Consider the following 115,920-nt stretch of genomic DNA (forward strand, 5'->3'; position numbering starts at 1 on the left):
TACAGATTGTTTTGCCTACACTGTATGAGCATGTGTTTGGTTAGGGCAGTTTCAATGAGTCTTTGAACTAGCCTTCAGGCACATGGAATGACAGAGCATCCAACTGTGGTAAGCACCCCAGCTGAGATAAAGAGGGAAGTTAAGATGGACAGTGCAGGGAAGTGGACTTGGCCCAGTGGTTAGGGCATCCGTCTACCACATGGGAAGTCAAACCCTGGGCCTCCTTGACCCGTGTGGAGCTGGTCCATGCGCAGTGCTGATGCGTGCAAGGAGTGCCGTGCCACGCAGGGGAGCCCCACGCACAAGGAGTGTGCCCCGTAAAGAGAGCCACCCAGCGCCAAAGAAAGTGCAGCCTGCCCAGGAATGGTGTCACACACATGAAGAGCTGACACAACAAGATGACACAACAAAAAGAAACACAGATTCCTGTGCCACTGACAACAACAGAAGTGGACAAAGAAGACGCAGCAAATAGACACAGAGAACAGACAACTGGGGTGGGGATGGGGGTGGGAGGGAAGGGGAGAGAAATAAATAAATAAATCTTAAAAAAAAAAAAGATGGACAGTGCAACCCCTTTCCATTTTCCAAACCAATTTTCAAGTCATCCTGTGAGTGAATTACTAAAGCCAGAATTCTCTGCTAATTCCTCAGATAGGGGTATTAGGCCTTGTAAAGCCTTAGTGATAGTTCCGTCAGGGGCAGTGTTATTGGGGATGAATGTACAGCAACTACCTCCAATCATAACACAGGCTTCCCTTTTCTCAGCTGGCATCCTATCTAAGGCCATTCTATTTTCCCATGCCATTCTGCTAGTAGCATCTAATTGTTCTGCAATTCCCTTAACTGCATTCCTGGTGTAATTAATAAATCTCTGTTGATTATAATAGATATAATTAATCCAGTCTACATTTTTATTAATGGTGATGCACCAGAACAAGAATGACTCAAACCCAGATGCTACCTGATTTCTAGCCTTAAACTCATCTGGGACTCCTCGAGGAACTCCTATATTGTCTAAATAGATCTGCTCATCAAAAGAAGCAAGTAATCTTCCTTTCTCTCTCCCTCCCTGGGATGAAATTCTTGCTTCTTTTTCGAATGCCAAGGCAAATGGGATAGCCAAGTGGACCAGAGCACAGGTTCCACTCCACCTCTCAGGCAGTATTGGTCGGAGAATACTCTTTCCACAGTACCGCCACAGGTCTGCTCGAGGTCTGACCAAACTGGAGAAATTGTCAGTACGATCACTGCTTACATTCCACACTTGTGTACACGAGGGCATAGTTCCAAGATCCTGGAATCCTTTCCCCTGTCTAGAGAGACAAGTAGAGTGATTCCCTGGGCCCAGACAGGAGGCGGGTATGGCCTTGATGTTTCCGTTTTTGACCGGTGGGAAGAGAGAGGACAACGTACTACAGTTTTTACCAGGAGTAGCATTTTGATAGAGGAGTATATGCACTTAAACTCCTTTTCGTGCTTTTCCATACCAAGCGAAAAGTTTACAATATGAGCTGTGGGGCGGCCTGTTGTACAAGTTGCTTTTGTTTAGACTCTGGACTGTATATTTGATCCATTCTACCCAGGCATTTGTGTCCCCATATCCTGTCTCTATTTTTATGGTTTGCTTTAAATCTTCTGCCTTAAGTATCCTAACTTCTTTGGGATTATTTTGAATTGGCCTTTGGTGGGTTTTCCTGTGGTATTTCTGCAGGGTTAGTTGGAGAGGGCGTTGTTGATGTCATATTTACAGGGGGAGGAAGGACTCGGATACGGAACCTCTCCAGAGGATCTTTACCTGTAACATCTGCTCCCATTCCATAGACTCTATGCACCACTTGGTCCCTGCCGCTGCTCCTAGTTTTTACGTTGTCTGCTTTTTTAATAGTTATTACTACTGGATTGCACTGAGACTTTTGCAGTCTGGTGGGGTATTTCCTTTATAAAAGGTTCTCTTACCCTTTAATGGCCTTGAACTTGGTGAGACCCCTCCCATATTCACATTCCATCCCTTATACTGGGTAGTCCACCGTACATCATCCCAGGAGAGGCAAGGAGGGGCTCAACTGTAACCATTCCCCACTGGCTCTGGGCATAGGTATTTATTTTCCCCACTCAGCCATCGCTGGTGCTCTAAATTCCCACAGTCTATTACTTGGCAGGCATCAAACTGCACTGTCTGGGACTCCAGACCGTCAGTCACATTTATAACTAATTTGATGGGGCTAGTTGTTTCTCAGGTTTGAAACATCATGGCTAGTAAGATTATTTTCACCCATAACTTAAGGTCTGAATTTCTCTTTTGGTATTTTGATAGGACTAGGGCCATTGCTGATTAGGACAATACACAGCTCAACCCCCTCCCCCCCAGTTATTTTTTTTTTTCAGTGTAATCTTTAAGGGATCTGGGGCTGAAATTATTTTCTAAGACTCAGACAAAGTTGTTGGGTACTTATCTTCCGGTTCAGGAACTGGTTCCTTTACTCGAATGTAATGAGTCCAGCCTTTTTCTGCCATTCAGACTGCTGTTTCAGTTGTCAGCAAGGCTAGATAAGGTCTTTCCCAGGTTGGTTGGAGTTCGGACTCTTTCCACAACTTGATTAGGACCCAGCTGCCAGGTTGGTGCTGGTGGACTGCAAATTCAAGAGGCGGAGTCTGAGCCAGCAAACTCCAATGTCTGAGGGATGATAAAGTAGAAGACAGGGCTAGTATATAATTTTGAAAAAAGAGATCTTTCAACTTAAAGGAGGAGAGTTCTCCAGACTTCCCAGGAAGGGCAGACCCAAAAGCATTTCATAAGGGGAAATTCTCATTTCCATTCTAGGGGCAGTTCAGATTCTTAAGAGAGCTATAGGTAAACATTTAACCCATGGTAATTTGGTTTCTAAGACCAACTTAGAGAAATGTTTTTTTTAAGGTTTGGTTTATTTTTTCCACTTTCCCTGAGGATGGTGGGTGCCAGGGTGTATGGAAGTTCCATGTGATACCGAGACCTTGCATAATAGTTTGCAACACTCTGGATGTAAAGTGAATACCGTTGTCTGAATCTATGTTTTCTATTAACCCGTATCGAGGAATGACTCGTTCAAGGATAATTTTTGAAGTCCCTGATGCTGTAGCTGAAGCCAGAAGGTATGCTTCTACCCACCCTGTCAGGTGATCCACAATAACCAGGACTTACTTTAATAGACCTACAGGAGGCATTTCAGTATAATCAACCTGAATGCTCTGGAATGGTCTGAGGCCGGGCTCCCTCCCCCCTGGCACTTGCTTTCTTAAAACTTTCTTATTAACTTTCTGACAGATTATGCACCATTCACTTATTTGTTTGGCTAAAGTATAAAGGCCCATACCCCCAAAATGCTTGAGGACCCCAGTGACTCCCTTGGTGCAAAACCGCTAGTATTTCCCTCATTATTTGCTTATTCAACATCTGCCAGCCATCTGGGAGGAGCCACTTCCCTTAGCTATCTAAGGTTGCCCCCAGTCGTTCTAGTTCTTTTACTTCCTTTTCAGTGAATACAGAGATTCCAATTTCTTTAGGGATGGAGGGTATCAGGACCATTAGTTCCAGAGGGGAACAGAGGGAAGCCTCTTTGGCCCTTTCATCCATCAATCTGTTGTCTTTTGCTTCAAAAGTGTGACACTTCTGATGCCCATTTATATGTACCACGGATATTTCCCTTGGTAAGAGCAGACTGGCTAACACTTGTTTTACCAGTTCCATATGGACTAAATCCTTCCCTCTGCTATTGATCAATCTTTCTTCCCAAATTTTTCCAAAGACGTGGACCACGCCAAAGGCATATTTAGAATCTGTGTAGACTGTACCATCTTTTTCCTCTAACAATTTAAAGGCTTGATTTAATGCATACAGCTCACAAGTTTGAGCTGACCAATCATTGGGCAGTTGGCCAGCTTCCTTCACCTCACAAGTTAGCCCATCAACAACAGCATAGCCATTATGCCTTTTTCCTTCCAGGACCCTAGAAGACCCATCTATAAACAATTTTTCCCCCAAATGTAAGGGAAGATCCCCTAGGTCAGGCCAGACTCGGGTTTGGTATTCAATTAAGTCTAAACAATCATGTTTAGGAGTTTCTACCTGGTTGGGACCTTTCCAAAGGAAAGAAGCTGGGTTCAAACAATGATCAATTGTCAATATTAAATCGTCTTTTTCCATTACAATTGCCTCATATTTCAGAATTCGGGAATCCATTAACCATCTTCCTGCTTTTTGAGACAAAATAGTCCTGACCTGATGAGGGGTGCAAACAACTAAGTTTCCTCCAAAGGTCAGTTTCCTGCTTTCTTTTACTAAGAGAGCAGTTGCTGCCATGGCCTGAACACAGCCTGGCCATCCCCTGGAGACAGGGTCCAGGATTCTGGAAAGGAAGGCCATGGGCTTTCTTTGGCCTCCCCAGATCTGGGTTAGGACTCCCAAGGCTGTCCCCTAATCTACTGTCACAAACAAATGGAAAGGTTTCTCAAGGGAGGGAAGGGCTAGAACAGGGCTTGCACCGATGCATGTTTGAGCCCCTCTAAGGCCTTTACTTCCCCTTCCTTCCATTCTAATTTGTCAGGCTCCTCCTCCAACAGTTTTTGGTATAACCCTTTGGTTTGGAATGCATAAGAATCTATCCATAATCTACAATATCCCACCAATCCCAAAAATCTTCTTAGTTCTCTTTTTGTCTGGGGAAGAGTTAATTCAGTAATGGCCTGAATTCTTTCTGGCTTTATCTTCCTCCTTCCCTCACTAATGAGATGACCCAGGTATTTGACTTCCTTTCTACAAATTGTAGCTTACTTTTTGACACTCTTAGCCCTTGATTCCCCAGGACATTCAATAAGCTCTTTGTAGTTCGGATGACTATCTGCCTTTCCTCACCTGATAGTAGCATATCATCTACATATTGTAAAAGGGAAATTTCAGGTGGGACTGCAAATTTTTCCAATATTTTTTCCAGTTCCTGCCCAAAGAGGTTGGGGGATTCTGTGAAGCCTTGGGGTAAAACTCTCCACCTATATTGCTGTTTTCTTCCTGTAGAGGGATCCTCCCACTCAAAGGCAAACAAGTCTCTGCTCTGGGTCAAGGGGACAGGCCCAAAAGGCGTCCTTTAGATCTATTACACTAAACCATTTATGAAGGCAGGGGATCTTACTAAGAAGAGTGTATGGATTTGGGACTACTGGGTGTTGAACCTGAATGATTGGATTAATGGCCCTTAGATCCTGTACCAGCCTCCAACTACCGTCTGATTTCTGAACAGGCAAGATAGGAGAATTGAAGGGAGACATGCAGGGCTCCAAGAGTCCATCCCGAAGGAGGCCTTCGATGATGGGTTGAAGTCCCTGCCTCCTCTTAAGGGGAATGGGATATTGTCTTTGACAAATAATTTCCCCTTCCTTTTTCAATTTGATTTTAATAGGGGGTAATTGCAAACCCCCTCTATTCCCTTCTCTCACCCACACTTCCTCTCTGATATCTTTTTCATCTTCTTCAGTGAGCATGGCTAAGACTACTTCTATCTGCCCATCCCTTACTTCCAAATCCAGACCCATGGATACTATTAAGTCCCTTCCCAACAAATTACTCCCGGCTTCTGGGATGTACAACAAAGGGCTTACAATTTGATTGTCTGCCCAACAAATAGTAGTGGGAGAAAGAATGGGGACCTCAAATCTTTCTCCTTTAACCCCGGAGACTGTAAGGAAACTTCCAGAGAATTTGGTTCCTCTGGGGAGATGAGTCACAGAGGATGGGGCTGTGCCAGTGTCCACTAGAAATGTAATTTCTTCCTGATATGGGCCCACTCTTAGATTTACTAAAGGCTCCCGGTGGGCTTTAGAAATGAGGAGCCTCAGACCTCCCTAATCCTTAAAATTCATGAGAGGAATTACCCAACTCTCTTTCTTTAAACTTGGGGCATTCCCTTTGGAAATGACTAGGCCTCGCACAGTGATAGCACCCGGCAGAGCCTTACATTCTCATGTCCCCTTTTCTAAATAAGCCCATTTTGCATCTTTATCTCACCTCTGCCTGTTCCCTCCCTGACTCATCTTTAGTCTTTTCCTAACCATTTCATCAACTGTACTAATCATAACCTTTGCTTTCTGTTTCTGCTTTTCCTCCTCTTTCCTTACAAACACTCTCTCAATAACGCTTTCAATGACTTATCCATCCATCCTTCTATTTTCTGAATCTTCTTCTGAATGTCAGGCCAAGACCCCTTCACATAGCTGACTTTTAACATTCCCTGAGCCACAGGATCATCAGGGTCCATCCCTGAATATTCCTCACTTGGTCCCTCAATCGTTGCAGGTAAGCAGAGGGAGTTTCATCCTTCTCCTGGGCTACTTCAAAGGCCTTATTCAAGGTTTGAGATTTGGGTACAGCCAATTTGCTCCCCTGTATAATGAGGTCTCTAAGATCTTTCATTTGTGCTCTGTCCCCCAGGTCATTATTTTCCCAATTAGGGTCTGTGTTTGGGAACTTCTGTTCTGCTGCCATTACCCCCCATCCGGGTGAATGCTGCCTTTCCCACTCCTTCATAGCTGCCCTCCGCACCATTCCTCTTTCTTCTCCCGTAAAAAGGATATTCAGTATGGACATAAGTTCAGGTCAGGTGGGGCATTTACATAGCCAATCTCCCCTGGCCCCATTGGTATCCACTTCTCTCAGTGGATGCAAAGGCTCAGTGGAGTTTTGCTCTTTCACTCTCTTTCCCTCAGATGCTCCAGGGAATGGAAAATTTTGTATATCTTTCTTACACTGTTCCAATTCTTTCCTCAGCTGTTGGTGGGTTGTAACTGGTGGGGCTGTTGGCCCCACTTGATTCTCCGGTTCCCCAGGGCCTACAATGGGTTCTATTGGGCCCTCCAAGTCTAATGGCCCTTCTCTTGGGAGGGGAGGGGGAGCATAAGCAGGAGGGAGATTAGACAGGGGGTCCCAGGGTTTAGTTTCTACAGCTTTTGTTTCTGCAGCCTTAGTTTCTGCAAGTCTAGTCTTGGGACCTGCATTTTCAGCTTTCATAGGATAGAAAGTGGCCCCCTTCCCTTTAACCAGCACATGGCATAGTCAGACTCTTCTTTGGAGAAGGGTGTTTGTCCATTAACATACAGTACAAGGTCAGCACAAAGCCAAACCTCATCTGCCCCGCATTTTGGCCAGATTATGTCAGGCAGTAAAATACTTTCCTTGGTCCAGACACCACGGCAGTATTTAATCATTTTCTTCTTGTCTTTTCCCTTGGTCCAATCACTATCAGTCCAATGCCTTAACATCCTCCCTAGTGGACTATCTGGAGGAATGTCTCTGGGGGATCCTACAGATACCCCCTTCCCCTTTTTCCCAGTCGACTGACTGCCTCTATTTCCCATTCTGAATCTTGTCTGGGTCTCTTTCTGTTTTTTGGGTTTTTTTTCAAGATTTATTTATTTATTTAACTCCCCCCCTCCCCGGGTTGTCTGTTCTCTGTGTCTGTTTGCTGCGTCTTGTTTCTTTGTCCGTTTCTGTTGTTGTCAGCGGCAGGGGAAGTGTGGGCAGCGCCATTCCTGGGCAGGCTGCACTTTCTTTTGCGCTAGGCGGCTCTCCTTATGGGGTGCACTCCTTGCACGTGGGGCTCCCCTACGCGGGGGACACCCTTGCGGGGCGCAGCACTCCTTGCACGCATCAGCGCTGCGCATGGGCCAGCTCCACACAGGTCAAGGAGGCCCGGGATTTGAACCAAGGACCTCCCATATGGTAGACGGACGCCCTAACCACTGGGCCAAGTCCGTTTCCCTGGGTCTCTTTCTTTTGAATCTTTTGCTTTGTCTGTCTCCGGCCCTTTCCCTCATGGGAGAGGGGAAATGTGAATTGGGACTCCGCACTCACTTCACGCTGTATGTCACGCATCTCATGCCCACACAGTGAACCTCAGACTCATCAGAATCCCCACCACCAAGGTAATACTTAATAGCCTTTGTTCTTACCTTAGTCCATGCATGGAGTCACCTGGTCAACAAGAGGCAGATTTTCCCTTCCCTTTTTCTCGTCGACGATCAGCAGATCTAAGTGTCGGTTCTCGGGCCTCCTGGCTGCCGGAGGCGAGGTTCCCACTAGTGGAGTCCAAGACCGCTTAAACAGCGGGGTGCGCCTCCCTGTCGTCCACCCCGGGGGTCCACTCTCCAAAGCCTCAGCATCCCGGGTGAGCCCCCAAAGCTGTTAGAAAGAAATCTTCTTCTGGAAGAAAATAAGGCTCACCTGATTGTGGAGAAGAAAAGAATTTATTCTCAATCTTGCAAGAAGGGGCGCACAACTAGAAAATGTGACTGGCGCCCCAAACAAAAAAAAATGACACAATTTATACCCCAAAGCCTAGCACACAAGCCCTTCCTCTGTTTCTCCATAGATTGGATACTTCAGAAGTTACAGCCTATCCGAGAAGGTTTAACTTTTCCGCGCAAAAGTTTGTGATTAACCGCTTCCCCCATCACATTCCAACCATTTTAGTTTTTACCTGCTCCCCTTTGCCAAATAAGGAATGGAATTTAGTGCTGAATTGGTATTGACTTAGCTCTTTCTTGGGCATCTTTTTGACTGCCTATAGGACTGGCTTAAGCTGGTTTCCTTTGTTCCTGGTTAACCCGGGAGTGGGAGATTGAGGCAGTAGGCTGCCAGGTACCATTAATCAATATTTTCTTCCTTTTTGTGAAAACTAAACTAATCTTCGTTTCTTATGAGGGTCTTCAGCTACAAAAGGCAACCATTTGGTTTGCTCTAGGGGAAACAATTTGCACACCCTCTCTGCAGCACACCATATTGCTATAGTATTATTTGGGGCAAGTTATCTACATTTTTAAATTTTAGCTTTTGGTGATTTCACTGTTTAAAATGGCTTCCAAGCGTAGTGCTGAAGTGCTGTCTACCAGTCCTGTTTCAGCTTCACAGCCGCCAAAACAATTATCATGCAGTGGGTTGACTGAAACAATGGGAATTTACTGCCTCATGGTTTTTGAGGCTAGGAAAAGTAAAAATCAAGGCATCAGCAAGGCAACACTTTCTCCCCAAAGAATGTAGCATTCTGGGGCTGGCTGCCAACATTCCTTGGTCCTTGGCTTTTCCATCACATGGTGTGGTGGTTTGAAGTGTATGTACCCCAGGAAGACATGTTCCTAAGTCTAATCCATACCCAGGAGTGTAAGTAAGACCTTTCCATGAGGATTCTTCAGTTAAGGTGTGATGCACCTCATTCAGGTCTTAATCCTGTTCCTGGAGTCCTTTATAAATGGAATGAATACACACACAGAGAGAAAGCCTCTGAAGCAAGAAGCTGAAAGCAACAAAACCCAGAAGAAAAGGGAGACCTGTCATGAGCCTTGCCTCAGAGAAGTCCAAGATCGCTGGCAGCTGGACTTGGGAAAGAAAGCATCTCCAGGATGATACCTTGATTTGGACGTTTTCACAGCCTCAAAACTGTCGCTTGTAAGATGATAAATACCCATTGTTTAAACCAACCCATTTGCTGGTGTCTGCTTTGAGCAGCCTAGGAAACGAAAGCATCTGGCAGTGCACCCGGCAGTGTCTCCTCCTTTCTCTTCCAGTTCCATTGACTTCCAGCTTCTGGCTGCTCCCAGTGACTTCTCCATGGGTAAGTTCCCTCCCTTACAAGGACTGCAGCCATGTGGGATTAAGGCGCGTTGTCATTCAGTCTGGGCACACCTTAACAGATAACTTCTTCAAAGGTCCTGTTTACAAGTGGATTCCCACCCACAGGACTAGGAGTTGGGACCCAAACATGCTTTTGTCCCTAAGCCCAAAAAAGCGGTCATGTGCTTTACAGAGAAAATACTTGTGTGAGATAAGTTTCTTTCAGGTATGAGTTACAGTGCTATTGGCCATGAGTCCAGTGACAATGAATCAGTAACCGATTTAACAAGTTGCGGTTACCTGCCCCCCAATGCGATTTGTGATGAAACTGGCTTAAATTTATGTCCAGTCTTTCTTTCAAAGTTGCTCTAAAATGTTCTGAAGGTCACGATACTGTTTCTAAATGGGGTTAAATGGGGGCAATCTCTTAAAGGCCAGTGAAACAAAAACTTCATTGTATTCAAATTTAAGGAGGAAGCAAAAGATGTAAACTGTCTTCAAATAGAAACACACAAAAAGTAAGTTTATATATTGACTGGTTGAAGGAACGTTGTGACCAGAGGGTGGCAGGAACCAAACCCTGTACCTAGGTGAGCTGCAGTGGCTCAGGATTTGCTAAATCGGTGTTGCTGAGTGGTTCAGTTATAGAATGAAACAGCCCCAAACAATGACATCGACCTATCTGTGTGTGTGCATATAGTTTTGAGCTCCGACTTGCTGTGCAGACATGGACCCTGCCAGGCTGTGATCTTTCTTCCAGATGACCAGAACAGAGGCTTAAATCCCAGCTCTCCACCCTTTGGTAGCTCTTTGAGCCTGGGCATCTCATCTAAGCTCTGGGTGTCTCAGGCTTGCTGGAAGGACAAGTGAGCAGATGAATAAAACAAAGGGCAACCAACTTCCTGGATAAAGCCTCCAGAAATGGAAGCTCGAGAAGCAGATTTGGCTCAATGGATAGAGCATCCACGTACCACATAGGAGGTCCAGGGTTCAAACCCAGGGCCTCCTGACCCACGTGATGAGCTGACCCACACTCAGCGCTGATGCACACAAGGAGTGCCATGCCATGCAGGGGTGTCCTCCGCGGAGGGGAGCCCTGTGCACAAGGAGTGCACCCCTCAAGGAAAGCTGCCCCATGCGAAAAAAGTGCAGCCTGCCCAGGAGTGGCACTGCACACACGGAAAGCTGATGCAGCAAGATGATGCAGAAAAAAAAAAAAAGAGACACAGATTGCCAGTGCCACTGACAAGAATGCAAGCCGATACAGAAGAACACACAGAGAGCAGACTACGGGGTTGGGGGGAAGGGGAGAGAAATAAATAAAATAACTCTTTTTTTAAAAAAAAGGAAATGAAAACTCCTCCTCTCTTCACTCCTCCCGCAAGGTCAGCTTCGTAAGAACAGCGGCCTGGCTCACCTTTGCTCACCACTGTGTCCCCAGCACGAGAACAATGCCTGGTCTGTGGGAGGCCCTCAAGTAATGCCCTCTCCTACAGCCTGAGCTCAGCCATTTCCAGCAGCATCCGCCAGTGGGCTCCTACTCAGAATCAACAGGCAAAACCCATCCTCCATCGAGCATCATTGCTTGTCTGTTAAGTAGTAAAAGCAGTGTTGAAGGGAAAAGACGGGAGATGCCACAAATGAATGGCACAATGTGTTTTCCTCTTTCAACAATAATTGGTAGTATCTTTGAGCATTGAACTTCACGTACAATATCTTAGCTTAGCCCCCAAAACTGCCATGTTAGCATTTAATTATTCACCTATTACAGGGGAATCAAAGGCTTAGGAAGATCAAGAAAGGTTTTGATGGGAAGCAGATGTGTCTCAAGCAATTGAGCTCCTGCCTCCTACATGGAAGGTCCTGGGTTCGGTTCCTTGTGCCTCCTAAAGAAGGTGAGCAAAGACAGCAAGTTGATGCAGCAGGAAGACACAACAAGAGACACAAGGAGGAAAACATAATGAGAGACGCAACAAAGCAGGAAACATAAGTGGCTCAAGCAATTAGGCGCCTCCCTCCCACATGAAAGGTCCCAGGTTTGGTTCCCAGTGCCTCCTAAAAACTAAAAAGGAAGATGAGCACACAACGGAACAGACACAGTGAGCACAAACAATGGGGGGGATGGGGAGAAATAAATAAGTAAAATAAATCTAAAAGAAAAAAAAGGGTTTTGAACCCAGATAATCTACTTTGGGCCTGTCTAATTAACCCTACCTCTATGCCATTAGGCAACAAATAATTAACAGGTACTGTGATGGTTAATTTTATCTGTGAAGTTGGCTCGGTTATGGTGCCACTTGTTTGGTGAAACACTAGTCTGGTCATTACTGTGGAGGTATTTTATGGATGGAATTAGCCCCTAACAATCAGTTGACCATAAGTAAAGGAGATTACACCCTCTACCCCAATAATGTGGGCGGGCCTCATCCAATTCGTTGGAGGCCTGGCCAGCAAGAGCTGAGGGGCTTCCAGAAATCAGAGGAACTTCTGCCTCAAGACTTTCACACCACCTTGGCCGCAGTCTCCCAGCCTGTGGCCTGCCCTCAGAATGCAGACTTGGCAGCCCCCACCCCCAATCACGTGAGCCAATTCCTTCTCATCTGTCTCTCTTTAATGTGTGTGAGCATCCTGCTGGTTCTTGGTTCTGTTTCTCTGGAGAACCCTTCCTGATACAGGCACCCACTCGGTGCCAGCCCAGAGATGAGAGACTCAGCCCGTATTTCCAAAGGATTTACCATCCAGGGCGGGAAATTCTGGAAGCATATTCTTAGGCACGGCCCTGTGGCAACTCCGAGGCTCTGAGCATCTTTGGGAAGCTCTGAGTTGACCTAGGAAGGATCGATGCCCGTGATCCGTGTTTTTTCCTAACAGTCTGTGAAAAAGGAAGATGCCTGATTTCTCCTCCCACATCCTGAAACTGAGCAGTGTCGAAGATTGTATTCGCTGTTTATTCTTTATTTTTCGTGAAACAAATAAACAAAAAACAGGGCTGGGCAGGATGCCCCCAAATACTTTTTTTTAAAACAAACTGTATTGATGCATATTAATAAAGCATACAGTTCATCAGAAGTGTATAATCAATGGTCCCAAATGCTTTTAATTCACTTAGACCACTCTCTCTTCCTTGTGGTGTACTATCTTCCTTGCTTATTTAATCTGGGTAGAGATATGCATGAGTAAGATGTCAACTTCTCAGCCACTTCCTCAGTGAGTGCTAACCTCAGCTGAACAGAACTGGGGCTGCTCGGCCCTCCCCACGCCCCCCACCTCCTTCACCGAGTTACTCCTCCTATACTTTCAGGTGGCAGCTTTCCCACCTTCTGTTATGGATTGGATCATCTCTCCCCAAAAGCTATGCTCAAGTCCTCACCCCTGGCTCCTATTTCCCAAATTGGAAATAGGATCTTTAAAGAGGTGATTAGTGAAGATGAGGCCAAACTGGATGAGAGTGGGCCCTAACCCAAACCAACAGGTGTCCTTAGAAGGAGGAAAGAACTGGATGCACACTGACAGACAGACAGAAGACAGCCATGCAACCGAGGAAGAGATGGAGGTATGCCAGGAATGGCTGGCAAGCCACTGCCAGAACCCAGCAGACTTCAGAGGAAACCTGTCACTGCCAACTCCTTGAGTTTGGACTTCTAGACTTCACACTTGTAAGGCAAAAATTGGGTATTGTTTTAAACCATCTAGTGTGTGATGCTTTGTTTGGGAAGCCCCAGGAAACTGAGACCCCTTACCTCTGGGACACTTTTTTTGAGGTCCCACACTTGGGTTGCAAGCTCCCGTCATGGGTTCCCATCTGTCTGTGCACCTCCTAACTGATATTACTTTTTCCAGGACCCTCCTCCCCAACCCTCTGCCCCCAAGTACACTATAGATGGACCTGAAAACAGTCTTTTCTTATGTGTATCCCCAGTGACTAGCAAGTACCTGATACCTAATAGGCCCTTCAAAACTATTTATTGATGAGTTACACTCTTGTTCTTTCATTCATCCATTCATCCATCCATGCAGTAAATATTTACTGAGCACCTACTACGGGCCATGAATTGTAGGTTCTGAGGACATAGCAGGTAAAAACAATTCTGTCCTTATAGAGCTCATATTCTAATGGGGGCAGGGCAGATAGATAACAGACAAGATAAATAAGTATGTGTGAGATGGCAAGTAGTGCTAAGAAACAAAATAAGTAGGGAATGGGATAAGGAGTGGGTAGGGGGGCTGCATCTTTGGACAGAGGACCAGGGAAGGTCTCTTGAGATGGTGACATTTGAGTAAGGATCTGAAGGGGGTGAGGGAGCCACATGGACATCTGGGGAAATGGTTCCAGGGAGAAGGAAGAAAACAGCAAGTACAAGAGCCCTAAAGTGTTCAAAGAACAGCAAAGGCCAACTACCGGGTGCCTGGTACCAAAAGAACAAGGAAGAAAGTAGCAGTGATGAGGACAGAGCTATAACTGCCTGGGGTGGGGTGGGGAGATACCAAGTGCAGAAGAGTGAAATGATCTGACCTAGGTAATTATCAGGCTCGCTCTGGCTGCTTGTTGAGAGTCAACTGGAGTGGGGCAAGGCCAGATGAAGCAGGATCATTTGAGAGGGTATCGGGCCACAATCCATCCAAGACATGACAGATGTGGCTGAAATTCCAGGCATATTTTGAAGATAGAGCTGAGAGGATCTGCTGACGGAGTAAAGAGGAAGGTTGAAGACAACGTGCAGTTTTTTTGGTGAGCATCAGGAAGGATGGAGTGGTCATTTACTTAACTGAAAAAGTCTATGAAAGGAGATTCAATCTGGGGCATGTCAAGTTTGAGTTGCCCATTATGTAACCAAGTGGAAATGTGGAGGAAACAAAGACCATGCCAGGTTTTAAAACTGTAACACTTTAAATTCCCAAAACTCCACCATGATGTAGGTACTCTACTGGGCCCCATTCTATGGGAGACTGAGACACGGAGAGGGTCAGTGACTTGCCCAAGGTCACCTAGCTGGTCGTTGGTGGACCTGGGATCCAAGCAGTAGGTTTCTACTCTATGCTGTCTCTTGGCTGAGCAAAAACAAGTCACCTGAGCAAAATCCTTGCCATTGTTCTGACTGAGCCCATCTTAGCCAGTCACTGAGGTCACAGGATTGCTGTGCGCTCATTAGATAAAGTCCCGTTAACGTGCCGCAGCCTGGGCTGGGGGTGGAGCTCATGGGGACAGAAAGCGGGCAAGGGGGGTATCCTCAGAAGAAAATCAGGGTACCCTCAGCAGAAGAAGGGTGACTAATAGATGGCACATAGCAAAAACAACAGAAAAGCACACCCGCTGAGGTGGAACTCAGCCCCTCATAGCAACACGGGCAAGGTTTATATAGTAGCCGTTCCACGTACGCATTTCAAACCACCCCAAAACACCCCAAAATTCATGCCAGAATTTTCTCAACAGATTTTCTTACATGATGCTTACTTGAACTCCTGGACACTTGCACTTTCCATTCTCACTTCCCAATACAAAGAGGCTAAAGGTCAAATATCTCAGCTGGGAGGAGGACGCATTCTTGAACGTCTAGAAGGCAGCTATGCTCTGCTTTCTCAACCCAGCCTCCTTAGAGCGAGCTGAAAACAGAGCAAACGGAACAGGCAGCGCCTGAGAAGCACAGGAACAGGATTTACTGAAAGTGATGATACCGAATACCATTCACTGATTCTATGGTTTTGTTTTCTTGTTACTTGAGATCAATTTGTTTACAGTCTAGTAAATTGCAAAGTTCTGCTTTTATTGTTAAGTAGTCGTCAAAGTTCAGATTCATAATTCAGAAAGTTATCTGTTCTGAAACAGTAGCAATGACTTCAAATAATTTTTTCAGGTTATAATCGCAAGTTTGTGCTCACATATAATTTTAAAAATTGAGACGAGTACAAGGAGCGGGTGTGGTCAAGCGGTTGAGCTCCTGCCTCCCACATGGGAGGTCTCGGGTTTGGTTCCCAGTGCTCCTGAAAAAACAAAAGTGAACAACAAGCAAAACAAATGGGAACACCAACTCCGGGAAGCCGATGTGGCTCAGTGGTTGAGCACCAGCTTCCCACATATGAAGTCCTGGGTTCAATCCCTGGCTACCTCAAAAATAAAAAAAAGTACAAAGAAGAAAGTAGAAATTATCCATAACCCCATCATTCTGAAATAGTGTAATAATTACGAATTATTTTGGTGTTTATATATATGTTTGTATATAATTTTCTCAGAATTGACATCCTAGGGTTTTAACTTAGAATTATTTGATAGATATTCCACCTCATCTTTAAACATTTTTCATAAATAGCATTTTAATAGGGCATAATCCTCTATGGTATAGCCATATCATAATTTATTTCACCATTATACATTTTCAAATATGTCCAATTGTTTCCCGTGCTGTGACTACATTCTAAAAATAATTCCCTGGGCACATCCCTTACAATTTTCTTATGACACACTTCTGGAATTTGAATGAACAAATTTTCTTTAAAAGGACAAAAATCAAAAGGAACTGAAAATTAAAACATATTCTAAAGGATTAAAACTCCTGCAGGAAAAAAATCTAGTCCAGCTTTCCGAGTTACATTAATTAACAAGAACATCTTCAAGAATCTGGAATAGCTATTCTTTTTTTCCTGTTAAAAATTGCATTTATCACCGTGGTTTTTTTCCTTCTCGAAACACGTTGTGTTTCTTGCTCAACAAACGCTCTTGTTTCAAGGAGGCCAGGTTGTGGTGTCTAATTGTCTGGTCAAGCCCTGGTCTGCTTGTTGCTGTGATTCCGCTGAGTCTTTGCCAAATAAACCTGTAAGGGCCTGCCCTGAGGACTCATCCACACCGTCTCTAACCTGGTCGAGGACTCAGCCATCCAACCTCCACCTGACGAGATCAACCATGCCATACCCGATAAACCTGCAAACACCTCTGCTGAGGAAACAGCCCTCAGACCTCTGTCTGAAGAGATTAATCCCGCTTTACCGATGAAACTGCAATAGAATGCCCTGAGGTAACTGGATTGCAAGACCCACTCCTACCACCTCCTTTTCTTCCAGACCTATAACTAGACTGAAGTCCCAACAGGCCCAAAAAGGAAAGGTACAAAGTGTGAACCATGTGGAGGCGACTACACTCCAAAGGAACAGCGTGGTTTTTCCAATTTATATAGACAGAAATCAGGGGAATGTGCGTGGGAAAGATTAAGGTGCGGATTAATGGTGGAAGGAAGATAAAGTTGAGTCACGTTGAGTTTATTGACATGGGCCCACAAAGCAGAGATTCTGGATTTGTTGTTATAGCTCGAGGGGTTAGGAAGGGCTGGAAAGTTTTTCAGGTGACTGGCTGAAGCATAAACAAAAGATGGTCAACGTTACCTGAGGTCCAAATGCCAGAACTGCCATGGTATAGTTTTGAGATACCAGGAATTGAACCCAGGTTCTCCCACATGAGAGGCGAGTGCCCAACAGCCTGAGCCACGTCCGCTCTCCATGGGCTGTGGTGTCTGCTGGCTCGTGGCATCTGCTCGTTTAGGCATCTGCTCATTGCAGCGGGTGCAGCATCAGGCTCCTTGCGGCAGGTGTGGCATCTGCTCATCTTCTTTTGGAGGCACCGGAACCCAAACCTGGGACCTCCCGTGTGGTAGGCAGCACCCAACTGGTTGAGCCACATCCTCTTCCCCGTGGTATACTTTAGATGAGGGGACCCAAAGGCTCAGAGATGTGGGAAAAAAGTGTTTAGATTGTATATTTTTTAAAAAGATTGATTTTATTTATTCCTTGCCCCTTCCCCCGCTCCCCATTGTCTGCTCTCTGTGTCCACTTGCTATGTGTTCTTCTGCATCTGCTTACATTATCCTGCAGCATTGGGGAACTGTGTCTCTTTTTTGTTGCATCATCTTGCTGCATCAGCTCTCCGTGTGTGCGGCGCAACTCCTGGGCGGGCTGCGCTTTTTTCAGGCAGGGCGGCTCTCCTTTGCAGGGCGCACTCCTTGCTCGTGAGGGACCCCTACACGGGGATGCCCCTGCATGGCAGGGCACTCCTTGTGTGCAGCAGCAGCACTGTGCATGGGCCAGCTCACCAGATGGCTCAGGAGGCCCTGGGGACTGAACCTGGCCCCTCCATATGATAGACACTCTATCAGTTGAGTGACATCTGCTTCCCAGTGTAGATTGTATTTGAACTTTGTATGACCTGTTCCTCATTGTAGATATTGCAGTTGTTCCCTATTATTGTAGATGATGTTGCAGTTCTGATAGGAAACAGCTGCTCAGGAGTTTCCAATAAATACGATGTGGAAACTAGGGTCGAGGCTCTCAGTTCCAGAAACTATGAGTCCTCTGGTCCCATCTTTATCTCCTCTCTTGTGTCTTTCTCTCTGTCCTTTTATTTTGTAAAGTTCTGTGTTGCCTTGCCTTCGAGCCAACCTATCACTGAGCTGATCTCAGCAACTGGCGCCCATCATGTGGCACAAAGGGAGGAAGGCTCACGGCACAGAGAGATTGGAATGTTAGAATGGATTTTTCATGAAAGAACTGCTCACCCACCCCAGGAATGTCCAGAGGACACACTCTTCACCAGGACTGTGAGGAATAAATTTGTGAGACTAACTCCATCTTCTCTGAAGAGCCCTGTGGTCACTCTTCTCTGTAGGCCAGATACTCTGTGGGAACTGCTGACACTGAAATAGAATTCTTAAATCCAGTGGGGATGATTGGATCCTGGGCTGGCAGAGGCCAAGCGGCCTGATTGTTACTGTAAGGATAATTCATGGATTTTAAGCAATCATTGGTAAGTTGATGGCATCTGTGGCTGATGATTTTTACAATCAACTTGAGATTGCCTTCAACAAAGATAAAAGTCTCATCCAAACAGTTAATAAGTATGGGTTTCTTTTTTTTTCAAAGGTTTCTTTTTCCTTTTTTCTCTCCCCTTCCCCGCCACCCCCAGTTGTCTGTTCTCTGTGTCCATTTGCTACGTGTACTTCTTTTGTCTGCTTTTTTTGTTGTCAGCGGCACGGGAATCTGTGTTTCTTTTTGTTGTGTCATCTTGCTGCATCAGCTCTCCGCATATGCGAGGCCACTCCTGGGCAGGCTGCACTTTCTTTCACGCTGGGCGGCTCTCCTTATGGGGTGCACTCCTTGCATGCGAGGCTCCCCTACATGGGGGACACCCCTGTGTGGCACAGCACTCCTTGCATGCATCAGCACTGCGCATAGGCCAGCTCCACACGGGTCAAGGAGGCTCGGGGTTTGAACCGCGGACCTCCCATGTGGCAGACGGACACCCTATCCACTGGGCCAAGTCTGCTTCCCAAGTATGGGTTTCTTTTAGTCATAAAGAAAATGTTCTAAAACTAGATTGTGGGATGGTTATACAACTTTTTAAGTATACTGAAAGCCGTTGAATTGTTTACTTTATCAGGGTGAACTTTATGGCATCTCAATAAAGATGTTAATTTTTTTTTAATCCCACTCACTCTCTAGTGCAACTCTCTCCCATTTCTCCTGGATCTGACATGAAACAACTCATTTCACATTTGATGCCAATGGGGAAACATTGGAAGAAAACAACAGAAAAGGGGGAAAGAAGTTCATGGCACTTTCCAACTAAGTGGTATCAAAAGAAAATGAGGGGAAGTGGACTTGGCTCAATGGACAGAGCATTCACCTACCACATGGGAGGTCCGTGGTTCAAACCCAGGCCCTCCTTGACCCGTGTGGAGCTGGCCCATGTGCAGTGCTGATGCGCACTAGGAGTGCCGTGCCATGCAGGGGTGTCCCCTGCGTAGGGGAGCCCCACGTGCAAGAAGCGCACCCCATAAGGAGAGCCGCCCAGCACGAAAGAAAGTGCAGCCTGCCCAGGAATGGCACCGCACACACAGCTGACGCAGCAAGATGATGCAACAAAAAGAGACACAGATTCCCATGCCGCTGACAAGAATAAAAGCAGACACAAAAGAACACACAGCGAATGAACACACAGAGCAGACAACTGGTGGGGGCGGGGTGGGGAAGGGAGAGAAATAAATACAAAATAAATAAATCTTTAAAAAAAAAGAAAATGAGGGAAGCAGATGTGGCTCAAGAATTGGGCTCCCATTTTCCATACAGGTTTGATTCCTGGGGCCTCCTGGTGAAGGAAAGCTGGCCTGCGCCATGGAAAGCTGGTGCAGCAAGATGACAAAACAAAGGGAGGCAAGAAGACACAGAAGAGCACGCAGCAAGTGGACACCGAGAGCAGACAGCAAGCACAAGGGAGGTGGGGAAGATTAAAAAAAAAAAAAAAGTAAAAGAAAATGAATGGCCAATGATGAGCAATACTGAAAGAGAAACTACTGGAGCAAGGAGAGTTCAAACAGAGGTAAGAGTCTCAAAATACTTAGCAAGTTACATTGGTTTACAAAGGCAATTGGGGATTTTCAAAGGGGAAGTTACCATAATTGGTTGATATTTAAGTTCCTTATAAAGGATGGTCTTACGAAGCAGGAAATGATCATAGGTTGGCTATTTTTGGAAGGCCCCCATTTTTTTTAAACTCTTTAGAAAGTAACTTCTCCGAAAAGAGGCTGTTCCCAGCAAAGAGGCAGCCACTTGATTTTACTTGACAATGGTGACACTTAGGCACTGTACGTTACAACTCCTTCTGGCCCTAGAAAGAGGGACAATTATTTCCATTAGCTGAACTGTTTATATGATGCTCATTTTCACTCTTTGGAAGAGCGGGCAAGAAACAAGAGGAGGGAAGGAAGAGGAAGCATTAACTGATCATTTAGTATGTGCCAAACACCACACTGGACTCGAAACTGAATATCCATTGTGTTATTAGATCCTCAGAATAACCCATGAGGGGCATGCTATTACCGTGCCCATTTGACAGATCTGGCGACTGAGTGTGGTGGACGTGACCTTTCCAGGGCTGCCGTTGCTGGGCTCTGGCTGTAGGTCTTGGGGAGCATGTCCACAGTGCAGGCTTCAGGCCTTTCCCCAGGATTCTGGGCAGCAGTCTCACAACTGGACCAATGCTACAATGTGAATGTCACTGCTGCCCCTTTGCCTAACTCCTGCACCCTCCCAGAGATTCTGGAGCACCCTAATATCCTTAAAAAAAACTACTGGGTGATGGGTCTGTTGGACATAACTAAGAAACCAGATGGACACATGGTGACAGAGCAAGGTCAGCTGACTTAACTGAAGGCATCCAGGCAGTAGGTGGTGGCAATGGGACTTGCTCCCCATCCACCTAATTCCAGGTGTTGACTCTTATCCCCTATACCCTGCAAAAGACATTGAGCTGTGTAGGCTACGGCTCCAAAATGCCACCAACACGGAAGAGAGGACCACCCTGCACATGGCCCAGCTGGGAAATTCTTCCTTCTGTGTCATTTTATGAGAATATGCTGATATCCTGATATTGACACTGGATGCTTTCTACATAGTAAACCTTCATTAATTGGTATGAAATATTAGTCATCAAACTACTAAGTCATTAGTTTTTTTTTAATTAAACACCTGCTCTCTAGCCAATTGTAATTTTTTCTCTCCAATATTAACATAGAGTATAAAGAAAAGGGCAGGTGAGTAGAAATTGTTTTCTTTAACAGAAAGACAGTCATGGAAGGGTGTGCTTTGGTCTCTTTTCACAGACAAGAAGGATCGCCATCTTGACCAATGAGATGAAGGCATGGGGAAGCTGGTATTTGACTCTTGGCCCAGGAAGAAACACTGAAAACGGCATACCATAGAAAGACACCTGGCCGGCCACCTCCCAGGCCTGCGCACTGCAGAGCTATAAAAATAGTTCTTAAGCTTCACCCTCCACAGCCACCAGCTACAGTGAGAGTTCTGCACAGACAAAGGAACTAGCAGGATACTGCAATGACCCATCTTCACAGTAGTGGCCCTGATCCATCCAAAAATATTGACATGCCATTCAGCTGCAGCGCACCAGCTTCAAAAGGCCAGGTAGTACGTAATGCATTCTAAGTCAAAATGTTTCTCAACTTTTATTAAACCACCCAACATTTTCTTACTACATCTTCACTGATACAGTAAGAAAATGAAGAAAATTTCTTTCACTTCAAGAAATTTTGGTTGAGGGGCATTTCCTGGGTGTGGCTTATCCTACAAAATACCAATTTCAATAAGGTTTCTCAAATGCATTCCACACCCAGCCCTCCCGTGGTGATACCAACCTTTAGCCACAAACCAAAATGGCCAAAACCAAACCATTGGAGGTAATAAAGAAAAGCCTTTGGCTAGTTTGGCATTTCATAACAAGTGTTATTATTCTCCTGACAAGGATGTGGAAAAATTGGAACCCTCCTACATTATTGGTGGGATTGTAAAAAGATACAGTCACCTTGGAAAACAGTTTGGCAGTTCCTTTAAAAGTTAAAGATAGAATTACTACATGACCCACCAACTCCTTTTCTAGGTATACACCCAAAAAAACTGAAGGTGGGAACTCAAACAGACACTCGTACAGCAGTATTCATAGCAGCATTATTCACAAGAGCCAACAGGTAGAAATAACCCAAATACGTAAAATAATGTGATAAATAGTATGGAATATATGAAATAATATAATATTTAGCCATAAAATGGAAAGAAGTGCTGATACATGCTACAACATGGATGAACCTTGAATGCATTATGTTGAGTGAAATAGGCCAAACACAAATAGACAAATTTAGTGCAATTCCACTTATATGAAATAACTAGAATAAGTAAATTCACAGAGACAGAAAGTAGATTAGCAGTTACCAGAGGCCAGATACAGGGTCTCGATAGGTACAGAGTTTCTGTTTGGGGTCATGAAAAAGTCTTGGTAATGGATGGTGGTGATGGTAGCCCAACGTAGTGAATGTAATTACTATCACTGAAGTGTAGACTTTGAAATGGTTAAAATGGGGAATTTTGTGTCATATCTCCATTGCCACAATAAAAAAGGTAAAAGATTATAAACAAGCCAAATGACATTCCCAACAAGATACAGGTTAAATAGATTATAGACCTCTGTCCCGTGGAATATTATGCAGCTGTTAAAAGGTGAGGAAGCTCTGTGTGTTATAATGCCACGTAATCGCTAAGCTGTATTATTAAGTGAACAAAGCAAAGTGTAAAGTGTTGTGTATGAATGCTCTCATTTTTTGTAAGAAAATGTAGGAAGTAATAAATTCAAGCATGGTTGTATTTTCACAAAGAAACTCTGGACAGAGCCACATAAATCTTTTAAAAAGTAGTTATCAGAGCTGGAGCAGTAGCAGGGATGGAAGTGAAGCTTTACCTGGGATACTTTTTATGTTGTTTCTATTTTGGAACCCATGCATGTGTATTACTTTTTCGGATAATACTTAAAAATCAAGCATAAAATATTACAAAGTATATAATTTTAGTGTATTACAGACATGCCCCTTGTGCCATAGCCCTTTTTCACAGACCAGGATGCTTTTCAATTCACCCAGCAGCAGAGAAATCAGCAAAAGAATGTGTATATGCTGCTTCATTTATCTCAAAACCACACAGAGCTGATTACATCCTTCCTCTCATTATTCGTTCTTCTGTGGCCTCTCAAGGGCACTGGGGAAAAAAAACAGGGGCAGGAAGTACAGACATTTGATACACAGCCCTGACAGAGAGAGGTGGTATAAATAGTAGATAGTGGGTATCTAAGAGGAAAACATCTGGAAGTGCTGTAATGTTTCCAGTCCAAACATATCCCTATTTCCCTGGGTCCCTAGGCCAGAGGTCAGAAGGAGGTCACGGTAACCCCAACAGCCTCTATTTCTGTTGGCTCTTGAAGCTTCCGCTTGTTTTGAAAGACATCGGCCCCCTTCAAATACACTCTCCCTGTCATTATTCCTGGAAGTCGCCTGGTAAATATTTTATCTGTGCTCGTCACGGGGTTTCTGCAGGGTTTTCCTTTCCCGCTCCAATCCTCCGTGGTGCCCAATGCTGGACCGGCTCTGGCTCCACATTTCCCATTTTTTCCCCCATATTCTCTCTACTTCTCCCCATCCAGCTCTCTTGTATGGACTGGTTTTAGTTTTCTGGCTGCTCAGGCAAACACCATGCAATGGGTTGGGCTTGAAAACTGGGAATTCATTACCTCCAGCTTTTGAGGCTAGGAAAAGTCCACATCAAGGCATTTCAAGGCAGTGCTTTCTTCCCAAAGACTGGTGTTCTGGGGGCTGCTGGTGATGCTTGCTCCTGGGCTCCTGTCACATGGCGGCCTCTCCTGGCCTCTCCATTCTCTTCAGGCTGCCATTGACCTTCAACTTCCTGCCTCCCGTGCTTTCTCCCTCTCTGTGCCTGAATCTCATTCTGCTTATAAAGGACTTCAGGAATAGGATTAAGACCCATCCTGGTTGAGGTGAGCCACACCTTAACTGAGGTCACCTCATCCAAAGGTCCTACTCACACCCACAGGAACGGATTGAGTCTGGGGTATATAGCTCCAAACCACCACGGATGCCATCGAAAGGCTGCCTTGTGCTCTGCCTTCCCGTTGTTTACAGCTCATGTAGAGCCCCAGAAATAAATTAAAAAATTAAAAATCTAAATAAATAAATAAATAAATAAATCAGAGCCCCAGCCCAGCACTTTCTATGTCTCTTCCCTGCTATATGTTTCTCTGTAGCATGCATCATTTTCTAAAATACCTTTGCTTATTTATACAAGCTGTCTATTGTCTATTTCCCCACCCACTAGAATGTAAGCTCCACTGAGGCATGGATGGGTTTTTGTGTATTCACGGCAGTCCTCCTAGTACTTAGAACAGTGCCTGAAACCAGGGGCAACACAGGTCAATAATATTTGTTGAATGACAATGATTGAAGCACAAATCTGATCAGATATCTCCCTCATTAAAAGTTTTCAATTGTAACAGTTCCTCGTTGCTTTAAGGACAAAACTACAGTTCCTTGGCCTGCTTATATACTGATAGCAATTCACTTTCTGATCAAGCAACCAAATGAACAAGTCATTTCTCCACTGATCAAGTGAACAAGTGAACAAACCATTTCTCCACTAGCCATGAGGAAGAGAGAAGCAAGAGAGGAATAGAGAAATCAGAAAGCCACTGGTATCATGTGTGAAAGGTAAGAAGTGCTGGGATTTATGCATTGTGATGAGAAAAGAGAAATAAGGACATTAGCATAATATGATGATGGATGTAATAGGTACAGTGTATGTGTAAGATTTAACCTGCCCAGCATCCCTCCCTCCCTAAGCCAGCAGTACCTTTATTTTGTGGAATTCCTTCTCTCCCTCTTCTGAATGGAAAGTCCTCTCTTCTTTCATGATACCACCTCCCCGATCACAGCTGAGCCCGTTGTAAGCGTCAGTCCCACTAGCCACAGCCATTGGCCCAGGGATGGGCATGTGACTCAGCCCTGCCAATCAGAATGTTCCTTAAGATTATTTTCTAACTGAAAGGGATTAGGAAATCAAGCTATGTCAAAGCACAACAATTACCACCCCCCCTCCACTCTACACCATCTTCTACCTTGCAAATTTCCACTTTGACAACAAGCTTCAAGTCCTATGCTCCTCCTCTTTTAGAGCCTCCCCTAACCTGCTCACCCACCCACCTACCCACCCTCTACCCATCTCTTGGCCTCCATGGCACCTGATTCAAGCCTCTTGGCTACAGACTGTCTGTCTGTCTTCCCCAGTTGCTAGAATGGCAGCTATGTGAGGATATAAAATCATTCAGATACATCTTTTTATTCCCAGAACTGACTACGACAACCAGTACACAGGAGTACCCAGCAGATATTTATTGACTCATGAATGAATGAATGAATGAATTAGTGAATAATAAATTGAAAAAACATAGAAGAACCCAGGCTTTGCCCTAAATTTTTTCATATTTTCTCTGTCAATATACATTTGTGTTTTCCAGGGAAGTGATACTGAAACTCCCTGCAGAAATGATAAAACAGGTTGCAGGAATAGAACACTCAAGAATACCAGTCGGAACACGGGCTTTGTTTTTGTTTTTGTTTTTGTTTTAAGATAAACTAATAAAATATCTTATTCATTAGAAATTGAATTTTGAGGAAATACTGTTCACTTGAATGTTAGCAGTGCCCAGGCAACTGAACAAAATGGAGCCCAGCTCTGTCTAGCCCATTATTTCCCCCAGGGTCTTTCTCTGCAGCAGCCCAGCCTGTGCTCACTTCAGATCAGTGAGCTGGGAGGCTGATCGAATGAATGTGAATTTTAACCACGTCTCTGCTTCCGGCAGACAAGCACCATGATGATTACGACAGGATGAGCAAGGGTGGCTCAGGTGGGAAGCAAATGAGACCAGGTCTGAGTTATGGCTTGTGGTATGATTTATATTTAAATTGCTTGACCTCTCTGAGTTCCATCCATGTAGAGAATTCTAGCTATAAAATTCCATTTTGGTGGTGGAGTTGGCCCAAAGGTTAGGGCGTCCATCTACCACATGGGAGGTCCGCGGTTCAAACCCTGGGCCTCCTTGACCCGTGTGGAGCTGGCCCATGCGCAGTGCTGATGTGCTCAAGGAGTGCCGTGCCACGCAGGGGTGTCCCCCGCGTGGGGGGAGCCCCACACGCAAGGAGTGCACCCATAGGGAGAGCCGCCCAGCGCGAAAGAAAGTGCAGCCTGCCCAGGAATGGAGCCACACACACGGAGAGCTGACACAACAAGATGACGCAACAAAAAGAAACACAGATTCCCGTGCCACTGACAACAATAGAAGCAGACAAAGAAGACGCAGCAAATAGACACAGAGAACAGACAACCGGGGTGGGGGGTGAGAAGGGGAGAGAAATAAATAAATAAATAAATCTTTTTTTTTTAAGTCCATTTTCTTTATTTATGCATATGCTTGCATATACACACTTGTGTATATTTGTGTGTAAATATATGTATCTATTATACATACGTGTATATCAATGGATGTATATGTATTTGTATATGTTTACATGTAATGTATGTGTGTATGCATGTGTGTACGATGTGCCCTTGCATGAATTGAGAAGAGATCTCTCTTTATTGGGGAGGAGAAATATCTGCTGAATGAATGAGAGGAAGCATCACAGAAATAAAAGGAGTTAAATTGGTAAATTTGGGAGAAACAGAGATCAGCCAGACAGACCTTGGGGAGAAGGCCAGAGAGTACTTCCAGATGCTGCTGGCCAGATGCTTCTCCCAAAGGATCAGCGTGAGGAAATAAGCCATGTGGTCTCAAGTTGTTTGCTTCATTGAAGCCAGCGGTCCTGTGTGGAAAGAAACAGCTGCGATCAGGCACCTGCAACTGGGAACCCAGCCCTGCTTGGGCTTCTGGTGCTCTGTGTGGGGTCACAGGGAAGTCAGGCTGGGTGGGTGCCTTGAGCTATTATCTCTGCCCCAACCCCAGCCTGGAGGGACAGTCCCACCCAGGTGAGCCCACAAAGAGAGGGAGTCAACAGGGCTGCTGGGCAGCCAGTTAAGCCAGGTACAGGTGTCTGGATGCTTCTAGCTAGTACTGATGCTGATTGCTTGGCTATCAGAGAGTTTCTGATAATCAGCCCTGAGATCAACACATGTGGTATATGTTGTGAGGATTAAATGAGTTAAGACATGAAAAGGCCTTAGCACTGTGCTTGGTATCTAGTAAGTGCTCAGATGTAAGTTACGTGAGAACAGAAAGAAGTCTCAGAAAGGGTACACTAAATTATGATGAGTTAGCACTGGGGAATGGGATTTGAGCAAAGTACTTTCACTTACTCAATACATATTTTATATTTTTGTAATGAAAGATAAATTATTAATTTGGCCTGGCTTATAGTGATGAAGAAGATGATAATGATGAAGATAATGATGAGGAGGAGGAGGAGACGACAATGACATTGACGATGACTTTGGCAAATAGCAACAACGTGGGCGGGCAGCCTGGGGGTGAGGAGTATAAGTCCTAGAGTCACCGTGGGAGCCTAGAGCCCAGGCTCCCCCTCCTTAAATGAAACAAAGCCCACAGCATGTAGCCACCTGCGTGATCCAACCATACTCATAAGTTAAAAATTAACGACCCTCCCCAAAGGAAAAAGAATGTACAGATGGTATCGTAGACTAATTTTCTCCAGGCTGCATGCTTCCTTCCTACAATAACATCACCAGATCCCATCTGTGTGCTTCATGTGACCCTAGCAGACACTCTGTTATGAAATACCTTTGTTCTGCCCCCCATTTTCCCACTTCTTTGTGGAGCACTTTGATTCTTCGAACCCCCACCTTTGGAGACTCTCTCCTGTTAGTAAATCCCAGTAAAGCTATGTCTGAGTCAGTGCCAGGTACATTCTTTGGTCTTGCAGCCACACTGACCCATGCCCTTCAGAAGCTGAGTTAGAACAGTCACTCTCTGGTTTTTAGTCCTGGCTCTAGTATTTCCTAGACATAGGACCTTCACAAGTTATTTTCCTTCCTGTGCCTGAGTTTTCTCATCTGAAAATGGGAATGGGGTATTATTTACTTCGTACGTTTCATTGTGAGGCTCAAATGAGTTAATGTATAGAAAACAGGTCTGCTCCTACACATAGCAAATACCCCATTATTGTGAGCTAATAGTGTTGGGTCATCTACAGTCTTTTAGCACATTTGCGAGAACTTGAGCAGTACATAGGGTTGGGATTGTTTGCTTGGTATACATCTTTTCATAAATTTTATTTTTTAGAATAGTAAATTTATAGAAAACTTGAGAAGATAGCAGAGAGTTCTGTGGAACGAGTTGCTCTATGGTGTGTCATGGAAACCCAGGCTCAGGCACACAAAGACTTTCAGCAAATTTTGTATTACTTACACAGCCCCAAGTGTCCAAAAGAGTTGGGTAAGAAATCCCAGGAGAGAGCAGAGATAGCAGACCTGCCATCTTGACTCACCATGTGGCAGGACTCCAGGATGTGCTAGCAGCAGACCTTTGGTAAGAAAGCATCTCTGATGATGCCTCGATTTGGACATTTTCACAACCTTGGAACTTTAAGCCTTACCCAAATAAATCCCCCTTATAAAAGCCAGCCCATTTTTGGTATTTTGCCTAAGGAGCCTTTGGCAAACTAAGATCACATGACTTCTCCTAACTGGTGAATGAAATTTAATTTGCTATAGCAGGTATATTGGTGAGAAGTGCACCATGACTTTTCAAAAATTACTCACTCTCTATACAAAGATGGATATAAAACATGTAATATTACACCATAACATATAGGAGATGACAGACTGATAATGTAAACCATAATGTAAAACATAGGATAACTAAAAATGTAAAGAACTGTGTATCCTAAAGTATGCACCATAATGTAAGCACAGATGTCACCTTGTTAGAAAGCTAATGTCTCAGACTCTGTACATCACTTTAAGTAAATATGATATGAATAGGGCGTAAGAGTATCACTGTGGAAGGGAAAAGGTTTTCTGGTGGATGTGTGGGAGTGCTGTATATTATATATATACATTGCTGTGGTCTAGGACTCCTGTGAAGAAAAGCTGAATAATTAGGGGGGGGGGGGAAGAAAAAAATAGGATGTGGAATTTTTTCAAGTCAACATTCTTTATCTAAGTTCTTTATCTAACTTTATCCAAGTTCTTTATCTATCCTTTAAACTCATCGCTATATGCCATTCCCTAGTAAGGGACCATGACATTATATTGGGCTTCAAATTTCGGGGAGTTCTGGATCACAGAGTGTTTCAACAATGGCAATGGAGGGATACTGGTATGGGATACCAATGACAGGTGATATATGACTGACAGGGAGCTGTACAGAACATATGTCCAGGGTGCATGGTAATGTTTGGATATACTCATAGTGGCAACAATTAAAAATCACAGTAGGGGGGGTACTGGGTTCCTGGCCAGTGGTGCTCTGTCGTGGTCCCTAGGGGAACAGCGACAGTCTCCCAGGTACAGTGGTGGGGACCGGGAGGGAGTGAGGGTTCAATAGTGAGCCCCAGATGCTAATGACTATGCTTGTGAGCTGATAAACCCAAAATAAGAACAAGGCCTAGAGCAACTTTGTGCCTGGGAATTTCCTTCTGTCAGCCTTCATGTTACTCAAATGTGGCCAGTCTCGAAGCCAAACTCAGCATGTAAATGCAATGCCTTCCCCCCAGCGCGGGACATGACACCCGGGGATGAGCCTCCCTGGCAACGAGGGACCACTATCAACTACCAACTGATGATGCAACTGGAAAATGACCTTATACGGAAGGTTCAATGCGGATCAGCAGAATATCCATGTCTACATAAAATACCATGACTTTAAAATGCTGTTTGACCTAAAGTAAGGGGGAAATGGAAAGGAGAAATGAGTTTATATGGCTACGAGTTTCTAAAAAAGAGTCTGGAGGCTGGCAGAAGGTTTGCCCTCATGCACAACTGAGCAGAGTCAGAGAGACAGATAAAGCAGATACAACCCCCAGATATTGGTTCCTTTGAGGGCTAAAGAGACCCATGGGAGTTATGGTCATGGCCGATGGGGTTAACTACCAGGGCAGATGGCCCCTCTTTGGAAATGGTGTTTATGTGTGATGAATCTGGACTCAGATGGGATCTCCCTTCATAAGACTTTCATGCTAATGTGCTGGAGGTGCAGTTAATGTTGGGGTTTAAGATATATTTAGGGGATTTGAATCTCTGGACTGACAATGTGATAGCCAGATCCTGAGCCTCAACAGACTCCAGCACCTACAATCTGATTTATTGGACTTACCACACTCAGCTAAGATGGAGTTGAAGAAGGACAACCACCACACCATGGAGCCTAGAGTGATTACAACTGAAAATGGGAGGATTGCATCCAGCATCCAGGTGGAATCTGAGCCTCCTCTTGACATAGAGGTTGAATGGACACAACCAATCCAATGTCCACATAGAAGAGGTGGCATTGGATTGGGAAAAGTGGACATAATGGACAAAGGGTATGGGGAAAGGCAGGAAGAGATGAGAGGTGGAGGCGTCTTCGGGACATGGAGCTGCCCTGGATGGTGCTTCAGAGGTAATCACCGGACATTGTAAATCCTCACAGGGCCCACTTGATGGAATAGAGGAGAGTATGGGCCATGATGTGAACCAATGTATATGAGGTGCAGAGGTGCCCAAAGATGTACTTACCAAATCCAATGGATGTGTCATGATGATGGGAACGAGTGTTGTTGGGGGGGGGGGAGAGGGGGGGGTGGGGGGGTGGGGTTGAATGGGACCTCACATATATATTTTTAATGTAATATTATTACAAAGTCAATAAAAAATAAAAAAATTAAATAAAAAAAAATTACTCACTCTCAAAGAATTAAAAAATAGTTTGACTCATGGTGGACTACATGGTAATTATTTTTAGCTCAGTACTGTCTCATAGAAATACAGTGTGGGTCATGTATATAATTTCAAATTTTCTAGAGGCTGTATGTTTAAAAAGCAAAAAGAAACAGGTAAAGCTAACTTTTAATAACCTATTTTATTTAACACAAAATATTCCTAACATTATAATATCAACAGGCGATCAATATTAAAAATTACTCATGTGATATTTTACATTCTTTTTTATTTTTATGCTAAGTCTTCAAAATTCAGTGCATATTTTACATTTAACAGCATAGCTCAATTGTGACTAGACACATGTCATAGGCTCAGTAGCCACAGGAGATAGAGGTTAACATATCAGACAGCACAGCTCCAGAGAGTAGCTCCTAGAGGGCAAGCTCTGCATCTTATTCATCCTGCTTTTTTATAAATAATTAATGAGCATCATTCCAGGTCTAGGTCTGAAGTGAGACACATATTATAAGTCTTCCAGGGAAATAGATGTGGCTCAACCAATTGGGCTCCCATCTACCATACAGGAGGTCCAGGGTTTGATGCCCAGGGCCTCCTGGTAAGGACAAGCTGCCTACATGGCAAGCTGCCCCCCACAGAGCGGTGGTCCCATGCAGGAGAGCCAGCCAACGTGGAGAGTTGGCGCAGCAAGATGATGCAACAAGAGACACAGAAGAGAGAAAATAAGAAGACGTAGCAGAACAGGGGAGCTGAGGTGGCACAAGAGAGTAATTGCCTCTCTCCCACTCTGGAAGTTCCCAGGATCGTTTCCTGGAGCCATCTAATGAGCATACAAACAGACACAGAAGAACACACAGCGAATGGACACAGAGAGCAGACAATGGGGGGTGGAGGAGAGAAATAAATGAAATAAATCTTAAAAAAAAAAATCAATTGAAAAAAAAAACCTTCCACCTGAAGGGTGGGAATGAATTGTTCGATATTCCTCAGTGCCATTTGCTAGTGCCATTTTCAGATCTGTTCAACTATTAAATGGGGAAGTTCTTCAGTTCTACTGAAAGAAATTATTTCTAAAGGTATTCTTTACTTTGAAAAGTAATAACAAAGTGAGCAGGAGAGTGACAGAGTGGGAAGTTAGTCCTTAGATAAAGTAGAAAATGAATAGAACCCAGACCCTCAGAAGAGGAGCATTTGTATCAAGGGACAGAACATGCAGCTCTAGCAGGCATTGCTGGTGCTTGATGCATATCCTCCAGGCACTTACTGTTTCTGTGTACACATGCCCAGCTTCCAACGGGAAGCACCTGCAACTCTCCTGAGGGCCTTCTCTGAGAGATAACACCTGTTCTGCCCACACACTTAATGCCCTTCCAGCTCTCTACTAAGGACTGATGGGAATGGAGAATCAATACCTCAGATCCTTGTCCTCAGAGGCAATGACCTGAAGAGAGATTCTATACCCATCAGCCAAATTTCCCAACAGGATTAAGCTCCAGTTGCCCTCAGTGGTACCTTGCAACCTTTACAGGTTTCTTGGCTTCCTTGTCTCAACTTCCCCCTCCCCTGGTCTGCTCTAGTATTACAGTTACTAAGACTCACGTGGTAAGCTGTCACGGGCTATGACAGAAAGGGATGCATTGACTTATGCGCTATCTCTAGCACCTGAGGAATGCATGTAAAGGAATGTGGAGTGGGTCGTTGCTTTCTGCTGCCATCAAAATGCCAAAGGAAGAAAACGACAGGGTCAGGTTAGCCAACTATCAACTCAGGGCAGGGTGTGAAGCCAGAAGTCCTTCAAGGAGATCCTCACCTCTCATGGCCAGAGGGCATACTGGGCTGAAAATCATGCCCTGGATTTTATTGTGAGCATTGCTCACAATGAGCATTGAGAGTTAAAAAGAAGTCTGAACTCGTAGCCCTGGTAGGTACCTGTATTAGTCAGCCAAAGGGGTGCTGATGCAAAACACCAGAAATTGGTTGGTTTTCTTTTGTTTTGTTTTGTTTTTCTCTCCCCTTCCCCCTGCCCCGCCCCAGTTGTCTGTTCTCTGTGTCCATTTGCTGCATGTCCTTTTGTTCGCTTCTGTTGTTGTCAGTGGCACGGGAATCTGTGTTTCTTTTTTGTTGTTGGTGGTGGTGTGTCATCTTGCTGTGTAAACTCTCCCTGTGCGTGGCGCCATTCTTGGGCAGGCTGTACTTTCTTTCGTGCTGGGCGACTCTCCTTTCGGAGTGCGCTCCCTGCGCGTGGGGCTCCCCTATGCGGGAGACACCCCTGCGTGGCACGGCACTCCTTGCGCACATCAGCACTGCGCATGGGCCAGCTCCACACAGGTCAAGGAGGGCCCGGGTTTGAACTGCAGACCTCCCATGTGGTAGACGGACGCCCTATCCACTGGGCCAAGTCCGCTTCCCTTGGTTTTTATAAAGGGTATTTATTCGGAGTAGGAGCTTACAGATACCAGGCCATAAAGCATAAGTTACTTCCCTCACCAGAGTCTGTTTTCACATGTTGAAGCAAGATGGCTGCTGATGTCTGCCTGGGTCCCTCCCTTCCTGGGGCTGGCTTCTCTTTCCTCTGTGTGTTTACTTCCTGGGGCTCCAGCTTAAAGCTTTGGCATCAAACTCCAACATCAAAAACCCTCAACTCTGTTCCTTCCCATGCCTTTTATCTGCAAATCCCCACCCACCAAGGGGAGGGTACTTAATGCCCTACTGACACAAGTAATCCAGTAAACTTCTGAATCCAATATAATCTCATATGCCCAGAGGAAAAGACCAGTTTATAAACATAATCCAATATTTCTTTTTGGAATTCATCAATAATATCAAACTGCTACAGTATCCTTCTCTAAAGCTAGGGCTCTGGCTGGGAAGCAGTGGGACCCTGACAGCTGGAATGCAACATCTGTGTAGGTGTGATTGACAATTTTATCCCCCAGATTCTCAAGAACCCCTGAGTTAGTGGACAGGGATTTCCCCCTTTGCTAAGAGATAGAAGCTCCTTTTGCCTGGGGTCCATGTAAAGGCCTCATCTGGTGCTCTACAGGTGGATTTTATACTTCCTGAAAATCAAGCTATTGCCCAAAGAGAACTCTCCATTTCCACCTGCTCCAGCCAGTTTCCAGGTATTCAAAGAGAGCCCCCTTTCCCCAGGCCTCAGGGGCTGCTGGGTGAAGTGTTTTCTTGGGCAAATTTTCTTTGGAGCCACAGTGTGGGGTGGGGGCTCTTTCAGGCCTCTCTCGCCCTGCCGTTACTCATCAAATCAGTATTCCAGAACTCTAAGGGAGCGGATCCTTCCCGGGGCAGGAAGGAAAACAGGATCCAATGGCCAGGTCTTGGGACAGCCGATTTCCTCGCAGCTTCTGTCTGAGCCACCTCAGGGCCCCAAGTCCCGTCATCCCCTTGCCACCCGATGACCTCAGGCAGGGTCAGTGTTTAAATCTTTCCCAATAAAGTGTTGCCCAGGAAAAAAATCGCTCCTAGACCAATAACTTCACGCAAGAATCGGCAGCATGTACGGGGATATTACTGTCCTTCCTTTAGGAGAGAAGGGACTATTAAGCAATAGAATTGTAGGATTAGCCTAAGACGGATTCAGGAACTGGGAGCTCATCCAGGAGAAAGGATCTGGAGGGTGCTGCACTGCAGGTGGTGGCTGGAACCATCCCACGCCTGGAAATGTAACAACCTGGCAAGGACTCCTAGCATCTGTACTAATAGCACCACTAGAATGGCTCACAGAAATCTCAAAGAAGCTGGCCAAAAGAGGTGAGATCATTAATTTAGTCCTCTACTGGCAGGGTAACGAGGAAGGGATCAGACGGCTCAGAAAGATGGGCACGCTGGAAAGGATGTATTACATAACAGCACAGGCAGCTGGCTGCCGGAGGGTGCCGTTCACAGCAGCAAGAAAGGAGGTGCTCATCGAGCAGCTCAAGAACAGCTGTGTTCTGAAGCCTGGGGTTCAAGATAGGGATGTGGTTATGGAACCTGGCTCCCATTTTTCTCCAATAAATAATTTCAGGGAAGCATTTGGGTAATTTTCACAGCTACCTTCTGATAGCTACATAGCAAAGGGACTTTGAAAGGACCAAATTTCATAACAACAAATAATATATGTTTTAGAGAACCTGCTTCATTCTATATACTTTGAAATACATATACACGCATATATACATATTTCAAAAACACTCAGTAAAGTGACTTAATACATACGCTTTTCATATTATTGGGACATCTGTTAAGAAAAACTGTACCAGAAAAACACAAGACTATAAGTAAAAAATATGGTGTTAAAATTAGCATTGTTCAGATCATACAACCTGCTTCATCGCTTCCTAAAAGTGGGTATTCCAAACACTTCCCAGGGCTTAAAAGGGCAGCTTCCAGCCTCCTCGCCAGCACAGTCTTTCCTTGGTTCCAGAAGTCTCCTGGGAAGTGCAAAGCTCTGGATTTCAGAAGATTTTGCTTCCTCTCCATGTGAGTCAGTAGCATCTGCATCTCTGGACCATATGGGCTTTTTTCACCATAACCATGCTTTCCACCATTGCCCTTCAGGTTCTGAAAGCCCCTTCTTACCAAGTTGGCCAACTTTTAGAGGGGCTGTGGCAGAGGCATGGTGCCCAGTGCAGGTCTCCCCCCCCTCCCCGCACCTGCCCAGTTCTCTTGTCATGCTCTGAGGCCTTCCATGAACCATTCTCTTGTGGTTCAATGTTATTTATTCACTCACTCAGCAGATATGCGCCAAGTGCCCGCTGTGTGCCAGACACGGTGCTGGCACTGGGCGACACCCATGAATAAAGAAACAGGGCCCGTCTGCAGCCACTCCTGCTAAGGCTGCCCCACCCCCATGGCCCAGAGGGCTCTCAGAGACGCCCACACTGTGGGACCTTGGCCAAGCAAGGCAAGCTCACGGTTTCTTATCTGTAACAAAGGATAATAATAGAACCGACTTTGTGGAGTTGGGGGAGGATCAGAAGGGCTGTGGTGGACTGAGTCGTGTCCTACCCCTCAGTTCCTATGGGTGTGAATTCTACAAAGACCCTCTTAAGATGAGACCAAGTGGAACCAGGATGGGCCTTAACCCAACAGGCCTGGAGTCCTTAGAAGCAGAGAAGATTCAGGTTCAGGCAGCTAGGAGAAGACAGACAAGGAGACAGAAGGGACAGATGGCCACGTGCTGGCAGGAGAGACTGAGCCACCGCCAGAACGCTGCAGGCAGCAGAGAAAGCACGAGTCCACCAACACCCTGATTTTGTCTTCTACCCTCCAAAACTGAGACAATAAATTCCCATTGTTCAAGCCAACTGGTCTGTGTTAGACTGTTACAGCAGCGCTGACAAACTAAGACAGGGCAAGTATGAAAGTACTTAGCATGGTGCCTGGTAGGAGTAAGCTCCTAAGTGATGTTAGAAAGTACTCTTAGGCTGACAGAGTTTAGATCATTATCAAACAACTCTAGCAGTGATAATAATACTTGCAGTGAACACACAGCACCTACTGCTCACCTACTAAGTGCCAACACTATCCTGGGTTCCTTATGCATATTTCCACATTTCTTTCTGAGCACTTACTATCCCTACCTACAAACCATGACTCAGACAGTCAGCAATTTGTCCACACAGCTAGCGAGCGTGCAAGGCAGGACTCAGACCCAGAGTGGGAGGTCCCAGACACCGTGCCCTTAGCCCCCGTGCTGGGCTGCCTCCCCAGAGCCCTTTTCTTGGTCCCCCAAACCTGATAATCTTGCTCAGAATTAGAGGCAAATTGAATGGTGATTCCTTCACTTATCCAGGCTCACCATTCACGGCTGCTCAGGGTGAAGCCCTGGACAGACACAAAAACAGACAAACTCACTGTCCTCCAGGTGGACACGAAAACAAATTGCAGTCAAAGCTGGAACAAAGTGCGCTTCAGGGTGGAGGTGACACTTGGTGTGGTCAGACAGAGGAGGCGGGAAGGGCAAGGTGGGATGCAGGCAGCAGGAGCACAGGACCCGAGGGTTGAGAACTTAGAGAAGGTGTGCGGAGTGCACGGAGGGGCTTCCTGGAATGTGGGACGAAGAAGGTAGAACGGGGCAAACAGAAAGAACTTGGAGGCCAGATGAAGACATATGGACCCTCTTTGGCTGCCAGTGGGGAGCCATGGACGATTCTGAGTGAGGGGGTGATACAACCAGGACCCTAGTTTAGGAAGATTGCTCTGGCAGCACTGTACAAGTTAGGTGGAAGGGGGGAAAATCAATCGGAAGCAACGAGACCAGTTAGGAGTCAATTATATGTTTGAAATGAGCATTTGTAAATGTAAAAAGCTAGAACCTGCAGTGTAATGATTCTGCTCTGGGTTGCATTCCTGATGTCAAAAAGAAATGTGGGGAAGCAGATTTGGCCCAACGGATAGGGCGTCCGCCTACCACATGGGAGGTCCGGGGCTCAAACCCAGGGCCTCCTGACCCATGTGGTGAGCTGGCCCACGCGCAGTGCTGATGCGTGCAAGGAGTGCCGTGCCACGCAGGGGTGTCCCCGCACAGGGGAGCCCCGCGCACAAGGAGTGCACCCCATAAGGAGAGCCGCCCAGAGAGGAAAAAGTGCAGCCCGCCCAGGAGTGGCGCTGCACACATGGAGAGCTGACACAACAAGATGACGCAACAAATAAACAAAACAAGACACAGATTCCGGGTGCCAGTGACAAGAATACAAGCAGACACAGAAGAACACACAGTGAATGGACACAGAAAGCAGACAACTGGTGGGGAGGAGGGGGGAAGAAATAAAAAAAAAAGGTGAATGTATATGAATACACATAGAAAAGAGTCTGGGGAAACGGACTTTGGCCCAGTGGTTAGGGCGTCCGTCTACCACATGGGAGGTCCGCGGTTCAAACCCCGGGCCTCCTTGACCCGTGTGGAGCTGGCCATGCGCAGTGCTGATGCGCGCAAGGAGTGCCTGCCACGTAGGGGTGTCCCCCGCGTAGGGGAGCCCCACGCGCAAGGAGTGCGCCCGTGAGGAGAGCCGCCCAGCGCGAAAGAAAGTGCAGCCTGCCCAGGAATGGCGCCGCCCACACTTCCCCTGCCGCTGACGACAACAGAAGCGGACAAAGAAACAAGACGCAGCAAATAGACACCAAGAACAGACAACCAGGGGAGGGGGGGGAATTAAATAAATAAATAAATCTTTAAAAAAAAAAAAAAGAGTCTGCTTCTATGGATGTAGGGTGACAGATGGTATATATTGCCTCTTCATAATTCTTCTGTATTATTTAACTTTTTCAGGTGAGTAGTTATAATTACTCTCATATTCAGAAAAAAAGTAATTTTTGTTTTAAAAAAAACCAAAAAAACGTCTTTTCTCTTCCATGGAACTCAAAGACAGAGTCTAATTAAGTCACAGGCCAGTGTGCTGGAGTGATTGTGCAAGCTGACTCGAAACCCGGGCAACCCAAGGGGTGGACACCGTGTTCTCCAAGCCTGGCTCAGCCGCCCCTTGGCTAGGGCTGCTGTGGGATTCGTTTGAGGAGTCAGGTTGTGAAACCAAAGTTGGTTGGGCTCTTTCTCTTCCTTGCAAAAATCTGTCTTAGTTTCTTAGGACGGCCATAATTAATTACCACAAATTGGATGCCTTAAAACGACAGCAATTTCTTCTCTCACAGGTCTAGAACCTAGAGGTCTGAAATCGAGGAGTCAGCAAGGCCATGTGCCCTCAGAAGGGCTAGGGAGGAAGCTGCTCCATGCCTCTCTCCCAGCTTCTGCTGGCTGCAGGTCGTCTTGGCATTCCTTGGCTTGTATGTCAATCACGCATTCTAGTCTCTGCATCCATTTTCACTCAGGCTTTTCCTTTCTGTGTCAGTGTCCAAATTTCCCTCTTATGAGAACACCAGTCATACTGGATTAGGGTGGACTTAATCTGGTATGACCTCATCTTTACTAGATTGCCTCTGCAAAGTTCCTACTTCCAAATAAGGTCACATTCACAGGTACTGTGGCTTAAGATTTGAACTTATCTTTTTGGGGGACACAATTCAATCCACAACAGTATTCCAAGATCTTAAGCCATTTTTCCTCCCTTCCCACTCGCCGCATACACACAGTACCTCCTAGAGGTACTATAGCACACACTTTGAATGTGTTATTGCAGTACAACACAAATACAGAAAAGTATGTGGCATGTTTTTGGTCTTCTCTAGTCGCTTTTCTGACCTCTTCCAACCAGTCTTACATTAAAAGAAAGTGAGTCACTGTTTTAGTTAGCTAGGCTGCCAAAATGCAGTATACCAGAAATGGGTTGGTTTTTACAATGGGAATTAATTGGCTTAAAGCTTACCATTCTGAGGCCATGAAAATGTCCAAATCAAGGCACCCTCCCTAAAAACTGGCTGCTGGTGATTCTGGACTCCTCTCTTACATGGCAAGGCATGGGGCGGCACCTGTTGGTTTCTCCCTTCTCTCCTGGGTTTTGTTGCCTTAAGCTTCTGGCTTCCTCTCCTACTGTGGCTTTTCTCTCTGCTTCCGTGACTTTTTTCTTTGTGCTTCCGTAGGTTTCTCTCTGTGCTTCTCTCCACAGTCATCCTATTTATAAATCCTCCAGTAAGAGGATTAAGATCCACCCTTGGTCACACCCTACTGAAGTAATCTAATCAAAAGATCCCACCTGCAATAGGTTTACTCCCACAGGAACGGATAAGCTCAAAAGACATGATTTTCTAGGGTCCACAAAAGCCTCAAACCACCACAGTCACCTACCCTCTGTTCTCCTCTCTGGAGGCCCGTTCATTCATTTACCCCTCTCATGAAAACAATGCATGGAATATCCTCTTTATCCAGGCATGGCTAGGCTGGGAGACCAAAGAAGGGGGAGTCTTTAAAAAGCCAAGTCCCATGGAAAAGTCAGGAAGGACCCCAGACAATGACAACACAGTGGACTTGGGCTGTGTTAGGGGATTCACAGGGACCTGGGAGAGCAAAGGAAAGGACAACTAGGGGCCCGAAGGGGGAGGTGACAGAGGGTTCAGTGAGGAGGTAGTGCTTTAGGCAAGGCTTCTAGTCTACCAAACGGAGGGCAGAGCAGGCAGGGAAATCAATGTGAGGGACGAATATCTCCAAAGAGCCCATGGAGAGAGAAAGTAGGGCACGCCTGGGTACAAAGCAACTCTGGTTAGATGGTGCCCTGCTGGCCCCAGCTGCTCTAAAAAGCCAACACCACTCCTACGATACACACAGTGGCTACACCAAATGCACATCGTGCTGCATGCCAGGTCTTCTTAGTGCTTCATACCGTCCATTCCCTAACCCTTCTGAGCTTGACCTCATTTCCAACCAACTTCCTATGCCCTACTACAGGGGCCTACAACACCCTGCCTCTCAAGGGCAACTGACTGCTGTCCATATCCTGGGAAGGACTTGCTGGGAAGTGTCAGAAGGTCCAATGCATGAGGCCCAAGGAAGCTGTGGAACAAATTTAAGATCTGAGGGTATAGACCAACAACAGAGAACAATCTTTCATTCACCAGATATTTATTGAGCATCTATTATGTGCCAAGTCTCGGACCAGGTGCTGAAGATACAATAACGAGCAAATTCAGACCAGTCTCTGCTGGAACTGCCACTGATACCCACCAGCATGGCTTACCAGTGGTTTAAAGCTAGTGTCTTTCCTGATTAGGCAGGCGGGTGTCTGTTCGATTGGTCCAGGCCTTGCCATAATGATGAGTAAATATTGTTAAAGGCACCTCTGATCTCTGACCTTGTTTTTAGTGGGTGAATACAGACCATTAACAAATGTATAATTTCAGATTGAAATAGAGAAAAGAGTTCTAAACTGACCTAGACTGTGGATGGTGATCAGGAAAAGCTTCAGGGAGGAGATGACCCTTGAGCTGAGATCCAAATGAGGAAGAGAAAGTAACCAGCAAAGGTGTGTGGGACACATGCGGGGAGGGGTTGGCAGAAGATAGAGCATTCTGAGCCCAGATAATTTTGTAGGTAAGTGTGGTCAAATCCTCTAAGATATAGGGCGGTTAAGTGGAGAATGGGTGAGCTGTGAAGCATTCAGAGCTGGCTGGGCATCAGGGCCTGTTGCAGCTTGCCAGGCAGCTATGGCAAGAACCATGCAATGGGTTGCAGCTTGCCAGGCAGCTATGGCAAGAACCACACAATGGGTTGCAGCTTGCCAGGCAGCTATGGCAAGAACCACGCAATGGGTTGCAGCTTGCCAGGCAGCTATGGCAAGAACCACGCAATGGGTTGCAGCTTGCCAGGCAGCTATGGCAAGAACCACGCAATGGGTTGGCTTAAACAACAGGACTTTATTGACTCACAGTTTTGAAGTGAGAAGAAGTGCAAAACCTGGATATGGGCAAGGCCTGCTTTCTCCCCAAAGATGGTGGCGTTCTGGCACTGGCTGCTGGTGATCTTGGGCTTTCCATGGCTTGGATCCCTGCCTTGCATCACATGGAGATGTCCTCTCCTTTCTCTCCTGGGTTCTGTTGATTTCCAGCTTCCAGTTCCTCCCCTTGGCTTTCTCTATGCATGAATTTCTTTTGTTTATAAAGAACTCCAACAATCTGGTTTAAGGCCCACACTCCTTCCATTGGGCGGCACCTTAACTCAGATAACATCTTCAAGAGCTCCTATTTACAATGGGTTCACACTCACAGGACTGCAGATTAAAAGACTGGATGCAGTGATATTATATATCCTGCCATAACCCATTGAATGAACTGGGGGAGAGTGTAAACTACAATGTAAACTATACTCCATGCGGTGCGGCAGTGCAGTGCTCCAAAACATACTCACCAAATGCAATGAATGTGCCACAACGATGAAAGAGGTTGCCGATGTGGGAGGAGTGGGAGGGTGGGGTGTGGGGTATATGGGAACCTCTTATATTTTTTAACGTAACATTTTGTGTGATCTATGTATCTTTTTTAAAAAGACAATAAAAATTTGCTATAAAAAAAGGAGGAAAAAAATCATACCGTTACACTACAACAATAACACCAATAAATTGTACAGCATTTAATGATGGGGAAAAAAAAGAACATGCTTAAATTGAGATACATAATCCACTCTACCCGTGCCCTTTTGAGAATGGCCTCTGGGATTCCTGTAAGAGACGGTGGTTCAAGCCATTAGCAGCTGAAGTGCAAAGTGATTCACACCCAGAGCTGCTGGATACAGCTACAGGGAAGGACCAGTGGGCACAGCAAGGGGGTCGCCACTGCCTTGGGAAGCAGACAAGCCCACAGACGGCCTGTTCACACAGCTCACTGGCAGAAGTCATCGTTTCACATGGGGATGTCCTCCTTTCCCAATGAAAAGCCCATAAATTGCCAAAATGTGGAGACATGGCTGAGTTTGCCTTGGCTGGGAAGGGCTTCAAGCAGAATGGAAAGCAGAAGTTGTCAGTCATGGCTCTCACTGCCAAGAACAGAGCCCACTCCAGCCAGGTAAAGCAGAAAGTACCTGTTGTCTCCAGGAGAGCCAGGGAATGGAGCGTTGAGACTGCACAACGAGGCACTCTGTCCAAATGACAGTGCCAAACTGCCTAGCAGAAGTCCCGAGCCCATCCCTGGGCACCATCACCCCAGCCTGCACCAACAGCCTCTCCACTGCCTTTTGCCCTCTCTCCAGGCTAAACCCAGGCCAGTCTCCATCTTCACGTCTCCCTCCTCTGAAGAAGAATCTCGGGCATGTGCATCTCATTGAGGAAGTTTATGCACCTGGCTGCAAGAGAGACTGGGAAATCACTTGGCTACTTTCTTTCTTAGGGAAGTGGGATTGAGAAGATAAGACATTCCCCAGGCATCTGAAATGGTGCTCTTAAGAGGTGCCAACCAATTTCCACCACAGGACGTCTTTATTGGCTCCCAATAAAGCACTGGGAGACTGTCATCAAGTGAACTATTGGTATGTGAAAACATGGATGAACCTCAAAATGCTGCTGAAAGAAGCACCTGCAAAAGAGTATACCATATAATTCCACTTGTATCAAATTCTAGAAAATGCAAACTATTCTATGGTGATAGAAGTGGAGGAAATTTCTGGAGGTAACAGATACCTTGGAGAAGATAATGGTAATCATGATCTTGATTGTGCTGGTGATTTCACATGCCAAACTATTTTAAATATATGCAGTTTGTTATATCAATTATACCTCAGTAAAACTGCTGAAGAAAGAAAGTCACTTAAGCCAAAATAAAATTCCTTTTCCTTGGAAAGTTTTACTTTGACTCAAATCAGCAAAATAAGGAGAAAAAAGAAAAAAAGAAAAGACTGGCAACATCATTTGTAGGTCCAGTACATAATAAAATGACAGACCCCTTGTTCCAAAAGTATTAAGAATTTAAAGAAGGCTACAGCAGAGCATTGGACCAAGCATGTGACCCTTCTGAGGGCGGGCTCCAGTTTACTGGGAGGATTTATGCTGTTGTTTGGACACTTGTCTAATTTACTGTTGCTAAACACGGTCAGAAGAGGTCAGGAGTCAAGTGGTATCTTTAATCACAAGGTATCTAGTAAAGTCTGGATTCTTCTGGAAACCTATCAGAGCTCATGGAAGGATAATGCAAGAGCATACAGGAAGAAAAAATGATGAAATTCCCAAGGTTGAATTGGGAATAAATGCTTTGGCAAGCTCACTTACCTTGCTTCTCTTTATAGTGCCCACTGCTTCTCATGGAGTATGGGTTGTCAAGGTGAGTAAATGGTAGAGGGAATGAACTGGCGGTGAAATTTCACAAAGCAGAAGCATTTTTTTTCTTTTTATATAAACCTTGGTCAAATGAATACTTTAGAGCTAAGGTAAGACAACTACAGCATGACTTGCATGTCAGAGGGCTTTGTGATGCCAATAAAACACCCCATGATTCATCCACAGACCCAGGTTTCTCTGAAATCCCATGGAAGCTCAGCTTTCTAAAAGAAAGATCTTGAAACAGGCAAAACCCCATGCTCCTAGGAACACCTGGAAGGATTCTAGTTGTTCATGGACCTGCAAAATTCTAGTTCCCATCTAAGTGCCGAGGTGGTTAGAGGAGGAGTGGAAGCATGTCAACCTGGTGGATGCTCATAAATGTGCTGAGGCAAGGAAGGGGAGATCCAAGTAGAGATGAGCGGGAAGCCTGGTTTGGGGACAAGTGAGGCTGATACATGTGTCAAAATGCAAGGGAGCAGCAAAACATAAATGGAACATGGGTAGCAGTGTTGGAAATCTAAGCAGACTGAGAAAACGTAAAGAGGAATGAGTGAGTGGGAGCAGATGGTGCTGTACCAGAATCCCAGGTGGGTCCTTAGCACCCTTACTTAGTTCAGTAGATGGTAAAGCATCCCAACTCTGGAGACAATTCATCTGGTTTCACAGTCCCACCTCCATTTACTAGCTTTATGACCTTGACAAGTTACTTAACCTCATCAAGCCTCAGTTTCTTTGTCTGCAAAATAAGGATGGCAATAACTGACTCATCAGATTATTAGTGCAAGGATCAAATCATTCATTTAAACATTTATAACTGTGCCTAGTTCATGGTAAGAACTCAATAAATGCTAGCTGTGGCCATCGTGGTGGTGGTGATGAGGGTGGCTGATGACGATAGTCAAGGAGCCTGGCCTCTCCTGCCAGAGTGGAGACAACCCCTGGAATGAACATGGGGCAGGGCAACTGGCATGCAGACCCCAAAAGAAAAGGGTAATGGTGGGAGATAAGATGGGATCAGAGTAGAAAGAGGGGGAAGACAGAGGGAGCTGTTGCATCGTTCTTGGTGAGAGAGACCAAGGCCAGCCCCAGGCAATATCTGAAATGATCTCGAGATATTCAGGAGGTGGAACTGAAAAATTATGTTGTACACAATGATCATCGCACTTACAGTTTCCCAGTGTTACAGTGAGTCCACAGTGCCTCACCTAGAGAAGAGAGAGGGCCGGCAAGGAGGAAAAAAGAGCTCTATTCTCAGAGCTGCAGGTTTGAGCGCCACACCTGGACAATTCTCTTTCTCTCCTGAGAAAAAGAATTTTTCTCTGGAAAGAGCGCCCGTGGCCCACCTGTCAGCCACCCAGGTTTGAGAACCAGCCAGTGCCCATCCAGGATGACAGGCACACGCTTCAGCTTGGCCAAGGAGCAACAACAGAAAGGTGTCGGTGGTGAGCGTTCATTTGTTTAAGGGTTACTTATAACGGGGGGAAATGTTCAGCAATAGGGAGCTATTCACATATTGTTTAGTGCATCAACAGGAAGGAATATCATTTGACTACTAAAGATCTTCTGTACCAACCCAAATGTCCTTCAACTTGAAAATGGATAAACAAACTGTGGCACATCTATCCAGTGCAACACTACTCAACAATAAAAAGGAACCAGCTATGGATCCGCACAACAACATGGATGCAGTTCAAACGCACTCTGCTGAGTGAAAGAAGCCAGGCTCAAAAGGCTGCACTATTCTATCTATACGGCATTCTGGAAAATACAAAGCTATAGGAATAGAAAACAGAATGGGTGATTGTCAGGAGTTAGGGCTGGGGGAGGGGTTGTCTACAAAGGGGCAGCAGGAATTCGGGACGATGATGGAATTGTCCTGCATCGTGACTGTGGTTGCAATTTCATGAATCTATGTATTTGTCAAAACACATGGGACTGTACACCAAAATCAGTAAATTTCACTGTATATGAACTTAAAATAAGTCATGTTTTCAAAGAACTTAGGAAGATGTCAGCAGTAAATGTGAGAAATAGGATAAAAATGTTTATTGTATAATTCAATTATCTTTTTAGATCATTTAACAACTTATAATATGAATGTATTCTTTGCATAATAAACACATATTATAAATGAGCAAAAGGAAAGAAAATAAACCTAAAGACAAAGGAATTAGCATTGGATGGTGGTCTTAATGACTTCTATTTTTGATTTTTTACTTTTTTATATTTTTCAGATTTTCTCCAATGAACATTCATTACTTTTATAACCAGAAAAAGAGAAACACACAGATATCCTGTATGTGTGGCAATATGATCCAACAAAAAAACATAAATTTATACAGTGCGTATAAGTCTTAAGCTATCAGTAAGTATGCAGTGTGCCATTGCTGGGGAGTATGAAAAAATATAAATTAGAATTTTCTAAAAATATTTGATCATATAACAGAGTCTGTGTTTCACTGCTCCGTACCACTATAAAAATAAGAAAAAATAATTACTTGCTTTAAGTCTTATGGATTAGATTAACCTCTTGTTTCTGAAATTGAGCATGTGTGTCATATTTTTTAAAGTTGCAGGGTATTTTTTCCCCAGCAACAAGCTTCTTTAGCCAGCAAATCACTTGGTACACACAGAGCCAGAGGACAACTTTGCAGGGCTGGAAGCCCCTAGGGCAGCACGGCTGGATGGATTTCAGCTACATTTGAGCGCCTGAAGCCAAAGCCACCAAAAGAGGAATTAGAAGGCCGGCTTCTGGTTCTTCATAAAGGGACTGGACTTCCCTTTGAAAAGACGCTGCCGCCCTGCAAATTAAAAGGGAAAGAGAGAAATTGTCAGTGTCAGTGCGTGGTGCCTCCTTTCAAAACTACATATGCACACTGGAGGAAACCTTGGAGAGCACTGAATGTTATTAAGTGCAAAGGACCCGTCTCTTAGCCTCCCCATTCCCACGTTCCATAGAGGATCACCACTGATGGCTTGAGGGATCCCTCCAGGAATGTGATACACACATCCAACTATCCTATTATTTAAGCACAAATGGAATGTGCAACTTGCTTATTCCCTCACACCTAACACCCTATCTGGGACGTATGTCCATACTGTGTGGAGCAGGTTCATTCTTCCTCTCTGCTGCTGAGTATTCTTATTGAATGGTTGTGCCCTTAACTTAGCCAGTTCGCTGCTGATGTGCATTGCATCAGCAGGGTTTAACCTGTGAAGAAATTCCTGTCCTGGCATAAAGGCACGGAGAGAAGGCATGCGACAGCAAACAGGGTCTGACCACAGGGTTTTTTGATATAGAAATGACTGGATTGTCTTAAACTGACTAAAAGGTTAAAAATTGTGAAACAATGTAATGTTGGCTTGGAAACTCATCCCCTGGGGCTAGACTAGTCCTTAAAGGTTCCTGACTCCTTTGGAATAGACTTCCCAGGAGACCTCCTTTTTGCTAGAAGCTTCCTCAGCCCACAAACTTATACTAGGGCTCCTCCTGCTGGACATTTTTTACAACTGCACTTCTGATTCAGGTACCGTCCCCCACTTGTCTTGCTCAAAATTGACAGAATTTTTCTTTTGCTTTTAAGTAATTGATACAAGAATGCATTCATGTTTACCTTTAAATTTTCAAATAAAACAACTAAACACAGTAATAGAGTCTCCCTTCGGTTTCCCTCCAGTTCACATTTAGAAGTAACTACAGCTGGCAGTCTGGACCCATTTCTACCATTTCCATCCCTAATTATGCACAAGAGTAAACACAGTTTTGCTTTCCTTTGCTTTACGCATCTGAGTTCACATTCTATGCACTGGTTTGCCACTTACATGTTAGCCTTACAAGCTTTTCATGTCAATGTGAGTTTGTGCTTGAGGGCAGCTTTTACGTACAGAAGCAAACCACTTTTTGCAGTTACTTTATATTTAAAAATGAATTTACCTATTTAATTTAAATACTTTAAAATTTTGCCTTTCAATTTTCTATTCAATTATGATTTGTATTCTTCTACTTAAAAACATAGTGTACTCTGACAATAACTTTTAAGGGGGTTTGCAATTCAAATTCCCTTGAATGTTGTAAATTTAAGTTAGTTTAGGTTATGTTAAACTTAAGTTTAAAATATTAATTTTCTTTTTAAATACTTAAAATTCTTATAAATAAGTGAATCCTCTCCTAATGCTTAACTCTATTAAATTTATAAAATTTAATCTTGATTTTCTTCAAAATCCCCATGCTGGTTACAAACAGTAAAATTTTCTTATAACTTTCAACTAAAAACTCTAAAGTCATTACTCTGTAGTTACATATATATTGGAATCACAGGGCTAATGCAACAGCTATTCTTACATGCTAATTTCTTCAAAATGTTACAAATAAGTTAAATATCCAAACATTCGGATTGTTCCTAAACTTAGTGCAAAACTATTAATGTGGGCTGAATTCATGTCAACACCTGTTTATTCCATTCCTAACCTTTGCAGAGTATAATAAGCTCTTCACCCCACTTTCTATACACAAGTAGAGGCTGGCATTCCTGTCTCCTTGGCCTGGGAGGCATTTTGCCACAGACTTCTGGGCAAATGAGAGATCAGATAATTCTCTTTGACCCAAACTCATATACGGAACCTTTATTTTAATAATTAACAGGAATACCTGTTCTCTCATATCCTCACCAGTACTGAAGATTATCAGACTGTTGAATTTTGGGGCAATATTATGACATATATTTTCATTTAAGTTTTTCATGAGGATCCTATATGATTATCATGAGGATCCCATATGATTATCCTACCATCATTTTAAGTAGCTACATTCTCTTCCATCCCATTATGCATACCACCTTTGTTGTAACCATTTACTTGTCTTTGGATATTTAATCCTAGCTCCCAAGGTTTCAGTACCATAAAGAATGCTTTGGTGAACATCTTTGAGTAGATAGTCTGTGCCCACATTTTGGATCATTTCCTTAGAATAGGGTACCAGGAGTAGGATCATTAGGTCAAATATTATGAATGTCTTTATTATTCAAAGATTATTAATATTTTCATACTCAGTACATATTGTCAAACTATTTCCCCAAAGCATTCTACCAATTTCCAATGGCATCATTGGCTTTTAAGAGGATCAGTGTCACTGCACCCTTGATAGCAGTGGATATCACCTTTAAAATACTTTCCTGCAATTTTTGTTAAGGTCTACCAAAGGAAAATGACAATTTGTTTAAGTTGTATTTCATTATTACTAGGGTGATTGAATAATTTCTCCTATTTGCTGTTTGTAGTTCCTCTTTTGTAAGTCAAGCCAACAAGTCTTTCTGAGTAGGGGTGAGAAAAAAAGGGCAGAGTCAAGGATCACTCAATGATTTTCAGCTCCCACACAGGAAAGGTGGGTGCTGAGATGGAGAAGACTATGATAGGCCAAATTTAGGGGGTAAGTTCAGGAGTTCAGTTTTGGACATCTATTAATCATCCAAATGAAAACAAGAAGAAGACTGTAGAGTGTAGAGTATTCAAGGGTGGCATTCAGAAGAGGGCCTGGATTAGAGAGATTAATTTTAGAGCATAGCGATAGTTAAAGCCACGAGACCATATTAAAGTAGATGCTCCACTTTTCCAGCCTCAAACAAACACCTGGACACAGCTCAACCAATCAGATGTGCCAAGCCAGACTCTGAATTGTGAGCAAAGTGGCACAAAGCAGTAGGTGCCACCTGGGATCCATTCTAGCCATGTTGGCACCTGTGACATCAACTTCGAGAGGTAGCAGTAGCAGAGGTTCTAGCATCAGCAGAGCAAGCACCACAGGTGCGAGTATTGTAAGTGCAAGCATTCAGACACAAGCATCACCAGGGCACGCATTATAGGTGCATGCAGCCTCACATGTGCAAGCCTGCAGGTGCAAGCTCCACAGCTGCCTGCTTCACAGGTGCTCTCGAAGGTGCTGTACCCAGAGAGGCTGTGGTGGCATCTCCGCTGGAGCAGTTCTGGGTGGGACTTTGGCATAGCCTTCAGTGCAGCTTCTCTGGCTCTCCCAGGAAGACTCGATGAGCACCCTAGAATCCTTTAATACATCCTCTTTCTTCTGAACTACCAGGAGCTGGTGTCTGATGCTTGCAGTAAAGGAATTTTTTTTTTTAAAGATTTATTTATTTATTTCTCTCCCCTTCCTCCCCCACCCCGGTTGTCTGTTCTCTGTGTCTATTTGCTGCATCTTCTTTGTCCACTTCTGTTGTTGTCAGCGGCACGGGAATCTGTGTTTCTTTTTGTTGCATCATCTTGCTGTGTCAGCTCTCCGTGTGTGTGGTACCATTCCTGGGCTGGCTGCACTTTCTTTAGCGCTGGGCGGCTCTCCTTACAGGGCACACTCCTTGCGCATGGGGCTCCCCTACGCGGGGGACACCCTTGTGTGGCAGGGCACTCCTTGGACGCATCAGCACTGTGCATGGGCCGGCTCCACATGGGTCAAGGAGGCCCGGGGTTTGAACCACAGACCTCCCATGCGGTAGACAGACACCCTAACCACTGGGCCAAGTCCGCCGCCCTGCAGTAAAGAACTGTGATGCACTTCTCCTTTGGACTTTGGGAACCTGAACTCTGCACCCAGCCCCTGGGGGGGTCTCACTCAGGCTCAAAGGGAGGATGGGCCCTTCCACCCACTTTCTTTGATTTAACCCTCACAACAAGCCTGTGAGGTGTTTACCATTATCCTCAGTTTGGGGGACGAGAGAACTGCCACATCTCCATCAGATGACTCCGACCGCAGTGCTCTCAGCCGTGCCGCCAGGGGCGGGAAAGCACCGGAAGCCTTTAGGGACGAGGCTCGTCCCAGGCCTGAAATGAAAGCTCACGGTGAGGTGTTGCCGACACGTTCGGACAGCGAACGGAGGACCCGGAGCACCAGGCTCGAAGCCTGGACTCAGTCATGGGGACCGTGGAAGGCATCTGAGTAGCAGGAGTGCACGGGGGACTGGATTTACAGGGGGAAAAAGTTAAGATCCAGATCCATTGAAAGTTCCCTGTCTCCTGTGAGAGGTGTCCAGATGTGCTGCCAAGTGCAGCAGGAAATGAGCATGGGCCATGTGAAGACAGAGCGCAGAGTGGGGCCGCTGCAAGCCAAGGATGGCCAGCGACCGCCAGGCGGCCAGGCGCTGCGAGGGGAAGGAGGGAGCCTTCCCTAGAGCCCTCCCAGTGAGCGGGCCCTGCCGACACCTGCATTTCAGGCTTCCGGCCTCCTGGGCGGGGAGAGGCTGGATTTCTGCTTTTCCTGAGCCTTGCCGTGTGTGGCTGTTTGTTCTGTGGTCCTAGAACACGAATGCAGATTTCGGGGACAGGGTGGGAGAGCACTTCCACCCACCCCCACCTGGGAGGTTTGCTCCAAGTATACACGCTGGCAATGGTCAGAAGAGCACAGAGGTGCCAGCCAAGTCCTGAAAGCCTCTCAGAATCATGTCACATCCTGGTTCTGCCCTCCCTGGCTGGGTGGTCTTGGGCCAGGCATTCATGAACTTCCTGGAGTGTCTTCATCTCCAAAATGAGGCTAATGGAACCTATGTGTCTTGGTCAGATACAAGTTTGGCTGCTGTAAAAAAAAAATAACCCTAAATCACAGTGGTGCAGACAAGACAGGGTGTCTGTCCTCTCAGTAACTGTCCGGGGCTGTGCCGGTGGCTCCGGGCCTCCCTCGGTCATTTGCTCTGCCGGGCCCAGTAAAATACGCTGACCAACACATCTTCCAGGCACAGACACCAGCCGGTGGGACAGCAGAAAGGGAATGCCCTTCCTTTAAGAGCCTGACCCAGAAGTTGCCAGCATCACTTGGCCACAACGGCCAGGGAGGCTAGAAGTGCAGGCTTCATTCTTGGCAGTCCTGAGCCCGCTACAACTCAGGATCCTGTTACCAAATGAAGAAAGGAAGGAGAGCTAAGCAGAAATGATGAGCAGTCTCTCTCTCTCTACATCATAGGAAGAGGTTTAAGAATAAAGATCCAGATGTGATACATGACTGCTGAGGCCCAGACAGAGTAGTTCTTCCCCCTGGAGATGGAAGAATTGAGGATACAGGCATGAATGGAGCACCTACTACATGCAACTGCTATGAGAAACACAAAGAAGAAGTGGATGCACTCTCCAAATCGAGTGAGGCAGACGGTGCAGAATGAATGAGCTAAGTGCTGTAATCAGTTATGTATGAAGATCTTGGGAGCACAGAGGAGTTCTTAAATCTACCTGGGGGATCAGGAAAGCTTTACAGAGGAAGGGACAAGTAGGGCTGGGTCCTCAAGAAGAATATGATTATAGCGGGAAGGAAAGGAATGTAAGAGATTTCAAGTGGCAGCATCAGAAATCTTTCTGCCATCAAAAATCAAAACAAAAATAAAGCACCATGGACTACCCATAAAACTAAGATTAGCTATAGATACAGGTCCAGGTCCAGATACAGATACTGAAACACACATGGATACTGCCAGTGGGAGGGGACACTGGTACCGACTTTTTGAAACATATCAAAATTTGGCAGAACCTATCAACTTTAAAATACATACACCCTTTGACCCAGCAACGCCATTTCTGTTTATCTATCCTACACAAATGCTTGCACAAGAGCTCAAGATATATAAGCAAGGATTATATTTCAACATTGTTTATAATAACCAAACAACCACAACTGCACCTACTGGGGGTTGAATCATAGCTCCACAAAGGGCATGTTCAGGTCCTAGCCTCCAATCCTATGTGTGTGACCAATTTGTAAACAGGACCCTTAGACACGTCATGAGTTGAGGTATGCCCAAACTGAATGTGGTGGACCTTATGCCAATTCAGCTGCAGTCCTTAAAGCAAACAAAGCTGGACGCAGAACAAGAAGCCATAGAGAGGGAAGCAGACTTGGCCCAATGGATAGGGCACCCGCCTACCACATGGGAGGTCCGCGGTTCAAACCCCGGGCCTTCTTGACCCGTGTGGAGCTGGCCCATGCGCAGTGCTGATGCACGCAGGAGTGCCCTGCCACGCAGGAGTGTCCCCCATGTAGGGGAACCCCACGCGCAAGGAGTGTGCCCCATAAGGAGAGCTGCTCAGCGCGAAAGAAAGTGCAGCCTGACCAAGAATGGCGCCACACACACGGAGAGCTGACACAACAAGATGATGCAACAAAAAGAGACACAGATTCCTGGTGCCGCTGATAAGGATAGAAGCGGTCACAGAAGAACACACAGCGAATGGACACAGAGAGCAGACAACTGGCGGGGTGGAGGGGGACACAGAGAAATAAATAAATAAATAAATCTTTAAAAAAAAAAAGAAGCCACAGAGAGCAACCAGAAGCTGGGTGTATGGGAGTTTCTCAAAATGTTAACTATGGAATTACATTATGACCCAGCAATTCCACTCCCAGGAATATACCCAAAGAACAGGAAAGCAGGGACTCAAATAGATACTTGTACACCAATGTTCACGGCAGCATTATTCATAACAGCCAAAGGGGGAAACATCCCAAGTGCCCATCAACAGATGAGTGGATAAACAAAACCTGGTACATAGACACAATGGAATATTATCTGGCTCCAAGAAGGGATGAAGTTCTGAAACATGCTGCAACATGGATGAACCTTGGAAACATTGTGCTGAGTGGAATAAGCAAGGCACATAAGGATAAACACTGTATAATTTCACCTTTATGAACTATCTAGAAATAGGAAATTCAGAGACACAAAAAGTAGATCGGAGGTTAGCAGGGAATGGGGGAATGAGGATGAGGGGTTTTTGCTTGTTGGGTATACAGAATTGGTAAATTCTGTAAATTGTTAAGTAAATATTAAAAAATAAAATTAATTTTAATTTAATCTTAAAAGGTCCTCCTGCTGTCCCACACCGCAAATTTCTGCTGCAGCAATACAGCTGGAGGAGTGGATGGCCTCAGGACAGCCTCTGCTCCGAAGGTTCAGCAGTACTCAGCTCAGGCCAGCAGGTGTCTGTCAAATTCACAGGAACCCAGTGGCTCAGAGAGACTGAGAGAAGCACAGTACAAACCTTACTCGGCTGCCAGCACTTTAGGGTGTGGTGTAAAAAATCATAATATACATCACCAGTGTTTCATAAATGCAAGGACTGGTTATCCTGGGAAAGAAGAGAGATTTGGCCTAAGCCATTTACTTACGAATTTAAGGCACAGTCTGGATGAGTGCTATGGTCCACGCACTTTAAGAGCTTCACTGGGCTATAGAAATAAAATCAATATTATTTAAGGGATTACTGGATTTTTTAAGGGATTATAGAAACAACTTTTATTCATCAAATATTTATGAGGTGCCTGCAGGGTTTGGGGGATACAAAGTTTCTGTCCTCGAAGAACACACAAACTACTTATTTATTTTTAAAATATTGGCCAGCATTTGTGGACCAGGCAGGCGGCAATCCTTAGGGACTAAGGCAGAGAGAAGCTGGAGGCAGCACGGTCAGGAATTCTCAGAGTTCGGGGGAGGGCATGAGACTGTCCCTGGGTTTGAGCCAAGCTTATCTAAACCCCCAAGAGTCAGGGAAGCCCCAGTAACTTCTGAATAGGAGCACAAAACATGCCTGGCTGCACTGATGCTCTCTAAGTGGTAGCTTCAGGCGGGACAAGCTGCACCTGCCTGTAAGCAACATCTCAAATAACCCCCCACCCAGAGCATAAAGCACCTCTTATGGGCAAGGGCCCGACAGTCAGCGTGGGGATCCAAAACACCCTTCTGGTTCTCAGGCCACTCACCCCACAGTAAGGGGAGGAGAAACCCAACAGGCACAAAATGACACAGTGCTACTGCCCGGGGCAGTCACTGTAGTTGACCCTGCACAGAAGCGGGTGGGACCAGGCAGAACCCTGGCGGGAAGGCACCCTGCCCAGCCCCCAGAGACGACCCGGAAGGCACCGGCCCGAGGCCTGCAGCACAAAGCCCTTTCAACGCCCGCCTTTGAACATGCAGGTTGACCGTAAGATACCACTTACAGGTGATCGTTAACGCAGCTGTACTGAAAACCTATTTTCTCCAGTCTCTCTTCCAGTATTTTCACACTACCTTCTCCGCAAGATTCCCTTTAAAAAAACAAACATAAACAAAGGGGTGGAAAGGAGGAGGAAGAGGAAGTTGTTTCTGTTTCCGGGTTAACTAACTTTCTTTGATCAAGTGGCCTGAGGATAGCCAGAGCTGCTTCCGGTAACCCTGCAGTGCACCCAGGAAAGCGCTGATGCCCCAACGTGGGCTTGAAGTCGTGGGGCCACATGCTGACGAGGGACTGGGCCACCCCTCCGTGAACGCCTTCTGCTCAGGACCCCTGGGGGCCAGCACGGTGCTCAGCGCCAACCTCCTTAACATACGGTAAACGAGTCAGACTCAAGCCCTGCCCCGTCCTATTTATGTTAAGCCTAAGTAACAACAAAAACATACAAATCAAAAAATATTAGAGGGAAGCGGGTATAGCTCAGTGGTTGAGTGCCTGCTTCCCATGTATAAGGTCTTGGATTCAAACCCTGATACCTTCTAAAAAAAAGATAGATAGATAGATAGGTAGATAGATAGATAGATAGATAGATAGATAGATAGATAGATAGATAGATAGATAGATAGATAGGAAAATGCAGATAGTCAAAAGAAAAAAACTAACATTTTGGAACATATCCTTCTAGAGTTTTATTTCTATATTTACTCACACAAGATTTTTTAAAATAACATTTTAGTCATACAATGGAGTTAACTGTATTTTGCCTTCTGTTTTTTCCCATATCATCTATCTATCTATCTATACCTCTTTACCATTATTTTAGTTTCAGCAAGGTCTCTCTTACATAAACATACCCTAACTCCTGTAACTAGTCCCCTATTTTGAAGACTTGGGCTGATTTCTACACTTCAGTGCTATTCATAATACATCAAGTCATGTTGAAGCTTCACCTCTGTACATATCCTTAATTATTTGTTTCCTTAGCATAAACTCCTGAAAGTAAAATTTCTGGCACAAAGGGAAGGAATTCATTTTAAGGCTCTCCTGATATACCTTGCCAAATTGCGCCCCCATGCTCCCCACCCTAGACTTTCAACAGTGATTATCAACTATCAACAGTGATTCTTGCCCTCATGATGGTCATAATTAAGCAGGGAGACTTTGTAAAGGCAAACAGAGGTAGAAACAGCAGATGTGGTTGATAAGCAGGCGAGTTGCTGTGCAGTGGGAAGGTTAACAGTCCCCCCACTGCACAAAATAATCGAGAGGGTGTGTACAGGGAGGAAGCGATCACAGGCAATTGGAGGGAGTTTTCACAGAAGAGGTGGAATCCCAAGCATTCCAGGAATGAAGAGGGCAAGGTGTTGCCTGGCACCATGTCTTAGAACCTTGCTAAAAGCTTACACCTTAGAAATCTTTTTAGTAAGCAATGGCATGGTAGTTTCAGGGCTCCTGAACATAGGAGATCAGTCAATGGGTTATTTTGCTGTTTCCCTGAATAGGAGCCGCCTAAGCCATGCTAAAGACCACCAGCTACTGACCGGGTCGTGTTCAGCTTCCTGTGAGATTCTTTCCCCTCAAGTCTGAGCAGTTCAGTACCTCCACTTTCTTGGGTAGGGATCTGCTCATGGCACAAATGTACAACCAGGAGGGAAGGTGTTCCGATTCCTTTTATAACCTCTCCTGCAGCAGAAATGATGGGCTGGGTTGATGACATTCACCGGAATTTCCTTATCTCATTCAAGGTAGGTTTAAAGACAAACTTTCTCGCATAGGGACATTAAAACAACAAGTGAGCATAATTTATAGACAAAGAACAAGTTCTCACTGAAATAAGGTAATGCACAATATTTTCCATGCTACAGTAAGTATAATTTGTCCTCTGTGAAAAGTAATGGAGCTCTTGGAACAACTTCCATAATAAGTAGTTGTGAATATATCGCCCAAGAGATAGGAAAAAATAACACTCATTGTATGGTAAGTCTTAGAGGGACCTGGGACCGGAAAAGGGGAATTGGCCAAGGTCCTCCAGGAACACACCTTGTATAGCAAGCACATCCACTCATTGGGGTTGGCAATACTTTCCTCCATGTAGAATCACTGTCCCGAAGGCCCAAAGCCCAGGATGTCTCTAAAGGTCCAACACAGCCCCCCAGCTTTACCTACTCTGGAGCCTCATTGGCTTTTTTCTTAACCAAGTGAGTTTAAGGCTTTTTATCTTGAGTTTGGGCCAGCAGTGCCCTTCACTGCTGAGAAGGACAAGTTCAAGCTTGCATTTATACAAAGGTTAAATTGCATCTACACCGAAAGGCATGTTGCAGTCCTAACCTCAGCAGCTCCGAATGTAGCCTTATTTGGAAATAGAATTGCTGCAGCTGTAATTAGTTAGGGTGAGTAAGGCGGGCCCTTAATCCAATAGGACTGGTGTCCTTCTTAAAAGAGGAGAGAAGACACAGAGAGTGAGACACACGGGTGAGAAGGCCATGTGAAGACAGAGATGGAGCCAGAGCCTGGAGTGAGCAAAGGAACGCTGAGGATTGACAGAAAACCCCAGAAACTAGTAGAGGCAAGGAAGGATTCTCCGCTAAAATGTTCAGAGGGAGCACATCCCTGCTACACCTTGCTTTTGGATGTCTAGCCTCCAGAAATGTAAGACAGTAAGTTTCTGTTTTACGCCACCGAGTTTGTGGTAGGTAATTCGTTATGGAAGCCCTAGGAAATGAATACATAAACTCAAATTATTTCCCCAAAAATATGATCTTAAATGTTTCCTAGGCCAGTGAGACCCAACTGTGGAGCTGGCTGCTCTCTGAGAATAATGCCTTCATCACGTAGTCCCTGCGCTGGTGCTGAGTGGAAAGCCCTGGCGAAGGCCTTTGGTTTCAGAAAACCAGACGGAGACACTGCCTCTGACCCGCGCCAGTGTTTAAGGAGCTTTCCTACCCAAAGCTGCCCAGGTCACCCAGAAAGGAACACTTTTCCCTGGCTGAGAGGAGTACCTTGGATAAAGATGAAGGTTTTCTCTCTGGGCTCAGTCTTTCTAAGCGGCCTTCCCAAAAAGTCAAGCCTGTCTTCCTCTACCCACAACATGAGAAACAGTGAAGGCTACATTACCCCACGGAAAGCATGTTTGCACAGTTACTCATCATCCAGAGCAGTGTAACTTACACGGTGGGTCCCCCGATTTCATGCATAACCCAAATCTCAATTCGTGTGATTTTATCCTTCTGTAAGTACGGAATTTCAAAGTCTGCAAAAAAACTGAGAAACAAAGAATTTCTTGAAGCCCTGAAGCAATAAGATACTCTTCCCATTTCTGCTGCTAAGTTGTTTACACATTATTTTTAAGTTTTTAGATTTTCTAGTTCCTTATTTTCAGGTTCTTATTTCACTCATGCATTCATCAGCTGTTAATGGTACAACTGTATAGACATGGCTCTGCTCCCCAGCTCATTCGATTGTTTTACTTTTCTCAAAATTACAAAAGCAAGCACTGGGTTGGGGATCAGAGCAATTCTCTTTACCCACCACCCAAAACAACTAACTAAACATTTTGGTATTCTCTTTGTGTTTGCTGGTACTGCTCTCCTTACCCTTTGATGGGATAGGCCCCCATCGGATCTGAACCATTCAGCATGACTTGGATCACCCCAGAACTGTCCAGGGAATACTGCAAGGAGAAACAAGGATTTTGAGAAAATTAAGAGATGCAATTTTTCACCTATGAAATGAGAAATTGTTTCAAATTGAGAATCTTTCTATAGGAAGGAAAGAGTGAATTGTTATTTCATATGGCTGGTTACGATGAAACTGGTATAACTTTTTTGAAAAGCAGATTATTCTGCAATACCAAAAACCCTTAATTAAGATCTCATGTTTGAGAATCTATCCTAAGAAAATAACACAAAACATACAGCATTGTTTTGGGCAAGGTCTTGCTGCCGTAACAAGCGACCTCAAATCACAGTGGCTTTAAACAACAGAGAGTGATTTCTTGCTCATAGTACATGTTTGTCACAGATCCTTTGGGGCGTAACTCCAGATGTCTTGCTCTGGGACCCAGGCTGATGAAGTCTTTACACCTACAAAGTCACTTATAGCCATGGTAGGGGAAGTGGCAAATCACATACCAGTTCTAAGGCTGCCACCCAGAAGTCATACAGGTCACTCTGCTCACATTTCACTGGTGAATGTGAGTCACGAGGCCGCAGCTAACTTCAAGGAGGCAGGGGAATACAAACCTACCCAGTGCTCAGAAGACAAGCCAGGAGTGTCTATCTGGTAAGCAGCATTAAGGACCACAACAAGCACTGTGCACAGAGATGTGTATTGCAGCATCATTTGTAAAATCGAAATATTGGGACCAATCTAAAATATTCAACATCAAGGGAATGGTAAGTAAAGCATAGTAATGTATGTCTGAAATATTAACCAGTCATTAATAAAAGTCTACAAAGGATTTGTAATAGCACTGGAAGTGCTACATCCAAAGCAAAATGCAAGAGTATATGGACAAAGAATGAGCATTTATGTTAAAAATAAATGGGCAGAAGGACGACCAGCAAGATGGCAGCAGAGTAAGGAGCTCCTAGAGTCAGCTCCTGCTACAGGGCAGTTAGCAAACACCCAGAGCTCTCTGGAGCTAGCTGAAGCACCTGTTTGGGGCCTCCAGGAGGCCAGAAGAGCATCCTGCAATGTCTTTGAAGGAGTGGGAGGAGGAGACTGCCCATCTGCAGAGGAGACTCATAAGTAGAGGCTCCACGCCCGGAGGCCAGCACCCATCCTCCACTGGAGGCACAGGCCACCTCGGGAGCTGTTCCGCGGCTGGAATTGAAAGCTCCACTTCCCAAAACGGGGGCGGAAGAGACGGTTGGGCACCAATTTCAGCCATGATGAGGAAATTCAGCGGGCTACAGTATAATCCTAAGAACAGCTAAAGTTTGAGCCTGTCCACGTCACTAGGAGGCCGGGAGCCGCCATCTTAACCCGGTGCCTGGCACTAAGGGAAGCGGGGCGGACTGAGGATCCCAGTGCTGGTGGGGACCGGCTTCTTCCCATCCAGATCATATTGCAGCTCTAGCCTAGGCCCAGTGCACCTCCAGCAGGGAGGAAGCTGCGGGGACCTGCGCCAGCCTCTCCAGGAAATTACCCACCAAGCTGCCGGGGTCGCTGACTATCCTACCCTGGTGGCAGGAGCCACCCCGGGAGCTGCTCTGTGACGGGAATTGGAAGCTCCATTTCCCAGAAACAGGGGAGGAGCAGATGGTTAGCTGCCGATTTCAGCTACTGATTGGGAGACTTGGCTGGCTAAGAGATAACCCTGGGAACAGCTGAAGTGAGAACCAGCCCAAGTCAGAAAGAGCCCAGGAGCCTCCATTCTGACCCCGCCCCCAGCCTGAGGGGAAGCCAGGCTGACTGAAACTCTCGGTGTCCGCAGGAACCAGTTTCTTTCCTGTACATCAGCCTGCAGCCCTAGCCTAGGCTTCAGCCACACCTCTGGTGGGGAAGAGGCTGAGGAGCCCTGCACCAGCCCATGTAGGTAACTGCAGGTAACTTTGGCTGGCATAGACTGAAAATCAGAAGTCTACCAGGGCAGCTGCAGTCATCTTGGACCTGCACTGCATAGATTGCTGCCCATACCTGCAGCTCCATCCCTGTCCCAGGTAGGGGAGAAAGGGATGTGAAGGGTCATTAGTCTCTCTGGGCAACTACAGTCTAGGCCTGCATGTGGATTATCCCACATAGCTGTGACACTGTCCCTACCCCTGGCAAAGGAGAAAGTTGGAAGAAGCTTCATTGGTCCCTGGTGCAATGATGGTAGCTTGAGCAAGGCAGCTTCACAGCTTAGAGCACCAACTACATGCATGGTTCCCACTGCACAACCAGCAAGGGAGAAATGATAGGGAGCCCTAAACTAAAGAGAAAAACTGCACCCAGAACAAATACTCTAGTAAGCCAGATGCCAAGACACCAACAAAAAATTACAATCCACACCAAAAAACAGGAAGCTATGACCCAGTTAAAGAAACAAGATAAGCCTCCAGATGACATAAAGGAGTTGAGACAACTAATCATAGATGTTCAAACAAATCTCCTTAATACATTCAGTGAGATGGCTAAAGAGATTAAGGATATTAAGACATTGGATGAGCACAAAGAAGAATTTGAAAGCATACATAGAATAAGGTACAATCAATGAAATTAAAAAAACATTGGAATCATATAATAGCAGATTTGAGGAAGCAGAAGAAAGGATTGGTGAGCTTGAAGAAATGGCCTCTGAAAGTGAACATACAAAAGAACAGATGAAGAAAAGAATGGAAAAAATTAAACAAGGTCTCAGGGAACTAAATGACAGCAAAAGGTGTGCAAACATACATGTCATGGGTGTCCCAGAAGGAGAAAAGAAGGGAAAAAGGGCAGAAGGAATATTTAAAGAAATAATGGTAGAAAATTTTCCTATTGAAGGACATAGATATCCCTGTCCAAGAAGCACAACATACTCCCATCTGAAAAAATCCAAATAGCCAAATCCAAGACACATACTCATCAGAATGTCAAAGGCCAAAGACAAAGAGAGAATTCTTAAAGCAGCAAGAGAAAAGCAATGCATAACATATAAGGGATAGCCAATAAGATTAAGTGCTGTTTTCTCACCAGAAACCATGGCGGCAAAAAGACAGTGGTCTGATATATTTAAGATACTACAAGAGAAAAACATCCAGCCAAGAATCTTATATCCAGCAAGACTGTCTTTCAAAAATGAGGGTGAGATTAGAATATTCACAGATAAACAGAAACTGAGAGAATTTCTAAGCAAGAGACCAGAATTTCAGGAAATACTAAAGGGTGTGCTAGAGCCTGAAGAGAAAGACAGGAGAGAGGGGCCTGGAAGAGAGTCTAGAAATGAAGATTATTTCAATAAAAGTTACTAAAAGTGTCAAAAGAGTGGTGAAAATAAAATACGACAGATAAAACTCAATAGGAATAAACTTAACCAATGATGTATAGCACTTGTATTCAGAAAACTGAAACTCAGTGATAAAAAAAATTTTTTAAAAACCCTAAATAACTGGAAGAACATTCCATGCTCATGGATTGAAAGACTAAATATCATTAAGGTGTCAGTTCTACTCAAACTGATATACAGATTTAATGCAATCCTGATAAAAATTCCACCAGCATTAAAAAAAAAACCTTGAAAACACAATCATTAAATTTATTTGGAAGGGTAAGGAGTCCTGAATAGCCAGAAACATCATAAAAAGGAAAAGTAAACCCTCATCTCCAGACTTTAAATCATAATACCTACCTATAGTGATAAAAACAACATGGTACTGGCCTAAAGACAGACACACCAGACCAATGGAACCAAATTTATGGTACAGAAACAGACCCTCACAGGTATGGTCAAGTGATTTTTTACTAGCTTGTCAAACTCACACAGCTCAGGCAGAACAATCCATTTGACAAATGGTGCTGAAAGAATTGGACATTCATAGCTGAAAGAAGGAAAGAGGACCCATATCTCACACCTTATTCAAAAGTTAACTCAAAATGGATCAAAAACTAAAAATAAAAGCAAGAACCATAAAACTTCTAGAAGACATTATTGGAAAATATCAAGACCTGGTGGTAGGTGGTAGATTCTTAAAGGAGATAAGAGAAGGACTGAGTGGACTACTGATGTTTAATGTGTGCATAAGTTTTAATTAGTTTTCCTGTAAAATTGTGGAAATGTATAGGGTGGATGGTAACACACAGTGAGTAACAGCTAGTTTATAAATGGGGATGTCACTGAAAATGGTAGTCTAGTTATATAAATGCCACTTGACAGAATGCTTGAGAATAATCTAGGAACTGGATAGCACAGTAAACCAAGATGTGGGTGAGAATTGTAGTTGATGGTACAGATGTAAGAGTGTCCTTTGTTAGCTAGAACAAATGTATATCACTACTGCAGGGTGATGGGAATGTGGAGAAGCATGGAAAAAATACAGCTGGAGTGACCTATGGACTGTGGTTAGTAGTAATGATATAATATTCTTGCATCTATGCAGAAGAGGTACTGTGTTGATACTGGGGCAGTATGGAAAATGTGAGTGAAATGTACGCTATGGACATGCTAACAATCATATGATATTATTTTATCTGTAGCAAATGACACACCACATTGCGGTGCGTGGATGGAGGGGTTTGTTTGGGAATTCTGCACATGTGCATGATTGTTTTGTACGTTCACAACTTCTTCCATAAAAAAATATTTTAAAATAATAATAATAGGGTGGGTTGGGGGAAAAACACACCAAATGTAAGATAAGAACTATGATTAGTAGGAAGATTTTGACTGTGTTCTTTCATAGTTTATAACAAACGTCTCGTGACAATGCAAGGTGTTGGTGGAGGGTTGATGTATGGGACCCCTGTATGATGTTATGCATGTTTGCTTTGTAAGTTCACAACTTTTACTATACACTTAATTGTTTATGTATGTTCATATATAAATGATATAAAAATAATAACAATCAGATTGGTTAGGGGAAAACTACTTTGTTTAGTAGTAATATTTTGACAATGCTCTTTAATCATTAGTTTAAAAAGTTTAAAAACAATGTAAGTTATTGGTGCTAGGGTGAGATGTTACATATGTTTGTTTTGTAAGCTCACAATTATTATACACTTATTGTTTATGTATGTTTATGTATACATGATATATTTCAATAAATTTTAATAAATAAATAAATAGGCAGCCATCTGGGAATATAAGTCAACCCCTGAAATTCCCAAGGGAGATAGGTCCAGAAGAATTCCCAAATCTCTAGCTCTGAATACTATTGGAAAATATAATTTCCCTTATTAAAAGTTTGTACCAGAATGAAAGGGAACACTGTGCTGCACTGGAATACACAGAGCTGGGCTTAGCCAAGTGGAGCTCAATGGCTGGTTTCAAATCCCGGCTCCTGTACTTTTGTACTCTGTAACGCTGGTTAAGTTACTTGAAGTCCTCTCTGTGCCTCAGTTTTCCCATCAGTAAAACAAGGTAATACAAGTCCATGTTTCATAGGATTGTTGTAAAGATTAAATCATTAATAACAGTAATATTAACATTTATTGAGTACTTACCTGCCAGGACTCAAACCCTCTCTTTATCACAAGACTATGCTACCTCACCTCATGCTCGGACTACCCAGCATATTCTAAGGGCTTGAAAAATGCAGGCAGTATTATTAGATTCCCATGATAAAAGTGGTAGCCTGGGGCACACACTTTAAGGCCAGGCAAATCGGCACAGAACATGCGGTTCCCTTACATATGATGTGGACATCATATCTGAGCTACTGTTATGCTTTCACGTTCAGGTGACAAGACCTCTGTAGCCTCCCAAGCCTCAATGAGGGGCTCTGGCAGTCACCAGTGGACTGGAGCCTGCCCTCAAGATGAAACCTGTTAGTAGTGGGAGCAAGCAGAGCACTCTGCGTGACCCAGCCCATGCTGGCAGGAGAGCAGAGCAACCCACTGAGGGCCTTTTGCCAGGAGCAGGCCCTCCCTGCCTAGCCCCCTTCCCAACTGCAGCACAGCAGAGGACTTGACTGAAGACCCCTCACCCTGACTAACAAGGGACCCAGGGGACACTTGGGGATCCAGACTAGAAGACAGGGCCAAAAGAGCAGGGATGGTCCTGAAAGGGGGGTGGTTTTGGGGCTGGCTGGAAGGACTCTGAAGACCACCTGCCTCCTGGTCAACACAGCTAACATGTGATGCTAGACAGCTCTTGGCCAGGCACTGAGCTAAGGACTGTATCCTCTTTATTTCTGGTCTAAGCTTGTGATAGAGAATGTAAATTCTAGTCACTGGCATTTCATAGCTACTGATAGCTACCTTCAACTCCAGTGACAACGTTCTTGAGGAACAGACCTTCCTGAAGGGGGACCACTTCCGCGTCTCCAGCTTATCATTGGTCTCCATCACCTCCTCTCCCAGTGACATCAGTCTCATGGGCATTTGTGACACCCACATCTAGTTTTCTCAGGGGTCCCAGGGTCTTCAATAAAGCAGGGGTTACCCCTTCTCAATATACTAATCAACACCACCTCGGCTTAAAATAGTAACTGTAATCACTACACAATAGAAATAACACTAACAGCAGCTATTTAAAATCCTCATCTATAGGTAAAATTCACTGCACGTTTTCTCCATGCCAAGTGCAGCATAAAGTACTTTCTCTCCTTAAATCCTCACAACCTTACAGAGTTGAAAGAATGAAAGAGAATGGTGCAAATGTGGAAACTGAGGCTCAGAGAAGTCAGAAGGTGGCCCAGGGGACAGTCTCTGTTCCATATCCATGGCTCCTACATGCACATCTGGCCAAGCAGCCACCCCTCCCCAGCTTACCTGGATGGATGCCCTTTTCCAGTAAGAATCCACGGGATTGTTTTCACAATCTTGTGATGTAGGACAAGATTGGTAATCGAGCCCTAAGGGGGAAATGGATAAGCACAATTCATTTCTGAGATGATATACCACCACAAAATGTAATTAGCCTGCATTCTGCACAATGTGCACACATTTAACATTCTCAGTCCTCTTCACCACTCCACAAGGAACTGGTGAGTGACCACCCATCCATGATAAGAAGTTCTTTGTCATTTTGCTTGGGCATGAACGTGAGGAAGGCAGAGAACCAAGCAGTGGGCAAAGCACTGAGCCTGGCTGACCACTTAGCAGCTCCACTGGAGCTCGAGGGAAGAGAGGGAAATTTGCTTCACTGGGAGAAGCGCCTCCTCCAAAAATCTGATTGTTAGCTCTGGCCTTTGAAGTAAACACAAGAAGAAAATCAGACTAAGAAAGTGATAATGCTTACCAGAAAATATAATCTTTATGTGATTAAAATATGAAAACTATAAATTGTATTAAATTTTAAAATATTAAGGGCATAATGAAACATATCTACAATGAGATGTGTTCACCGTTTGCTCTATAAAGAAAAGAGAAAGTGGTAATGGGTGAATTATTCCAGCAACTACCCCAACCAGGGCAAAATTTGTACTTCCTTAAGGGAATGATGTGCTACAGGGGTGATACAAATTTGGCAATCTGTAACCTTTTCAAGGAGTGTCCTTTCAAATGGAAAAAGAACTGCATAACTTAAAAGAGGAACGGGGGAAGTGGATGTGGCTCAAGCAAGTGAGCTCCCGCCTACCACACAAGAGATTCCAGGTTGGGTTCCCAGTACCTTCTAAAGAAGACAAGCAAGACAGTGAGCCAACGTGATGGGCTGGCACAGTGAGCTGATACAACAAGATGATGCAACAAGAGACACAAGAAGGAAAAACCTAATGAGAGCACAAAAAGCAGGGAGTGGAGGTGGCTCAAGCAATTAGGCACCTCCCTCCCACACAGGAGGTCCTGAGTTTGGTTCCCAGTGCTTCCTAAAAATAATAATAAAAGGAAGATGAGCACACAACGAAAAAACACAGCAAATGCAAACAACAATGGGGGGGGGGGGGAGTTGGGAGACATAAATAAGTAAAATAAACCTCTACAAAAAAAAAAGAGGAACAGATTTCTATAGAATTACTTCTTTTACTTGGAGATTTGACAATATGTCAAGCAATCATCTCTGCTGGCCAATATCCTGATTTTTCAGAGATCTACGAGCCTCAGAGAGGTACCACTGCTGGTACAGGGCAGAGAGGAGTAAAGCTAAATGGCTAGCTTCCTAGTACTCCTTCCACCACTTCAGACAGCTAGAGATTAAGGTGGTATTTGTCCTCACAGTAATTTCTGTATTTGCCAATTTTATACTGTCTTGATTTTAGACTACAAACTATTGGTGCATATTATTCATTATCAGCTATCTACTTGTGGAATTCTCTTCTTTAAAAGTATTTTATTTTCACAAGTAATATCTGCAAATTCCAAAAAAAGCATACCTGGATAAGAAAAAATATAAATATGATCTTATATTCCCAGGGAGAACTACTATTAAGAGTTTGAGTTTGCTACCTTCTTGACTTTTTTCTTTTTATCGTTTTGATATATATCACATATATATTTATTTTATTTGCATAGCATCCTCCCATCCACAGGGCTATGTAACTTAATTTTTCACTTAAAATTATGTCGCAATCATCTTTGCAGGTCAAAAAATACAAAGTCCCATCAGCAGGGAGGAGAAAAAATAACCTTGTGGTGTAGTGGGAAACTCCCTTCCTGCCATGCTTTTGCCATCACGAGCCCCTCCCTCCCCTCCCCCAGCCCTGCATGGTAATCAGCCTGAAGCCTCCTGGTCACTGCCCATTGGAAGATGGGCCACATCCATTTGAGCTACCCTGCAATGCTTCCCATCTCACTCACAGTGAAGGCCAAGTCCCTACAAAGTCTCTATACCCCCCTGGCCCTCCACTATTTCTCCAGCCTCACCGCCCAGGAGAAGCCTCTAACTCTCCTCCTTGGTCACCGCTCTCCTTGCTATTCCTTAAATATGCCAGATACCCTCACACCCCAGGGCCTTTGCACTTGCTGCTTCCTCTGTCAGTAAATGCTCTTCCTCGCCTCCGCCAGGTCTTTGCTCAGGAAGGAGGCTTTCTCTCTTCATCTGTGTAAAACTGCAACGTCCTTCCCTACCCCCTACCTGTTCTCTTCCCTGTTTCATTTTTCTCCATAGCACTTTTAATCTTAGGGCATACTACATAATATAATTGTCTGTTTATTATCTTATCACCCCCTCTAGAAAGTGAGGACAGGGGATAGATTTTCTGTTTTATTCATTGCCTGGCACACAGTAGGCACTCGATGAATGAGGAATGAAGGAAGGAAAAATGAAGAGAAATGAGCTCAGGTTAACTGTTAGAGTGACTCTTCCCAGAGAAGAAGACTCTCCGGTGTCCCAGTGGGAACATTCCCCCCCCCCCACGCCCCCTTGCTGGACTCCCTCCTCGTCATCCTTCAAGAATCAGCGTGCACCGCCAGCGTTTCTAGACTGGTCACTCTGTGACCCCCTGGCATTCAGTTCTTCCATCAGCACACACATCGCTGGAGTAAATGCCGCCCCCGCAACAGCTCCCTGAGGGTGGGGCTGGGGGGCTGAGAAGGGTTTTTCAGCATCACCAGGCCAGCTCTTGCGATTTTTAACCTCAAAGTATCTTCTGGCACCCAGGTGTGGCACGGAAGAGGGCGGGCTTCAGAATCAGAACAGGGACGAATCCCGGCTCCACCACTTTCTAGTCATTCAGGCTTCCTGAGACTCAGTTTCCCCCTCGGGAAAATGGGGAGCGTGAGGGAGAAGCGTGCCTTGTTGAGAGCATGGGCTCTGGAGTCAGACGGTCCCCTCTGCTGCTCACTAGCTGTCTACTCCTGGGCAAGTTTCATAACCATCCCGTGCCTCAGTTTCCTCATTTGTAAAAGTAGAGATTGTAATAGGAACTCGCCCATGGGGATTAAATGAGTTAATACATGTAAAGTGGTTCGAAGAGTACCTATCATAAGATAAGCGCCTGTTATTATTATTATTAATTACCACTATTACTACCACCTACCTATCTTAGAGGATTATGGGGAATCAAATGAGATGGGTGTATATAAAAGCATGTCACACAAATGATAAGTGCATAGTAGATAGGAGCTATTGTTTTTCTTATTGTCTTACCTGAGGCATTTTTCTGTCGACACCAGGTCAAAAAATCTCCGACCCTGCCATACAGAACATCACACAGAGGCATAAAGCGACGGGTGTTCTCTGAATAGCTAGTAACAAGTAGGTGGTTGTTTTCCCAGAAAAGAGACTAAGGAAAAATGAACGAAAAATATCAAATACAAAATACAATCAAAGCAGATTTTTCAGGGACAATATCATCGAGACAAATCAGCAGTGCAGAAACCGATTTTCCATGCAGCAGCTCCGACTTGCTGCATGACTGAACTTTCTTTTTCCTTGTCCTTATTTGCCCATTAGAAAAACATGGCCATCTCTCCTCCCTTTATTCCAAGGGTATCCCACAAATGTTAACGAAATAGTTTTCTAGTAGTACAAGACATGCACACATGTGGAAGGATGCCGGATTTAAGAAGATCAAGGGACCTGGGTTTGAATCCCGGTTCTGCCAAACACTTGATGTGGGATAATGACCAAGTCATTTCATCTCCCAATGCCTCAGTTTCTACATCTGGAAAATGGGGAGCATGAGCCCTTTCTCTTTTCCACAGTTGCTGTTAGGACAATAGGAGCTCATACCAAGTATTTCTTAAGGTGTCAAGTGCCTCAAAAACACATTACTTCTATAATAGACTTTACAGTTTCCCATGTATTTCCCCATAACAATAATACAAATAGTAATAGCTCACTTGTCAACTCATCTGATGCCCCCTAGTCCAGTCTGTGCCTAGATATGAAGGTCTGGGGGCAGAGGCTACAGGTTTTCACTGTTGCATCCTCAACCCTCAGCACAATGTGTAGCACATAGAAGTGGCTCATAGTACTCACTGAGTTCATCAACTAGCACATTTATAAAAGAAGAAAACGAAAACTGTGGAGCCCTTTTTACAGACAGGGAAGCAGTTTCAAAATGTAACGTATACTTTTAAAAAATCGTGTTTTCAGTCTATTAAATCTTTGAGCCTCACAGCTGTCTTTACAAATACTACACAATGGAAAAATGAGGTTCAGAATGATTGTGTTAGATATATTGGTAGCTGTCTTTAAATGAAAGGTTCTGTTCCAAGCAAGCACTCTACATAAATATTCTCATTTATTCCCTTTAAATCAGAATTGGGAGTGCAGACAAAATAGGGAAGTGTGGTTTTCCTAAGCTGGTACTGGTGCTTCCTTCAGGAGGAGATCCGGGATCACTGTTGTGAACAAAGCTGCCTTCTGGCCAGAAAGCTTGGCACACGCACTGTGCCACTGTGCGTTTGTGGCTTGCGGTAGAGGTAACCCTGCACGGTGGCGGGGCAGTGAATCTCACACCTGGCCTGTGCACCATCTAGCTGCAGAGACAGCAAACGCAGAGTGACTTTTAACCCTAGACATTCGTCGAGTTACCTTGTCGCGGGGAATGGAGTGCCTCGAGAGGTTAATGAAAAGGTCATAGTCTGAGGGAATCACCGAGCAGGGATCTTTGTCCAGCACCACTTTGAAGGCTTCCCAGATGGCTGTGCAGTTCTTGTCCCTGGGCAAAAACACAAGTTAAACCAAATAAAAAACAAAACAACACCTCGCAACGTGATATGGCGTATTTCCATCTCTCAAAGTACTCCAAGGCGTTTACAATTTTTTGTCATATATTGACTCTGCAGATTTTGCTGTACAGAAAAAAAAGGTAGCAAATTGTCCTGTCTCCTGCAGTCACCCAAATTCAGAAGAGGGAAAATGAATTCTGATGATCAACTTAGAAACCTGACATTAGCAGGGTCTGCCAGAAGGCTCTCCACAGTTTTCTCAGCGCTAAGGAGCTTGGTTTTGCCACAGACTGACAGAGAGACACGCAGGAAGGGCATCGCACTAGAAAGTGACAACCCCCATAAACCACGCGGCCTCCCAGCTTCGGGCTTCTCCTTCTAGACCTGAGGGTGTGGGCCAGGCAGGGCCACCGTGGGGTCCAGGATGAGGGAAGGTGAGGCAGATGGGCAGAAACCTATAAACTCAGGAGTGAACCCAGAGTCAAGAGAGGTGTTTTCATGTCCTCTTCAGACAGAACGCCCTCCTGGCACCAGCCACGATTCCGAAGAAGTTGATTCTAGCTTTAAAAAAAAAGTTCCCAATGGCATCTCTAACTTTTTACTTCTAATGTTGAGTGATGGGTAACATGGGTGATTCCTTATGTTAGTCCCTGCACTTTTTTTTATTGGCTTCAATATGTCACAATAAAAACAATGGGTACAATAGAGGAAGATTAGAAAAACAGCAAAAAGTAAAAAAGAACATAAAGGGCAGCACTAGCAAGAGGCACCCCAATTTAAAAGTCCTCTACAGTCAGAAGTAGAGTGGGCATCACCATCCCCAAATCCTCAAGATTGGAAATGACCAAAGATAAGGGGGAAATGCAACCATGGACCAAGGTAGACTTATTAGTATTCTAGTAATGCAAGAAACTGTAACACTGATGAAAGACAGAGATCACAAGAGGTTCTGAAGGGCGGGACAAGGAAGAATAGGTGGAATATGGGGCACATGGGGGACACTGGAATTGTCCTGCATGATATTGCAGTGATGGATACAGGCCATTGTACATGTGGTCAAAACCTATACAAAACCTATGTACAATGCAAAGTACAAATCATATTGTAAACTGTGGACCACGGTTTGTAGCAATGCTGTGGTATCTGTTCATCAGTTGTAACAAAGGTACCACGTTAATGAAAGATGTTACTACAAAGCAGAAATGTGAGAGGGGGAGGGGTGGAGTACATGGGAAGCCCTTCTATTTTCCATGTAACTTTTCTGTAATCTAAAACTATTTTAAAAATGAAGTTAAAAAAAAAAAAAAGACCACAGGTTAACCAGGTCCCAAACTCTAGTTCTTTGGGTGTGAACCTATTTGTAAATAGGACCTTTGAGGATGTTATTAAAGTCCTGCCAGAACTGAAGGAGGGTGGGCCTGGATGTAGTATGGCTGAAGTCTTCATAGTGAAAAAAAATTTTTTAAAAGTCCTCCAGATCAGAGAACCTGAAATTTGGATCCCTAGAGTACCTGGACTCAAGGAATTCCAGCTGGAGACTATATTCCCGGGCCTGAGGGTCCCATATGCCTGCGGGCAACTGACTGTCCCCTCAACTCCCCTCTACCTAACCTTGCCCTCTAGACTCCCACCCCTCACACGGGACCCCCCACCTCTAAATCTCCACACTTACAAGCTCCCCTCACCTCTAGCCCCCACACTCTCTCTCACACACACACACAAGCAACCCTCACCGCTGGACTCCGCACCCCCCGCCAACGACCCCCTCTCAGGGTGCCCACCCCCAGCCTCTTCCGACACACACGTGCAGCCCCTCCCCGCCGCTGTCGGCTCCCCGGCAGCCCCTCCCCGGCGGCCCCTCCCCGGCGGCCCCTCCCCGGCGGCCCCTCCCCGGCGGCCCCCTCCCCGCCGCTGTCGGCTTCCCGGCGGCCCCCTCCCCGGCGGGCCCCCTCCCCGCCGCTATCGGCTCCCCGGCGGCCCCTCCTGCGCCCCCGCGCCCTCACCGCAGCTCGGGGCTGGGCAGCGCGCTGTAGTCGTGGCAGCGGCCCAGGAAGATGCTCTGCAGGTGCGGGCTGCTGCCCTCCCCGCTCCAGCGCGCGCCCGCGGCCAGCAGCGGCAGCAGCAGCAGCAGCGACGGCGCGCGCCCCGCGGCCGCCATCCGGGGGGCCTGCCGGGGACCCCGGCCGCTGCCGCCTGGACTCGCTTTCCCTCCGCCCACTCGGGCCGCTTCCAGGCGCCGACGCCGGACACGACTCTCGGCCGAACTCCACCCGTTCTTCTTCCTCCCGGACTGAGCTTGGCCGGTCCAAGGGGAGCAGGTCTATTTATTGCTCTGGGGCAATAAATTGGAGTAGGTGGGAAAATCGGCGTGGAAAGTTTGTCATTAGAAGAAACGGGTTTTTCTGGCTCCAATTGGAGGCAACTTTGACAGAAGTCCTCTCCCCCACCCGAAAATTAGGAGTGATTTTGTTGTTGTGGTTGTTTTCAGAAAATAACCGCTGGAGGTCATCTTTACTGAGCTGCTACTATGTGCCCCGCATTCTTCAAGCAGAATTTTCATTTACTTCTCACAGCATCCCCCTGGGCTAGTTCACCATCACCCCCATGATACAGAAGGGAATCTGAGCCTCGGGCAAGTTAGGGACCTTGGCTGAGGTCACAGTCTCCCTTCCCAGTAGGTGAAAAAACCTAGAGGCAAAAAATGTTAGAGAACCAGACTCCAAGATTAAGAGCATTCCACGTAGAGGGCAGAGTCCTTAAGGTAATGACAACTATGAACTCTGTCTGGCAATCACTTGATAAACCTAGGGGAAGGCTCTCTTCTATTTTCACTTTCTCCTACCCCAGCCTGCCAAAGTGTCAAGTCTACTCCCAGAAATTAGCATTTTCAGTTCTTTCAACAGTTGTACACTAGCACTGAACAGTCTGAGAAGGAAATCAGGGGGGAAATTCTGTTTACAATAGCAACAAAAAGAATCAGTTTAACCAAAGAAGTTCAGGACCTATGTGGAGAAAATTACAAAACAGTGCTAAAAGAAATCAATGAAGACCTAAACAGAGGGTAAGACATTCCATTTTCATGGACTGGAAGATTAAATATCAAGAAGATGTCAATCCTATCCAGACTGATTTATAGATTCAGTGCAATACTGATCAAAATTTCAACAGCCTACTTTACAGAAATAGAAAAGGCAATTACCAAATTCATTTGGAAGGGAAAGTACACTCAAATACCCAAAATCATTCTAAAAAAGAACAACATGGGAGGAATTTCACAGCCTGATGCTGAGTCATATTACAAAGCTACAGTGGTCAAAACAGCATCGTACTGTCATAAAGACAGACACATCAATTAGTGGAATAGAATTCAGAGTCCAGAAACAAACCCTCACCTCTACAGTCAACTGGTTTTTGACAAACCTATGGCGTCCATGTTAACGGGACAGAACAGTCTCTTCAACAAATGGTGCTGGGACAACTGGATATCTATAACCAAAAATATAAAAGAGGACCTCTATCTCACTCTTTATACAAGAGTCAACTCAAAATGGATCAAAGACCTAAATATAAAAGCCAGGACCATAAAACTACTGGAAGAAAATGTAGATAAACATTTTAAAGACCTTGTGTTAGGTGATGGTTTCTTGGACCTTACATCCAAAGCACACACAACAAAGGAAAAAATAGATAAATGGTACCTCCTCAAAATTAAACATTTTCGCACCTCACAGGACTTTGTCAAAAGGATGAAAGGCAGTCAACTCAATGGGAGAAAATATTTGGAGATCACATGTCCGATAAGGGTTTAATATCCATGATATACAAAGAGATATCACAACTCAAAAATAAAAAGATAAACAACCTGATTAAAAAATGGGCAAAAGACTTGAATAGACATTTGTCCAGAGAAGAAATACAAATGGCACAAAAACACATGAAAATATGTTCAATATCACTAATGATTAGGGAAATGCAAATCAAAACTACAATGAGGTGGACGTAGCTCAACTGATAAAGAGTGTCAGTCTACCATATGGAGAGTCCAAGGTTCGATTTGCAGGGCCTCCTGACTGGTGTGTTGGGCTGGCCCACGCGTAGTGCTGCGTGCACAAGGAATGCTGTGCCATGCAGGGACACCCCTGCATAAGGGTGCCCCACACACAAGGAGTGCACCCTGTAAGGAGAGCCGCCCTGTATGAAAAAGTGCAGCCTGCCCAGGGGTGGTGCCACACACAAAGAGAGCTGAAGCAGCAAAATGATGCAGCAAAAAGAGACGCAGTTTCCCAGTGCTGCCAGATAATGCATGCCGACTCAGAAGAACACACAAAGAATGGACACAGAGCAGACAACGGGGGAGAAGGAGATAAATAAAATAAATCTTAAAAAAGAAAAAAACTACAATGAGATATCATTTCACACTTATTAAAAAGACAGTGAACTACAAGTGTTGGAGAGGATATGGAGAGATAGGAACACTTATTCACTGTTGGTGGAAATGGAGAATGATACAGCTACTGTGGAGGACTGTTTGGTAGTTCCTAAAGAAGTTGGATATAGGTTTACCATGTGAAGCTGTAATATAACTCCACTACTGCATACATACCCAGAAAAACTGAGAGAAGTGACACAAACAGACATCTGCACACCAATGTTCATAGTGGCAATATTCACGATTGCCAAAAATTGGAAACAGCCCCAGGTGTCCATCAACCAATGAGTGGGTAAACAAACTGTGTGTATTCATATGATGGAATATTATGCAGCTATAAGGAGAATTAAAGTCATAAAGCATATGACAACACAGATGAACCTGGAGGACATCATGTTGAGTGAAACAAACCAGGCACAAAAGACAAATACTGTATGATTGCATTACTATGAACCAAATATATTTTGTAACATATTGTATGATTCCATTTATATGAAATGTAAATATAAATCAATTTATAAAGATGAAATTAGATTAGTGGTTATGTAGGGCTGGAGAAGAACTGCTAAGGGGTGTGGATGTTTTCTTTTTGAAGAAATGAAATTGTTCTAAAATTTTTTGTGATGATGAATGCACAACATTGTGATTATACTAAAAGTCATTGATTATACACTTTGAATAGATCATATGGTATGTAAATATATCTCAGTAAAACAGCTGAATAAATAAATAAATAAATAAATGTGCAAGAGTAGCCAGAAATAGTAGCTATGTACAACAGAGGAAACATAGAGAGATTGAGAGGTACAGAATTTTCTTGTTTACTTGTTTATCTGTTTTTTTGTTGATTATTATTATTGAAATAATGAAAATACTAATGATTGGAGTGATCAATGCACAACTTTGTGATTACACCAGATACCACTGAATATACACTTTGGATGAATTGTATACTTTATTAATATGTACCAATAAAATTTATTTGTTTAAAAAAATAGTAACTAGCATTTATATTATTGTAGCCTTTGTGGCATATTGTGAAAATGTTGTTCATGGTTGAACTTACAATACACTACAATTGCATTTCTTTCTTTAAAACTCTTGTTTTCCCTAGAGGTAATAATTGTTTGTTTGCCTAATAGTCTATGTACTAATCATTATGGTCAAACTTTTTGCAAGACATGAAAATCTTCCAATGCATTAAAAAAAAATTAAACATTAGTCAATATTTTGGGTAGGTTGTATGTTTTTTCTCCTTCCAGAGCTGGTCAGCTTCCTGTCCTAATCTGAACTGCACAGCTGTCATTATGGGACCTCCCTTCCTGTCTCTCGGTGTTGCATTCCCTGATTCCTAGATCCCATGTCTTCTTCTTTCTGTTTTATGGCACATACTTCCATAGCTTCCTGAGAAGGTATATGGAGGCTAAAATCTGTTAAGGTTTATCTATCTGAAAGTGTCTTTATTCTACCCTCGCACTTGGTTGAGAGCTTGGTTGGGTAGAATTTTAAGTTGAAAATCATGTCCCTCTGAATTTTGAAGGCAATGCCCCAGTGTTGTTTTAATTTCCTAAAGGCTGCCAAATCAATATACCAGAAATGGGTTAGCTTTCACAATGGGAATTCATTAACTCGGAAGCTTATGTTTCCAAGGCCAGGAAAGTGTCCAAATCAAGGCATCATCAGGAGATGCTTTCTCCCTGAGCTGCAGCTATGGGCTAGGCACAGAGCAGCATCTGCTAGTCTCTCCCCTCTTCTCTGGGCCTCGTTGCTTTCAGCTTCTGGCTTCAGTGGTTCCTCTCAGCTTCTGTGTTCCATTGAATTCAGCTTCTGGCTCCTGGGGCCTTCTCTGTGTCTGCAACCTTCTTTCCCTCATTTATAAAGGACTCCAGCAAGAGGACCAAGATCCACCATGGGCTAAGCCCACTGAAGCCATCCAATTGAATGGCCCTCAACTGAATCCAATCAAGGAATCCAAGACCCACAGGAATGGATCAATATAAGAACATAAAGTTCTGGAGCCCACAAGCAACTCAAACTACTACAAGTATTTTCTGCTTTCTGTGTTGAGAAATTTAAAGCCATCATTTTCCTGTTCCTTGTATTCAACCTGCTCTTTATCTCTGGAAGCTTTCAGGATTTCTCTTTAACCTCAGGACTAAGATATTTCAGAGATGAGTTTGGGGTGTGCATAGTGTTTTTTTTTTAAGATTTATTTATTTATTTCTCTTCCCTTCCCCCCCCCCCCCACTGCCCCAGTTGTCTGTTCTCTGTGTCTATTTGCTGCATCTTCTTCTTTGTCCACTTCTGTTGTTGTCAGCGGCACAGGAATCTGTGTTTCTTTTTGTTGCGTCTTCTTGTTGTGTCAGCTCTCCATGTGTGCGGCGCCATTCCTGGGCAGGCTGTCCTTTCTTTTGCACTGGGCAGCTCTCCCTACAGGGCACACTCCTTGTGCATGGGGCTCCCCTACGCAGGGGACACCCCTGCGTGGCACGGCACTCCTTGCGCGCATCAGCACTGCACGTGGGCCAGCTGCATACAGGTCAAGGAGGCCCGGGGTTTGAACCATGGACCTCCCATGTGGTAGACAGATGCCCTAACCACTGGGCCAAGTCCGCTTCCCACATAGTTTTTATTCATTGTGCTGGGTAAACAATGTGCCCTTTTAATCTGAAATGTATGCCCTTAATCCTGAGAAATTTTCTTAATTTATTTTTCTGATACTTTCCTCTCCTCTAATTTCTCTATTTTCTCTTCCTGGAATCCCTTTTATTTTTATACTAGACTTCCTAGTCTCTAATTTTTATTAAATTTTCTCTCCTATTTTCCCTCTCTTTGCCTTTTCCTTATACTTTTTTGGGGGTAAGAATTTATCTTCATCTTCCAACTCCTCTACTGATATTTTCATGTTTACCCTCTTTTAAAATTTTTTTCAGAGTTCTTTTCTTTTTATAGTCTCCTCTTGCTGTTTCATGATTCTTTATGAAGCTATTCTTATAGGTGTTTTTTTTTTTCTTTTCTTTTTAGCTTTCTTTTCACAAGGACTGTTTCCTCTGAGTACCTTTCCATTCATTTTCATTTTGATGGCTGATGTTCCTGTAAGGGGGTCTCCTCTAACAGCCAATGATCCTTAACTGATTGTTTTTATGTACATAAAATGAACAAAAGACACTAATTGGAAGCAACTTCGTCAACGTACCTGGTCATTGTTTGTCAAATAGGTGGGTTGCCTTGAAGGATGAAAATACTGTGCTTTTTCACAAGGACTTGTCCTATTTGTCATTTTTCTCTTAGACAATCAGTTTTCCCAGAAAGGAATTTTCCAATTTTCTGCATGGATGGGGTATAAGTCTGAAAGCCAGCAGCTGGAAGCTTAGTGGATGGAAATTGGGGTACCTCACTATTCATTAAGAAGATTTTCACTCTCACCCTGTCTCCTCCGGTTTTCAATAGAGCTTCTTTCCCTCAACAATGTCTCATACTCCACAGTCCAGAGACCCTTTGATTCATCCTCTCCAGAGAGTACATTCCACTCATCTGATGGGGTGAAAGGACAGGTGCCACTGCCCAGGGCTGTGGAAGGGATTCTTAGGCTGTCAGCCATTCCTTCTATTTCCAGCTCCACCCTCACTCCCACCTCCATTTTACAAATAGATGGTTCTTCCAATTACTCTCCTTTTTGAGGGTTCTATGGCATCAAACAACCTTCTAAGCTTACATTCCCCTTCCTCACTAGCCAACTTAGATTTCAGCTTTCACTGGTCAACAAAATCTTTACCTCTTTTGTTATTTCCTTTCTACCTTCCAAAATTCTGTGATGACATCTCTTTTCTGTTACCTTTTTCCTCATGACTCCATTCCTTTTTTCATTCCTTTAGTGTCATTTGGGGGGAGTAGGTTTGAGGGAAGAAATCTTCCATACCTCAAGTATTCTCAAAAGATAACTTTCTCCTGATGTGTGATGCAACAAGAAATACACAACACTGCCTCTGAAGAGTATCCCTGACTTTAGATTTAACTACTCATTTTCAGGAAATATAGAGGACAGAGGGACATGTCAAATGACATCACAGCAGTAGTGTACTGGAGCCAGCTGATGATATCTGACAGATAAATCCCAAGAATCTTGTGAGTCAGTTGTTAAACAAAACCTTTATTAAAAATTAAATTACATAAACTTAGAGTTAAATAAATTATATTAAAAGCAAAGGTAATAAATGCTCAAAATACAATGTTTCTTAATTATTTTACCACATTTTACTATTAGCTATGCTCTTGATATTACTAACTTGTCTTTTATCTGTAAGGTAGAAATATTATGTAATGGTGTGCTGCTACACATCTCTTCCAACTCTGTGTTCAGTGATGTCATGTTGGCAGCTTCAAATTGCCCAAGGTGGGAGTGTTTACCCATAGAAATCAGCAAATTCTGCAAAGCAGAGCTTCCTTTCTCACCTCCTCCACCACTTCCTGCCCAGAAACAATTGGTCAACATTTACCAGCATACCATTGAACACAGGTGTTGCAATCAGCAAAATTCAAAATGTTAGAAATTCTTCAGAAAAAATGATTTGTTTTATTCAATAAATAAGTGAAAAGGACAGAAAAAGAGGGAGAAGAATCTGTAAGTTAAAAGAGACTTATAAGTCTAAGTATATTTTGTGGAGCTTTAACAGATCATCTATGAAAAACTTATGACACAACCAAGGAAATCTGAATATTGGACAATGAATAATATTGAGGAATTGATGTCAATGTTTACATACAATAATAGTATTTTTGTTATGTTTTAAAATAGTCCTGGGAACTTCTGGGAAGATGGCATCAGAATAAGTAGGCAAAAATCCTGATGTGACACAGAATTTAAGATAACTGATCAATGATAATCACACAAATCTCCTAAATCAATTCAAAGAATTGAAGGGAAATATGACAAAAAAGATACAGAATATGAAGAAGACACTGGGTGAGCACCAAGAACAATTTGAAGGCTGCAAAGAAGTTACAGAGCTTATGGGAATGAAGGACACAATGAATGAGATTAAAAATACTTTAGAGGCATATAACAGAAGATTTGAAGTGATGTAGGACAGAATTAGTGAAACTGAAGGCAGAACTTCCAAACTTGAAAAGACAGGAAAACAGAAAGAGAAGAATTGGAAAAAATGAAACTGGGTCTCAGAGAATTGAATGACAATGTGAAATGCACAAACATATATGCTATTGGTGTCCCAGAAGGAGAGAACAGAAAAGAGGAAAGAATATTTGAGGAAATAATGACTGGAAACTTGCCAACCATTATGAAAGACATAAACAACAATATCCAGGAAGGACAATATACCCCAAATTGAATTAATCCAAATGGACCTACTCCAAGACACCTGCTATTCAGAATGATGAACACCAGAGATAAAGAGAGGATTCTGAAAGCAGCAAGAGAAAAGCAATACATTACACAGAAGGGAAACTTAATAAGTCTAAGTGCTGATCTGTCATCAGAAATCAAGAAGGCAAGAAGAGATAGGTATGCTGTATTTATGGTATAAAAAGAGAAAAACCACTAGTCAAGAATTCTTTGTCTGGAAAAACTGTCCTTCAGAAATGAGGGCAAGTTTAAAATTTTCACCAACAAACAAAAATTGAGAGAATATATTACCAAAAGACCACTCCTAAAAGGAGTGCAACAGGGAAGCGGATTTGGCTCAATGGATAGAGCATCTGCCTGCCACATGGAAGTTCAAGGTTCAAACCCAGGGCCTCATGACTCCTGACCCTTGTGCATTAGTGATGTGTGCAAGGAGTGCCGTGCCATACAGGGGTGTCCCCTGCGTAGGGGAACCCCATGCGCAAGGAGTGCACCCCATAAGGAGAGCCACCCCGCACGAAGAAAGTCCAGCCTGCCCAGGAGTGGGGCCACACACACAGAGAGCTGATGCAGCAAGATGATGTAACAAAAAGAGACACAGATTTCTGGTGCCACTGACAAGAATACAAGTGGACACAGAAGAACACACAGCAAATGGACACAGAGAGCAGACAACTGGGGGAGAGGGAAGGGGAGAGAAATAAAAAATAAAAAATTAAAAATTAAAGGAGTAGAACAGATTGAAAGAAAAAATAAGGATGAGATTTGGAGGAGTGTAGAAATGATGATTATTAGTAAGAGTAATTTAAACGGTAAAAAGACAACAGTAAGATATGACAATGGAAAGCAGCATCACTAGCTATTAGGGAAATGCAGATCAAAATTACACTGAGGTATCATTTCACACCTTATGGAATGACTATTATTTAAAAAAAAAAAACAACAGAAAACTTGCTGTAGCAGTTTGATATGGTTATGAATTCCAAAAATAGATATTGGATTATATTTGTAATCTGGTCCGTACCTGGGTGTGATTAAGTTATGATTAGATTGGGCCATGTCATTAGGGCTTTGGTGGGTAGGGACTCCCAGATAAAAGACACGGCAAAGGACAGAATTTGAGGGGTTTTTTGATGTTGGATTTTGACGCTGAAGCCTTAAGCTGGAGCCCCGGGAAGGAAGCTCACAGAGGGAAGAGAAGCAAGCCCTGGGAAGAGAGGAACCCTGAACCCAGAGAGAAGCAAAGACCCTGAAGGGAAGAACCCAGGAAGCCTGAACCCTTGCAGACGTCAGCAGCCATCTTGCTCTAAACTGTGAAAATAGACTTTGGTGGGGGAAGTAACTTATGCTTTATTGCCTAGTATCTGTAAACTCCTATCCCAAATAAATACTCTTTATAAAAACCAACAATTTCTGGTATTTTGCATCAGCACCCCTTTGGCTGACTAATACACTTCCATATCATCCTCAAGAAGCTGCCTATGAACTGCCATATGATCCAGCAATCCAGTTACTAGAAATATAGTCAGAAGAACTGAAAGCAGGGATGCAAACTGATATCTGCACACTGATGTTCATAGCAGCTAAAATCTGGAACCAGCCCAAGTGTCCAACAACTGAAGAATGTCTAAACAAAATGTGGCATATACATACAATGGAAAATAAGCTCTAACAAGAAATTGAAATCAGGATGTGTATGACAACATGGATGAACCTTGATATATTATGTCGAGTGAAGTAAGCCAGACACGAAAGGATAAATATTGTATGGTCTCACTAATATGAACTAAATACTGTGAGTAACATCATGGAGATAAACTCTAGAGTATAGGTTACTAGGAAATAGAATATGGTTTGAGAATAAGAGCTGATGCTTAATGTATGTAGAATTTTTAATAAGGTTTATTGTAACTGTGGAAATGAACAGAGTTGATGGTAACACACATAGTGAGTATAACTAACACTGTTGATTTATAAATGAGATTGTGGCCTAAGGGGTAGTCTGCAGACATAAATGTCAATTGAAAGGAAACTAGAGAATAATCTAGGGTAATGTTGTATTTTCGCAGCATTGGCAAAGAAGCTATTATATCAATTCTAAGAGACATCTATAGGACAATATAAGGGGTATGGGATTTTTCTTTTGGAGTATGGTAAGGGCCTCCTTACTTCCCAAAGCTACTTCCAGACCGTAAGCTTATAAACACCACTGATTCTCTAAAGCCTGAGTTACTCAATTACATCTCCCTTTCTCCTTCCTCATCAGGAATTTGCTGGCCTCTTGATACTTACCCTCATTCTTGGAAGATTTTTTCTATATCATGAGTATTAGCAGTCCAACAACCCCTGTCTTTCTCCCAACCAATTCAGTCCTCAATTTCCTAATATCCTTCCACTAAATTTTTCTTTGATGATGTCTCTTTCTTCACTGATGTACCTACTAGCACCGAATACACTGAAACTAGAAGTTGATCTCTAGAGCTGCTGGCTGCTGGCTACCATATTGGACAGTGCTGATTATGGAACATTTTCATCATCACAGAAATTTCTATTGGACAATGCTGCTCTAAACAGTCAACCAATGACATGGAGGATCCAGCTGTTGGCCCATCTCTTCAGCCTTATCTCTTGGCATACTTTTCCTCATCCTTCATGCTCAAGCAACACAAATGTGAGCACCAGAAGTGACAGAGACCAGAATTTTCTGTTTCTCACAGTCTAGGGGGGGAAACATACTATCCAGGTAATCACACGTGGTAATATATAGAATAACAGATATACACATAGATTTTTTTAAATTAATTACTGTATTTTTTAAAGAACAAATCAATTTTATTGGTACATATTAATAAAGCATAAATCCATCCAAAGTGTACAATCAGTGGTATTCAGTGTAATCACGTATGTGTGCATTCATCACTTCAGTCATTCTAAGAGAGCTTTCATTAATCCAATAATAATAATAAACAAAAAAAATGAACAAACAAAAGCTCATCACCTCTCAGTCTCTCTGTGCTTCCCCTGCCATACATAGCTGCTATTCTTTTCCTTCTCTCTAGTGTATTTTTATTTATATTTTGAAAAAACAGTCTAATATATGCAACATCACCCATATTATGTTTTACATAGGTTTTACAGTCATATAAGGTACCATGTTACAGTTTTTAGCTTTCCTTCTAGTAATATGCATGACTTTAGACTTCCCCTTTCAATCAGTCATACAATAGCACTGCTAGTTACAAACACTATGATATGCTTTCACCACTTCTATTCATTTCCAAAGATTTAAAAACAAGCTTTTTAAATAGGTTTTTGATACAGCATAGAGCTCAGCATAGGGTTCAGGGAAGGGCTTCCCAGAGGAAGAGGGGTAGGCATTAACCACAAAAAGGAAAGAACATTTTAAGCATAGGAAAGAGTATGATATGAATAAAGACACAGATGAGAAGCAGCAAACATAAGGGAGGAATTACCATCTGGTCAGGCATTTATTCATTTGACAGATAGTGTCTTTGAAGGGCCAGATCATCAATCAGGTTCTGGGGGATACAGCATGGCCCTGTCCTCATGATGCTTACACTCTTAACCAATATTGCTGGAGCACTAAAGGTGAGAAAAGGTATGTCAAGGGCTAAGGATGGAGAGATAAGGACCTCACACCTCAAATTAAGGATCCTGGATTGTTTGTTACCCTAGCAATTGAACCTTTCCTTCTGCCTCAGTAGGGGCCCGAATCCCTCCTCATCTTTTTCCTTGGCTCCCACCCCAGTCCACATTACTGCCCTGGGGAACAGAGCTCTTCCGGGGGTATAGCCAGTGGAGGAGTACAGCCAGGAAAAAAAACAACTACAACATTAAAATTCAAGGGATACAGCTAAATTATGGCTTTCAATGCTTATATTAGAAAATAAAGTCTAAACTAATTATCTACACTCCCACCCTAAGAAGCTAGGAAAATAAAAGCAAATTAAATCCAAACTAAATAGGAGGTAGGTAATAGTAAACGTAAGAATGAAAATCAATGAAACATTAAATGGACAAAAAAAATAGAGAAAATCAAGAACAAAAGTTGGTTCTTCAGGGAAAAAATTAATAAAATGACAAACCTTTAGAAAGGCCAATCAAAAGAAAAAGAAAAGAAGAAACAAATTATCAACATCAGAAATGAAAAAGGGGACACTATAGATCTTACAGAAATTAAAAGGATAAGAAAATCTTATTGTCTTAGTTTGTCAGGGCTGCTGTAACAAAATAACAGAGACCAGCTGGCTTAAACAGCAGGAATTTATTGTCTCATAATTTGGGAGGCTGGAAGTCAAAAATCAAAGGTGTTGATGGGGTCATGCTTTCTCAAAAGTCTATTGCACTCTGGTGGTGACTTTTCAGCAATCCATAACTCACTCTCTGACCATATTACATGGCTGTGTCTCCCCTATCTGTCTCCTCCTGTCTGTGTCCAAATTTCATCTGCTTATAAGGATACCAATCATATTGGATTAAGTGCCATCCAAATGAGCTTGATCTCCTCTTAACTGATAATATCTTCAAATATTTTATATAAAAATGAGTTCAGGGAGTGGATGTGGTTCAAACAGTTGAGTGCCTGCCTTCCACACAGGAGGTCCGGGATTTGGTTCCCAGTGCCTCCTAAAGAAGACAAACAAACAATGAGCAGACATCAAGCAAAAACAACAAGCAAACAATGAGCAAAGACAACAAGCAGACAACAAGCAAAATCAATGAGCAAGATGAGCAAACAATGAATAGACAATGAGCAAAAGAGCAGGCAGCAGATGTGGTTAAAGCAGTTAAGCTCCCATCTCCCACATGGAAGGTCCCAGGTTCAGTTCCTGGTGCCTCCTAAAGAAAAAAACAGACAACAAGCAGACAAATGAACAAAAAGCAACAGGCAGAAAAGCAAAAACAATGAGCAAAAGCAGTGAGCAGATGAGGAAGCCATGGGCGTGGGGAATAAAATTTTTTAAAAAATTAGTTCATATTCACAGGACAAGGTGTTGGGAATTAAACATTTTTTGGGAGGGAACATGATTTAATCCATTATAATTATGAACACCTATGTGTAAATACCTTGGACACCTTAGATGAAATGGGCAAATTTCTTGAAAGTCACAAGTCACCAAAACAACACAAGAAATAGAAAATCTGAGGAGCCATTTATCTATTAAAATATTTGAATTTTTAGTCAAAATCCTTTCCATAAAAAATGCTAGGTTTAGATTATTTCACTGATAATTTTAATCAAAAATTTAAGAATTGGATGAGACACTATTAAGTAACCTCTCAGAAAAACAAGAGTAGAACAAGGGAACATATCTCAACTCATTTTATGAGTGTAAGCTTTACCCTGACACCAACACTAAAGGCATTTCAAAATAAGAAAACTACTGCACAACATTCCTTGTGAATATAGACCCAAATATAATTAACAAACTATGAATAAATCAAGCCAGATACAAACACAGACATACACACAGTCACACACACTGATACCCATACATTAAATGGGGTTTATACCAGCAATGCAAGGTTGATTTAATATTCAAATATCAATGTCATTCACTACATTAAAGGAATAAAGGAGAAAACCACATAATCATGTCAATAGATGCAGAAAATTCATCCGACATAATTCAACACACACTTATGATATTTTTTTTTAATTTCCAAACTAAGAATAATTGGAAGTTCCTCAACCTGGCAAAAGGTATCTGCAAAACCCAACAGCTAGTCTCGTACTTAATGGCAAAATATTGAATGCTTTCCACCTAAGATTAGAAAGAAGGCAAAAATGTCTGCTCTCCCCATTTTTATTCAAGAATGTTCAAGGTGGTGATATAAGTCATCCCCGGGAATACTTCCCCTTAGAGACAGTTAAATAAAAGAGCAGATTCAACTTACTTGGAACTCTGGAAGATGATAGAGGCTGGGGAAAGGCTCCATAAATGCAGAGTTGAAGAAAAAGTAAAAACACCCCCCCACCCCCCCTCAAAATATGGTAGGGGAGCAGCTGTCAATTTCAGACCCTTCCCCTGTGGTCAGTCCCATGCAGATTAAGAGATACACAGCAGCTGTGCATGGCCAGGTACTTTGAGTCCCATGCACATTCAGACACAGGGACCTAAGTGGGGACTGATGTTCTATAAGAAAATTTTTAAGAATTGTGAATTCATAAGATTTCTAATCAACAGTGTCTGCTGTTTTAGCCTAGAATTGTGATTGATTAACTTGTCCATTGTCCTTTGGAATGTTATAACGCTGCTATGCAGGCAACCCCCTCACCTAGTGACCAAAAAACAAATGTTTCAAAGGAACAAGTTACCAGATGTGGCATTTGCACATTCTGTTTGTATCCCCTGTAAAACTAAAAGCTGAAAACCTTCATGGTCCTGTTCAGTTTACCATGAATAGAATAGAACAAAGACCCCTTGAGACACCTCCTCTCTCCAGTGGAGGTCTGCCCATCCCTCTGTTGCCCCCGCCCAATGGATTCAGTTACTTTCGATGAGGTCATTCCTCATGAGTTGCAAGACTCATTGGAGTTCTGAGGTTTGGAACCCCTTAAAAAGGATAGTCCCCAAGCTGCCGGTTAGAGCCATACTCAGGAGGGGGCGCTCTGCCTGGGACTGGTTTTCCAATCACGACTCTGATCGGCTGTAAAGGGGTTCCCCAGCCATGTGAGAGATCAGATATTGAGTTTTCCTCTGATTTGGTGAGTGGCTGTACATACTTTTACTCTTTCCTATGTCTTTAATTGATTACTTTCTTTTGTGACTGTTCAATTGTTACAATATGATATAACCTGAAACTCATTTGATTGAATAAAGCTGCCTTTGCATAGCATTTAGAGTTTCTGCCTCCTCGTTAGCAGAACATTTTGGCATAATCGGCAGGATTCATTAGCTATTAAGCTTCCATTATTGTTAACCCTTATTTAGCAGAACAGGGACTTAGCAGTCAGCAAGCACACACACAGAACAGTCACGCAGCAACCAGAGTGACCCACATCAGAACAATTGGCAAGCTCTGCACACACCCAGTCCTGTTCCCAATTGCTGGTGCATCTGAACAAAAAATTGGGTGTTTTTGAATACCAACTCCTTCCAGTTCCAGGGATGGAATTCCCTAACACAGAAGTTACTGGAGGTGGAAAAGTCTATGAAAAGGGTAAACCAAACCACTGCAAGGCAAGACAGACCAAGGGCTGAATGCTGGAGTGAAAAGGTGGCCACAGCACAGGAGAAAAGTTGAGCAAATCCTAGGGGCTGGAGAGGAAAATTTATAATAAAAACAAAAAGAAAGTCCAGTACTTCCAGAGGAGAAAGAAAAAAAAAAAAGGAAATCCTCTCCTGGAGGGGAAACAGTCATGCATAATAGGTGTAACCTTAAAAGTTACTCCACATGCCCAGGGTAGGAGAGAGGTGCCAGAAGACATGAGAAAATCTTAACTTTTAAACAGGGGCTGCTCTAAAGGTTCAGTATAAACGGGACAGAATATTGAAGAAGAACATTAACACAAAGCCAATCTAAACTAAAACCCTAGGCAAAAGGGAGAGACTGACCTCCAGAGTTAGTACATTAAAGCAATCATCAACAAAAGATAACAAATCATACAAAAAAATAGGAAAAAATGGCTCAATCAAGGGAAAAAATTAGAACATCAGAGGAGACATAGACAGTCATTGATGTTCAGTAAAATCTCCTAAGTCAATTCAAGGAGCTAAAGGAAAATATGGATTGAAATAACTTAAATATGACTATAGAACTAAAGGACAGAAAGACAATATGTGAAAAAAGAATAATTAGAATGTTAAAAAAGGAACATAAAAATTATGGAGATGAAAAATGCAATAATAGAGATTAAAAGTACACTAGAAGTATACTGTTATGAAGAAAACTGGTTGCCTGCTCTAAGTTAGGGTAAATGATTTCTAGCTCTGATTCTTCCAGCCCTTTCATCATCTCTGAGATTCTCCATTTTCTGCCCATCCCTCTTTAAGTTGTAGAGTCTGTTGCTGGACATCATAACTTTCAAGATTCACTTTGAGGCTCATGGAAGAATTTACTTAAATTTCTTACGTAGTAACTTTATATAACCCAGGACTATGCTTGACTTTGCTCCATGTCAAACACAAGATTTCTGGTAAACCAGTTTATTTTGGTTATTTTTGTCTAACTGGCTATACTAGATTCTTGTATTTATATATATTGTTAACTTCAAATCCATGTTGATTGTGACATTTCAAAGGGATGATTCCCAATTCCCTTATGTGCATGAATGAAATAAGGTGATTTGTCCCTGACCTCATGGATTTCAGTTAGGGTGAAGGTAAAAGCTTTGTACTCTGAGTACTGGCATAGGATGGCATAGCTTTAGTATGTCATCTGCCTTTCTTGTTTAAACTTTAAAATCAGATTAAACTATAAATGTAAAGTTATCTAAAAAAAATACACTAAAGGTATTCAACAGCCAATTTTATTTATTATTTATTTCTCTCCCCTTCCCACTCCACCCACCATTGTCTGCTCTCTGTGTCCATTCACTGTATGATATTCTCTGTCTGCTTGGATTCTTGTCATTGGCACCAGGAATCTGTGTCTCTTTTTGTTGCATCATCTTGCTGTGTCAGCTCTCTGTGTGTGCTGCGCCATTTTTGGGCAGGCTGCACTTTCTTTCGCGCTGGGCAGCTTTCCTCATGGGGCGCACTCCTTATGCATGGTGCTCCCCTATGTGGGGGACACTCCTGCATGGCAGGGCACTCCTTGTGTGCATCAGCACTGCATGTGGGCCAGCTCACCACATGGGTCAGGAGGCCCTGGGTTTGAACCCTGGACCTCCCATATGATAGGCGGATACCCTAACCATTGGGCCAAATCCACTTCCTTCAACAGCCAATTTTAACAGGCAGAAGAAAGAATCAGTGAACTGGAAGACAAGACAATCAAAATCATAGAGTCAGAAGAGGAGATTGAGAAAAGGATGAAAAAAAAATTTAGCAGAGCCTAGGGACCTGTGGAACAACATGAAGTGTACCAACATATACATTATGAGAGTCCAAGAAAGAAAAGAGAAGGGAAAAGGGCTGAAAAGAATATTTGAGGAACTAATGGCTGAAAATTTCCCAAATCTTACAGAAGACATATTCATATATAAAATATATAAATATACATGTCCAAGAAGGGTAACAAACCCTAAACAGGGTAAATCCTTCCTTGTATCTACCTAGTGTTATGACAGTTCTTTCATTGAATTCCAGGAGTTAACCAAAAAATAAATAAAAGAAGAACAAAAAAGAAACACCTTTCTCAGTCTTTGCAGACAAAATTTATGTCAATATGCTCAAGTAACTCTAAACAGGATAAACCCGAATATATCCACAACATTCCATGTTATAATTAAACTGTCAAATGCCAAAGATAGAGAGAATTCAAACCACAAAGAGGAGCAATGTGTCGTGTACAAGAGACCCTCAATAAGATTAGAGCACCAATTTCCCATCAGAAACCATGAAGGCAAGAATGCCGAGGGAAGACAGATTTAAAGTACTGAAAGCAGGGAAGCAGACTTGACCCAATGGATAGGGTGTCCGTCTATCACATGGAAGTCTGCAGTTCAAACCCTGGGACTCGACCTATGTGGAGCTGGCCCATGCACAGTGCTGATGCGCACGAGTGCCCTGCCATGCAGGGGTGTCCCCTGCACAGGGGAACCCCATGCGCAAGGAGTGCGCCCCGTGAGGAGAGTCCCCCAGCGCAAAAGGAAGTGCAGCCTGCCCAGGAATGGCACTGCACACCCGGAGAGCTGACACAACAAAATGACGCAACAAAAAGAAACACAGATTCCCGATACCGCTGATAAGGATAGAAGCAGACACAGAAGAACACACAGAGAATGGACACAGAGCAGACAACTGGGGGTGGGAGAAGAAATAAACCTAAAATATATACATACATTATAAATTGCTGAAAGTAAAAAACTGCCAACCAGGAATTCTATGTCAGGCAAAACTGTTCCAATAGTGAGGGAGAGATTAAAACATTCCCAGAAAAACAAAAGCTGAGGGACTTCATCACTACTAGCCTGACCCTTCAAACAATGTTAAAGGGAATTGTGTAGGTTGAAATTAAAATACACAAGACAATTGAACTGAAGCCGCATGAGGAAATAAAGGCTTCTGGTAAAGATAATGACACAGATAAATATAAATACCAGTTCTATTGCATCTTTAATTTGTAACTCCACTTTTTACCTCTTACACAATCTAAAAGGCAAATGTACAAAATGTAATGCTAGAGCAAGTTTTGGACTCATAATACATAAATATGTAATTTGTAACAAGACGTACATAAAGGTGGAAGAACAGAAGGATATAGGAACATAGTTTGTATATGTATACTTCAAGTTAAGGTGGTACCAAATAAATGAGATTATTATAGATTTAAAATGTTAAATTTAAACCCTATGGTAACTACATAGTAAATACTGGAGTATATTTAAGATCATACAGACAGAAACTAGAGTGCAGGTTGCCAGGATCTGTGGGGCAGGGAGAATGGGGAGTTACTGCATAATGAGTATATGGTATCTGTTTGGAGACATGGGAAAGTTTTTGTAATGGAAGGTGGTGAGGGTACTGCAATATTATGAATGTGTAAAAGTAAATTTAATGATCAAAATATATATGTATATTGTGAATGTGATTAATCCCACTGAATGCTATGCTTATGAGCAGTGTAGAATGGAAAATTCATGTTGTATATATGTGTTCCCACAAATAAAAAGGAAAGAGTAACTAAGAGACAATGACAACTGAATGCAATATAAGATCCTGAATGGGATCTGAGAACAGAGGAGAAAAGGTTCAAAAGGATGTTACTGGGAAATAAAAAAAATTGAAATATAGAATGTATGATTTATATCAATGTTAAATTTCATGAACTTGATAAATGCAGTTAAAATAATTACATAAGTGTTAGAAGTTCCAAACAGATTTGCAATAATTAACAAGCTATAACTCAGGTCCCCCAACATGCATCAAATGTTTACTGAGTGCCTACTATGTATCAAGCAAGGCCGACATGAGCTCTGCTCCTGTGGAGCATTCATTCTAGTGTGGCTGAGTGACAGCACTAGTACTCAAATATATAACATTATTACAAATTACAAATACTCTAGAGAAAACAAGGAAATGAAAGGAACGATAATGGAGGACATACCTTAGCTAAAGTGGTTAGGAAAGACCTCTTTAGGGAAGTAATGTTTAATTCCATCTCTTCTCAAAATAGTAGCCAAAGTATGCTTTTAAAACTTAATTCAGGTCTGGAGTTGCCTCTGCTTGAACCGTTCATCTGTTCTCCATCTCCTGACAAAAAGCCAGAGGCTCTGCAATGGTCTTGAGCCTTTCATGATTTGGACCCAAATACCTCCCTAACCTCACTTTTGTATTCCAAATATCTGGAATAGTTCCTGGCCTATAAGAAATGTTCATTAAATTTTTTTAAATGAACATGAAATAAAATCCCATTATGATTTTATTAATATGTAAAGGTAACAAAAAAACACTTTTGTTTTTATACACAAAGTTACCACATACATTTTATATGAACATTTAAATACACAGAAAAATATCACAAAAAAAGAAATACAAAAGCAAAAACTGGTAAGATCTTCTTCAATGTGATGGATGTGTTTGCCTGTTCATAAGTTCATTTCAGTCTGGAAGACAAGGCTACCCGCATATCTGCTTCATCATTCAGTCCATTTCTTTCCTTTGTTTTCAGCTGGGTCAAGACTGAAAAGCCCAGTTCACACAAATTAGTAGTGGTGAATGGTAGCAAAAGCAAGACACTATTTCTACTTAGCAATGGACAGTCTTCTTTTACCTTAATCCAAAATGCTGATAAACTTTTTTATGTCTCATAATCATTCTTCAACGTATATGAAAAGTAAGCTACAATAATTCATTCTCTTCTTCAGGCACCAAATTTAACTCAATTACTAATTCAGGGTTTTGAAAAGCAAATGGATCTTTTATCCAACAATTTTCCCTTAACGTTTTGAATTTCTCTTCTAGAAAGAAATGGTTAAAAGTTTGAGATAGAGAGGTAAGATGCAACAATATCTCTAATTTGAATTCTTTCAAAATGTGTTCATTAATAGTATTCTCTTCAATATGCTGCAAAAATTTTGGAAACATGTAGTAGCTGGGACGATTACTTTTAAGCCCTGCTTGCCATAATAATAATGTCTTTTTGAATCCTTGGATATATTCAGCATATTGGAATATATCACTGTTTCTCCCCTGTAGTTTTAAACTTAATTCATTAAGAATGCTAAAAATATCAGTTAAAAATGCCAATTTTGTTATCCAAATATCATCTTTGAAAATATTTGCCAAATGAGATTTTTTTTCCACAAGAAAAATGTGAATCTCATTCCTGTATTCATAAACACTGCTTAGTATTTTCCCTTGAGATAACCAACAAACTTTGGTATGATACAGTGAGTGAGTATGACTAGTTCCAATTTCTGAACAAAATGTTTCAAGAAGTCGGTTATTCAGTGAGCTTCCTTTAATAAAATCAACAACTTTCATTGCATTTTTCAATACTTCCATGAGGTTCTGTGTAATTTCTCTGGATGCTAAAGCTTCACAATGTACGAAACAATGATTCCACGCAGCACCATTAGAAACTTCAACCAATTTTTTTATTACTCTGCTATGTTTTCCACTTATGTTTGCAGTTCCATCACTTGTAATTCCTCGACAGTTTTTCCAGTTTAATTTATACTGGCCAACAATGCACTTTTCTAATTCTTTGAAAATATCTAATCCACTTAAGTTTGAGGTTAAATTTAAACAACACAAAAAGTCCTCCATAAAATCATCTTGCCACACATATCCGACATAAACTAAAAGTGTTGTGCAGCTTCTAATATCAGCACTTTCATCAAGTTGGATTGCAAAATCTCTATCAGACTGTAATCAAGTAACAAGCATTGTTTCCAGATGTTCTGCAATAGCACAAATTCGAAGAGATATTGTATTATCACTAGGTAGTTATCATCAAAAATTGTACGCACCATATCCAAACATGCTGGAAGAATAATTTTTTCAGCAGCTGTGTGAGCCATTTTATCTTTTGCCACACAATATGCAACTAAATATGATAATAATAAGGCCTTTTCACTAACAGTGGTAGAACAACTAAGAAATTGTGTTAACTTTACATTTTTTTTCTTTCTTTGAAAATACTTAAGAGGTTTATCAATAAGTTCAGCATGCTGAGTTTCTAAGTGTCTTTTTAATTTTGAAGGTTTTAAGCTTTCATTTGCAAGAATATTACTAATAATAATACATTGAGGTCTGTCATGTTCAAAGGGTTTTTCACATTTGATAAAACCATATTTTAAATAATCCTCATTATAACGTCTTGCACCTACTTTTTTCTTTTTCAGATGTGGCTCAAACGAAGCTGAAGTTTGCTGATAAGAATCAATAGTTTTCTCAATATTGTTACTATTCATACTTTCCAAGTGTGAACACAGTTCCAAGAGTTGAACTTGAGCATGCTTCTGTATATTTCACTTCATAGTTCCTCTTTCTTTTAATAAAATAACGATCCATTTTAAGAGTAATTCATTCCAGGTTGATTAAAATGTTGTAACTGCCACTATCTAAAAACAAAATATCCTTTCCCCAAAAGTGTACTTAAAATCTGTAGGACTTAACATCTAGCTACAAGTAATGATAATAAAAAAAAAGAAACTAAACTAAACTGCACAATATTAACCTTGCTGCTATTAAAACCAAACAAGACACCAGTGATCAAATGACTGAAAAACCATTTCCTAGCCAATATTCATTATATTCATCATATTCCCTCCACTAAATACTTTTCTCACATATTGAAATTCACCTCAGTATTCCTTGCATGGTGCAAAATTCTGGCAAAGGAGCCATCCAAAGCACTTTTATATTGTATTTATTTATTAATTCATCATCCCTCACAGAACTGATTTCGTGACCCACTGAATGGGTCATACACTTAGTGTGAAAAACAGATAAAGAAACATTTTGTGCCCTCCACTTTGGTGGTAGCTTGAGTATATCTGCTTGATAATCAAAGAAATTTGCTGATCCACTGGACTGTCAGTTGGTGCAGGAACTCTCTTGAACTAGTATGTATGTATCTTGGATTTTCATTTCTGATACTTTTTGATGGAAAGAGTTTTTCAGAGTATCTATTATAGTGAGGATCCAATGAGGTTTTCCATGTATAGATCAACTATCAGGTTGGAGCTGATTTTTTTTTAAGGAACTTTCTTGGAATGTATCTTCTTGACCTGGGAATAAGATCAGAATGACACTGAAATATCACAATATAGAATAATACAGCTACCGGGGCCTTTACATAATCCAAGATCATGGGTACTGAAGCAACGTCTACAGTTCTTCTCATTACTAGTTTATATGGGCTTAGGTTTATTTCTGAAAGGCAAATCACCTCAGACAAGATTTGTAAATAGAAAAGTGATGTCAGTAAAACACAGAGGTCAGCATCAGGAGTAGCAAAGTATACTGAGCTGAACACAGCAAGCTATTGCCCATTCACCACCTATTCCCCTTAGCTTGGTTTGGCAATGCCCATCTTGGAAGTACTTATTGTACAACTCTTTTTGATCCTAGTGTATTTGGGCCTTTATCATTATAACACAGCAGTTTCACTCTTCCTTACACATGCTTCCTTCAAACGATCTTTTTTGTTTGCTTGTAGTCTTTCATTTACTGTAGTGTTTATTAGGTATTCTGCATGTCTTAACTATGCTTTTATTAGGATTGTTACTTTGTGGCATTGCTCTAGTTACAAAGTTGTAGGCCCTAATACTATTTTCTCATAAGTCCTGTTATTATATAGTACAACTTTTTGCAGAACATGAGTTGATTTTTTTTGGAAGTAATGTTGTATTAAAGCTGAAACACACATATCTTGAAATTACCTTTATCTGCCTGGTGAATGAGTCCAATTACTTGACAGGGAGGTTGGAATTCCCAGTTTAAAAATGAGTATTTTTGGAGTTCCTGAGCTAGTCATTTCAGTGGATTTTTAAAAAATGCATAAGACTCCACCTACAAAGAAAATAAAACTACTACTACACAATATTAAAATGTTGATTTTAGCAAGTTGAATGAAATCTATCTTAAGACTTAAAAGGGCTTCCAAAGGCATTGGTATTAAGTTTTCCTTACCTTGTGGAACTAGTAGGCTATATAAGTCTAGGCTACTTTAGGAAAATTTGGGACATACTAAGTATTTTTCATTGAAGCTATCACCCATTCTTCCCCTATGAGTGGAAAAGAGTGCACAAACAAGGTATAGGTTTGAGTACCAGTTGGCATTCAAAAATGTGCTATAAATCAGCTGAAAGTTATCAATGTTCAAGGCTGTCACTAACTGTATTTAGTTGGAAGCCTAGTCTTTAATAATAAAGATGGCTTTGAAAGGCAAAGGGGTATGGTGACATTGAAATAAGGTATTGCCAATGGGGAGGCCATAGCTTTGGAGATATTCCTGTTAGACTTCATTAATTTTACCTACATGGGCTTTACTTTTAAAAATCATAAGCTTGAAGAATTGGACTGCATCCAGTAAGGCAGTCAGGTATAGTACATTTTTAATGAGGATCACTGGAGAGGAAGTATGTATAGTTTGTGGCTGGAGCATGTTGAAACAGTGGGCATAAATGATGCCTTATAGACAAAGTATTGATGCTGTTTGACTTTTCTATAAGGATTCCTGTTTTTGTTAAGAAAACACATTCATACTGACTAGAGTTCAAATAAAGCCAAATGGGCAGTTCTGGAGCCCATGAGTTGTGATGGCCTAGCCTTGGTCTCTTTGACATAAATTGTCAGATAAAAGACTGAATCAGAACTGAGAAAGATACCAGGTAAAGGCAAAGATGATTAGAGGAGTCACAGGACTTAGGATAATAGTGAGAAAAAATGATGTATGTAGAGAGCTATCAAATGAAAACTCTTAACTGGTCAGTTTTGCATTAGACAAATGTGTCTTAGGTTTAAGAAGGGCTGAACCTATACATAAGTTTTAAAGTGCATTTTAGATGTTGTAACACAGCTTTAGGAGGGGACCAGAAAGGTAGTAGCAAGAACCATCTGAGAAAAAAGATGTTGCTACAGGGTCTAGAGTTAAGTTGCAATGTGCAATAGGGTAATATGTATCATCTTGTCTCTAGGGTAGCTCTCTTGGTAGTTTTCTTTTTATAGTAACATAAAAAGTTGGTGTCACCAGGAAGACTTACAAATAGGGGCAGAGGCTAGGGATTTTTTAAATTGGTGATAGCCACTTTAGGTATTAGCTCCCATTGCTCCAACATCTTTTGCTTTCCCTCTCTCTTCTCTGTTTCCAAAAAGACATTCAATGGGAAGCCAGGGAGTTTCTTTTGGGATAAGTAAAAATCTGAGGGTTTTTTGTTTGCTTGTTTATTTTTGTCTGTCCATAAGTTTTAGAACTTTTATTTATTAAACAAAGACATTCTTGATTAGAACTCAAGGTAAATCAGAGCATATACATACCAGAACATGAGCAAGTGTATCATTGTGGTTCCACAACCCAGATGAGCTCTGGCCATGGTGAGCCAAAACTTCAAAGCCTATAAATGTGGTTGTTGATGTGGGAGGAGTGGGGTGGGGTGCACGGTATATGGGAACCTCTTTGTTTTTTAATGTAACATTTTCTGTGAGCTGTGTATCTTTAAAAAAAAAGACAAATAAAAATTTTAATTTTTTTAAAAAAATTTAAAAAGACTGAACGTGCATAAATGGATGCTTAAGATACGTACATTAGGGAGCAGGTATAGCTCAGTGGTTGAAAACCTGCTTCACAGGTATGAGGTCTCAGGTTCAATCCCCAGCATCTCCTTTAAAAATTTTTTTAAAAAGATGTGTGTACCGAGGTTGGCTATGATAAATTAGACATGTTTCTGAAATGGCTTGATTGAACTTCCAAGATGCTATAGACATATGACCACATTTCAGAGTAATAATGTTCTTTATTCAGCTATGCAGAAAGTTTAGCCAGCCTTTAGGAGAGAATTCCAAATTAAGATGGCCCACACATGCAGCTCCAAGTTTCTTACATACCAAGGTGTATTAACATGGTCATGTGACATGGTTACAAGGTTAATGATTTTCCACTAATGAATATTTTATCAATCTGTTCATAGCACAGTGCTTGGCATGTAAATGTATTTAAAAGAATAAATGAGAATGAATGAAACCTGTAGTAAACTGTATAAAGTGCATTCTCTTTTTAATCACAATTGGTGAAAAATAAGTTTCCAAACTACTCTTGGAAAATTTGATAATATATAAGACAAAGGCTAATAAAACATATCCTTTAAAATATGATCACTGAAGAAATCCTACTTCAAAATACACTACTTATAACTTTAAGAAGCAGTAAACAGTGGTTCTATAAAAACATAAATGTAAACTCTAGACTTAACACAAAATTTAACACCTAAATCTACCTTAAAATAAGAAACTTTAAAAAAACTTTAAAAAGAGAACATGTATTCCAAGCCAATTTCCCTTGGGAGTTTATAATTTGTTATGCTTCAGTTATTGTTATATTCAAAAAGTAGTCTTAAAAAAACTTAACTCTCCCTCCTAAATCAGAATTCCAGGATGTTTGAAGGTGAGAATGTTCTGCATTTTCAATAAATGCCACAGAGTATTCTGATGCTTAAGCAGATTTGGGAACAATGAACTGTATAGAATGGGACACTGCTGGAGAATAACTTTATTCTGGTGAGGGTCGCAAGAATTATCTCCAAAGATAACTGTCAAACAAAAATCAGAAGAAATTTCTTTGTAAAGTGATAGTCCAGGGAAGCATTTATTGATATGAATTCTATTTAATTATCCAAAAGTCTTACTTTTCTTCCTTGAAATTAAAACCTTGCCAGGGATTAAGTGTAGCTTTGTCTCTTTGCAACATAATGCTCTAGCCTTTCTTGTACTCTCCTGGTTCATATCCTTCACTATATACCCATTAAGAAGAAAGATGTCTCAAAATTGATCTTTTTGCTTTCTCACTCTATGATTTATTCCTGAGCAATCTCAATTACCCCAATATCTATAGCAACAGCCCTAGCAACTCTTGTGACTTAAAGAGATCCACATTTCCACCGATTTAGACATCTCCAATTCTGTGATTCCCACTTAGCATTTTTCCTTTTGTGCTCCATTTCAGGATCAAAGGCACTACCATTCTCCCGGTTTTCCAGGCGAGAAACATTGTTTTTGTAGTCAGCTTAAACTCATCACTCTCCCTCAAGATTCAGCAACCAAAGAATTCAATTTGACTGCAGTCTCTGCCCACTATTGGCTCTTGTGCAATCTTTTAAACTGATCCCTCAAATGTGGAGTAGACAGAACTTGGACTACATTTATTCATTCTTTCAACAAATATTGAGTGTCTGCTATGAACCAGGCATGATTCTAGGCACTAGGGATATAGCTATAAACAAAACAATCAAAACACATTCGGTTTTTATCCTGAGTGAAATGTTAAGCCATTGGAGGGTTATTAGCAGGGCAGTGACATCATCTGACTTATATTTTAAATGACCCCCACTGGTTGCCATGTGGAGAACAGAATGTTTGGGTTAAAAAGAGAAGGGGGAAAATCAATTATGCCACTGACTAAAGCAGTAATTCAGGTGACAGATGACAGTGACTTTAACCAGACTGGAATTGAAAATGGTAAAAACTGTTGAATTCTAGAAAAAAGTCAAGGTCTAGCCTAAAGTATTTGTTGACAGAGCACTGTAGGGCATAAGAAAGAAAATAGTCAAGGATAAGTCAAAAGGATTTTGTACTGAGAATGGAATTGTCACTAAGATTCTGAGACAACAGAAGGAACAGTTTTGTAGGAGAAGATAAACTCAATTTTTGGACAACTGAAGTTTGAAATACCTTAGTTATTTCATATTTCAAATACTATACTTCCATATAGAAATGTTAGGCAGGCAGCTGGTCTTAGAGTTCTGAAGTTCTGAAGAAAGGTGCAAGTTAAAGATACAAATGTGGGAGTTAACATATAGATAAAATTTAAGGCCATGAAAAAAAAATGAAGAAAATAAAAACTAAAATAAACTTAAAATTGTAAAGCCATGAGACTGACTGAGATCACTTAAGAAGTGAGTATAGATAGAGAAAAGATCTGTATTACTGACCCCTGTGACATTCTAATGTTTAGAGGTGAGGGAGAGGAGATAAAATCTGTAAAGAAGTCAGGAGCAGTCAAGGAGGTAGGAGAAACAATGTGATAACTTGTAAGTTAGGTTCCAGTGATGAGTGGGTTGAAAGTCTCCAAGGAGTAAACAGAAGAAGTTGAAAAATGGGGCAGTACCTGGATGTGAATGTAGATCAATTAAAGGTTTTCTTAAAATAGAAACTTATATAGCATTTATGGAGCGATGGAAACATTCCAGCAGGAAAAGAAATGATGCAGATAAAGGAGGAGCAAATTCAGGAGGAATGCCCTTGAAAGGAGGGATACACAGAAATGTAACATATTGCCAATTCACCTATAGTAATAGTAGAGATAGCATATTTGAATATAGACCTGCTATATGTGGTGATGAAAGCATAGGGAAGTTCTTTCCTAACTGAAATTCAGTGCAAAGTTATCAGCCAGGTGGGAGGCAGTAGAAAATATTGGAAGAAATGCTGAAGAGGAGAGTTAATTGTCTGGAAAAATGATAATATGAATAGTCCAGGAAAATATTTTAGGATTTTGAGTACAGTCTGCACAGTTGCCTTACATGCCTAATACATTGATCACTATTATTACAATGCTTGATTGGCAGAGACCTTTAATTTCCTGCCATTAATCTTTTAGATATATATATCCATAGTGCTGTGACTATGATCTTTTAAAAATACAGCTCTGATCAATTTCCTAATAATTCAAAACCTTCAAATGGCTGTGAGCTAGGATAAACATCCTTTAAATCTAACCCTCATTATATACTTTGTTTTCTCCTTCACTCTACATTTTAAGATCTAAGACCATGAAAACTTTTGAAATAGCTCATGCACTTTTATGTCTCTGATTTTGTTCAGACTAGTACTGTCTTGGCCTGGAATTCTCTTCTTGCCTCCTTTGTCATTTGAGATCCTATTGATTCTTTATGATTTTGCTCAAATGCTATAGCATTCACCATTCAACTAAACATTTAAGTACCTTCAATGTGTACCTGCACTGCAGGTACAAAGCAAGAGAACGGATAAAAAGGGGTATATTTATATAATAGATTACCTATTCCCTGTTACAATGAATTAACTAGAATTAGGTAATATTAATAAACCATAGAAACAACAGATAAGCAAGCTGTAGAAGGATACATGCACTACATTACTGAATGTTAAAATTATGCACAAGATGTAATGAGAACTAAAACAGAAAGGTGCCTGGGAGAGTGGTTACCTTGGATAAGAGGAAGCAGAATGGGATGGGGTGGAGCAAAAAACTTCAGCTACTTATGTAATAGTTTATTTCTCCAGTTGGGTGGCGGATACACATGAAATAAAGTTTTGTATCTACCTTCTGTCTTGAAGACTCCGTTTTTTTGAGAGGCTGTCTAAAGTGTTTCAAATTCGTCTCATAACTACTATCTTTCATCTTCTATGTCTTAAACTCCCTTTGTTTCCAGTATCGTCACTATGCGTATGTTGGCACACTCGGCCTTAACGATAGGAACTTCCAGAAAACAGCTTTAGGTAGATCAGAATGTACTCCTCTTCCATCTTCGGGGTCCCAACTAGGCCTACAAGGGACTGCAGCCTGAGCCCTCAGCTGACCCTAGAACATCTCTCAGATCCTGGATTGCGGCTCCCAAGCCGCAGGAGACTTCAATTCGTGCGCTTAGCAAACCAGAATATCCCTCTCCCAGCGAACCCCGGATTGTCTCCCTTTAGCGGATTCTGGTCCACTCCCAATAGGAGCTGCATTTCTTGCTTCTCACCTTCAGCACTGCCGCCACAACCCGGCCAGGCCCGGCGCGGCGAGCCTCACCTGTCGCCGGGTGAGCACGCTGTCACCTCGCCCATCCTTGACACCGCGCATCACCACTTCCGGTCTAACCTTTGCTTCCGCAGAAACCCCACTTCCAAGTCGGGAAAGACCCCGGATAGACGCTCTGCGCATGCGTTTCCGCCTGCCGGCTCTCTCGCCGCAGTATCGCGGTATTTCCATACACGCTCCTGCTTCTATCTTCCTTACTGCGGAGTATTTTGAACCTTCTAGCGGTGTTTTCGCTGTTGTGGCTTCGAGACCCTCTGAGGGCGACTAGGGCGGATTGAGGAGAATCTGAGAACTCGGCTTCGGGCCAGTGGGCCCACGTGCCCACGGTGGCGGAATGCGGGAGCGCGGGGCCGGGCCGGGGCTCGGCGCCGTGGGAGCCAAGAGGCTGCTGGCGATGAGGAGGCGAAGCCGGTGGTGGCGCCGAGCCGCACCCGGTGCACAGTAAAGGCGGCCTCTCTGTCGCCAGCTGCCCGGGCTCTCCCCAGCCCCTTCGCCGCCGGCTCCCCGGACCTTCCCCGGGCCCGCCGCCGCCGACCCCTGCCCTCCCCGACACAGCCAGCACACCGATTAGTGCTGACAGTCTTCGAAAAAGAATTACAAGGACGTTTGAACTTTAATATCATTTACTTTGTTTACTTAGAAAACCATAATGTATTTAATAGTGATAGTAGCCCCTTCTCCCTTGTTAGCAGTTTATTGAGGTTTAACAGAAATCCGCATTTCATTAAGTAGATCTAAACTTTGTATATTTCTGCCCTGTGAAGAGTTCAACAAAATGTTCCAAGTAACATTTCTTAATAAAATAAGTGCATCTTTGTTACCAACCAAATATTTTTCTGGTTGATATATTTATTGCATCTTACCATAACTTAAGAAATACAAAAAAGCTACAGATACTTTAATTTTAACTCTCAGACTTCATGTGGCCTTGTCAGCATTTCTTTTCCTCCAGCTACTAATTTGTGTACTTGTGGAATTACACAAGGATTTAAAAAAATTTCTTTTCCCACTGGATTTTTAAAAATATTTTTAATTAGTAAATATTTATTTTACATGATTCAGTCTATATAAAAGGAAATTTGTTGTGAAAACTCACTTTTTCTCCAGTCACCAGCCCATACAGTTCCCCCTAATCCACTACAGGTAACGTTTTTCATTAGTTTCTTGTTTACACTTTCAGTTTTCATGCAAATACAAATAAATGTGAATATACATTATTTCTCTTCATTCTTCCTTCCATACTATCTGCATAGTTCTGCACTTCCCTTTTTACATAAACCTACTTATAAGTATTTACTTACATTTCCTGCTTTGTTTGTTTAGCAGTCACATATGCCATTTTGTATATAGACCATATAGAAGGACACTTGTGTTGGGTCCAGTCTTTGGGTGTTAGAAACAATGCTTTGTTGGATTTATGTTATTTCCTACATTTGCAGGTGTAACTCATATCGTGAGAGAATTGCTGGATCAAGGCCCCTTCCCTACTTCTTGCCGGCTGGCATAAAGCCAGCCTTTTCTCCCAGTAGAAATCCTAAATTCCAGTTGCAGAAGGAGAAAAGTAACCCATGTGCACCTACTGGGAGCATGTATGTGTGGCCCAGTCTAGTGGTGGCCAAAGAGATTCACTGTCTGAGAATTTGGCCCTGCATGTAGAGCATGGCACAGAACTCTGTTATGAAATGCTGTGGGAGAACAGTCAAGTTGTGCTGTCTGGGGCAAAGGATTGCTGACTGTAGGACATACAGTGCAGTGCCTGGGATCATGAGGAAACTGTTTCCTAGGGAAGAGAAGTCATTAGTATCTGTGTGAACGGGAAATTCCTAGGCATACACATTCATGCTTGAGAAAAGGCATGTGCACAGAAAGAATCTAGAAGGCCCCTATGCTTTGGCTTGGAGCTATTCTGTAAACTCATTATGTGGATAAGCTCTGAAGGAAAGCATGACTAGCACAGGTAAATCTGCAAATACTGAGAAAGATGTGTTTTTGGGTTTTTTTTGCTATTTTTTTGTATTTATTATCTCCTGGCATTCATGTAAAGCCCTTTAATTACACACTATCTGGATACAAGCTTAAGGAAAAGATGCCTCAGAGTAAACTCCAGCAATATCATATAAAAATATCAAAATGTCCAATTTCAACCAAGGCAACATGACATAAAAAGAAACAGGAAGTGATGGCCCAGGCAAAGGGGAAGATTAAAGCATTAGAAACCATCAATGAGGTGGATCAGACCTGGAACATTCCAGATGAACACTTTTTTAAAATTGTCTTAAGTATGCGGAAAGAGCTAAGGAAAACATGAACAAAGAACTTCAGGAAGTGAGAAGAACAATAGATGAACACAACACATATCAATAGAGAGATGGAAATTATGAAAAGGAATCAAACAGTGCTAAAGACATCAGTATCAGTAGTTAAAATTTTCTTGGGTTTAACAACAGATTGTATCTGGCAAAAGAAAGAACCAGTAAACTTGAAAATACGACATGTGAAATCATCCAGGCTCAGCAGCAGAAAGAAAAAGAATGAGCAAAAGTGAACACAGCTTCAGGAACCTGTGGGACACCATCAGGTAAACTAATATATGCGTTGTGGGAGTCCCAGAGGAGAAGGAGAAGATCCGAAGAAGAATCAATGAAAACTAAACAAATTTAATGAAACATGAATGTACACATCCAAGATGCTCAATGAACTCCAAACAGGATAAGCCCAAATGGTGCCATGTTATAATCAAATTGTTGAATGCCAAAGACAGAATCCTGAAAGCTGCAAGAAAGGAGCCATATGTCACATACAAGGGGGCCTCAATGAGATTACGTGCCAATTTTCATCAGAAACCGTAGAGGCAAGAAAGCAGTGGGGAGACATTTAAAGTGCTGAAAGTAAAACATTGTCAACAAAGACTTCTATGTTTTGCAAAACTGTCTTTCAAAAATAAGGAAGTGGGAGCGGATGTGGCTCAAGCCACTGAGTACCTGCTTCCCACAGGGGAGGTCCCAGGTTCAGTTCCTGATGCCTCCTAAACAACAACAGCAACAACAAACAAACAAATGGAAAAAAAAATGAAGTGATTAAGACATTCCCAGATAAACAAAAACTGAGGGGACTTGACACCACAAGAGTGGCCCTACAAGCAATGCCAAAAGGAGTTGTGTAGGTTGAAATGAAAGGACACCAGACAACTAAACTGAAGGCACAAGAGGAAATAAAAATCTCTGGTAGAGATAAGTGATATGGGTAAATACCATTACTGTTGTACTTTTAATGTGTAACTCCACTTTTTACTTCCTGCATGATCTAAAAGACAACTGCATAAAATGTAATGATAAATCAGTGGTTTGGGATTCATAATGTATAAACATGTAATGCATGAAGACAAGAAGTACATAAAGGTGGGGGGAGGGAAGAGGTATAAGAGTATAGTTTGTGTATACTACTGACATTAAGTTGGAACCAAATGTGTTTGTTAAAGATTTAGAATGTTAAATTTAAGTCCCATGATAACTACATAGGAAATACTGGAGTATATACAAGTTCATGCAGACAGAAATTAAGAGTACAGGTTTCCAGGGACAGGCGGCAGGGAGAATGGGCAGTTAATGCATAATGGGTTATGGTTTCTCTTTGGGGAGATGGGAAAGTTTTAATAATGGGAGATGGTGAAGGTACTGCAATATGGTGAATGTGATTAATCCCATTGAATGGTATGCTTAGGTGCCATAGTAGGGATGGGAAGATTTGTGTGGTAAATGTTTACACAATGAAAGAAAGAGAGGGAGGGAAGGAGGGAGAGAGGAAGGAAAGAAGGGGAGATAAATTATCTTTAAAGAGATAATGGTAGTTAAATGGAATGTGTGATACTGGGTGGTATCTAAACATGGAGAAGAGGCTCAAAAGAATATTATTGGGACATAAAAATTTGGAATATAGAATGTAAGCTTAATATCTACGTTAAATTTCTTGAATTTGATAACTGCACTTGTTTTAGTTTGCTAAAAGCTGCTGAGAGGAATATACTAGAAATGGGTTAGCGTTTTTAATGAGAATTTATTAAGTTAAAAGCCTATAGTTCTGAGGCTGTAAAAGTGTCCAAATCAAGGCATCATCGGAGCTTCTATCTCACAAGGTTGGTTGCTGACAATCGTGGGCTCCTGCCACATGACAAGATAGAATGGCAGTTCTGCCAGTCTAGTTCTATGCCTCCTCCTCCAGGCTTAATTTTTCCCAGGGTTCAGCTATGGGCAATCAGGCATATGACTCATCTCTCTCTCTCCTCCAGGCTTCTCTCTCAGCCTCTCAGGGGTTTCTTTCCATGCCACCAGGCTCCACTGATTCCAGCCTCTGGCCTCCAGATCTTTCTCTTAGCCTCTTGGCGTTTCTCTGTCTCTGCTACTTTTTTCTGTGCATGTCTGTGTGTTTCTCCCATTTATATATGACTCTAGAAAGAGGACCAAGACCTATCCTGGGTCATGCCTCACTGAAATAATCCAATCAGAGCCTCCCAACTGAATCCAATCCAATCAAAGAGTCCCACACCTGCAGGAATGGATTAGCTTCAAGAACATGATCTTTACTAGGTCCACAAAGAGCTTCAAACTCTTGTAGTACTTAAGGTGATTACATAAGTGAATATCCTTTTTTGAGGAAAATGTACATGAAAGCATTATGTGTTCAAGAAATATAATGTGGGAAGTGGACTTGGCCCAATGGATAGGGCGTCCACCTACCACATAGGAAGCCATGGTTCAAACCCTGGGCCTTCTTGACCCATGTGGAGCTGGCCTATGCACAGGGCTGATGTGCACAAGGAGTGCCATGCCACGCAGGGGTGTCACCTGCATAGGGGAGCCCCACGCACAAGAGGTGCACCCCATAAGGAGAGCCGCTCAGCACGAAAGAAAGTGCAGCCTGCCCAAGAATGGCACTGCACACATGGAGAATTTACGCAGCAAGATGACACAACAAAAAGAGACACAGATTCCTGTGCTGCTGACAACAGAAGCAGGCAAAGAAAAACATACAGCAAATGGACACAGAGAAAAGACAACGGGAGGCGGGGGGGGGGGGGGGAGCAGGAGGGAGAGAACTAAATAAAAATAAATCTTTTTAAAAACAAAAGCATAATGTGTGCATCCTGTTCGCAAATGTTCAAAAGTTACAACAATATGGCAAAGGTGACAAAATCTTTAAATTGGTGGATCTTGGTATTGATTAGGAGTATATTGGAAGTCTCTATATGTGGTCTGTATAAATTTTGCAACTGTCCTCTAAGTCTGAAATTCTTTCAAAATAAAAATTTAAAAACTTATATTATTCAACAGTATATTTTATTTTTTAATCTATATTTTAAAGATCTGTAATCCTCTTTATTTTTTTATTCTGATATGATATTTATTGCTGAATCCATTCATCAGTTGATGGGCAGGGGATGCTTCCACTTTTTGAATTTTTTTTAGTCTTTTTAAAAAAGATAAATAGATCACACAAAATGTTACATTAAAAAACATAAGAGGCTCCCATATACCCCACTCCCCACCTCCTTACCCCCCCCCCCCCCACTCCCACATCAACATCCCCTTTCATCAGCAAGGCACATTCATCGCATTCGGTGAATACATCCTGCAGCACTGCTACGCTGCATGGACCATAGTTTACATTGCAGTTCATACTCTCCCCCACTCCATCTAGTGGGTTATGGCAGGATATACACTGTCCTTCATCGGTCCCTGCAATCTCATTTAGGACAACTCCAAATCCCCAAAATGCCCCATATCACACCTCTTCCTCCCTTTCCCTACCCTCAGCAACTCCCACAGCCACCGTCTCCACATCAATGATACAACTTTTTCCATTACTAGTCACAACAATTCTATAGTAGAATACCAGCAAGTCCATTCCAATCCATATTATATTCCTCCATCTTGTGGACCCTGGGATGGCGATGTCTACTCCACCTCTAACTCAAGAGGGGACTTAGATCCCACATGGCTGATGGGTGTGATTCTTCCTGATTGCAATTGTAGACACTCTTGGTTCTCTGGTGGTGGTTGATCATTCAAACTCCCCATCAGCTGACCTGGGTACATCCAACAAACCGGAGAGTAGGTGTTGCAACTCTTCAGAGACTCAGGGCCCAGCTGGCACATGGACAGTCCAGAGATTCAAGTCTCCTGTGCATATAACAATATATTTTATAGTCCTGTAAATATATCAAATTCATTTTGTGTTAGGTTATACTTAAGCAACATAATATATCCTGTATTAGCTCATATAACATACTGAAAGTTATGGAGTTTATTCTGATCAATTTGGCTTATGAAATCTGTACAGACTTGTAATGGACATTACTTCTAAATATTCTGCAATTGTAAAAAAAACTATACATGGTTTTTAATTAATTAGCTGAGATTTAAAGTTGTATATACTATATGCAAATATCTGGAAGAAAATGTGTGCCATTTGCTTTGCCTCACAATATGCTTTAATGACAATAGCTTTATCACTGATAATGATGGAAAAACATAAATTAGGTTGGGAATTTGAATGTGATTTTTTTCTTTATCAATAAGCCTTCCAAATAGCCTTTTAATATGGAAGACTTTAAGTTTTTATTTAGAAGAATATTGACACCTTTGATAAACTGACACATTCAACTATCTTCCTTATAATTTTATGTACTTTCCTTTTTCTCTTTTTTGGACATGACTTGAATAAAGTTTTGCTGTTCAAGGGCAACAGTTTTCTCTGTATTGTACTATTTTCCATCCCATATCCAGCAGCTGAAATGGAACAATCTGATTTTCACTTCACCATTTTTTATTGTTTTATTTTTAAAAATCTAGTTTCAGGGCAATGCATACCAGTTTGATTAAAATGTTACTACAGTTAAAATTTTAAAATATTACATTAGATGAACTGAACATTTGTAACTGAAAGCCTTGATACTTCTATTGATAGCAGATGAAGTTCCTTCACACATAAAGTCACAAGTAATTGAATTATATTACCAAAAGTTTAATTGTGCAATTATTAGATTTTCCATTAAGATGATAGTTAAATTGACCATCTTATACCAGGAAACCAGATGAGGAAATATCTATGGATTGTCTAGACAATCAGACACAGTGAGCAGAGACAATGAGCAGACAGATGAAGGAGCCGTCATGGGGCGGGGGGAGGGAGGTGGGGGGAATAAAATAATAAAAAATAAATTAAAAGGAGTGGGGTGAGGGTGGGTGGGGGGTATATGGGGACCTCATTTTTTTAAATGTAACATTAAAAAAACAAAGACAAAATAAAAAATAAAAAGATTTAAAAAATAGATATCCTGTCCATCTTACCTTAAATGCCACCAGTGCCTGGACTTGATCAGAAATTAGAGTAATTATGGGAAACGGACTTGGCCCAGTGGTTAGGGCATCCGTCTACCACGTGGAAGGTCCGGGGTTCAAATCCCGGGCCTCCTTGACCCATGTGGAGCTGGCCCATGTGCAGTGCTGACGTGTGCATGGAGTGCCCTGCCACGCAGCGTAGGGGAGCCCCACGCGCAAGGAGTGCGCCCCATAAGGAGAGCCGCCCAGCGCGAAAGGAAGTGCAGCATGCCCAGGAATGGTGCCGCACACACGGAGAGCTGACACAACAAGATGACGCAATGAAAAGAAACACAGATTCCCATGCCACTGACAACAACAGAAGCGGACAAAGAAACAAGACGCAGCAAATAGACACAGAGAACAGACAACTGGGGTGGGGGCGGGGAGAGGGGAGAGAAATAAATAAATCTTTAAAAAATAAAAAATATTGTAGTACACCATTTGCTTCAGTGTTTGGAGGCAATATGATACTTTGATTAGTAACTGAATATAATGATGAATTATTTCAGATCTACATGTCGAAAAGGAAGATATTGCTATTTCGTATTTAAGTCATAAAAAAGTTGTTTAACATGTGCTGAAATTTCCATTTTGCCAAATATTATTGAATTCCCATACAATATGCCAAGCAATGTAGCATATTTTATGTGTATTTTCTCATGGATTGCCATAAAGGTTAAAGAGCTTGGCCACAACAATGTTATTGTTTAAAGAGAGCCCAGGAATAGAACCTAAGCATTCTGACATGTATTCTGACATATATTCCAGTGCCCTTTGCACTATACCATGATTCAAATGTTTAAGACTGGAACAAGGTTTTTAAGATTATTGAATAGCTGCAATTTGTAATCATACTGATATGGTTTATCATGTTCACATTAAACTATGACTTAATCACCAACTAGTAATTTCTCTGTAAATGGAGCTTGTTTAGTACCAGTGATCTGAAAACACTACCAATGTTTAAAATCTAGTCTGGTAAGCAACTGGATGAATTGTCTCCATTAATACTACATTGCTAAACAAAGTACAGTTTCATAAATTTTTAAATCCTCATATTTTTAAAATCTGAAAAATCAAATCAAACTAAAAGATTTTCATTACATGAACAAGATTACCAAATGTTCTTTTGATTTGAAAAAGTATATATATATATATATCAGTAGGAACTTGAGGCAATTCTATCTGACCACAAGGAAAGTGAATCAACTTCCTCTTGTTTCAGCCTAAGGGTATGGCATGTGGAATTGGACAGTTCACTGAATTGTGGTACAGATTTCTTTGGAGGGTGCCAGAACATAGCTGTACATACACTGTAGTCATCAGGTTCCTATCAATAGCCACATCAATCTTAACTGAGAGCCCATGTTTCTTTCAAATTTCAGGATTTCTAAGTTCCTTTCCTCATAAACTTTAGCCCTGCATAAGTGGCATGAAAATCTATTTTGTGTCACATATTTAAAGACGTTTACCAAGGCTCTTGTTATGCACAAATCTCTCTGTCAGGTGTCTTCTTTCGCTAGGCCTGCCATACAAAGTGCCACACACTGGTTGACTTGAAGCAACAGAAATTTATTGTCTAGTTTCTGGAGGCTAGAAGTCTGAAGCCAAGGCAGAGAAAATGGTAAGTTCATTTTTGGACTTAATGATTCTGGAGTTTCTGGCATATGGCAGTCACACAGTATAAGGGTTTGTTGAACAATAATAGAAAGGAGCAATTTAAAAAAAAAAACATGCTGATCATGTGTAAGGAACTATTATAAACTTTTTACCAATATAATGTCATTTACTCCTCACCTCAATCCTGTGAGCTAAGTAGTATCAGTTCAATTTCACATTTGATTTCATCAAGGCAAGAGGAGGTTCTGACTTACCAAACTGATAGTAAAGGAGAAAGTAGACCAGCTGGGATCTGAACCCAGACATTCTGATTCCAAAGCTAGTGTATTGAACTGCTGCAATGATTCAAAAAGATTCTGAAATCTCTGGTCCCTGGTACCTCTGAATAGTTGACTTTTCTATTAAAATACGGTATCCTATTTTTAGCCATTGTTAGATATTTAGTGATAAAAATGTTTAATTATTGAATGGCTATTTCGTGCCAGGCTTTGTATATATATTGTCGTCAATCTTCACAACAACCCATCAAGGTATTATAATCAAAATTTTACAGCTGTGGAAACTAAGGCTCAGAAATATTAAGTAATCTGCTTAGAGTTGCAGAACTACCAAACAGCAGAGGAGGGATTTGAGTTCAGTTTTGTTCGCTCCCAAAGTCTATATTATTTCTATATTACTCCCCCAAACTTAGCCATGTTACTTTGTATTTTGCAAAGAATACCATGACTTTCATGGACTCTGAAACCACCTTTTCAAGTTTGAGGAACAAGTTAATTATGGAAGGATAGTTAGTACCTGGGCTCAGCATCTCTCAGGCTTTAGTTGCATACGAATCATATAGAGTCTAAGGCCTTGTCCCAAATTTACTGACTCAAATCTCCAAGGTCCAGGTTTCAGAAATCACATTTTTAAAAGCACCTGATATAATTCTGATGCAAGTCCTCCAAGGATTGTATTTTTTTTTATTGATTTTGTAAAAATACTACATTTAAAAAAAAATTAAATGAGGTTCCATTCAACCCCACCACCCCCACCCCACCACTCCCCCCCCAGCAACACTCACTCCCTTCATCATGACACATCAATTGCATTTGGTAAGTACATCTCTGGGCATCTCTGCACCTCATGGTCAATGGTCCACATCATGGCTCATATTCTCCCACATTCCATCCAGTGGGCCCTGGGAAGATTTACAATGTCCAGTGATTGCCCCTGAAGCACCATCCAGGGCAACTCCAAGTTGCCCTCCACATCTCATCTCTTCCTGCCATTCCCCATATCCATCAGCCACCATGTCCACTTTTCCCATTCCAATGCCACCTTTTCTCTATGGGCCTTGGATTAGTTGTGTCTGTTGCACCTCTATGTCAGGAGGAGGCTCAGATTCCACATGGATACTGGATACAATCCTCCTGCTTTCAGTTGGAGGCACTCTAGGCTCCATGGTGTGGTGGTTGTCCTTCTTCAACTCCATCTTAGCTGAGTGAGGTGAGTCCAATAAATCAGATTGTAGGAGCTGGAGTCTGTTGACGCTCAGGGCCTGTATTAAACCCGTCAAGATAAAATGATGACCAGACAGTAACAAACCAAACCAGTAATCAGGAAAATATGGCTGAATCCAAGGATTGTATTTTGAGGGACACTTAAGGGATATAGCAAGTTCAGGTACCCTTGACATCAGAATTTTCTGGTAGAAGTTTTACTGGACCTTATCATCAATACTATACAGTTCACCACTTGGTTAGGGCTATCATTTCTTAGGAATGGAAGAGACTGGCAGAATTAAATGTGTGTAAACTTGTAGTTCTTAATGAACATTAGCACCCTTTTATTTTGACCTATCTGAAGTCTGGCTCAAATTAAGACATTTTCTAAATATTTCACAAGCATTTCCTATTTATTCACTGCTCACCCTGCAGATGAGGTCAATATTACCTACTATTTTTCTTTTGTGGATCACTTATTCAGCTATCCAAAGGTATTTTACTAAAGATCTGGTAATAAACAAATGTGTGAATTTATTTATTTTTCTGGGAACGAGTACTTTGTTAATATGTTAAGCTACAAACCTGATGACTATTCTGCTATTCCTTGTCAGCAACAGAAACTCCTCTGCAAAGAAAAAAAGTTTATAACCTACAGTATCAAGTACTTAGGAATATTTAAACTGTGTAAAGACAATTAATTGAAGCAACAGATTGATACATTTTAATTACCTGCAAACTGCTATTAAGAAAATGATTTTTACATTTGAGGTTGGTAATGGTGATGGGAGGCTTACTTGAATTAACCAAATTGAACTTTTAATTTCTAATGTTTACTAAATGTCATTTTTCAAACGATCAAGGTATTTCTGATAATATCTTAGAATATTCTTATTATTTTACTGTATAAAATATTAAAAGATACCATTATTGAGGAGAGGATTGTCAGAGATGGCAGAGTAGGGAACAGTCCCTCCACTAAAAGAACTGTTGAACTGGCAGAAATTGTCTGAATCAATCATTTTGGAACTCTGGAGTCTCTTGTACATCCTGCGGCCTGCAGGCAAGACTGGATGAAGAGCTGTGGGGTAAATTACGGGTGAATCTCACCCTCTTCCTGTGGCTACCATGCATCATTCACAAACCACAAAAGGAGAAATATGGTATGATTTCTGGTGAATGAAATACTTAGAATAATCAAATTCATAAAGACAGAAAGCAAAAATAGTGGTTACCAGGGATGGGGGAGTTATTGCTAAATGAATGAGTTTTGGTTTGGTTTGATGAAAATAGTCTGGAAATAGATAGTGGTAAAAGTTACACAGTATTGTCAATGTACTTAATGTCAAGGAATTGGGAAGCAGATGTGGCTCAACAGATAGAGCGTCTGTCTACCATACAGGTGGTCCTAGGGTTTGATACACAGGGCCTCCTGGCTCTTGTAGTGAGCTGGCCCATGCACAGTGCTGCTGTGTGCAAGGAGTGCTGGTCCATGCAGGGATGCCCCAGCGTTAGGGTGTCCCCTGCACAAGGAGTGGCCCCTGTGCAAGGAGGGCCGCCCCGCGTGAAACCAAAGCCTGCCCAGGAGTGGTGCTGTGGAGAAGTAGGAGCCTGTGACCACCCCCACCCGAGAGGAAAATTCCACAGCCCCCTAACCGCCTATAGCTCGCTTCTGTAACAAGCTTGCTTGACTGTAAAACCTTATCTCAAAGCCTCCTCCTGCAGAAAGTCTCATCAGCCCCTGCCAAAAGACCAACCTGACCCAGACCCTTGTAAATAACAAGGGTCTCCCCTGATAGAATGCCCAGCACTTAATTAACCGCAAACATCTGCTTCTGTACGTGCTTGCTTGCTGAGCTATTGCTCACCCCGCCCTGAACCTAAAGGCCTATATAAGCAAACTTCCCCCGTGACCCGGGGTTGCTCTCTCCTCTGCGTAGGATGGGGCAGTCACCGCGCGGCCAATAAAGCTCTCAATTGGAACTTTATTCAAAGTCTGAGTCTGGTCGATATCGCTGGTCTATAACAGTGCCACACACACGGAGAGCTGACACAGCAAGATGACGCGACAAAAAGAGACACAGATTCCCGGTGCCACCTGATGAGAATACAAGCAGACACAGAAGAACACACAGCAAAAGGACACAGAGGGAAACGGACTTTGGCCCAGTGGTTAGGGCGTCCGTCTACCATATGGGAGGTCCGCGGTTCAAACCCCGGGCCTCCTTGACCCGTGTGGAGCTGGCGATGCACAGTGCTGATGCGCGCAAGGAGTGCCGTGCCACGCAAGGGTGTCCCCCGCGTTGGGGAGCCCCACGCGCAAGGAGTGCGCCCGTGAGGAGAGCCGCCCAGCGTGAAAAGAAAGTGAAGCCTGCCCAGGAATGGCGCTGCCCACACTTCCCACGCTGCTGACAACAACAGAAGTGGACAAAGAAACAACACGCAGCAAATAGACACCAAGAACAGACAACCAGGGGAGGGGGGGAAATTAAATAAATAAATAAATCTTTTAAAAAAAAAAAAAAAAAAGGACACAGAAAGCAGACAATGGGGGACGGGTGGGGAGGGTGAGAGAAATAAATAAATCTTTAAAAATATAATAATATCAAGGAATTGTCTGCTTAAAATGGTTAAAATGATTTTTGTGATATATATATTCTACCATAATTAAAAATAAGTAAAAATTTTAGAAAGTATTGAATGCTTACTAGACTGGGTATTACGCAAAGCCTGTTAACTCAGTCAATTCTGACAACACCACTATGAAGTACGCTTTACCTCTTCTCTTTGTTTATCACTGAAGAACTGGCCCTGGGTTACACAGCAAAGAAGGACTGTTGGATGAGATCTGTCTGATCATGAGCCCAGACTTCCAACACTTTGCAATTCTTTCAAACCCTCAAAAATGAATTAAATTCATTTCTTGAAATAAACATTTGTCAGACAGTAGTTTTTTGAAGTTGGGATGATATCAAATGAAACAAAAAGTGGCAGGGTACTATAATTCCACATAATTGGGAATGTCTAGTACATACAGATCTAATTCATCAGATAATCATCAGCCCTCCATTTGAAGTACTTACTCCAGTTCATTTTTTAAAAGTTCATTCAACATTTTAATTAATTGGTAATAGAATAGACTACCAGTTGTGAAGTGGAGCAGGCAGTATAGCTTTATGTTTAAGAATGTGGGCTGTGGAATCAGACAGCTTTGCTGTGAATCTCAGCTTCACTGTTTACCTTGATTTAGTGATAAGAAGGGAGGGATAAAATTAGCACCTTGTTTATAAGGGTTTTATGAGGATTAACTGAAATAACGTCTTAAATATTTAGAGTATTGTCATATTAAATATTCAATAAATGTATCTTCTCAGTTATGATTTCATTTGATTTCCAAATAATCTTTTGACATACATATTAATATTATCTCCATTTTCAGTTGAGAAAACTTTCTACAATCTTCACTCATAAGTTTCACTTAGCAGAGAGAGCTAAATCCTGGGTTGCAGGTCATTAAAAGCAAGAACGTTGAGTTATAGTCAAGATGCAGTGGAGACTACCGAAAGGAGGGCAATGCAATATTATTGTTCAAATGACTCTCCTGTGACAGAGACCTCTGTTTGCCCCCCTATATTTGTCCTCCCCTTCTATAGTAATGGATCTCCTGGCTTTTGCCTTAGTATATGACTATGCACAATACAGACCACATTTCCCACCTTCTATGCAGCTAAGCTAGCTATGTGATGGAAGTTCTAGCTGATGAAATGTAAGTGGAATAGTCTTCCAGATATTTTTCTTAAGAGATAGCTAGTGTATGTGTACTCTATGATCCTCTTCTTCCTCTCCTCCATTTTTCTGTCTAGAATACAAATCCCAATCTTAGCACTTGAGCGTAAAGACTATCCTCTAGAGTGGTGGAGCAATGAGTTGGAAGGAGCCTGTGCTCCTAAAGACAAAATGGAGTAGAACGTCAAACCAGCCCTGGACCGCTTATCTACTGCTACCACATGAATGTGGTAGCCAGTCTCCAACAGTGCTTCCAACCATCCCTGCCTCCTGGTATGTATACCTTTGTGTACTCCTCTCTCACATGGCACTCTGAGGTTGGTCTGGGTGACCAATAGCATATGGCAGAAAGGATGGCATGGCACTTCTGAGATTAGGTTAAAAAGACTGGCTTCCATCTTGACTGTTCTCTCACTTCTGCATTCTTTCCTCCCCCTCCCTCTCTCTCTCTTTCTCTCACTCATCAGTTACTCCTGGCGGAAGCAAGATGCCATATTCTGAGGTAAGCACATGGCCCAGCTTGCCTGGGAAAGAGTCCTCTTTACAACTGTTGTACATGAATCAATTTCTATTAATTATGTAGCATCATATCACTCTTAAAAACTTCCTGAGCAGGTGTATACACATGAGGAAACCAAGGCCCCAGAGTAGGCAAGTGATTTGCTGAAATCCCATAGGTAGTTAGTGGCAGAGGTGGGATTAGAATGTAGGTCAATGTTTTATGCATTAACCAAAAAAGAAGGGCTATTAGCTGGGTGAATGGGAATTTGCAGACATTTGACACCCCTGTTATTTCTGCCTACATAACCCTCAGCATTTAAAAATTTTCTGCGTTGCTTTACATGACAGGATTTTTTTGAACTGTGTTTTGGTTTATGAGTTGTTCTTTTTTTTTAATGTCAGGGGTGGGGTAGAAGGAAACAGAACTAATACTTCCCTAAATACTTTTTATTTTCTTCCCTGTAGTTAGTTAGCGATTAA

At 42.6% G+C, this 115,920-nt stretch overlaps 1 protein-coding gene across 2 annotated transcripts; it reads right to left on the reverse strand.

Annotated features, from left to right (window-relative positions):
- Positions 1-45,618: 45,618 nt before the first annotated feature.
- Positions 45,619-100,798, reverse strand: BST1 (bone marrow stromal cell antigen 1). 2 transcript variants are annotated; one of them, XM_058300738.2, is made up of 9 exons: positions 100,662-100,798; positions 69,608-69,734; positions 68,216-68,351; positions 64,960-65,042; positions 58,161-58,237; positions 57,736-57,828; positions 54,575-54,661; positions 53,747-53,806; positions 45,619-46,397 (listed from the first exon to the last, which is right to left on the reverse strand). In XM_058300738.2, the coding sequence occupies exons 1-9, from the start codon at positions 100,694-100,696 to the stop codon at positions 46,292-46,294; spliced, it is 804 nt and encodes a 267-aa protein (XP_058156721.1). In that variant the 5' UTR covers positions 100,697-100,798; the 3' UTR covers positions 45,619-46,291. The 2 variants fall into 2 exon arrangements, with proteins under 2 accessions (XP_058156721.1, XP_012379448.1); XM_012523994.4 differs by lacking the exon at positions 100,662-100,798 and adding an exon at positions 71,748-72,026.
- Positions 100,799-115,920: the final 15,122 nt, after the last annotated feature.

The sequence above is a fragment of the Dasypus novemcinctus genome, chromosome 1 (genome assembly GCF_030445035.2).
Source record: "Dasypus novemcinctus isolate mDasNov1 chromosome 1, mDasNov1.1.hap2, whole genome shotgun sequence".
NCBI classification, from domain to species: domain Eukaryota; kingdom Metazoa; phylum Chordata; class Mammalia; order Cingulata; family Dasypodidae; genus Dasypus; species Dasypus novemcinctus.

Bases quoted from the DNA above. Each gene is read 5' to 3' on its own strand.
- BST1 (XM_012523994.4), bottom strand. From the start codon at position 71,902: ATGGCGGCCGCGGGGCGCGCGCCGTCGCTGCTGCTGCTGCTGCCGCTG. The intron at 68,352-69,607 runs GTAACTCGACGA...ATTTTTCCTTAG, and splicing joins ACTCCATTCCCCGCGACAAG to TCTCTTTTCTGGGAAAACAA. The intron at 57,829-58,160 runs GTAAGGAGAGCA...TTTGTTTCTCAG, and splicing joins GGGGCCTATCCCATCAAAGG to TTTTTTTGCAGACTTTGAAA.